Source organism: Furipterus horrens, unplaced genomic scaffold (assembly GCF_987537825.1).
Source record: "Furipterus horrens unplaced genomic scaffold, mFurHor1.1.pri manual_scaffold_12, whole genome shotgun sequence".
Classification (NCBI taxonomy): Eukaryota; Metazoa; Chordata; class Mammalia; order Chiroptera; family Furipteridae; genus Furipterus; species Furipterus horrens.
The window spans coordinates 35,333,111-35,477,289 of NW_028327182.1; positions in this window are offsets into that span (position 1 = coordinate 35,333,111).

Genomic DNA, 144,179 nt, shown 5'->3' on the forward strand with positions numbered 1-144,179 from the left:
TGGCATGAATGGTGAGGAACTTGATTGAGGGGAGGTAGCTCTGGGAGGAAGCAAGATCTGGGGAAGTCTGCATGGAGGAATTCATGTTTCACTCTCAAGATGATTGCCTATTAATGGAGGGTTTCCAGCAAAAAATAACTTAACCAGATATGTGTTTAATGAGAGGACTTTGAAAGCACTGCTGAGGTTAAAGTGGGTGACAGATAAAATGACTTTTAGTAATATAATACTTTCCTTAATTCAGGAGAGGAGAGGTGAAGTCTTAAACCCCTTGAGTATCAATAGTGGTCGATACAAAAATATGGCAGTGAGCAATAGTAATGATATAGAAGTAGCAGGGCTGGTGACCAATTGAACATAGATTGAGTGATGAGAGAAATTAATAATAATGAATGATAGTTTTAGTCATCAGGAAGGGGAATACAAATAAATTGGTAGATTGTAAGAAGAAAAAAAGTAAATTCTGATTTTGACATGTGGAGCTTGAGGAGACTTAAAATGATTCTAGAATAGATATGTGGTAACCAGCTAGTTTGGAATGGGATAGAATTTTTAACAGAGAAATGAAAATATAGGAGTCACCAGCACATGCGAGGTCATTGAAGCCATAATTGAAATTCAAGATTGTCAATAGGAGTGTTTCTCTAAGACAACAGGAGGAAACTAAAGTAAGGAAGGTCAAAAATGAATATTTATGTAGAAATTTTATTGTTCAAAATGTTTTAAAATATATTATTTTTGGATGACTGTAACAGTATTATAAGGAGGTATTATTGTGCTCACCTCTTCTTTATGATGGGAACTAAAGCTCACATAAGTTAAGAGACTTATCTAAATAGCAAAAAATAGATCCTAGACAGAAACTCAGATTGGTTTTCTTCCTTTACAATTTAATGTTGATTTCATTATATCAGAATTGCATTGTGACTATACATACTAATTTCATCTAATATCTCACATGTGTGTATGCTCATGACACTGTTGAAAAATTCTCTCCTTCAGGGAAACTTTCTAAGGTCAGTACTGTGACAGGAAAGAAATAACAACTGAGTTACAGTGGGGACAGTACCATTGCCTGAGGTAATTTGAGCTGGCATTTCCTTTTAAAAAAAATCATTTGTTATTTTTCAATTACAGTTGGCATACAATATTATACTAGTTTCAGGTATACAACCCAATGATTAGACATTATATAACTTACTAAGTGATCATCCTGATAAATCTCACACCCTTCTGACACCACATATAGTTGTTAGAATATTATTGACTATATTCCCTATGCTATATTTGACATATCCATGACTATTCTGTAACTACCAATTTGTACTTCGTAACCTCTTCACCTTTATTATGAATCCCTCCAACCCCCATCTCATAACCATCAAAATGTTCTCTATATCTGTGAACCTGTTTCTGTTCTTGTTCATTTATTTTGTTTTTAGATTCAATTGTTGATAGATATGTATTCATTGCCATTTTATTATTTGTATTTTTTTGTTTTCCTTCTTCTTAAAGAAAACCTTTTAACATTTTATTTAATACTGGTTTAGTGGCGATGAACTCTTTTAGCTTTTTTTTTTTTTTTTGTCTGAGAAACTCTTTATATGCAGCCCTTCATCTCACTCAGCCACAATCTTGCTGGCTTTTACAGCCAGGAGTTATTAGGACTTCTCTTCCTGGCCCTGGAGCCCTGGGCTGGGAGGCCTGGTGTTCGATTGTAACCCATGACTCCTCAGAGGGGACATTCATGGCAGATATCTCTCCCAACTTTAAACTGCCACACATGGTTGTAGGACTAGCCTGTTCCACATTCTCTGCCCCTCCTACCAGTCTCAATGTAGCTGCTTCTTAAATCCCTAGTTGTAGGATTTTCATTCAGTTAGATTTCAGGAAGTTCTGATGATGGTTGTTCTGTAGTTTAGTGGTAATTTTTAAGTGGTTGTGGGACAATTCGAGTTCCATATTTAACAACACCGCCCTCTTGACTGAAACTTGAGTTGGCATTTTCAACTGATGTAGTCAGAACAGAACCATTTCACATTTAAGATTGTAGGAAATCCTATATTAGCCATACAGTAGTCCATTTTGCCAACGATTTAGCTTCTGTTTAGGCTTCCCTTGTACTGGCAGGTGGGAGATATAAAAAATTTATTTAGGTAAAGGGTAAAATGCAAATTAAAATAATAACATTTGACTTAATGTTTATCCAATCTTATTAACCCTTTGAGTGCCAACGTCGCTGTGAGCAACACTGACAAATTTTTCCAGAAGTGCCGGCGTCACTCCCAGCGACTCTTCTTTCAATGGCTATAATGTAAATAACAATGGAATGATTCGTATTTTATGTTTTGTTTTCTTTTTTTGCACCTCAGGTTATATATTGATATGTTTTTCTCATGTTGATCCAAATTTCCAATTACGCATGGCACTCAAAGTGTTAAGTCAGAAATTTCTATGTTTGGAAGACTATCTGACAAACACTAATGTTCACAAAGGACAAGCAAATGGTAGAGGAATTTGCAGTAAGATCTTATATGACTCTTTAAAAGGCTGAAAGAAGTCAAATTATAATTTCCCAATCCCCCAACCCAAACATGTCAGAAACATAAATATCTTAATAATTAAGAGGAACATATACCAGAATTAGCATAGAGTTAGTGTCATGGTATATATACTTACTAATTTCATATTCTTCAGACACATTTCTATGAAGGCACTTTAAAGCTGCCTAATGCTGTCTTCTGAAAATTTCTTTTTTAAAAAAATAACAACGCTGAAATTTCTTCGGGTATAAATAGAACTCCTGGTTTATTCTGCTGAATTTTCACTAATGCTGCATTTAATATGCAAAGTGATAGGTTTCTAATATTGGTGAGAGGGCAAAGTAGAATATGATTTTTAAAAATAAGAAAATGGCTCTATTCTAAATATAGCTACTTCCTAAGTACAGCTGGTTGATCAAAAAATGTGCAATTCAAGCTTTCATATCAATATTTTAGATTGACAGCACCCTTGGGTTTGTGGAGTGAGCTTCACTTATTGAGAAGCCATGGAAAGTAATGTTGATTGTCTGAGCAGGTGGCTGTACTTAAAGGATAATGCTGAAAGATAAGAGACTGGTAAAGCTAGTTCTTACTGTGAGAAGTCCACTATAGTCTCCTAAATTATGTACACAGCAGAGGGAAAAAATGGGAACAGACCTTACTTCAGATTCAATCGAATTTTAAATATTTCTGCTTTAATGTTGTCAGTTAGTTCTTTGTTTTGCCAAATACAGAAAATTGTGCAAGCAATCTCTTTTGCGGAAGAAAACGTGACCAGTTTATACAATATGCTTGTAATCTTCTACCTTATCCCTACCACTTATATCTTACTGAGTACAGGCAAGGATTTGTGTATTAAAAGTGACTAGAGTGATAAAATGTTTGTTTATTCAATTTCAGAAAGAATGTTTATTTTTCTGTGGCTACAGAGTAAAGGATTATGGTAATATATTTCACGTATATAGAAAGTGCCATTAAGGCAGTCTCTAGATGCTCAGTTCTGTTACCCAAGAAGGCTGGGCAAGGGTTTGTGCCATATTTTGTGGCCCTAGTTATTGTCATATGGCCATTTCCAAATTACATTGTATTGTAAATTGCGATTGTCTGAAGGAGTTTGGCAAACTTCCAACTTGGGAATACCTTTCAAGATGTTGATGCTAATGGGAATGTAATTGTTTGGTAATGTAACAATGTTAATATTATTTTTATGGAGTTATTTGGACTACTAGCTACTGTGTGCTGGAGAAAATACTGTTTATGGTACAATGATCTAATGTAGCTATTTTGCCAGATGTCTCTCTTGTTAAGCATGTAATTCATCTAAGTAACTCAAGCTGTATGACTTTACTGTGATCTGAACCACTTCTTAGCAAAGCTTCAAAAAATTTACATTGAAATTAATGGACAAATGCATCTTAAAGTTTATCTTATTCTTTAGTCACCTTTATGTATTTTGTGGTTACATTTTTTGTTTGTATTCACATAATAAAGCTATTCTTTAGATCAGTTGTTTTATGGTGGCTTGACCAGCAGTATCACCTAGGAATTTGTGAGAAATGCGAATTATTAGAAGTTACCTCAACCCTACTGAATCAGAGACTCTAAGGATGAGGTCCAGAATTTGTATTTTTCAAGATTTTCATGTGATTCTGATGCTCACTCAAGTTTTAGAAGCCTTGTTTTACACTTTTATTTTGAACAGTTATTAAAATAGAATAGAAGGTGATCATACAATAACTTCAGCATTAGAGATGGATCATCATATATAATACTTTCCTAGAACTTTCTAAGATTAGATATTAAAATTCATTTACATAAATCAATTAAAATACATACCACATTCTATTGAAAGTGATGAATAGTTTTATATTTAATTAATAAATTGAGAGAACAAGAAATTAAAAAAAAACCCTAACTTCTTCGGTGCATGAGGTAAATTTATTAAAAGAAAATTCTGATTCTAACCAGTTGTCTTCTGCTTTATTATGTCCCAACTGGTGGACAACAATAACAACACAAAACAAAATTCCTGATACACAGACATTTTAAACTATAATTGTATATAACTGAAAAGGCCCCAGCTGATAAAATTATAATTGAAAAAGAGTATTTAAAAAATATAAATATTTATAGAAAGTATCTGCCTTGACCAGTACTAGTATGGCTCCATTTATAGGAGCATCATCCTGTAATCAAAAGGCTGTGGGTTTGTTGCCAGGTCAGGGCACATACCTCGGTGGCAGGTACCATCCGTGGTCCAGTCGTCTACCGGCGGCACCTAGTTGATGTTTCTCGTTTTCATGTTTCTCTTTCTCCCTTCCTCTGGACCTTTCCCTCTCTTTAAAAGCAATGAAAAATGTCAGTGGGTGAGTATTAAAAAGAAAATTAATTAATTAATTTGAAAAACATCAATCGGTAAATAAACTGCCTGGTGATAGTAAAGCATAAATACACTCTATTTCTGTTCTTCCTTCTTTTCTCCCTACAAGTCGCTGATGCTTTCGTGGGGTCACCAGCGCCTGAAAGTGGGAATGACCAAGATGGGAGACTGTTCTTTAGCAGAGAAAAAATTATTTTGTATTAAACAAAATATAATACTTACCTTCCATAGATGTTTTATCTAACATAATGTTGCATAGCTAATATGTTTCAAGAGGATCAGGATGTTCTCATTTCTTTTCTGTGTTTAATCACAATGTTGATTTTGTAATATTTGGGGTTTTTTTGCTAGTCAATTGGCAAAAACTTGTATGATAATGCATATACATATCAATCATTTAATCAATCTCTTTTGTGAATAGTAAGTGTGGAGAAGAAAATAATTAGAGTGGAATACCTTTATTCCTGAGTCAGCAGTGTTGAATTTTATGATATTAAAAAAGAAAAGGAAGTATGAAATTGTCAAGGCTGTGTATAAGTCACTGGCAGAAGCAGAAATTACTGTTATGCAAGGGCTATAAATTTAGGGATGTACATGTGACTTAGCACACATGAATTTTTAGAAAAATTAAAATATTTAAAGTACCCAGCTAGGATATAGAATATCCTGAAGTTACTGATAATTTATTTTGGCTACTTCTGAAGCAAACTGGCAAAAGACACGGAAGCCAGAGTAGCCACAACTGTAAACATTGTATAATATAAACATGATCATTTATTTTTTAATCAAGCTTGTTTACCAAATTTAGCTACATGTTCTTTATCAAAGTATCTATTAATTCTATTAAAATTAATTATGGCTAGCAACTGTTCCAAAAGTGAGCATTCCTTGTTGCTATAGGCACAATTAAGTTCAAGCTCACTTTTTGAATGTTCACACATTAGAAAAAAAAAAGGCACATATATATATTACATGGCATTAGTGATGCTCTCAAAAATGTAAAATCTATCAAACTATATCAGGGATGAAATTCTATCTTAATTTAATATCTGGTTATTGAAACTAAAAATCAGGAAACAAATTGTGTCACTGATTTGAGAGACTGCTCCACAAAGTAGGTTCTGGATACTTCAAAACTCTCAGATGAAAAATAGATGGATTGAGTGATTTCTTAAGAAATGTTTGTGCCATAAATCTTTGTCTCCATCACATAGAGGTTTTGAGTAGCCATGTTGGCTGGGTATTAAGCCATAATGTATCTTTTGCTGTAAAGAGTAAAAATGTATAGAATAGAGTACTTTCAAAATAAAAAAAAATTACATCTGTCTTAGAGATTTCTAGCCTGGTATATCTAAGATTTATTCCTACCAGTCCCCTTCTGAAATCTTAGTAATTATGGTTAGACCATGGGAAAACATGAGGCTGCTTGAGGGAAGGGACAGATGGTTACTATTGCAGAAGCAGTTCATGTGCACACAAGCCATCCTTAGCATTCTTGCCTTTAGCTGAATAAACTGGTAGCTTTTGTGATAAATGCCAGTGGAAACTGTTCATTAAAAAAAATCAACCAAAGTAATTATTTGACTTTATGCACAAAAACCACAGATCAACCAGAAGGTTGACACATTTGTGTGTGTGGTTTGTTGTGCTATCTATTGGTATTTTCTGCAGAGGCACATATTCTAAGTTGGCTTTCAAGTCATATTGTTAAAAATTTAAACACAAAAATTTTTCCTGAAAAAAAAATTAAGTAATATTACCTCTTTTTGTGTTATGAGTTCCTGAAGCTAAGATCATTTAAATTACAAGTATATAAATAAAAAGATGACTAATATGATTTTTGATACCAGAATTGGACATTTATTTCCCATTTTCAAAAAATGGCCTTCTCTGCTATAGATTTTCAAAAATCTGTTTCTAATAATTACATGTCTCATAAATAATAAATTTAAAAATGAAGTAAAATTAAAAAGTTAAGTTCTGGTCAAGATGACAGTGTATGTAAATGTGGTACTGGAAACCTCCCATAACCACATCAAAATTACAACTAAACTACAGAACAACTACTATCATTCAAAACCACCTCAACTAAGAATATTAAGAAAAAGCTACATTGAGACTGGTAGGAGGGACAGAGATACAGATGGGGCTGCTCCCACACTTATGTGTGCTAAGTAAATTTTGGGTGGGATATATCAGTTGTGAAGTCCACCCCCAAGGAGCGAGGGGTCACAGTCCCATACCAGGCCTTCCAGCCCATGTTTTCAGTTCCAGAAAGAGAAGTTCCATAACTTCTGTCTGTAAAAGCCAGCAGGGATTGTGACTGAGAGATGAAGGGCTGCTGGAGGCCCAGGCATTCTTCTTAAAGGATCTGTGCATGAATGTAATTACTTGAACTCACTCTCTGAGCTCCAGTGCTGGGCTACAAAGAACTTATGAGGAAGAACTTAGTTGTTTGGCATTGGGGGAGAGCTTGAGGGGCAGCATTCTCCCAGATGAAAAGGCTGGCAGAGGCCATTGTTCTTTTTCTAAGCCCTTCTCACACAGAACCGTCAGGTGGGTGTCATATCTGAGTCTCCATCAGCATGGCTAACATTGTTGGCCCTACCCTGGAAAATCCCTAAGACCCAAGCCCACCCAACCTGAGGGCTAACCCCAATGTTTATAGTGACTTTTCCACACAAATTGCTGTTCTTGGCTCATCCTTTGGACTTTTCTAAAGTCTCTCAAGGAAATAGTATCTGTCCTTGGTTTGCTGTGTACTTCTCTATAAGTGGCCTCAGGCTTAATACTAGCAGCAGCTGCCAGCCTTAGTTCACACATTGGCCTCTCCTGGGTACCTCCAAAACCAACACAAGTACTGCCATCTGCAGTACTTGCAGATTTTTTTGTAGCTCATGTCAGATGGCCATCGACAGGATGCAGGTAGAGGCTGACCATAACTTGCACCTCCTTGGAGTCTCCTGAACTACCTCTACAAGTGACACACTCAAGGGGCAGACTCAGCAGGCACCAGAGTCCCCGTATCGTATCGGCAGCCGTCCGTCTCGAGAGACGATGGTGTAGCTTCTTAAGAGTCTATCTGCACCGCCGAGAATGGCTGTGCAGTCCAACTCGGGAGTGACACGGTATCTGTCTCCTCCCGTGTTGGATCGACATCTTGCGATGATGCTGGAGTGTCCTCCCCAGTGAAGCTTAATCTACAGAGCCTGGGCAGGGTGATATGGAGGGTCTGCTGTTGCCCATGCAGCAGACCCCCCCTCTCTTCGCAGCTGAAGGGTCCAAGGGAAAGACGGAGTCAATACAGCTTGGCTTCAGGTGCGCCGCAGGAGTTGCCGGTTTTGACTACAACGTCAAACCGCCTTAGGGACTCCGGCTCCGGATTTTCTGTCGGGGTTTACTCCCTTAGCCTTTCCCCTGAAGAGGTATGCCGCAAGGCAGCGGAGGTTTTTTGGAGTCAGAGTTTTCCCACAGAAGTAAATATAGCTCAATGGGGTCAGCCCCTGCACAGCTGATCCTCCATGGTGATTGCAGTCGGTTTTCACAGTCAGTTGGCCTGAGGGTTAATCCCTCTCATTGTGGTGCCAACAGCAATCAAGGCTCAAATACAACAGAAGGGTATACAAAGCCCATATAGGGATGCACCTGGATTGCCCAAGTTGAATGAACAAGGAGTCTGTGCCACTGAACTCTACAGGACACCTACTATTGGGTTGACCAAAGAGTTCTTTTTTTTTTTTTTTTTTTTTTTTTTTTGGTAAGTTGGTGCTACTGGTACTTAGTTGTCTTGAACTTCACTTAAAACAATTTTGTTAGAGTGTACTGTGACAGCTGTCATATCAGCATGCATTAAAAAAAATGGTGAATTTTGGTGTAGCCATTTTAATGTTGAAGATAGAAGAAAATACACAATATTTTTGGCATATTATGCTTTATTATTTCAAGAGAGGTAAAAACACAACAGAAATACACAAAAATAATTTGTGCAGTGTATGGAGAAGGTGCTGTGACAGATAAAACATATCAAAGGTAGTTTCCAAAGTTTCATGCTGAAGATTTCTTGCTGGATGATGATCCATGGTCAGGTAGACCAGTTGAAGTTGATAGCGATCAAACTGAGACATTAATTGAGAATAATCAACATTATACCATGTGGGAGATAGCCAACATAATCAGAACATCAAAATCAATAAAGTTATTGGTGAAAATAAAAAACGTGTCTTTTATTTTATGGAAAAAAATAGACTTTTTGGCTAACCTAATACATAAGGTAGCACTCTTCCAAGCCTGGGAGACATAGCAGCTCTATCTAATCCATAGAAACAAACACAGGGAGGCTGCCAAAATAAGGAGACAAAGAAACATATCAAATGAAAAAAAGAAAACAAAACTCCAGGAAAAGATCTAAACAAAATGGAGACAAGCAATAAACTAGATGCAGAGTTCAGAACACTTGATATAAGGATGCCCAGTGAACTTAGGGGAAGAGTACTGAGAACTTCAACAAACTAATAAGAAACATAAAAATGGAGATAGAAAACGTAAAAAAGAACCAGCCAGAAATGAAGAATAAACTAACTGAGATAAAGAATACATTACAAGAAGTCAACAGTGGAGTAGATTAAGCAGAGGACAAAATCAGAGATTTGGAAGGTGAGAAAGTAGAAAACACCCAGTCAGAGTAACAAGAAGGAAAAATAATTAAAACATGAGGATAGTGTAAGAAGTGTCTGCGAAAACTTCAAGCACACCAACATTGACATCGTAGGTGCCAAAAGGAGAAGAGAAAGAGCAAGAAATTAAAAACCTCATTAAAAAATGACAGATAACTTCTCTAACTTGGTGAAGGAAATATGTACAAGTCCAGGAAGCACAGAGAACCCCAAACAAGATGAACCAAAAGAATCCCATATCAAGACACCTTATAATTAAAATGTAAGAGATTAAAAACAAAGAGAGAATCTTAAAAGCGACATGAGAGATGCAATTAGTTACCTACAAGGGAGCTCACATACGACTATCAGCTGACTTCTCAATGGAAACTTTGCAGGCCAGAAGGGTTAGGAAGAAAAAAATTCGAAGTGATGAAAAGCAAGGACCTACAACCAAGATTACTCTACACAGCAAAGCTGTTATCTATAATCAAAGGACAGATAAAGAGCTACCCAGACAAGAAAATGCAGGAAGAGATCATCACCACCAAACCCACATTGAATGAAATGTTAGAGTCTTCTTTAAGAAGAAAAAAATATATATATATAAAAGCTATAGATAATAAAAGGACAATAAAAACAAACCTATCAACAATTACTCTAAATGTAAATGGATTAAATGCTCCAATTAAAAGACATATGGAAGGTGACTGGACTACAAAACAAGACCCTTACATAAGCTGTCTACAGGAGATTCACTTCAGATCAAAACACAGAGACTGAAAGTAAAGGTATGAAAAAAGATATTTTATGAAAATGGAAACAAACAAACAAAAATCTGGGATAGCAATACTTATAATGGACAAAATAGACTTTAAACCCAGTCTATATAACAAGAGATAAGGAATGATTCAATAATTTCACTTCCACATATTTTTCCAAAGAAATCCAAAACACTAAATCAAAAAGACATATATATCATATTTTCATTGCAGTGTTATTTACAATAGCCAAGACATGGAAGCAACCTAAGTGTCCATCAAGAGATGAGTGGCTAAAAAAAAGTGGTGCATATATACAATAGAATATGACTCAACCGTAAAAAGGAATAAAATCTTGCCATTAGCAACAACATGGATGGACCTTGGGGGTCTTGTGCTTTGTGAAATAAGTCAGAGGAAGAAAAATGGCATATGATTTCACTTATATGTGAAATCTAAAAAACAAAATAAAGAAACAAGTGAAACAGAAAGAGATTCATAGATACAGAGAACAGACTGATGGTTGCCAGATGGGAAGAGTGTTGGGGAGATGGTGAAAAAGGTGAAGAGTTCAAGAAGTAAAAATTTTAGCTATAGAAAAGTAACAGGGATGTAAAATACAGCATAAGGAATACAGTCAATTATATTGTAACTATAAATGGTGTCAGAGGAGTACCAGGTTTATCAGGGTGATTACTTAGTAAGTTATACAATGTCTAATCACTGGTTGTACACTTGAAACTAATATAATATTGTATATCAATGGTAATTAAAAAATAAAAAATTATTTAAATTAAAAAAGGAAGTTAAGCCAAGTCCTAAATTATTCTCTATTTATATTATTCTAATATGAAGTTCTTCTCAAGGCAGACTGGGAATTCCAGTTCAAAGTTTCTACTTAAAAGAATTTATGAATACTTTATTGTATGCAAAAAGCCTGTGAACTGTAAACTAAATAGTTGTGGGTTGCATTTCCACTGTTCTTTGATTTATAGGGTTCACATCTCATCCCAAAGAAGAGGAAGATTTTGCCTGAGGACACTTGTCATGTGCATTGAGGACTTGTCACATAAATGTACCATGTTAACATATAAATTCTTTTCAGAAACTGTCATTCCACAGTAAGGCAGATATTTATCCAAATTGTTTGCTTCTATTAAGTGGTTACATTATTTGTGGGTCTGAAATATGATTCTTCTTTAAAAATGTATATGTGAATCAGGTTTGGAAATGTACTAAGATTGAAATTTGTTCATTATACTCAGGTATGCCAAGATTTCTCTGTAATTGACTTAAACTTTCTCATGCCCCTATCTACATGGCATTATATAAAATGCAAACTTTCTAAGTAAATGTGTCTGAGTCTCATTTAGCTTAAGCCTTTCTTCTTATGGATACATTTTGAGGCAATAAGTGCTCAAATCTGTTTCAGAAATATTTTTTCACTTATCTGCTAATTCCCAAAATGACATATGGGCCAGCAGGGAAGTTGCTTTGGCCTTTCTCAGTGTGTGGGTGGAGGGCTTAAATATAAGCATGGGCCCTTGTGTAGCCTCTTTGGTTTCTTGTTGGCCTCTGTGACAGGTCTTTTGTTCCATCTGCTCATTGGCCATCCTGCCACTATTTCCACAGAGCTGGAAAACCTGGTGACACTTGTAGTATCTGCTGGGCTGAGTTGGCCTCTCCTAGGCTTGCCTGGAATCCTTCAATTCTCAACCAAATTCAGTCTTTGCTTTTGAATTAGCCCTTTTATCTCGACCTCTGACTGAGAATATCTTGACTACAATACTCCATGGTAGGCAGGCTAGCTTTTACCCCTCTGCTACATCCAATGTCCCCCATTAGTATATCACATCGCATAAAAGTTGGGGTAGTCTTAGTGACACTCATCACAGATCTTCCTTTCTCTGCATACCCATCACTCCACCTCTTTTGTGTGGTGGTCGGTGAAGAAAATATTCTAGGTGGTATCTTCCCAGTAGAACACAATATCCCTTACAGGAACCTAAACTCTAGTTACGATCTTCTTAAACTATCTAGTGTCATTTTACTTCCCCTTTCTACTCACACATGCTAAGATGGCAGAAAATGAGAATTAGCATTTCTCTTTTTGTTCTTAGCCCTTGGAAAATGATTCTATTTACCATTTTTTTTTTTTTTTTTTTTGGTCTTTAAGAATGTTTCCTATATTATATCTTCCTCCCCTCTTCAAGATAACATTTCCTAGGGAGGTATCCAATTACTAAGAAGAAAACTATGCAGTAAATATTAAAAATACTATCCTAACTTTTCACAATATTGAGCTGACATGAATTCTGAATTGTATCTTAGGGAAAAATTCTCCAAAGCCATTCAATTGATATATTTTATAGAGTGTATGTTTTAGATTGATAGTTACCAAGATGGCCTAATCTTTACAAAGTAAAGAAAATTGTGTGCTTTTGAAGTTTCAATGAGGAAATTTCAAGATGTCTATGAAGAAATAGTTTACTGAGATTTATAACTATTATAAAGATATGCCACTTCATAGTTTTGAAAATATTTTTAATAATGATTATTTGATATTTTTTACTTCTCAAAGTACTTTTACATTCATTGACTTATCTAATATTCACAAAATTCTAGTGATTTAGGCAACGTAGATGCTGTTATCCCATTTTATAGACTGGGAAGTTAAAGTTAAAAATGATTGAGTTGCTCTATATTACGTGGCAAATTGGTGTCTGGGTTAAAGCAAGAAAGGATGTGTATTCCCTGATTTTGCTTCTGGTTTGGTATTCATTTCTTGTAACTATGTCTAAAATATTGTTTTACTTGAGAAATAAGAACAAAAACAAAGTGGGGGACAACAAAAAAAATCACCTTTTACTTGTCTTCTTTAACAGAGAATCACAAAAAATGCCTGCTTCTCCTGCATAGAGATTATTTGGCTGTGCAACAGCTAGCTTGCCCTTGCTCCAGATGCAAGTGGACTTCTTTCCCTGTTGTGCTGAGAGCCTTGTCTTGAACACTTCCCAGTTTTCTCCATTCTAAGGCTTCTCTGGACACTTTCATTTTCTCCTTTCTCGACCCATCTACTTGTTTACAGTCTTTGTTTATTATTTGGACATGATATTTTGTATTGCCCCTCCAATTATGACTTCTGTCTTCTCTCCATGATCATGTTTAATATTTATCTTAATTACTATATTTTTAGTTGTTCTAGTCACACATTTGTTGACTCTACCCTGGTCCTTGATATCTTACACAATTTCTCATGAACTAATTCTTCTTTGTTTTAAATGTAAATCATTTCAGAAAAATAACTTTATTCCATGCCTTAAATTGTTAAATTTATAAATCCTATTGACCTGGGTGATTGAATATGTTAAGAATGCCCAGCACTGGTTTGTCTTGCTACAGTCAATTCTACATAGCTCTCTTTAGTTTGGGTGAATCTTGGAAACTAGCACATTATTCAGAGTGAAAATAATTTATCACAGTGAACAGAAAGAAGAGTGATTATATTTTGTTTATCACCCTCCATATCAGTTAGTATCATCGCCGGAAACAGATGGCATACTCAAAGAGGAAACTATTAACTAAGGTGTAGGCAGGATTTAAAGAAAATAGGAAGAGATGGAGTGGTCAACGACTTCTAAAAAAATATTCAATGATCACAACCTTGTGATATTCAGGGCTTTATACAATCTTGTTCCCTTGATTAAATTGTTTATAACCAATAGAATATCTCAACTTTGAGAGTATGCCAATTCTATAATTGCATTGTAAAATATTCTAACTTCTATCTTGCTAGAAAACACTTTCCCTTGCTGGCTTTGATAAAGTTGCCATATTGGCAAGGCCCACAAGGCGAGGACTTGAGGGTGGTCTGGTCAACAGCCAGCAAGGATCTGTGAGACCCTCAATCTAATAGACCACCCCCCAATTAAATACAGCTATCAACTTTGTAAATGAATTGAAATAGAGCCTTGCTTAGCTGAACCTTCAGATTAGCTCCAGTCCTAAACAACACCTTGACTGCAGCCTCCTGGGAGACTTGTATTAGATAAGCCTATTAAGCCATGCCTAATTTCTGACCTATAGAAACTTGATATAATAAATGTATATTGTTTTACGTCACTAAGTTTATGACAACTTATTATGCAGCAATAGATACTTAGCATAGATGGTAAAAGTTGACAGCCACTACCAGCAGAAGGCTGAAGGGAGAAGACGACAAAGCAGTTACCAGTCCCCAGAGAGCATAGCTGTGTGGAGAAGGACCACTGGTGGGAGCATGGTCTTTGGGAGAGAAGTACCCAGTAAAGCATGGAGCAGGATAGAGCTGGGGGAATAAGCATCTGTCTTCAGTCCCTCACTGCCCTTGAATTCCCTACTAGTACTTTATTTTGACCAAACTGAACTAGATGTAAGAGAAAGCCCATTGTTTCAGCCTGTCATCTTTCTGTGCATAAAGCAGGACGGACAGTGCATGACTGGTGGTGTAAAACAACAGAAAATTATTATCTTAAGTTTCTGTAGGTTAGAAGTCTGAAATTGAGGTTTCAGTAAGACCAAAGTTCCTCTGAAGCCTAGAAGGGAGAAACCTTTCTTGCATTTCCTTAGATTCTGGTGGTTTCGGGCAATTCTTGATGTTCCTTACCTTGAAGCTGTTCCAATCTCTGACACTGTCATAACAAGAAGTTCTCTTCTCATGTATCTGCCTTCTCTTCTCATAAGGACATCAGGCATATGGGATTAGGATCCACCCTAATTCAGCACAACCTCTTCTTAAACTTGATTACATCTGCAAAGACCTATTTCCAAGTAAGATCGCATTCACAGGTACTGGGGGTTAGTTAGGACATCAGCATATCTTTTCAGGGGACACAGTTCAATCTGTAACAGAGAGGTAGCAGCATATGTCTAGATGGACAAACAGAAAAGATTTAGCACATCCTTCCATGGGAAAAATGTATGTTTTAGGTATTTATTAATGATGCTGATATTAATAAATAAGCTTGTCATTAATAAAATGAATGGAATAAGCATTGTTTTATCATTCTTGAGAACAGTCTTACAATCTATGCTTTGTGAGAAAGGAAATATCAAAGGACAGTAGCTGGCTGGTGTGGGATGCTTCAACATGACAGACACAGAAGTCAGGTTTGTTGCCTTTATTGAATGTACCTCCCTGAGCTTGAAATTGGCATGCTTTTTATACATCTTCTAAAACCTCTAAAATAAGACTCATGCAATTTTGAAAGTTGTAGGAAGAGAAAACTGTATCATCAGTAGTAACTAAATCTTATATGGCAGAATATCTAGACTTGTGAAATGCATTTATAAAGTAGCACACATTATTATTTAAGCTTTACATTGTTTTCTTTTTAACTTCCATATTAAGATTATATCTAAACTACATCTAATGTATCTAGATTATAGCTTAAATTTTCAGCAGGGAAAAAGTTTTATGGATTGTGGCTATAATTTTATTTTATGTAGGTCTTTCTTTGTATTTATAGGACAGTACCTGTAGTTTAGCCACTTACTTTTTCTTTGCACAAACCCTAAGAAAATTTTTCCTGGTAAAAATAATTGCATAAATTTCAGTGGTATAATAGAGTAAGAAATACCTCATTTTCAAATATTAGGACTTTCCATGTTTAAATTTTAATTGCTGGTCTGGAAGACAACTTTGGTGATTTAAAGTTGTGGTGAAGGCACTGCAAGCCTTCAAACCTACAATCAATTTACAAAAATATGCCAGTTCTGAATTTATTGACCATCTGTCAGTCTTCACTCACTACTATCTAGCTGTCAGTGCTTATTATTTGATGCACTCTATAATGAGTCACTGTAAGGAACAGCCCATATCTCCATCACAATGATTAATTAGGTCATTGTCTATCACAACCACCTCAGCCATCATTCTTTCCTTCTATGCGTGGGTAAATGGCAGTCCCCAAGTCAAGAGAAGATTCCCAGAGCCATCTTAAAGCACAAAGTTACTCACGTACTGTGCTAATTCAATTGGCATGTAATAAATTTAGCTACACTCAGTCAAACCTCATCTATGAGTGCTTTTCAAAGTAATCATTAAAAAAGGGCATTCTAAAAATTCAAAGCTTGATTTTCTTCTATACACAGACACACATCTTATATAGTTATTATTTGCCTATAATGTAAACTGCTTTGAAAAGTAATTAAATCTCAAACTGACAAGGTAAAGTCTTGGGATACTGCTGCCTGTGTCTACTTTTTTTTCTTAGATATATCAGGTATACTTACAAGATGCAGATGGCATTCTCATTTGTGAGACAGTATACTACAGAGGAAGGGCATGGACATTTGAATCAGCAAAATCAGAATCTGCCCCATATTAGCTATGATACACTGGACAGCTACCATTCTTTTATCTCCAGTATCTTTGCCTGTAAAATACAAATAATTCTCATCACTTGGCATGCTTGTTAGTAATATTAACTGACACCATATTGTGAAGCATGTGGCACTTAGAGGCAATCAATAAATGTCTGCCTTGGATCCTGGTATTGGCATCAATGGGAAGTCAGTGTAGGGACCAGGAAAAAAAGGATTTTGGGGAAAAAATCTGAAATCCAAGTTTCAACCAGTTTAACTTCCATGTAAGGAAGTCCTATGATTTACATCTTTTAGAAGATCAAGCTGTTATGGTTTAGGACAAGAAACCCTGGGATTTTGAGAGGGATAGTGCCAATCATTTGATAGTTTCTTTAACCTATTTTAAAGGCAACAAAGAGCTTAGGACAAAGGGGAAAACAAAAACCAAATGAATGAGGATAGCTATCTATCTGTTTATCTACATGGGTATATACTTAAAATGTGTTCGTACATGTGTGCTGTTCTTAAAACAGAAGCATAGCTATCATATGGGAGATGGAACACATTCTGAGAGATGAATAATTTAAAAAATAAGAAACAAATATGATTACACCTAGAAGAATGCCATTCCATATTATCACCAAGGTGACGGTAGAGGGTATCTTCATATGGCTTGAACTGTCAGTTCATCTTTATATTCTTTAATAATATACAACAAAGACACTGCCTCCAGATAAGAGATTGTTATTACCTGGATGTGTATGTGCAGATTATAGAGTGGACTCATAAGCCAGTAATGAATGTAGCATGGCAGGAAATGTTTGGTCCAGGATGAAATGTCTACTTATTTTGACAAAACTACTGAAATTTAGATGTAGAGCTCCTCTAAAAAAAAAAAAAAAAAAAAAGGTGAAGTATTTGTATTGGAATAGTTCTTCTGCTATTACATCAAGATGAGTTGCCAGGTACTGGTATTAGGCATATAAGTTATTAAATAAACCTGGATACTAGATATAATTTAATGATTTGAGTTTGAGTTATTCTGTCCTTCACCTTTAGCACTTTGAGTGTTTGCCTTTATTACTGTACCTTTCTCACATTTTCTTAATATGTAAATGGAAAAGTTCTTTTTTTTTTTTTTAATTGGTGGCTCTTAGCTAATACTATTCTTCTATACCATAAATCTCTAAGAATTATGTCCAAAGTTACTAGAATCTATTTTACCTGAAGCTTCCATAGTTGGCTTGAAGCTTGTAGAAAATGCCAAATGTAAAAGGAGGAAATATGGTGAGGTGGAGTTATCACTGGGCAAGGTTGCTGACTGTTAGTATCAGATCTCAATATCTTATTGAGTTTACTGGGGCCTAGGTATGATAGTTTTGCTGATCCAGTGGTATAGAAACTTGATTGTTGTCAGCATTCTAGAGACAATTAAATGTGAAATGGTTGGTTCATACACTAATAAAACTCACATGAAAATAAAATATTCACCAGAATGCATTATACTGACGTTGTGGAAATTGTCAGAGAGATTATAATTCTTATGCAGTCCCTGTATGAAAGCAAATTTTCTTGGAAGCAAATTATAATCAGAAGGTATTCTGGTGAGAGAAGAAAAGGGAAAGTTTAGTTGAATCATGAAAATGTTTAATAACATAAAGAAAAAACATGCAGACTAAGTGCAATAAAATCTTATAATCTGGTGTTGATAATTTGAATTAGTGATATTTTATTTTTGATCATGACTAATGTACAGTTAATTATACTTTAGGCTAGCCTGACGTTACAGGCACACACTAACCTATTAAAAATAATATACATAGGAATTTAAGTTGCATGTATATGAAGGGAAAGTGGTTTGATATATATTAAAACAAGAAATTATCATTTGAATATAATGTACTAATTATAAGTGTGATCAGAACTTTAGAAATATAATTAGAATCAGAATACTTTTTCTATAGAATAATAGAGTTTTAGGTCTTAAATAAACCTGAAAAGATTATATTATCTACTTCTTTCCTTTTATGGATAATAATCATGCTTAGTGATGGTTATTAACTAACCCAAGATCACATAAATTAGTATTGAGATGAATCTGGACACTGGGTCTCCTGACTGTTAGACCACTGGAGCCTTACTCTATCTACTCATACAAATCATCTCTAATCTATACAGGCAGCAAAATGCATCTAACAGGACCAATTAGTTTATTTTAACATAAATATTTAAAAGCAGTAATTTAATTTTTCAATAATTAATATGTAATTAAGACTTTTCCTTGCATCCATAACAGTATAATTTTGCTCTACAACCAAAAAAGTAAATACATTTCCTGTTATCATAAAACAGTAAATGTGGTTGTTAATTTTATGAGTTAATTTACTTGACTGGTTTAAGGGATGCCCAGATATCTGGTAAAATATTATTTCTGGCTTTGTCTGTTAAGGTGTTTTTGGAAGAGATTAGTATTTGATTCAATAGACTGAGTCAAGATATTCACACTTATCAGTGTGGATGGGCACCAATGAATCTGTTGAGGGGATGAATAAAACAAAAAGACAAGGAAAAGGTAAATTTGCTCTCATCTCTTGAGCTGGGACATCCATCTGCAGCTCTCGTGCATTGGTGCTCCTGGTTCTTGGGCTTTCTGGACTCCCACTGAACTACACCACCCCTCCCCATCAGCTAGCAGAAGACTGTGGGACTTCCTGCCTTCCGTAACGGTGTGAGTCAATTTCTGTCATAGGTCACTATATATGTTCTATTGGTTCTGTTTAAACCACTATATATATATATCTTATTGGTTCTGTTCTCTGGAGAACACTGACTTATATACTATACTTCAAATTTTCTATGACTCATTCAACACTTTATTGTTCTGTTAAGACAATTTGCATTGGGAATTAGAAATAAAGTGGTATTATAAAAGCCAAAATATAGAGGTCTTAAGGAAAAAGAGAATGAATGAATTACAATTTGAAAAAAAACCCTGAACTTCCAAGCATGTCAAAAGCACCTTTGAAGAAATTTCTATACATACTTTCTTAGCGATAAAGAGTTTTCTCTTCTGAGTTCTCTACTATTGTGCCAATAGCAAATCTAATTGCAAAATATAAAATGATTTCTTCAGTTTATTTGAGCTTCACAATGAAGATAGGCCTGGAGATTTCTTCAGAAGCAGAGTGACTTTCAAAAGAAATACAAATAGAAGCATAAGACTTGTTAGTGAATGTAATTATATACCTTTCCCTTACTTCTCGGTGCACTCAGACAATGTTATTTAATAATCATGTTTTGGTGGGTTATAGTCTCCTGTTTCCTCTTAGAGACCATTGGTATTGTCAGAATCCATTGATCTTTGTGCTGGGTTTTCAATGCAGTTCTCAAAACATGGTCAACTAGATGCTGTCTAATGATGGTTACCTAGCTTATTAAAATATGTATATCACAAAAACTTTTTTCTCTAATGTCTAAATTGGTGGTTTCTCTTCACATGACTTGTTAAACAATTAAAATTATTTACAATTAATAATAAATACCACATTATTATATCTAATAAATGTAGAAGGAATCAGAGAATCACTGTTTGGCAACCTCCATAATAATAATTGCTTTAGGTACAGATGATCATTGTATGGTAAAACTAATGGGGAAAAAATACTGAGCAACAAGGCATTTACATTGTCTCAAAAGATTTCCTCACAGGAGACTTTCTGATTACAAAGGGAGAATAAGTAATTCTACAGCAGAAGTGCCTGGCACACCACCTTCATCTAGTGATCAAACTTGGTATCACCATTAATGGGAAAGATTGACTCCATGTGCCTCCTGGTATGATGTAGTGAGAAAGACACATCACTCTTGTGTTATTTTGCCAGGAGAGTATAAACTAAACCTAATTGTGAGAAAACTTTGGTCAAACCAAAACTAAGGAACATTCTACAAAATCACTGGTCTAAATTCTTTAAAATGTCAAGATTAAGAAAGACAAAAATGATAGAGAAATTCTTCCAGATTAAAGGAAACTAAAATAATCTCACAACTAAAATGAAATGTATAATTCTGGATTGGATTTTGGATAAGAAAATATTTTTTCCTTTGGCTATGGAGGACATTAATGGGGTGATAAAATTTGAGTAAAGTCATAAATTAGGTGATGATACTGTATTATATCAATGTTGGTTTCTAATTTTGATAATTCTACTTTTTTATATAAGAGAATGCTATCGTTCTTAGGAAATACATACTAAAGTATGATATATAGGCATGAAATGAAATTATATCTGCAACTTTCAAATGTTTCAGAAAGATTACATTATGAATTATTACTTATTTTAGAATATACACTGTATAGTTTCAGAATTGTGAAAAGTATGAGAATTTGCTTTGCTATTTTTTCAACTTTTAGGTCTAAAATTATTTCAAAATAAACAGTTAAAACTGTTTTGATGATAATTTATTTGACTGAAATCATATTTATTGAGTGCCTACTATGGAGCAGTAATTGTGTTGAGTTTCTCATGAGGGATTTCAAGTAGTCTTCACATACCTAGGGAATAACCACTTAACTGGAACTTGTTCAAGTCACACAACCAGAAAGTGGCAGAGATAAGACTTGAACTGAGATGGCCTAATTTTATTTCCAGCATTCTTTCTATTATACCAGACCATAAATCTATATTGTATCATATCAAATGACTGCACCTTCCAAGAGTAATGAATGACTTTTGAGATAAAACTATGAAGAGATAGATCAAGGAATGGTTTTAATTTCCTGGGTATGATGTCAACACATTGTTGGAATTGTAGGTCCCAAAACTTTGTGAGTTTCTTGGACAGGGACTATATTTGCTGGTTGCTTGTTTTTGAAGCTTCTAGAAAAGTGTTTGGAACACAGTAGAACTTATTGGATATTTGTTGAGTAAATAAATAAATATAAAACACAATTTTATTATAGAAAATATGGACATGTGTTGGACAGCAGAACAGAGAGATTTTCAGAGGACTCTGATAATAACAACATAAGAGGAAGAAGAGACTAGATGCATATTTTCATTTGCAGTGAATGGAGACAAATTCTCCCACTGACCAGTAAGTACAGAAGTTTTTTTTGGCAATGTGTGTCTTTTAAAGGAGGAGTAAAGTAAGACAAACAAACCCACCTTGAGACCCATAGCTTCTGAAAGGTAGGAATTGAGACAAAAATCTCAACTACCCCAGAGATATCAATTTGAGATGAAATTGAAGGGAATTACTATGTGCAGTGAAATCATGCAAAATTCTGGGAAATTGAACACAGATATAAAGGTCACCCAAGGGTTTCAATTTTTCCGGGTAGCGGAAAACATTGTCACTAGTTATCAATGTGCTAAATGAATTTGGAGGTCAAGAGTACCCAACAATTTTCATTATTTATTTGCATTCTCTTCCTATATATCTGACATCTGTGTTATCTATTTTCTTTTTGTTATTTAAATAAAACCTCAATATGGTTTTAAGAAGTTAATCATTCAAATATTCGACAAGGTGGGATGAAGCAGACATGGTGTAATGTTATTGGCCTGTGGAAACTTATGAAAGGTTAAATGCATGGATGTGTTACAAATGAATTGCAATCACACTGGATACAGTTTAGGCTTAGCCTTCAGGTCATCACTCTGTGGCCAGTGTGCAAAATAATGACTTACCCTTATCACTCTTTCAGCACTGGACCACTACAATGAGCATCAAATCATTTCCCAAAGCCAACAGTAAAGTGACTCCATACATCAAGAAAATTTCTTATGGTTATCTCATGTACCCCAAGTATAACCATGAAACTCAAGGTAGCACAGTCCTGGAACAGTTTGCATGGTAGAAGTTTCCAGACATGAGACACTTTTGGTCCAATTGTGTCATGTAGCTGTCATTATCTTCAAAATCAACTTGAATAAGTGTGGAAAAATTAAAATTACACTTTTCAGTCACAACCGAAACTTAATGATTAATTCATGATAAGTAATGCAGCAACCTATGATTCAAATAGAGATTCCATTTACTTACTAGTTTTTCAGTATTTCGGTTCAAAATTTTAATCAATGGGTACAATCCTTCAGCAAACAGAACTTTTATAATTTTGGAAGTAAAAATGTACTGAAATGAGCTTCAATGCCATCCAGTATCATTAAAAATAAAATGTAAGGTATCATCATGTTAAGACAAAGTTTTAGTGAAATAGCAATGCAATGTTCTACTCCAAGGTGCTGAATCATAATATACCTTTGGTTACCAGTTCAATAGTGCAGATACAACCCAGTAATATCATCTAATTATAATATTGCTGACAGCACTGGCATTAATAGGTTTATCTAATAAAGAAAAAATAGAAGAAAAACAGATTATGAGATATGTTTGTGAATCTACTGACTTGGGAAAATGACTGTTGGTCTTCAGTATACAATTAACTGATGTATGAACTCACTAGTCACAATTTAATCTGTGTTTCCCATCAATAAAATGTTGAAGATCTCAAGACACCCCTACTAGATTGTAAATTCTATTAGTTGAAGGGTGTCTTCATTGACATAAAGTTGTTTGAAAAATGATAAAATGGGTTTAGCATTTTCATCTCATTAGGCACCTTCTTTCAATATTCGAATCTTCCATTTTGTCTGCAGATGCCCTACAATACAGGTAAGTGGAAGCTTTGTAACATTTGGAAATATTCAGTGCTTATCTTTGATTACTTTCACCTTGTATCCATCCTTATTCTGCTTTTGATGCCCCATCCTTCTAAGACGCTTAAGTAAACAAGCTCTACAAGTTGAGATCCTACCAGGACTTTTTGTTTTTATTTTAACTGCTCTGCCCCAGGATTTTAAAACTATAGATGACTAATGAAATAAAATTATATTTAAAATAATATAGAGAAATATTGCTGGTGGAATTTTAAGCATTGTAGGTAATGATAGTTGTAGTTAGGAAAAGGTGCTTTTACCTATCTTCTTTGAATCTCACTGTAGGTGGACTGACTGCCTCTCTTATATTTGTAAGGATCCCTCTAATTTATACTTCTACATGGCTTTCAAACCACGTCTACTCACTATCTATCCCATATATAGTACGATAGGAAGATAGTCCTGTTTTCTTCTTATTGTTTGGTTTATTATTTCACTGTGACATTTGTTGAGTGTCACTGAGTTGTAAAGAAATTTTATATGGCACTGTTTACAAAACAATCAGAAATGTTCTATTTATTAGATACAAACTATTATGCTTTCTTATTCTTTTTGTCATGGGAAGTCATAGTCCTCATTTAAGAAAGTTAAACAAATGTGAATTAATGAAAATCAAATACAAATTCCTTTTTATTAAGAAGTGACTCTTTTCCTTTGTTATTTGCTTCTGAGTTCTCATTACAAATTTTTAGCCTAAGGTCTGCTGAAAATCATTCAAACCCTTTAGAAATTTAGGTGTCAAATTCTTCTAGATGTATATTTTAACACTCTAGCCTTGTTTGAAATATTTATTCCCTTTGGACCTCTCAGTTTCATGCTTTTAATCACTTTGCTTTGAAAAACTTACATTAAAAAAATCTTTTTACTAAAAGCCTTAGATTTTTATTTTATTTTCTTTGCCCTTCCCTGTACAAATTCACTTCTATCAATTTATTTCAATATCAAGGGGATAGAAGTTATATCCAATGAGTTCCTCTCCCTTACGATACAGAATGTTTTGTGAAGGGTGGTGATGGCAATGAGTATTGAGACTTACAAGGCAACATGAAAACAGCATCTGGGTTACTGATCACCAAATTCCTTTCAGGTTTAATATTTGTGTAAACTTATATAGAAAGATAAACTCTTACTTTTTCACAAATATGTTATATAATTAATAATTATTAAACTGGGAACATCTTTTTAAGAATTAGCTTAGTATTTCATGTTGTTAATTTCTTTTGTAGCCCTGGACATATTTCTGTATTCAGTAATCAAAGCTCTCACTCCATAGATTTATTTACATTTCTCCCTTTATTTAATTGTTCAAAACCTTTTGGCTTATTACCCCTTTTCTTTAGCTATCAAAACATTAGGTTAGATAACTAGTCATTTTACCACTCTGTTGGTCTTTGCTAACTCATTATTTTCATTTACAGTTTTTCTGGTATTTCAAACCAGTTCCATATTCATAGTGTCTCCCTGAACTTGTTATTTTCCATCAGGTTTCGAATGCAGGCAATTTCTCAGTACAGACACACTTTGGCATGTTGCAGGAGGGAATGCTCTGGGTGGGGCTTGTGTGAAGATGGATGTCAGTTGGACACTTAAGCAGCTGTGTGATGGCAAATGAAGAAGGGACTCTTCAAGTAAGTGGGCAGAAGGACACAGTGAAGCAAAACTCAAGCAACAAGGCATGGCTGTGAAACCGTGGGACATGTCAGCAAGATCCACCGCAACAGGAAATCAGGGCCTCACCAGAAGTTAAAAAAAAAAAAAAAACCGCTACCTTCACTGTCTCTGATGGCAAGTCTTTTAAAAACAAAGCACACTGGTTTGTAATCAAGGGCAAACCTCTGTTCACTAGCTGAGCAGCCCTTGCTATTGAATATTGGTTTCCTTAATTCTAATGTCAAAATTTACTTTAAAAAGGTTTACATTTGAAACTTTTAGTCTACTGAATGGTTACAAAGACACTTAACTTAGTGTGTGAAATGCTCTTACTTTTAGTAGGTTAGTAAATATACATCTGATATGATGATGTTACTGCCTTAAAGACAATTTGCAGAAGGATTTGTAAAAAACTTGAAGGCACACACCTCTGTAGGATAAGTAGTTCAAAGATACCTACAATCAGACAAAAACAGTGTATATGAGCTCAGATCTAAGAAATTTGGCATTCTAGAAATATCACATTTCAAATTTTATATTTTATATGTCTATGGCAAAGCTTCAGAAACTTACTGTTTTCTAAACAAACATGATTTATTCATCCAGAGCAAGTAGTTATCGAGTGTCAAATGTGTACCTGGCGTTGGACTGCGCATTTAGTGGGATAACACAATAAACAATGCTAAGTTTCTCAAGGTGCTTTCACTCCATTAGAAGATAAAAACCATATAGTGTGGAGTGATACAGATGAAGACACCACATTTGAGACAGTAAAAGAGTGGCAGCTTGGGGGACAAGTTTGAAGAAGTGAATAAAAAATATCTTCCTCATGAGAGTGGCCAGCACAATCAGGTAGTGGAATGACTCTCTTGATGCCGTGAGGAGCTACAGAAGTGCCTCAGATTCCATGGTATTGTCTGAATTCTATGCACAAAAGGTGGCAGAGCCCTGGATTAGATCACAATGTACAAGAGGTACACCTTTCAGGAAGATGCAGAGAACTTCAGGAACCTGATAAGATTCTTTTTATGGGGGAGTCTGTTATTGGGGAAACCAAAGTGGAGACAGAAGGAAACACAGGGAACCACAAGATATACTACTGGACTTGGGTGCTCCCGTTGATGGCTCTCAGACAAGCCAACTGCCCAGGATTATGCAGAGTACCTGGATATTGAGAGCTTGACCTGTGATTTTAACTCTTGGAGACTGAATATACTCATACCAGGTTTGGTGATGCTGCAGAGACTTAAGGACTGCCTGGGCTAGGGGCATGGCTGGGATCCCAATTGTGCCGTGTAGTTATCATGGTATACAAATTAATCAAAGTAAGCCATCTTCCAATCCCTTCTTCATGATCTGTAGATAATGTTGCAGGCATGTTAAAATATTAATGACAATCATATTTTAATTTTAAAATTGTTCCAGCTACATCAAAATCTATGTATATATGTATATATACATATACATATATATATATATATATGTATCCATCTACCATCATTTATCTAATATGACAAATCTTTGCACAATTATTATCTTATATTCTTAGCGGTAACTTACTCAATTCTGAAGAGGGTGGGCATATTTACATTTTCATAGATACCATCTAATATCTCTATAGGAAATTTTTGTCTATTTATATTTCAGCCAACAGCGTCTGAAAGTGCCTGTTACCTACATATATACCATTACTAGGGTTTTTTTTTCAGACTTTTTAATCTTGGACAATTTGATAGGTAAAAATATTATATCATTATTGCTTTAGTTTAGGGTAGTTCCCCATCATCTGTAGGGGTTATGTTGCAAGATCCCCAGTAGATGTCTGAAGTTACAGGTAGTACCAAACCCTACATATGTTTTTTTTTCATACATACATAGCTATAATAAAGATGAATTTATAAATTAGGCATATTAAGAGATTAACGACAATAACTAATAAATTGGAACAATTATGGTAATACACTGTAATGAAAGTTACGTGAATCGTTATTTCAGGGGATGACTTGCTGAAGTCTTTGTATATAGGCTCAGTGCTTTCTGGGGCAACATATTGTTGCCATTAATTGTAATGCATATTTTGTTCATGTTGTCCATCCACAAATTTAATGCCTTTTCTATCTTAACTAAGTAGCTATCACACACTGTGTCCATAACTTTTGCAGTTTGAGGTGCCACAGCAAAACCAGCAATGATTTCTCTTTCCTTCTTCATAATTTCACAGAGAGATTTGTTTTTACCTATCAATTTTTCTTTCCTCCTTCTGTCTCCCTTCTTTCCTTTCCTCCTTCCATCTTTTCCATTTTTTCTTTCTTTTTGCTCTGTGGCAAAAAGTCCTGTTACTGACTTTATGCTGGGTTTGTATTTAAGAATTAGGATATTTTATTATTTCTGTGTGCTCCAGGGCATATTAAGTTGCATAAAAGTTATACTTTCTTAAAAATCAATTTTCCCGTAATTTCATTTCCTTAAGTGTTTTGTCTGGATGGGTTAGTTCTCTTACATATTCCCAATGTTTTTCAAACCTCTTAGTAGAGTTGGGTTTTTTATGTCTTTTGAAGTCAGATTTAATTTGTTTTATTTTTCTGGAAATCATCAGTTTCATCTAGATTTTCAAATTTTCTATTAGAGAGTTGTGCAAAATAGCTTTTAGTGATCTCTGATTCCTGAGTGACTGTACGTATATATGTATATCTCTCAATATATCTATAGCTATACCCATATATATAGCTATATATCTATGGGGTATATTTGCTCTTAATTTGTCTTATTGGTGCTTTCTCTATTAAGGCTAGCTATTTTTAAAATTATATAAGTTTATTAAAAATTAAATCTTGACTTCTGTAACTATCTTTCAATATAGTATCTGTTTTATATGCTATCATTACTGAAAGTTTTCTTTGTATTTCCTCACATGTGTAAACATTTACAAATATTCAAAGACTTATAATATATGAGCACTTTGTATTAGACTGCTTCAGTGTTCAACAGTATTTCTGACCCCTTCCTGAAGGAGGAATGTATGTCTCTGCTCTGTTGACTAGATGCGGTCATGTGACTTGCTTTGGTGATGAAATATGACAAGAGTGGGAGTCATTCTAATTGAAAATCATATGAATTAGCCCATAATTTACCTTGTGCTTTTTGTCCCTCTGTCATGGCAATGAGCAGTGTTTCAGATTGAGGGCACTCTGTCCACTTAGGTCCCACGGTGAACATAATGTGATGCAGACCTGAACTGCAGGCAACTTGGACATGCACAGAGAAAAATAAGCCTTTGCTATTGTACACTACTAGGATTTAGGGTTTGTTTCTGATAGCAGCATTACTTACATTCTCTTGACCCATATACTTCTTTAATAAAACAAACAAATTAAACAAAAGAACTTTAAGAGTTATAGGTAAGTTAAATTTCTGAGAAGAGAGTTTCTTGATATACAAGTTATTGCGTTATTGGGCAGAAATTTGGAGTAGATTTTTAAAATTCAACTTCTGAATTATAGAGGCATATGTTTAGTTTCCTGGTCTCTTACTTATTGGATGTAGGTAAAGTTGAAAATACTTAACCTTTTTAAGATTTATTTTCTCCTTTAGAAATTACAAATAGTAATATCTATATTACATAGTCCTGATAGAATCTAGTGAAATAAAATGTATAATGTCCCTGGCACATAGCAAATACTGATACATGGCAGTTATACTTCTGTTGACACTCCTGAGAGTACATTTGAACTGTTTAGCATGTGGCAAGTGTCTTTTTCTTTAGTCATGTGTACTTGGGCTTTGTGGAATTTGTATTTAGCTTTGGAGATGTTTTAAATTTTCAAAAACCATAGTGATTTACCAGTATTATTCTTTAACTTTTTATCTTATTATTTCTAACATTCTGTTTTATTTTAGACCCACATGACTTCTTTAATCTGGATTTAAAATTTTCTATACTATGGATTATCTTCAAGTTTATAAGTTCTTAAATTTTACACACCTTACAATTTTAAATGGTAAAATAAACCCATGTATGCAGTGGGTAGTATGGGCATTTTAATGATGTTAATTCTTCCTATCCATGAACACAGTATGTGCTTCCACTTATTGGTCTCTTCCTCAATTTCTTTCTCCAGGGTCTTATAATTTTCCAAGGTTAAATTTATTACTAGATTTTTTTTATCCTTGGTTAGATTTATTACTAGGTATTTTATTCTTATACCAATTATAAGTGTGATTGTTTTCTTAATTTACCTTTCTGTTAGTTCACTATTGGCATATAAAAATGGAAATGATCTCCAGATATTAATTTTGTATCTAGCTACTCTGATGAATTCATTTATCAGTCCTAGTATTTTCTTGGTGAAATCATTGGGGTTCTCTACATATAGTATCATGTCATCTGCAAATAATTACAGTTTTACTTCTTCCTTTCAAATTTAGATGACTTTTATATCTTATTCTTTCTGATTGTTGTGGCTAAGACTTCCAGTACTATGTTGAATAAGAGAGGTGAAAGTGAACATCCCTGTCTTGTTACTGATCTTAAGGGGAATGCTTGTAGTTTTTGCCCATTGCATGTGATCCTGGCAGTGGGCTTGTTGTACATGGCCTTTATTATATTTAGATATGTTCCCTCTATTCCTACTTTGCTAGAGCTTTTATCATAAATGGTGCTGGATTTTATCAAATGCTTTTTCTGCATCTATTGATGTGATCATATGGTTTTTATCCTTCATTTTGTTTATGTGGGGAATTCCATTTATTGATTTGCTAAAGTTGTACCAACTTTGTATTCTGGGAATCAATCCCACTTGATCATGGTAGACAATCTTTTCTGAAGCATTGTTTTATTCACTTTTTTAATACTTCATTAAGGATTTTAGCATCTATGCTCATCAGGGATATTGGCCTATAATTTTCTTCCTTTGTAGTGTCTTTATCTGGTTTTGAAATTAAGGTAGTGCTGGCCTTGTAAAATGAGTCTGGGAGCCTTCCATTCTCTTGTATTTTATAGTTTGAGAAGGAGAGGTGTTAGTTCTTCTCAGAATGTTTGGTTAACATTCACCTGTGAAGCCATCGGTCTGGGGTTTTTGATTTTGAGAAGTTTTTTGATTCCTGCTTCAATTTCATTAGTATAATCTGTCTATTCAGTTTCTCTGATTCTTCCTGATTTAGTTTTGGAAGATTGTATGTTTATAGGAATTTACCCATTTCATCCATGTTGTCTAGTTTGTTGGCATATAGTTGTTCATAATATTTTCTTACAATCCTTTGTATTTCTTTGGAGTCAGTTGTTGTTTCTCCTTTTTCATTTCTGATTTTATTTATTTGGGTTTTTTATTTTCTTAATGAGTCTGGTTAAAGGTTTGTCAATCTTGTTTATATTTTCAAAGAACCAGCTCTTAGACCCATTGATCATTTGTATCCTTTTTTTAGACTCTATTCCATTTATTTCTGCTCTGATCTTTATTATTTCCTTCCTTCTTCTCCCTTTGGGCTTTGTTTGTTGTTCTTTTTCAAGTCCTTCAAGTGTGAAGTTAGATTGTTTATTTGAGCTTTTTCTTGTGTGTGTGTGTTTTTTTTTAAACTAGGCCTGTAATGCTATGGATTTCTTTTAGGATTGCTTTCTGTGAGTTCCACAGGGATTTTGGATTGTTAGTTCTCATTTTCATTTATTTTAAGGTATCTCGATTTCTTCCTTGACCTCATTGTTGACCCATTCATTGTTTAATAACATGTTATTCAGCTTCCTTGTCTTTGTGGTCTTTCATTATTCTTCTTGTGATTGATTTCTAGTTTCATCACATTGTGGTCAAATAGATACTTGATATGATTTCAATATTCTTAAATTTATTGAGACTTATTTTGTGTCCTAACATGTGGCTTATCCTAGAAAACATTCCGTTTGTGTGAAATTCTCTGATTATATTAAATCCATTTGATCCAGTATGTTGTTTAAGGCCACTGTTTCCTTCTTGATTTTCTGTCTGGAAGATCTATCCATTGAAGTCAATGTGGTGTTAAAATCTCTGACTATGACTGTATTTCTGTTGATCTTTCCCTTTACGTCCATCAAGATTTGCTTTACATATTTAGGTGTTCCTATGTTGGGTGTGTAAATGTGTGGTAAGTTATATCCTCTTGCTGGATTGTCCCTTTATCATTATGTAGTGTCCTTCTTTGTCTCTTGCTATAGCCCTGGTTTTAAAGTCTATTTTGTTGGCTACAACTACTGCTATCCAAGATTTTTATTTTTTTCATTAAAATGAAATATCTTTTTCCATCCTTTTACTTTTAGTCTTTGTGTACTTTTTGATCTGGGAGATGTGTCCTGTGGAGGCAGCATATATGTAGGTCTTGTTTTATTTTATTTTAAATTAATTAATTGATTAATTAATTAATTTTGGGGGAGGGGTCCCGCTCTGTAACAATTCCCACCTCTCAAACATAAGACCATTTATAATCTTATAAAGGACAATGGGCGAAAGTCGTGTGCTCCTCTAGCTGCTTCTAGCTGGACATGGTCATCATCCTACCTATCCTTGGGTTCAGAAATCCCTAATAAGAGTAGGGTGTGGAGGGGAGGGTGGTACTCCCACATGGCAAAGGATCTTGCAGACTCCAGGTCAGTTGGCTGTCCCCGGACAATGGCCTCCTTGGTTTCACAGGCTGGCATCCTTGTTGTATTCTGGGGGCAACAGATTTAGCAACAGGGTTAAAAGGCATCATTCAATCCATAACCACTAGATGACAAAAGGCAGGGATTAATTTTTCAATGTCCCACATTAGGAAAAAGAAAAGGCTTTTTTGGAGGAAGGTGTGCAAGTTACATCACACCTGTCCAAAACCCTTTTGTCCACTATACTTAGTTTGGACTGAGGGGAATATTTTAGGTTTCTCCCCTCTCAGACCTCTTGGCCTTTTCTGTACAAGCCATTAGGATAGAAAGGAGAAACCAGTTTTAAAGTGAAGCCCACAGACGACCCTATACTTCACCAACCCAGCCACTTAGTTCAGCCAAACCATTGAATCTCAGGAGGCAGTGATGTAGACAGGATTAAGTGAGGCCTATATGTACAGACAATCATTCAGGTAATGTGATCATAAGCTTATCCCCTATGAAAACAGAACACACATGTTAATTTACACAACATAACCACAAACCAGTCTCTAAGTCTGTAAGACTGTCTTATTGGGAAGACATCCAGGTACAAGGCATTTAACATTCTTCTTGCCTGTAAATTAAACATCTTTGATGATGTCACAGACCTAGTTTACTTTAAAATGAAAACAAATTTAAATAAAAATAAACTCTAAAAACAGTTAGCTGCACTACTTTATAGTCTACCGCTGAGCATTGTGATTTACCTTGAATTGTAATTTTTCTCCTTAAGATTACCTCCTTGTAATTAAAAGGACTGCATTAAGTCCATTTTTAATTTATCTTGTTTATTTGCATAAACACAACAAGAGCAGCAAATGATCATATATGATCTTTACATCTGCTTTGCTGCAACTTACACAAGGAACCTTTAGGGTGACTTTCAGTCTGCCCTTCAGTGCACAGAAGCTGAGCCACATACCTGGCATTCAGCCTTGCCTGTAACACCTGTCTTTTCCAAATCCTTCAAGTTTTTCATTGTGCCTTAAGGTTCATTCAAGCTATCTTTCAGGAAAGCTACCTTTGTTTCTTCCCTGGAAAGATTGCCATGAACCACACAACCACCAAGGTACCAGGCCTTTTATCTCGTGGACTTTTATTACCTTTGAAAGTCAATCCTTGTTCCTCAGGGCCTTTTGGTAACAACCACATCCCAAGCATGCCTCCTTTAGGCATGACATTCCAGTCAAAGTCTTGGTTAACAAAACCTCTATTAACAACTGGTCTTATTAGTTTAATGCAAAGAAACTTATGTCATTACTTACTTCTTCGGGATGCCAAATTCTGAAAGGATCAGGTATGGAGAAAAATATACAGTGTAAAGGAAAATCCTTGTTTTTCTAATATTCAGTAAAATTGCATTTCCATCTTTACATTTTCTTTTGTTCACTTTCCTACACTTGAGGTTTTTTGGGGGGGGCACCTAGGGAGGATTTCCTGGCTCATTTATTAATTTATTTTGCTTTCATTTCTTTCTCCCCCACAAAAAAATTTTTTTGTTTGTTTTTCTATTACAGTTGTCCCAGTTTTCCCCCCATTGTTTCCCTGAACTCTGCTCACTCCTTCTCCCACAGTCAGTACCTACCCAGTTGTCCATGTCAATGGTCCTTTATACATGTTCTTTGACTAGACCCTTCCCCTTCTTACCCTCCTTCTCTTTCTCCCCCATAACCCCTTTGTCACTGTTAGTCTAATCTTTGTTTACATACCTCTCGTTCAATTTTGCTCCTTTGTTTGTGTTGTTCATTGGTTTCCTGTAATAGGTGATAGCATATGACATTTTTCTTCATTGCCTGGCTTATTTCGCTAAGCACAATTCTCTCTAGTTCCATCCATGTTGTTACAAATGGTAGAAGTTCCTTCTATCTTTCTGCTTCATAGTATTCCATTGTGTAAATGTACCACAGTTTTATGGTCCACTCATGTGTGGGTGGGCGCTTAGGCTGTTTTCAGCACTTGGCTATTGTAAATAGTGCTGCTATGAACATAGGGGTGCACAGGGTCTTTTGAATTGGTGTTTCAGGATTCTTCGGATATAATCCTAGCAATGGAATTTCTGGTTCAAAAGGCAGTTCCACTTTTATTTTTTTGAGGAAATTTCATACTGTTTTCCATAGTGGCTCCACCAGTCTTCATTCCCACCAGCAGTGCACTAGGGTTCCCTTTTCTCTGCATCCTCGCCAGCACGTTATTTGTTGATTTGTTGACGATGGCCATTCTGACTGGTGTGAGGTGGTATCTCATTGTGATTTTTATTTACATCTCTCTGATGGTTAGTGATGTTGAGCATTCTTTCACATGCCAATGGATTCTCTGTATGTCCTTTTTAGAGAAGTGTTTGTTCAGGTCCTTTGCCCATTTTTTAATTGGGCTGTCTGTCTTCTTGGTGTTGAGTCGTATAAGATCTTTATATATTTTGGAGATCAATCCCTTCTCTGAGGTATCATTGGCAAATATATTTTCTTACATAGTTGGTTCCCTTTTCATCCTGCTGATGTTTTCTTTTGCTGAGTAAAAACTCTTTAGTTTGATATAGTCCCATTTGTTTAGTCTTTCCTTTATTTCCCTTGCCTTAGAAGATATATCAGTGAAAATATTGCTATGTGGGATATCTAAAATTTTCCTGCCTATGTTTTCCTCTAGGACTTTTATGGTGCCACCGCTTACATTTAAGTCTTTGATCCATCTCAAGTTTATTCTGGTGTATGGTGTAAGTTGGTAGTCTAGTTTCATTTTTTTGCATGTCCCTGTCCAGTTTTCCCAACACCATTTGTTGAAGAGGCTCTTTTCACTCCATTTAATGTTCCTTCCCCCTTTGTCAAATATTAGTTGACCACACAGACCTGGGTTTATTTATTGGCTCTCTATTCTGTTTCATGGATCTATATATCGGTTTTTATGCCAGTACCAGACCGTTTTAATTACCTTGGCCTTGTAGAATAGTTTTATCAGGTATTGTGATTCATCCTACTATGTTCTTCTTCTTCAAGATCTCTGTGGCTATTCGGGTCATTTTTGGTTCAATAGAAATTTTTAAAGTATTTGTTCTAGGTCTGTGAAATATGTCGCTGGTATTTTAATAGCGATTACATTGAATCTGTAAATTGCTTTTGGTAGTATGGATATTTTAATGATGTTGATTCTTCCCACTCATGAACATGGTATATGCTTCCATTTATTTGTATCTTCTTTAATTTCCTTCTTCAGTGTTATGTAGTTTTCTGAGTACAGGTTTTACCTTCTTGGTTAAGCTTATTCCTAGGTACTTTATTTTTTTTTGTGGCTATAGTAAATGGAATTTTTTTCTAGTTTCTGTCTCTGATATTTCATTGTTGGTGTACATAAATGCCCTTGATTTATGAACATTGACTTTGTACCCTGCTCTTTTGCCAAATTCACTTATTAGGTCGAATAGTTTTTTAATGGAGTCTATAGGGTTCTCTATGTACACTATCATGTCATCTGCAAATAATGACAGTTTTACTTCTTTTCCAATTTGGATGCCTTTTATTTATCTTTATTGTTTGATTTCTGTGGCTAAAATTTCCAAGACTATGTTGAATAGGAGTAGTGAGAGTGGATATTCTTGTCTTATTCCTGACCTCAGGGGAAATGCTTTCCATTTTTGCCCCTTGAGTATAATGTTGACTACAGTTTTCTCATATATGGCCTTTATTATGTTGAGGTATGTTGCCTCTATTCCCATTTTGCTCAGTGTTTTCATCATGAGTGGGTGTTGTACTTTATTAAATGCTTTTTCAGCATTTATTGATATGATCATCTGGTGTTTGTGTTTCATTTTGTTTATGTGGTGTATTACATTTATTGATTTGCAAATATTAAACCATCCTTGCATCCCTGGGATGAATCCCACGTGATCGTGGTGTGTGATCTTTCTAATGTATTCCTGAATCCAGTTTGCCATATTTGGTTGAGAATTTTAACATTTATGTTCATCAGTGATATTGGCCTATAGTTTTCTTTCTTTGTTGTGTCTTGACCTCGTTTTGGAATTAGAGTAATACTGGCTTCATAGAAAGGGTTTGTGAGTCTTCCCTCTTCCTGAGTTTTTTGGAATAGTTTGAGAAGTATGTGAGTTAGTTCTTTACTAAATGTTTTTTAAAATTCACCTGTGAAGCCATCTGGTCCAGGGCTTTTGTTCGCTGGAAGTTTTTTTTATTACTGCTTCAATTTCACTAGTTGTTATTGGTCTACTCAGGCTTTCTACTTCTTCTTGATTCAGTTTTGGAAGACTAAATGTTTCCAAAAATCTTTCAATTTCATCTAGGTTGTCAAATTTCTTGTGATACAGTTGTAATAATTTCTTACAATCCTTTGTATTTCTGCAGTATAGGTTGTGATTTCTTCTCTTTCATTTCTGATTTTATTTGGGTTCTCCCTTTTTTTCTTGATGAGCCTGGTTGAAAGCTTGTCAGTTTTGTTTATCTTTTCAAAGAATCGGCTCCTGGTTTTATTTGATCTTTTGAATGTTTGTTTAGTCTTTATGTCATTTAATTCTGTTCTGATTTTGATGATTTTCTTCCTTCTACTCGCTCTGGGCTTTATTTGTTGTGTTGCTCTAGTTCTTGTAGCTGTAGGGTTAGATTTTTTATGAGAGATTATTCTATCCTTTTTAGGTAGGCTTGTACTGCTATGAACACTTCTCAGGACTGCTTTTGCTGCATCCCATAGGTTTTGAGTTGTTGTGTGTTCATTATCATTTGTTTCCAGAAACTTTTTGATTTCTTCCTTGATGTCATTGTTAACCCATTCATTATTTAATAGCATGTTATTCATTCTCCATGAGTCTGAATGTTTTTAAGTTTTTTCCTTGAGGTTGATTTGTAGTTTCAGGGCATTGTGATCTGAGAAGATGCTTGATATAATTTCAATGTTCTTGAATTTCTTGAGGCTTGTTTTGTGTCCTACCATGTGGTCTATCTTTGAGATTGTTTCATGTGCAGTTGAAAGGAATGTATATTTTGCTTCTTTGGGGTGAAAAATTCTATATATATTCAACTAAATCCATTTTATCTAGAGTGTTTTTCAATGCCTCAATATCCTTGGTGTTTCTTTGCCTGGAAGATCTGTCTATCATTGACAATGAGGTGTTAAATTTCCCTGTTATGAGTGTGTTGCTGTCTATATCCTTCCTGAAGTCTTTCAAAAATTTCCTTACATATTTGGGTCTTTTATGTTGGGTGAATATATGTTTACAAGGGTTATATCTTCTTGATGGGTTTTCCCCTTAAGTATTATGAAATGTCATTCTTTGTCTTTTTTTATGGCCTTTGTTGTGAAATCTGTTTTGTCTGATATAAGTATTGCTACCCCCAGCTTTTTTTTCATGTCCATTTGCTTAAAATATTTTTTCCAATCCCTCCACTTCAGTCTGTGTAGATCTTTTGTTCTTAGGTGTGTCTCTTGTAGACAGCAGATATTTGGGTCATGCTTTCTAATCAATTCAGCTACCCTATGTCTTTTGATTGGTGCATTTAATCCATTTACAATTAAGGTTATTATTGACAGGTATTTATTAATTTCCCTTTGTTCCTGTGTTCCTCTCCCTCTCTCTTTTTCTTCTTTTTCTTACAGCATTTCCTTTAGCATTCTTGCAATGCTGGTTTGGTGGAGATGTATTCTTTTAGCCTTCTTTTGTCTTGGAAACTCCTTATTTCACCTTCCATTTTGAATGAGAGCCTTGCTGGGTAGAGTATTCTTGGTTGTAGGCCTTTGTTTTTCATTGCTTGGAATATTTTTTGCCCTTCCCTTCTGGCTTGTAGTGCTTCTGTTGAGAAATCCCATGGTAGCTTTATTGGAACTCTCTTGTATGTTATTAGCTGCTTCTCTCTTGCTGCTTTTATGATTCTCTCTTTGTCTTTGAATGTTGCCATATTAATTTTGATGTGTTTTGGAGTGGGCCTGTTTGGGTTCATCTTCATTGGGACCCTCTGTGCTTCCTGGACTTGCGTGACTTTTTCTCTCATCAAATTAGGGAAGTTTTCTGTCATTACTTTTTCAAACCGGTATTTTATTCCTTGCTCCTCTTCTTCTCCTTCTGGTATTCCTATGATATGGATATTATTATGTTTCATGTTGTCCTGCAGCTCTCTTAGAACCTCTTCATTCTTGTTCAGTCTTTTTTTCATTTTGTTGCACTGTCTGGAAATTTTTTTCTACATTGTCCTCTGGCTGGCCAATCCAATTTTCTGCTTCATCTAGCCTGCCTGTAATTCCTTCTACTGTGTTCTTTAATTCAGAAATTGTATTCTTCATTTACTCCTGGCTCTTACTGATAGCTTCTATGTCTTTTTTCATGCTGATATAATGCTCAGTAAGTTTCCCTGGAGTTCTTTGTAGTTTTCTTTGAGCTCGCTGAGCTCATTGAGTGTCCCTATAATCCATGTTTGAATTCCATGTCTGATAATTTGCTTTCCTCTATTTTATGTAGCACTTTCCGGGGATTCCTCCTTGTCTTTTGATAGGGGGTTGTTTCTCTGGCTCCCCATTTTTGTGACTCATCTTGTTTGTTGCTGCTTCTTTGATTGATCTGCACTTCCTGCATCTGCCCCTGGTGGCATCAAATTGTGTACCAGTCTGGGCCTAGGCAGCCTGTTCGAGACTTCCAGGGATCTACTGCTTTTGTCTGTCTCCTTAGTTGTTAATCTGTTCAATCTGTGATCAGCCATCAGACTTAAGCACCAAGGGTGGGGCAAATTAATTCCTGCAGGCGGGGCTTTTCTTCCCCCCAGGCTGACTTCACTTGGAGGGGAATGGTCTGTGCACAGTATGGGGAATGAGTCAGCACTGGGACCTTGTCAGCTGCTCCCTCAGTTCTTTCCTCAAAGCCACTGCCCCAAATTCTCCCCAAGAGTCTCTAAGTCCTCTATGCCCTCACTCTGCTTGAGCCCAGGGTAAGTGGGTGCCAAAATATTTTCATACGTGATCTGTTAAGAGCTCTTTGTCTCCAGCTATTTCTTTTAGGCCAGCAAAAAACCCTGTGGCTTTTTGCTTTTCACAGCTAGATGCAATTTTACTTTCTGTTCTGTTGCTGTAGGCTGGGAAGCCCAGCTGGGGATTTAAACATTGCAATTCTCAGGGGAAATCCCCAGCCAATGAGCTGTTTCTCAGCCCCTTCAGCTGCCACCAGTGGGAGCCCAACAAGCCCTTTCATGTTTCCGCACTTTCTACCAGTCACGTTGTGATGAAGTGGCTTTTTCTGTCTCTCCTTGGCTATAAGACTTCTCTCCAACTAGTGTTCAGTTGGTTATTCCAAATGATTTTTCCACCATTAAATTATAATTCCAGATTGGTCCTGGGAGGAGGTTAGTGTAGCTTCCACTTACTCCTCTGTCATCTTGGATCTCAAGTTGTAGGTCTTGTTTTATTATCCATTCAGCTACCCTATATCTTTTGGTTGGAGCATTATGCTATTTACATTTAAGGTGATTATTGGTAGATACCTGTTTAGTGCCATTTTATTGTTAGAGTATTATCATCTCTTCTTTCTTTCTTTCTTTTTCTTTCTTTCTTTCTTTCTTTCTCTCCTCCTCCTCCTCCTCCTTCTTCTCCTCCTCCTTCTCCTCCTCCTTCTTCTCCTTCTTTCTTCTTCAAATGAGAACTTTAGCATTTGTTATAATAGTGGTTTGCTTTTTCTTGTCTGGGAAGCTCCTTATTTCCCCATCAATTTTAAGTGATAGCTTTGTTGGTGAAGTAGGCTTGGTTTTAAGTCCTTGCTTTTTATCACCTTGAATATTTCACGCCACTTGCTTCTGACCTGAAATATTTCTGTTGAGAAATCACATGACATTCTAATTGGCGCTCTGTGTGTACAACAATATGCTTCTTTTTTGTGGCTTTTAGTATTCTCTCCTTGTCTTTAAGCATTGTTATTTTAATTATGATGTGCCTTAGTGTAAGCCCCTTTTTGTTCAACTTGTTTGGGATTCTCTGAGCTTCTTGGACTTGTGTGTCTTTTTCCTTCACCAGATAAGGGAATTTTTTGTTCATTATTTCTTTAAATTGATTCTTGATCCCTTGCTCACTGTCTTCTCCTTATGGCATTCTCATCATGCGGATGTTGTTATGCTTCATGTTGTCCAAAATGTTTCTTAAGCTCTCCTCATGGAAAAACTTTTTTTTTTTCTGCTCTGCTTTGGTATTTTTTTCTACCTTGTCTTCCGTATCACTGATTTGATACTCTTTCATCTAAACTACTGTCTATTCCTTCCAGTGTATTATGTATTTCAGATATCGCATTCTTTATTTCTGATTGGTCTTTTTTTATGGTTCCTGTGTCCTTTTTCATGCTGTTGAGTATCCTTGTAATCATTATTCTAAACTTTCTATCTGATAAATTGCTTGCCTCCATTTCATCTAGTTCTTCTGGAGAATATTCTTGTTCTTTCAGTTGGTATCTTTTTCTTTGTCTTCTCATTTAGGCTGCTTCTCTTTATTTTTTCTATGTATTAGGTAGATCTGCATGACTCTGGTGGACACCTAAGTCAAACCCTTCTTGTGACCTGCCCAGTGAAACCTGTTTGGAGATACCAGGATCCCCAGCATGTGGCTCCCTCTGCTAGACCTCGGTGTTTGCACAAAGAATAAGGCTGTTCAACAAGGCTGGGTTTTACCAGCAACAGGCCTGGGGGCAGGTCATGTGAAGCCTCAGAGCTTGCAGAAGACTGCCTTTGCCTGCAAGCTTTCTGTAAGGTTAATCACTGAATGTCTTACAGCTATACTCCTCAGCAGCAGGGCTTCATAACTACAGGGTGTGGCAGAGTAATTCCTGAGGGTAGAGCTATTGCTTCCCCTCAGGCTGATGCCACTTGAAGGGGATTTCCCTGCTTGAGAAAAATGGCTCCTGCAGTATGGAGAATGACTCAGCACAGGGATTCTGGTGGCTATTACGTCTCGGTTCCCAGAGCCATCTTCCCCAGACTCTACTCAAGCATATCTAGTTCACTCTGCCCTTCCTCTGCTGGATCCCAGGTTAAGTGGCTAGAAGCAGAATTTTGTGTGTTGGCCCTTTAAGTGGTACTCTGAATCTCCAACCATCTCTCCCTGGCAGACAGAAACTCTGCTGCTTTTCACAGCTGTATGTTATTTGGGTTCCTTTTCTGGTTTTGTTGCTGTAGAGTAGAGAGCTCAGGATGGAGCTTAGACCCCACACTTCTCAGGGGAAACTCTCAGCCACTGAAATATGCCTCCAGGACTTCAGTTGCTGCCCATGGGAGCCCAGCCAGCCCCTCTTGCATTTCCTCTGCACTCCCTACCAGTCACATTGTAGTGATGTGGCTTTTTGTGTCTATCCATGGTTGTAAGGCTTTTCTCCAGCTAGTCTTCAGTTGGTTATTCAGGATGATTTTTCTATAATTTGGACTATTCTTTTAGAAGCAATCTATAGCTTCCAAGAGTGGTATAGTTTGGAGACATTTTTTTTTTTTTTCTTAACTTCCAGAGTTTAAATTTTTGTCTTTTCTGGGTGTGCCATCAGTAACCACTGGTACTGAAATCACCAAGTAATGAGAGATTTAGTCATTAAGCCCAGGATCCTGGCTTATCCAAAAGTCTTATGAAATTGACATCATCATTATTTTGTCCAAATTTTTCTCTGCCACTTCCTAAAGTATTAATTTATACTTTTTCACAAGAATCCCCAGAATGCTTTGGAATTCTTTGTCCTTGCCTCAGTCTTATAGCTATTTTATTGTTCAACTTTTCCATTGTACCACTGGAAATATGGCATCAGAGATTTTTCTTTCTTTCTTTCTTTCTTTCTTTCTTTCTTTCTTTCTTTCTTTCTTTCTTTTTTTCTTTCTTTCTTTCTTTCTCTCTTTCTCTCTTTCTCTCTTTCTCTCTTTCTCTCTTTCTCTCTTTCTTTCTTTCTTTCTTTCTTTCTTTCTTTCTTTCTTTCTTTCTTTCTTTCTTTCTTTCTTTCTTTCTTTCTTTCTTTCTTTCTCAGGCTTATCTTCCTCTACCTGGCTCTTAAATGTTGAAATTTATTAAGGCTTATTCTAGAGTTTCTTCTATTTTTACTCCAAATTCTTTTTTTAGACAACCTCATCCATGAGATAGCCTTAGTACCACATATAAAATAATGATCCCTAAAAATGTATCTCCAATTCAGTCCTCTTCTCTTAGCTTAGACCTATCTGTCTGACTGCTAACTTAATGTAGCTGCTTGGTTGTCTCAAAGTGTCTAAAATTCATCAAGTATAAAATTAAACTCTTTATCACAAACTATTGCCCAATTTGAAAAGTGACATCTTAATTTCCTTGTTATAAAGAATGCTGAGAATAATTCATGACTCCTTCACTAGTTCAAATGCAATATCAAACCCAATCTATTTTCTTTTCTAAATACCATATTATATTTCATGGATCAATCTAGTTCCCTTTATCTCCATGATAAAGGGAACTAGATAATCCAAATTATACTTGTCATTTGCCTATGCATTGGGGTTATCCAGGAATATATATGTATATGAATAGATTCATGTTATTTAAGAGGCTGAGAAGTCCCAGGATCTGCCATCTGCAAGATGCAGACTGAAGAAAGCCAGTGGTGTAATTCAGCCTGAGTCCAAAGACATGAGAACCAGGAAAGATAATGGTATAATCTCAATGAAAGAGACTCTGGGTTCCTTGGAGTGGATGAAGAAACTACTCAGACACTCTCCATCTGAGGAAGGAAGGGAAGGGGCTTTCTTTAGTGGAAAATCATCCCTGTTTCTTTATCAGCCAGGGTTTTTATCCACTTTTCCACATGCGGAAGTACTTAAGGAAAATATGCAGCACTTCCCCAAATGGTAGGAAGTGAAAGGGAAATGCAGATTAATACAGGGTTGAAACATCCAGGTATTTTACACAAGGTCAAAAGCACTTCCTCTTCTGTTCTTCACATTTTACTGACAAGGATTTGAGGCCTTACAGAAAAAAAACAGAGCAGGTTTCCTTTTCCTTAAAAGCCACTTTGTATTTCTATTCTATCTTTAAAATCCCCCGGAGGGTGGGATTCAGAGCAGGCCTGGAAGACAACCTGCTAGCTAAGGGCCCAGCTGGGGGTGGCTCAGCACAGCAGTCAGAGTCTTTTAAACCAAGCCTGTCTCCTTCCCACATCTCCCCATGTCTGTCTGCCCCCCACATCTCAATCCAAATCCAAAAGCTTGAGAATTAGGGGACTAATGATGTAAGCCCTAGTATGAATCCAAGAAGCTGACAACCATGAGTGCAAATATCAGAAAGCAGGAGAAGATGGATGTTTCAGCTCAAGCAGAGAGCAAATCTGTCCTCCCTCTGCCTTTTGTTCTATTTAGCCTCTCAACAAATTGCATGATGCCCACTAACATTGGTGAGGGTGATCTTCTTTACTGAGTCTACCAATTCAAGTACTAATCTTTTCCAGAAATGCCCTCACAAACACACTGAAAAATAATGTTTACCAGCTATCTGGAATTCCTTAGCCCAGATAAGTTGGCATATGAAATTAACCAGCATAGCCTAGAATTGACCAATAACAGTTCTCTCCATATCCTGTCTTTCCCATGCAACAAGAAATTTTAAAACACTAGTCAGGAGACACTTACCAAGCCTAAAAAATATCATCGATCTCAGAAAAAAGGGACCAGATTCTTACAATAGCTGGAAGACACCAATAGTCTAGCTCCTTGCTACCCTTGCAGTCTCTGGTCTTCCAACTTGGTTTCTGCTTTTCACTACATTGACCTCGATTCCCTGGGACCTGCCTGTTCATTTCGACTACAGGGTTTTTGCATACACTGTTTTCCTTTGTCAAGAATATTTCATTCTTCCTCCCTCTTTGTCAGGAACATTTCTTGCTTCATCCCTCTTAACTTATTCATCCTTAATATTATAGCCAATTATTTTTCTGGAAACTTGCTTTGACTCTCATTATAAATCAGAAATATATGATATATTTCTTACATAACTATGATTATTTCCCTGAGTAAACCTATCTCAATGCATAATTATATATCATTGCTGTGATTATATGATTAATATATAACTCCCATCCTATACTTTATGCTCATTCAGAATAGGCACTGGGTACTTTTTGTTCATCATTTCTTTCACAAGCACATAGTATAATGGCTATCATATTATATACATATTCTATAAATATTTTTGTCACTAAAAAATTAACTTGGCAGATGATGCAAAGCAAAAGGGCAGCTACTTAAATTACAATAAAGTAATTTGGAAGGAAAATTAGCTGGCAAGATAAAACTAATTACTAAATTCAACTCCTGATGCAAAATGATTTTTTTGCTTTTCCTACTTTGTTCCAATATATCAGTGTCCATTAAGGTTAGGTCTATATTGGTGATTTTTAAGTAGGGAAGAACAATAAAAAATTACTAGGGGAGATTTTCAAAATGCTCATTCTTTTCCTCATCCACACATGTACAACTAACATAATCTTGCTCTGAGTTAAAATGAGGGGGTGGGGATAGAGATAGTTGCTGAGAAATCTATTGTTTTAAGGTGGCTTGATAAGTAATCTATATGTCAATGAATAAAATACTGCAAAAATGACTATTTGGTAAACTGAATCAAATTACTTGGAAAGCAAATAATTATAAAGTTCAACTACTCAAAACCGTTACATTACAGGAAGGTACTTGTGTGTGTGTGTGTGTGTGTGTGTGTGTGTGTGTGTGTACTGAAAACAGTTCTGTAGGGTACAGCATGAGCTGGGAGTGGTGAGTTGAAATTGGTTATATAAACATAAATCTAATCATTGATAACCATATGTGCCAACTTGAGGGGTCATTTAGGGCTTTTTATAGGTAAGTAACAAAGTAAGTTTTTGCTCAGAATTTCTGATTCTCAACCAGTATGGCTAGTGTGGGGTAGAGGTAACAGGTAATGCTTCAGAATTTCTTGGGGGATTTAATCAAATTACTTATGCCTCTACACACATAGAAGATTTCAATTATATCTGCCTTCATGCAGCTTGCATCCTCATGAGGAATTAAACATCAAACATCAAAGAAGCGAACCTATGTGAATGAAATTATATGTTGTGATTCTTACAATGAAAAGAATAAGGAATGTATTGTGACTGAGAGTAATAGGGAGAGATGGAGACTTCTTTATGAAAGGTATTTATGAAGAAGAAATACCTATTCTTGTAATTGAAGGACAAAATCCAAAGGAAAATTGTGCTCAGAATCAAGAGGGAAGAGGTTACTATACTCTCAGAACTGAAAGGCCGTTGTAGTCTGTGGCACACTGAACTAGAGCAGGAGATCCAGAGAGCAGATATCATGTACTGAGATGGAAGGTGATCAAGGGCCAGGTCAGTAGGTTTGGTTCAAGGTGAAAAGTGTATATTAATTCAAAGTGTGAGGAGCAGCCACAGAAGACTTTTCAACAATGCAATAATTGACATTTTAGCTTCTGTTTAGAGAGTGATTTGGAAGGGACAGGAGTGGAAGAACAAAAATAAATATGGGATTTATTTCAGATTTCCAGTAAAATTATGAAAGTGGTCTGGGCCACAATGGAAAGATTGACAGGGAGTTTGTTTAAGATATATATTAGATATGATTCTTCAGTATCATTTCTCTGGTGCCTAAAAGGGGGATTTGGTTGTAACTCATTGGAAAATGACAACAGGCATGGCTATAAAAAGGCTTAGGTTTTTAGTAAATGAAGAAAAATAGTTGGTAGTTCATGAGATGACAGGATTGAAAGTGGGAAATGGGTATAAGAGCTAACATAACCTGTATTTCAGTGGAATGGAATTTTGTTTGTAAGAAGGGGAGAAGTGATCCAGAGCATCAAGTGAGCAAGAATGACACCTACTGTATGTAGTTCCTTACTGAGTCCGAGGGGGAAAAAAAGTCTCTGCTTGAAAGGGCTAAATGAAAAATAAGGACCTCAGAAAATATTCTGGTTAGAGTTAAAGCAGAATGTTGAAATTATTCAGTAAATAATAATCTTTTCTTCTTCAGAAACCTTGAGTGTATATTCAGGATAATATTAATAAGTATAGCTATCAAAAACTTAATAAAGATCTTGTCAGGAAATAGAAGGATGGTGAACTGTGCCAACTTTGGTGAGATAAGGAGGATGAGTCTTAGTGATTAAAGGAGAAATGGGGTGTCTTTATTCCAGAAGTGACTTCAGTAAATTTTTGCTTTAGTTAAGCAAGAGAAGATGAGGGTCTACACTTGGTCATTTGCTGTAAGAAGGGAAGCAATTTAAAGACATATTTCAGATATTTATATTGTTAAGAGTTGGTGATGGGCTACTGTGAAATGTTAGAAAGAAAGAAGGATAAAAAATGACTTTAGATTTCTCTTTATCCAACTGGGTAATTGGCATTAGTTGACATTTAAAATATAGACATAGAAAAAGATTAAGGAAAGGAAGATATTGCATTCAATATTTGATATGTTGATTTTTTTTAAACATGAAATAATTTATATGAAATAAAATAACTTTTATAGGGTGTCTAAATTTATGTCTTGACAAATATATAGTCATATAACCACTATTAAAATCAAGTTAAAGAAGATATCTATCACTTGATATGTTTCCTCATGCCTCTTTATAGTAAATCTTTTTTATGGACATTAAGCATCTGGAAAACACTAAACTGTTTTCTGTCTTTATAATTTTTTCTTCCAAGATTGTCACAAAAATAGAATCATACAGTATATAAATTCTTGTGTCTCACTGTTTTTATTTAGCATGATATTTTTGAAACCCATGGGTGCTGTACTTTGTATCAGCAATTTTTTTTAATGATGAATAGTATTTTGTTGTATAGTTAGGTTGAAATTTGTTTATTCATTTAATATTCAGTTGATATCTGTGTTATTTCCAGTTTGCAGTGGTTATAAAGATACTATAAGCATTCATGAAAAGGTCTAAACTTAGAAGATAAACCTGATCTGAGCTGATTAAAACTTTACGAGCTATCTACCAGCATGTGGGGAATAGATAAAATCTATGCAGAATGTGTAGAGTAAAATGAGTAGAGGACCAAAAAGAGAAATCCTTAGAAAAATCAGCTTTTAGAAAGCAGACAAGAAAGAGGAAAGCCTGATGAGACAAAGAAAGGTTTATAGGGAGCTGTAGTGTTCACCATAAAAAGTGTTGGATCACAGAAACTCAGAGAGCAGAGTTTTAAGAGGTCAAAGAGTGTTTAAAAAGAAAGACATGCAAAAAAAAGGAAAAAAAGTGCCTCATGAAGCAAAACCCAAGTTAAAGTTAACAAAGGTGAGCTGAGTTGAGTAGTTCCATCACTAGTAAAGAAATGAATTTAAAACAATTTAGAACTTCCAGCCAAGATGGAGGCCTAGACTGACACGCTCCATCTCCCTCCCCAACTAAGAAGGAATACAACTACTGCAAAACCAAAAATAACCAGAAGTTCCAGAAAATAAAGCTACATGGAAGTCCAACATATGAAGTTATAAAGAAATAGTGCTCCTCCAGACGGGTAGGAGGGGCAAAGCTGGGGTGGAGAGGTCAAGCTGTGCTGGTGGCGGCAGCTGCAGTAACAGTGGAGGGAAGATGGTAAGCAGAGACACCTCTACTTAAGGGGAGGCTAGAAGCACCTGAGGAGCATCTCAGGCTGCAGACCAAACCTGTCAGCTTGCTATTTGAATGCTAGGGAAGGCAGACCCCCATTGCCATGACCTGCGAAGGCTGGAGGGCATGGGGATGGAGGAGGAGGCTCCCAGTCTCTCAGTAGAGAGTGAATGGCAGGAATCCATCTTGGACCCCTGCCCCCATGCAAAATGCCACAATGTGGTGAGAAGGGTCACTCAGTTGTGATAAGTGCATGGGGCTCCACCCCCTATAGCATAGGAGGTGTGACAGCCCCACTCAGGAAGCAAAGGTAAACACAAAACTGTCAGGATGGCATAGATCATGATAGAGATCCCATTCACGAAACTGACTAGACAGCAAATATCTAATCTAACGGCTCAGCAGATATGAAATCTTTCTGAGGCACAGTTCAGAGCTTTGGTTATATGAATGCTTACAGACTTAACAGCAGATCTTAAAGAAGATGGGGACGGAATGAAAACTGAAATGAATGAAAACACATATGAAACTAGTGGTGAGGGAAAGAAAACCAGGGATCGAATCAACAAATCAGAACATAGGGAAAGAACAAACAGTCGACCAGTGCAGAAAGAGGAAATGAAAAGTGAGGAAAATGAGGAGAGGCTCAGAAACCTATGGGACAGCTATAAGCCAGCATCTGAATCATAGGGTTGCCAGAAGGTGAAGAAGGAGAACTAGAAATTGAAAAATTATGTGAAAAAATAATGAAGCAGAACTCCCCTAAGTTGGGGAAGGAAATAGACTTACGGGTCCAGGAAGCACAGAGAGTTCCAAAACAACTGGACCCAGGGAGAACCATGCCAAGACACATTATAATTAAAATGTCAAAAATTAAGGATAAAGAGAGAATCTTAAAAGCAGCAAGAGAGAAGAAGATAATTATGTACAAAGGGGTCCCAATTAGACTATCAGCTGATTTCTCAAAAGAAACTCTGCAGGCAAGAAAGGACTAGCAAGAAATATTCAAAGGAATGAAAAACAAAAACCTACAACCACTATTACTCTATCCAGCAAAGCTATCATTCAGAATAGAAGGGCAGAGAAAGTGCTTCCAGGACAAAGTAAAACTGAAGGAGTTCATCAGATCCAAACCACTATTATATGAAATGTTAAAGGGACTTGTTTAGGAGAAAGAGGATCAAAACTAAGAACATTAAAATGAAAACTGTATCACAACAACCAACAACAGAAGCTAGGGAATTGAAACAAAGGCAAATTAAGTAGACAACAAGATGGGAAAAGAATTATAGGTATTGGGAACATATTGGAGGGAGGTCAGTGGGAAGGGGGAAGGGGGAAAGGGAGGGAGATGGTACAGGGGTTAAGAAGCATAGTGGGAGAGAGTGGACAGGAAGATGTTGAGAAGAACTATATGCACAACCAATGGGCATGGACTAAGGGGGGGACAACTGGAGGGAGGGGCAATCATTGGGTAGAGGGGAACAAAGGGAAAAGAAGTTGGGACAACTGTAACAGCATAATCAATAAAGCATATTAAAAAAATAAGACAATTTAATGTTGGGAATTAAGGATATCTTTATGTTTAGATGTCTTCAAGGTGAAAATACTGCCTTCAGTGAAAAGTTTTGTTTTGGGGGTTGGGACTCTTATGTTGCTACTGAATTCATTGTTAACTAATGAAGACTCCGGTGTAATGAGGACGAGCTGGACAACTCCATCCAGGGGGTACAGCATTTCCCAGAACAACAGCCTTTTCTGACCTGTTTTTAACTCAGGTAGGCAAGGCTTCCAGTGAAAGATGATTTCTGTAAGAAGACTGGCTTGTTCCAACCACCACTGAATGAATTTAGATGTGCATACTTTCTCAGTAGAAACCTGGCAGATGCCTTGATTGCAATTTTGTGAGAGATGCTGAGCAGAGGACCCAGCTAGACCAGGCCTAGCTTCTGGATTCACAGAAACTGTGACACAACGCATGTGTATTTTTTAAGCTGTTATGTTGTGGGATGATTTGTTATGCAGCAATGAATAGCTAATATGCTTCCTAACTTTACATTTAGTTAAGTCTCTTTGGTAGCTTGAAATTGTCCACAGTGACATTTCTGCCTTTAACAATAGTAAATGCTATAATTCAGTGTTTTTACGCTCCTTGGTGAGCTGGTTATTAAATATTTACTAGCATACCACTGTATACAAAATCAAGAATTTTGAAAGTCAAAGAGCAGGCATTTTTTGGGTAGATATGAAGGAAAAAGTTCAAAAGTGAAATCTTATGTTTGGGAAAGGAAAAGCATTGGTCTCATAAAGCATTTGAACAGTAGACAAAGGTTGCCAAGGATAGAGTTTAATTGAGGACTGAAGTCATATATACCTCATACCCAAGGCCAGAAATATTCTCTTCAGGTAGGCGGGCATGGCTGAAGGGTGAGAATACAGTGGCAAGTGCCCAGCATGGTTATATGGAACATGAACAGGTGAGCAATGTAATATTTCTTCTGCTTTATTTTCCAACAAGCAAAATTATTACTATTAAATCATCACTTAAAAAATAGCAGCAATACATAACATTGAATGCAAAATTTTAATTATTATGAAAAAGGAAACCTGAATGTGATAGAAAATTGCCCCAAACAGAAAAATCTAAAATATTAGAGGACTGGTTTAGATTAAAACAATAAAAAAAAACAATAAATTTATTTTCCTAATGAAATTAAATTAGTAAATGAGATTTTTCCAATAGCAAATAAATATGCTACATTCATTTAGAATTGCTTTTCTTTAATGTAGAATATTTTGCTTTAAATTTATACATAGCAATAATGATAATTGTGAAGTAAAATTCACACTGATATCTTTGAATTAAAATTAGAGAAGCATTTTGTTCTTTTGTAATCCTGTTTATTAATTACAGCTATGTATGTATTTCTCATCATTTGTGGTAGCACACTGTTGCTGCTAGATTGAAAAATAGGTTTTCCAACAAGCGAAGAGATGAAACAAAGAAAAATAAATTGTTTGAGCAGCTAAAAATATTGATACTCAGGGGAGCAGATAGTCAGGTAAGCAGTGTCAGAGATGTCTGTGGGCAAGAAGCAGAATCTGGGATTTAGAAACAAAAATTGACAGTTCCCAGGGTGTGAAGACAAATGGCTAGCAAGAAGAAGGGAAAACACACCAAACTGTAAAGATGAGACTAAAAGACAGCAGAGGGAGAAATGGGGGAAAGAGCTTCAAGTGAGATTCACTAAGACGACAGAAACTCATTCACACAAATCAGCTGCAAGGCTAGACCCAGAATAACAGCAGTATATGAACTGTTGCTCTATCTTGTTCTAGAGTATTTGGACAGAACTTCTTCCAGGTCCACAAGCTATAGACAAGATTGTTCTTCGAAAAGTGAAGCAAAGCTGGCTCTGTAGTAATAGTTCAAAGTGCTTAGAAGTAAAGAAAAGCAGATGGTCATGGACAAATGAGTTTTATATTCTAAGCCTGAATGTAATTATCTGTCTGCTAATGTTCTGTCCACCTAATAAAAATTTTGCTTTAATCTCTATGCATAAAAAATTAATAATATTGATCAAAGTTAAACAGAAGTTACTATTGTCCAATTTCTTTGAAATTTTAGGAAATGGTATCTTTGCATTATAAATTTTAAAACATTATTTCATGACTTTTGTGTTGAAACAACAAATTCTGTAGAAATCTTTTGTTTTAAAGTTTATTTCTGAGCATTTTGAACTGTGTACTTTCAACTGACACCTTTTATAGATTGATTCTTGGATTTAATGACTCCAGGGATTAAATTAACATGTCACTTTCCTCCTCATCATTGAGAAAGCTGTTAAAAGAGCCTACAAAGACCTAACATTGGTACCAGTGACACATAAAATACCCTTCCAATCAATTCTATAAAATATTTGTCACTACACTTTAATAACTTTTTAAAAGAGCTTTTCAATTCATGTGTTAATGTCGCATGCAAACTAATGTTTATCTTTCAAGTGTTACTTCTTGAGACACCATCTCAAAATATATCCTTAAAATTCAATCTACTATCTCCCAAATATAGCTTCTATAATAACTAATATAGTCAAATACAAATATAAATTTCCCTGTTTATTAAGATTTAAAAATCTTTAGATATCCAAATGCACATTAGAATGTAAAGAAAAGCTTCATAAGTATTATTCATACCATTTTGTATAAAATACACCTAAATATGAGTTAATCCAGTGAAAGGATTATACATAGCACTCCTGATAAAATACTGATATTTTTTTTCTCGGTTCAACATTTAATCTAGTGTATTTTTCTTAAACTTTGTAGTTGAGAAAAGGAAGTTTATATAAAATGTTTAGAATACAATTAAAAAATCAGAAAATTATTTGAAGACTGTTGTTTAGAAAATAGATGTTTTATATGTTTTCTATGTTTTTCAGTTATTCAAAATCCCAGAGTCCTTTTAAATAACACCTATGTATGTAAAAGTAAGCAATACATACATGTATTTTTGGTGAGTATTCAAAGCTGATTAACAACTGAATTTTTGAAGAAAAATAAGGGACAGTGGTAGCACCCAAGAGTATGCCATTTTTAATGCTTTCTTTTGTAGGCAGAATAAGCTTGGCATTAATTGCCAATGGAAATTCACTGTTTTTTTAAAGAAATTATATAGTGCCATTTATCTGCTACCACTCTGAGCTGACTTATGAAGCCACTTTATGAATAATGGCATTTTGTTTCAGAGACACAGTTTACTAGTTGAGTAAGTAGTCAAGCATTAGTCTACATTAAGCTTTATTATCTTTTAGGTTTTATATTCCGATGGTTTTAAATACATTCTTGGTGATTTTCCAGTCTCAACACTATTTAAAGATCAAGATCGTTGCCAAAATTAGAAAATGTATAATGAAATGCATGCTCTGCTGTTTCAAATGACAGAATTTGCTACTATTTATCCTAAATTATAAATATGGCTTTTTGTTTTATTAACAAATAAGTAATCGTGTTGGAAAATAGAAGCTTGTGCTTGGAAATTATCTTTTCAAGATTTTTATAGCTGCTCATTTTCTGTGAATAAGAAATTTATAACAAAAAATTTTTAATATTAAATAACTATACTGTGTTGGCTGATGAAATAAAAACTGCTACTTCTTGGTGTGAAAGGATAAGAAAAACATTAGAGAGGGACTTGGTCATAGAAACAGAGAAAGAAATCATTTTGATTTTTACCATCAAATACTACTGGCCTCAATGTGGGTAAGACCAAACAATAACATGTTTTTTACCTAGTAAAGAAAATTCTTTTGTATATTGCAAGATACCTTTTCATGAATTACAAGAGAGAACAATACTAATGAGGTACATACTGATTGACTGGAATGTTCCCACTTTGTTAACCTGGCCAATCACACTGAGTTTTCTCTCATCATCCAAACAGTCCTAGCAGAGAAAATTGTCAATAATCAGAAAAAATCAGGGAGAAAATTGATGCTTATTGGACACTTGGAGCAACATAGGTCAGAATGCCCTTCTAGAACATGCTAACAAGATGATCCAGGGAAGATCCTGCCAATTTGGTTGTGGAGTGTCATTCATCTTTGTTAAAGCTCTCAAAAGACCTTAAAGCGAGACAAAGTACTGTCTTCAGATGATAATAGGTCTAGTATTGCCTTTTATTGTCTCTCTTTTCACTTTTTTTCTCTATATATTTCTGTCAGTAAATCTGGAACAGTCTTACACATACAGAGTTACATAAAATAATCAGACATATTTTTAGACTTTTTTAAAATATTAAGCAGCACTATAATGAAAAAGTCTTTAACACACCTTTGTTATATTCTTCTCAAGCATGGTGTGGGGTTGTAGTATTACCTGGTGACTGAGGGTGCAGTAGACTTGGTTCAGATCCTTGCACTACCTTGTGATTTCAGGCCACTCAGCCATTCTAAGTCTCAGTTTCTTTATATGCAGGTTAGAGGTTACAATATATATCTTACAGCATTTCTAGGAGGATTCAATAGATGGGAAATGTGTATAACATTTGGTACATACTTAATTAAGTACATACTTCTTATTGTTGGTTGTGTTGTCAATTTCCCTGCTTTGAACTTTATATACAAAGTTAGCAAAGCATTTCAAAAACACAAAGGTCTCAACTCCAATGACTAAAATCCCCAAATATAGTGCTACTGCATAGCAATAAAGGTGCATGCAAAACATTAAAATACTAAAGAAAATCTATAGATGAACACTTCATTCTTTGACACCCACTTTAGACCTCAAATGGAATAGAGTTCCTGGTTTGCCCATGGAGATCTTCCTTTAATTGGGAGTTATCTATGTAATCGTAATAAGCCTAGTTCCTCTAACTTGTTTTTTAACACCTAATGGTTTGAATGTATAAACAAAATTATAAAGCATATCAGAAGTGTGAGATATAGTGGAAATTCATTTGTGACATTGTTACAAGTGTTAAGGAAGTGAGAGTTATGTGATTTGCTCAGAAGAAATAGTATTTCATCTGTGGTAAAATGTTTAGTGTGTTCTTTAGCTGTTGAGAAAGTAACACATAATGTGTGGCTTGCCTCTCACTTCAGTAATCAACAGGTATACATCAGTACCACTGCCTGAGTAACACTGAATGTATCAATATCATAAGGGAGTTATACCGCTGCTCCATAAATTTCACTGATTAAGATACTCTTGAATCAGATTGTGTCCAATTCAACAAGTATCCCCAGATAGCATCTGCTTTTTACATTTCAAATAACAACATTGTGCTAAGTGATACAGTTTAGTCAGAATTCTTACTGAGGAAAAAAAAAACAAAAATAAACATGCACCACCATAGCACAGTTTCATGAATAATGCTCCCATTATGTAATATTGCTCATGTTTGCAGTGAAATTTGTGAAATTTTAATCAATAATGTCATGTAAACTTTGCTGACTCATATATGTATAGATCTTGTTTTTCAATTGAATTTATGAATGATCAAAGGAATTGGTATTTATTCAGAGCAAATAGGTTTTTTAAAAAATCTAGATATAAAGAGATAAATCTGTTTTTTTATATCAGTACTCAATAACTCCGCTTTTGTGTACAAATCAGGAGATCCTGACTGAGTGACTACCATAACAATGTCTTCTCTTCATTTAGATGCATGATAGCAATAGACATTTTAAAACATTATACTTCAGTAATCTGGAGTTTAGAATTTGACCAATATCAAACACAAATAGAGGCAGCCATGACTAAAAAAGTAAGCAATATAGACTACTAACCATAAAGAAAAATTCTGAGTAAAGCTCAAATTTTAATACATTGAAGAGAACATAATTCAGGTTATTTTGATTTTGCTTACAGATAATTCTAACCAAATTGCCTATTTAATTTCTTATCTATGAAGTAGCAGTTTGAAAGAGGAAATCATGCAAAAATTTTTAATAGTAAAGTGCTAGCTAAAAAAAAAGAAAGAGAGGAAACCAATTGCCAAATATATAATAATTAATAAATGCATTTAACAAATATTAGTTGTGCTTCTGCTACATAAGTGAAGATGCAAAGATGAACCTACAGATGGCTAATAGACATATGAAAAAATGCTCAATACCACTAATCAGAGAGATGCAGATGAAAACCCCAAGGAGATTTCACTTCACACCTGCCAGAATGGCCATCAAAATCAACAAACAAGTGCTGGGGAGGATGTAGAGAAAAAGGAACCCTTGTTCATTGTTAGTAGAATGCAGATTGATGCAGCTACTGTGGAAAGTGTCGAGTTTCCTCAAAAAAGTAAAATGAAACTAATTTCTTTTTTTTTTTTTTTTGGTTTGTTTTAAATTATATTTTATTGGTTATGCTATTATGGTTGTCCCAATTTTTCCCCCTCTGTCCCCATCCACCCAGCACCTCCCACTCCCTCAGACAATCCCACACCATTCTTTACATCTATGGGTCATGTGTATAATTTCTTTAGCTATTCTTTTTCCCATACTGTATTTACATCCCCATAGCTATTCTGTAACTACCTATTTGTACTTCATAATCCCCTCACCTCTTCACCCATTCCCCCACACAACCCTCCCATCTGGCAACCCATCAAAATATTCTCTGTGTCCATAATTCTGTCTCTGCTCTCATTTGCTTAGTTTGTTTTCTATATTCAATTGTTGATAGATATGTATTTATTGCCATTTTATTGTTCATAGTTTTTATCTTCTTCTTTTTCTTAGGTAAGTCCCTTTAAGATTTCATATAATGGTTTGGTGATGATTAACTCCTTTAGTTTTTTCTTGTCTGAGAAGCTCTTTATCTATCCTTCAATTTTAAATGATAGCTTTGCTGGGTAGAGAGATCTTGGCTGCAGGTCCTGGCTTTTCTCTTGCTGCTTTTAAGATTCTCTCTTTATCTTTAACCTTTTGCATTTTATGATATGTCTTGGAGTGGGCTTCTTTACATTCATCTTGTTTGGGACTCTCTGTGCTTCCTGAACTTGCATGTCTATTTCCTTCACCACATTAGAGAAGTTTTCTTTCATTTTTTTTTTTTTCTCAAATAGATTTCCAATATCTTGCTCTTTCTCTTCTCCTTCTGGCACCCCTATGATGCAAATGTTGGACCACTTGAAGTTGTCCCAAAGGCTGTTTACACTATCCTCATTTTTTGGGGGGGGGGTCTTTATTATTTTACTTGTTTGTTTTTTGCTTCCTTATGTCCCAAATCTTTGATAAAATTCTCAGCTTTGTCCTCTCTACTGTTGATTCCCTGTACATTGTTCTTTATTTCAATTAGTGTGTATCCTAAATTCTTTTTTATATTGTTTAGGTCCTCACTAAGTTGCTTCAGGATGCTTATAGCTAGTGTTTTAAACTCTGCATCTGATAGATTACTTATCTCCATTTTGTTTAGTTATTTTTATATAGTTTTGATTTATTCTTTCACTTGGGTCATGTTTATTTGTCTCTTCATTTTGGCAACCTCTCTGTGTTTGTTTCTATGTATTGGGTAGAGCTATTATGACTCTGTGTCTTGGTAGGGCGGCCTAATGTAGCAGGTGGCCTAGAGGGTCCAGTGGCACAGTCCCTTATCACCCAAGCTAGGTATTTGAGGTGTGCCATCCATGTGGGCTGAGTAAACTCTCTCCTTGTAGTTGAGCCTTGATTGCTGTTGGAAGGTCAATGGGAGTGATTTACCCTGGCCTGTCAGCTGTAAGGACTAGCTGTGTCCATTGAGCATCAACCTCCACCTTCTGTGGAAGATCAGCTGTGCAGGGCAGAGCAACTGTGCTGATGTCATCCATAGCTGCCCACTGGGTGCTCAGGCTCTGGGGTTTCCCAGGTGGTTCAGGCCAATGTCAGCCTCTACCTATATTTTGCCCAGGGCCACCTTGCATGAGCTACAAAGCAATCTGTAGATTGATGCTTCCTGTGCTGGGCTTGGTGGTGCCCAGGTAAAGCCAAGCTGTGAACCTAGACTGGCTAGTGCTAGTGCTAGGCCTGGGGTCACTTAGCAAAATGTACTGGGGGGTGGGGGGTTACTGAGGACAGCTACTGCTTGTTTGAGAGGATTTAGGAAGTTGTAAAGCATGACCCAAGAATAGCCATTCATATGGAAAAGTAATTTTTAACAGCTTGGGTGGGCCCATAAGTTGGATGAGGCAGAGCCTCAGGGGAACTCCAAGGTGGAGGCAATAGTGCTAGCCAGGTTGATGGAGTCTCAGATAAGCACCTGCCTGCTGGCTCTGTGGCTCTGTAGGGGGAGGATACAGAAAAAGGACAATAGACTCTGCCTGCTTTTCTATCTGGGTGAAAGCTGTCCCCAGTTCTTGCCTTGATGCCAGATACTCCTGTTCCTCCCTGTATGCCACCGGTGCCTTTTAAGCTACTACCTTGGTGTCAGAGCGCAGAGGGAGTGAGTCTGAATAAATCTGTGTGTGGGTTCTTTAAGAGGAACTGTCTAGGACTCCAGAAGTTTTTTCCAACAACTCAATCCCACCTGGTTTCTGCATCCAGAATTTATGAGGACTTATCTTTTTGTCACTGAAACCATGGGCTGAGGGGCTGGTGTGGGGCTGTGACTCCTTGCTCCCAAGATATCTCTCCCCAAATGTCTGTCCATTACCCATGGGTATGGGATCAGCCTGTTCTGTGTCTCTGTCCCTCCTACCAGACTGAACGGATGTGGTTTCTTTAATTCCATAGTTGTCAGACTTCCAGTCAACTCAATTTCTGTTGGTTCTGGGTGATGACTGTTTTATAGTTTAGTTGTAATTTTGATGTGGTTGCGCAAGGAGGCTAGCTGCGATTACCTATGCCTCCACATTGACCAGAAGTCTATGGAACTAATTGTCTTTAGATCCAGCACTTCTTGGAAAATATCTTAAGAATTTTGAAAAAATATATACACCCCTGTGTTCATAGCAACATTACTTACAATTGTCAAGACCTGAAAATAGCTCATGTTCATCAGTAAATGATTGGATAAGAAACCTGTAGTACATTTACATAATAAAATAGTTTGTGGCCATGAAACAAAAGAACTACTACCCTTACAACAGCATGGATGAACTTGGAAAGTACTATGTTAAGTGAAATAAGCCACTCAGTGAAAGATAAATACCTTATAATCTCATTTATATGTGGAATCTAATGAAAAAACTAGAAACAGAGGCATAGACATATGGAACAGACTGACAGCTGTCAGAGGGGAAAAAGGAGGGGAGGATTGAATGAAATAAGGTGAAGAGATTAGCAAAAAAATATATATGCATAATGCATAGACACAGACAACAGTGTGGTGATGGCCTGAGGGAAGTCAAGGCAAGGGTGTGAGTGATGGAGGTGAACAAAGGAAGAAAAAATAGAGACAACTGTATAGTGTAAACAGTAAAAAATAGTTTAAAAAAAGGTGAACACACACACCCTTTTATCCTTAAAATAGTTAAAAATTTCTCAACTTTGTCCATAATCTTTCTAGAAAAAGAAATGAAAATGTGACACACACAAAAAATTAAATTTTATTATCAGTGTTTTCCAGGTGAATATTCTCCCAAGAATAAGACAACTTTGGTGGAAATATACACTTAACATCTACTGTTATAAGTGACAGTGGATTATGCCACAACACTGAACCTTAGCTTTATTTCAGAGAAGTTTGCTTACCATATTTCCTCAGGTATGTATTTATCTCATGTATGATACACTTGCTATACTTTTAAGTTCAAAATTCCTATAATAATCATTATATCTTCTCATCCATTGTATGTAATTGCTTCACTCATCTCTCCTCACTGTTTTTTATTTAATGCTTCACATGTCCCAGGTACTCAGTGTTGGATTCTAAAGGCATTAAGATGAACAAAATAAATTTTTCCTAGAAAGTATTCTTATTCTAGATGTGGAGACTAACATGTAAATAATGTATCACAAGAGCTATAATAAAGATCTGAAGAAAGTTATTGGTGAGAAAGCTGGCATATCATTTCCATTTATGGCAGCTGTGCAAAACTTCACAGGATATGGGAAAATTGAGCAGGAGATCAAAAGATGGGTAGAAATTTGCCAAATGGAGAACAATTAGGAAGAGAATATTCCAGAGTATGGAACATAGAGTTTTGCAGTAATGGTAAAATGTATTAAGTATTGAGGAATATCAAATATTTGTTTAGGTAGATAATCATAGAAGTAAAAAAAAAAAAAAGTTAGCCAAGGGCATAGATTGTTTCATGTAAAATAATTGGTTGGATCTGTGCATTGTCTGTCAACTGGGCACATATCAAAATATTTATTAGAGTAAAAAGCTATTGCCTCCCAGACATTTTTATCAATTTGGAAAAGGACTCCTGTCAGTCAGTCCCCTCTCTAAGTATTAAAAACTAGTATTCAAGTATTTAAAAAAACTAGATTTAACTTGTTTCCTGTGTTATTGTTTTGTTTCGTTTTATTTCATGGGGAGTTTTATCAGCTGCTAAAACTCTTTTAATGTCACATAATATTTTCCTAGGGAATAGATAAAAATACCAGGTGGGAACAGAGATGTAAGATATGTGGGTCTGTCTCTCAAAAAAAAACAAAGAGATATTTATTAGTACTTAAGATAGTACCTAAGATAATAAATTTGGTAGTCAGATATTTATATGGAACCTACCATATACCAAGAACAATGCAAAGTACAGAACCATGGACTCCTAGAGTTAGAAAAAAAAAAAAATGATGGGCCATAACATCTTATTTCTTTCACAATGAAGAGATTTTCTCACAGCCTTCTAACAAACAGCCGTTCAACATTTTGTTAAGTTCTCCAGTGTTCACTTATTTAAAGGAAATATATTTACCAGTCCCTATCACTTAAATGTCCTCCTTGAGTTTGGGGACAAAACATAGGAATTTTATTTACATAGATCAGATAAATGGTTTTTGAGTATTTTTCAGCACATATTATTTTTATGTCTTTGAGTTCCCCTCACCAACACAGACCCAGAAATAAAGATTCAAGCACGAGTAGTCTGTGGAAGTGATCCCAGGAAGCGCTGATAAGGAAGACAGAACCGGGGACAGCAAAGGAGAGGAAATCAAGTTGTCATGGTCAGGCCAGTTAGCACTGTGGACAACTGGAACTCAGTCCTTCTAGAAAACTCTGGAAGACAGTGCAAAATACTCCAAAGTTACCACATTTGAGAGACAAGAAATCTTCAGTATAAATCCACTAGCTCCGCATTTGTCATTTGTTTAATCCTGTTTCCCAGGACTTTAACTCTGTATACTTCTGCCTTGCACTGCCTGAGGTTGAGCCTAATTTCTTTGCAAGAAAGAGGGAAAAAAAAAAAAAATCAACGGATACAGATAAATGCTGAGTAGACATGGGTAAGCTACTGATACTGAGTCTGTTATAAGGCTCATACTAAGATTTGATATAAAGTCTATAAGCCTGTTAGTTTCTCAATTGGATAGTGAACAGGTTGGTGCAAAAGTAATGTCTGACTTTTTTAAAGAAAGTTTTAGATAGTATTTATTAAATTTGTGCCTCCTCTTATAATTTTTTGATGTCACAGTGACTAATGTATACCTTATTTTTTCAGATTATTGAAGTATTGTTCATAATCATCCACAATATTTGCACCTATGTTCATTCCATCTACAGACCACATTAGAAATGTTTTACTCTGTGAGTTTCATAAAGGTGCCAATGCAAGTACAGCAGCAAAGTCTATTCAGAGCACTTATGGGATGATGCAGGGACTGAAAGAAGTTGCAGGAGGTGGTTTTTCCATTACTGAAGTGGGGATTTCAGTTTGAAAAACGAGCCAAAAGAGGGTCGTCCAAAAAAACTTGATTCCAAAGCGTTGGAAGCTGTTATCACAGAAAACCTATGATTACCTCTAGGGAACTTACAGAACAATTTAGCATAGCCCATACAATCATGCTACACCAACTGAAAAGGATTGGAAAGGTTTCAGTAGTTAGAAAATGGGTCCCACATGAACTGTCTTCAGAGAATCTGCAACAGTGTGTCGCTTGTTGTGAATCATTGCTTTCTCAGGACCTTCAGGCACCATTTTTAGGCAGGCTTGTTACAGATGATGAGAAGTGGATCCTATACCATAACGTTAAATGCCACCAATTGTGGATCAGTCAAGGAGGAAGAAGAGTTCAACAACCAAGAGGAGGACTTCATCCAAAGAAGATCATTTGAGTGTATGGTAGGATGTGGAAGGAATTGTCCACTACGAACTGTTAAACAAAAATCAAACAATTACTGCTAATCTTTACTGTGAACAACTTCATCAGTGGAAAGTAGCTTTGAAACAAAAGCGACCCTCCTTTAGTCAACAGAAAGGGTGTCATCTTCCATCACGATAATGCTCATCCTCACATAGCCTGACTCACCAAAAAATTTTTTGAAAGAGATTGGTTGGGAAATATTGCTTCATTTTCCATATTCTCCTGACTTTGCTACTTCTGATTATCACTTGTTTGGGGGACTACAAAACCATTTTGATGGTCTTAGGTTGACATCAAGAGAAGAGGTAGAAAATGAGTTGGAGTCATATTTTGCTTCAAAGTCTAAAGAATTTTACAAGCATGGCACTTATAAGCTAGTTGACAGATCAAATGAGGTTCTAGAAAGCAAAGGAGGTTATGTTAATGAATATGTATTTTCATAATCATGGGCTTTTTCATTTTTAAAATAGACCTCAAAATCAGACATTATTTTTGTACCAACCTTATATTTAGGCAAAGAGATTGAGTAATTTTTATGATGTTGATATTAGTAAAATACAAAACATGGGCTCTATCTTTTTAAATCTCCTCCTTATATGGAGACATAATCTGCCTCTCTTTTATTCACTGACCCTAGTTTTGTCTTCTGAAAAATTTTAGAATAAGTCTACTTCCCTTTACAAACGTTAGGCTTTCAAATATTTGGAGATTTCCAGTAAAGCACTCCTCTCTCCAAGCTAAATCTTGCATGTTCTTTCAACATTTTTGTAAATAGGTTTTGGGGATCCATCAATGCCCCTGCTCTTTTTCTAACACTCTGCTGAGTTTGTTAATTTTATAAACCGAAGGCGTAGAAGACACACACTAGAACTTTGTTTTACTTTTTGGAATAATAGAGTACTGCTAGCTCATATTGGTTCCATGTATACTTAAACCTCTTACATTGCCCACCTCCAAATGCAATCAACTGCTGTCTCTTCCAACTTTAACTTTTATATTTAATTGTTGAATCAAACAAGGATATGTAAAATTTAAAGAAAAACTTTAAATGTCATGTTTCTGCTACCCAGAAAGTTAGCCATCTCATTGAGATCATTGCATCCTGAAAATATACTAAATGTGGCTTCATCTCATCTGTGATTAAAAATACTGCACAGAAAAAAAACAAAAATGCCTTGTAAGACATATCCTTAGAAGTTGGTTTGCAAATTGAACATAATCCATGAGTCACCTCTGTTCAGCTAACTACGAGTATGAGTCTACCTGTGGGAACTATTGTTGAACGCCATGTAAGAATATCATGAAAAATTCTGTCAAACAGCACCTTCCAAATGATTTTGTACTAAACCTGATGCCTGGGCTTTCTGCACTCATGAGGTGGACTATAAGTTTTCCCCTTTTTCCTATTTGTAATGAGTTTTCTTCTTTATTCAGTTTTTACAGAATGCAATGTAAGTCATGCAAGTGGTGACCTTATTATGCAAGAGAGACTGTTCAGCAAAGATACAAAATATGTTATTAATTCTTCAAAAAATTTAAAGTAGCATAAAAATTGAGGATACTAGAAATAAGAAATACATATATGCAAAAATAATTAAAGGGCTAAATTGATTTTAGTTAAGGATATTTGTTAAATTTGTATATTATAATAAACTAAAACACATATTGTGTTGCTACATATTGTTTGCTCAAAGCAAGTGTTAGCAACAGTTTGACTTTTTTTTTTTTTTTTGCCTTAGTTTCTATGTCATAGTATGGCTCCATAGAATTAATATAAACTTGTCATTCCAACTTAGAATGTAAGTTTCTTCAGGGCAGGGACTGAATCTTAATCACTAAGAAGCCTCAGATTCTCTCTAGTACAGCATCTGGCACTTGGAATGTATTTTTTCAATAAGGATGTCATAAATTGATTTTTGGAGCTTCTTGGATTGCTAACTACAAGTTTTATCACCCCTACCACTAGCCCAGATAGCTAAATTAATAACCCTGTTAGATGAACTTCACTCATATTTTTCATCTGCATGTTGGAGTGTTTGTCTAAAATAATTTTGGTTTTGGCACAGTGGATATTAAACTGACAGTGTTTAGCCAGCAGGCTTAGTAGCTTATTAAGGCAGCTCCTGGAACTTAATGAGAAATCCATGTCATCAGCACAGAAGTAGGTGCTTGTCTTCTTATTTCCTGTGGCAGGAAGGTATTCATTCAGATCATTTTAAAGCTCTATCATATTATTTTGAAATAAATTAAAAAGAAGTAGGGCTAGGACACAAGTCCCTTTCTTGGCTTTTGATTGGAATTTAATGTTGAGAGTCCATTCCTCCCTGCTCTGATTCTCACAGTGGTATTATGGTTCAAACTTTGAAAGAACCTTCATAGTCTGAGATCTGTGCTGAGATCACATAGCTTGTCCCATAGTGATTCATGTCTATAGAATCAAAGGCTAACTGCAGATCAATACAGCTGACAAAGGCATACATTGTTCTCAAATATTTTCCCAGTAAGGTAAAAATTTCTCCACAAAGCACAAGGTGAAAAATAGGGTAGATGTTTAGCAATGGTCAACAATGAAATAGCTTTTTCTGAGACCCACATTCCCTTCAAAAAGGGTATTTTGTCAAGGGGCCCAGTTCTATAGTGTTCCAAAGTATAATCCCCCACCCCCAGGAAGTCCTTACTCATCTTTTCTAAATTGAGTTGTCTGAACTTATTTGCAAGTTTTAAATATGCTTATAAAAAAGAGAACCCTCTTCTCAAAACAAATCTCTATCTAAATCCTAGAAGTTAACACAGTGCCTTAGTACCTACAGTTAACCCATGCACTTCACCTATTATGATTCCCTGGGTTGGGGGTGAGGAAACTTCTAACTAAAACCAGTATTACAACAAATAGTGTATTGACTCACTTATCTGAAAAGTACCTAGATGTGGTTATTGTTAGTCCAAGCCTAATTCAGTGAATCCAATGAAAAATTTCTCTTTCTACTCTGCTTTCTATTGTGTTGGCTTCAGCTGGGTCCGCACACAGTCTCACTTCTTGTCCATTGAAGTGTTGTCATTCTCCATGTTTTTCCACCTTGTCTCTTCTTAATTCTGAAGTAAATGAGGGAGTGATTAATCAATCTCCAGTGGTTCTCTACATTCAGACCATTATTTAGTTTATAGTCTTAAATGAGCAACAGTTAGTTACTTGACAGTTTTCAAGGCACTTTTAGAGCCATGATTTAGCTGATCCTGACAACCATTTGTTAATAAAACTTAACTGAGTAAATTTGGTGATCTAATTGGCTTTATTTAATGATTCATGAATTGGCAGCATCACATCTAGCAAGCAGAGAGGTACTCTGAGGTGTTATATAATGCAGGAGGCTTTTATAGAAAAGCTGGCAAAATAAGAAAGTTATCAGCAAGAAAAAAGGAAAGTTTATTGGAAGAAAGTAAGAGTTTATGCCACAACAACTTCTCACTGATTGGGCTGTGATATTTCCATTGGTTGGGCTTGTTTCTGGGCTAGAAGAAAATCTTGCCTCCAGATAGAGTGGTAAAGTACTGGACTGTTCTGGATTACAAGTTATGTCTGTTATGGTTGTGGCCTGTAACTGAATTAACTCATCTTATAATGAACATTTTCTTCCTGTTTGGGGTAACTGATGATAAATGGTAGAGTTTGAGAGCTTTTACTACAGACCTGTCCAACTTCCATTTAGTTGAGGTTTTCTTGATTAATTTTCATACATCCCATGAAATAGAGCCATTATCATTTTCATTTTAGAGTTAGTAAATTTCTTGTTTGAGGTCAAAGTTAATCAAGGTCTAAACAGGGATTAAATAAACTTTCTTATCCTAGATCACATACACTTTTACCTTTACCATGATACATCTGAACTGTTCAGATAATGAGTTGACACAGTTGTACCAACAGGATCCTAGTTTGTGATTGGGCTTGATCGTACTGTTCTGGCATATGCTGGCAGTGAACCTGACAGTTCATCTAATGATGGCACATCCCATTTCACATTTGAAAAGAAAAGAATGAAAAGGTGGATAAAAATAAATAAAACAAAGATACGTTGACAGTCCTTTAAAGGAAAATGAGATGAAACAGTACAAGCAGACAAAGTAAAAACATAAAATTCAATTGAACAGACAGAATATACTCAAAGGCTTATGTTAAGACTTCTGTCTAGACTTAAAATAGTTAAAAGCAAGAAGTTAGTGCACTACCAGTATGAAACTGAGGGCTATTGTAGCAATCAAAGGGTGGGGTTGTGCTGAAACTATAAGTGGAATTTTCTGATCTGATATCACAAAACATTTGTAGTGAGTGAGGATGAGAATAGAGAAATAACCAAAGGCACAAGGAGGAGAAAGGCTTTTTACAAAAGTTAGATACTTAATCAGGGGTGAAAAGAAGAAAAATAAGTTTCAAAAATTGTACAAATTTGTATTTCCTCTAGTTTTAACCAATTTAAATCTAAACCTTAGGAATAAAGTAACCACTAAAATCTTGGTAGCTGTCAGAAAGAAGACTCTTTTAGGAGTGTAGTAATTAGCTAAAGGTGGTTTCAAACCCCAAGAAGAAAGTTGAAGCAGTAGGAACTCTTGTTAATAATACAAATGCTCTGGATTCATCCCTAAAGATTTTAATTGTACTTTGCAAAGTGGGCAAGAGAATTGGTATTTTTAACCTGGGCCTTAAGAAATTCTTAGGAATTGGATCTGTCCTTGTCAGTTGGGAACTTTGGGTTAAGTGAAGTCTCATCTGTGACATAGAAATCAATATACAGAAAAGCCAGTGCTCATTTTAGTGAAAAGATTTGGAATTTAGAATTAAGATTGTGCTGTGTAATTCTCAAGCAACTATCTGTAACATTGTCAACATATGCAAAATCTTTGTTAGCATTTCATCTATGACTCAAATAAATTATGACTGAAATAAATGTCTAATTTTTTTTCAGGACATTGATTTGTCCATTTAATCAAATGTGTTCAAACATGAAGGCAAGTGCAATATTTTGTCATTGTCAGGCATCCTGACAGTTTTAGTAAAATGTTAATGCTTCTGGAAATAGGGCTTAATGTGTTTCTGTGCTTATCTTGATCCTTACAGCAACAGAACTTAATAGTAAAACTTAGGATGCACATGACTCTTTTCTTTTTTTCTAAATGCTTTAGAAATATTAACTAACATGTGCTCCTATGCACGAAATGGAACACAAGCCTTATTGCTGCAGGGGAAGGAAATCTGTCAGAAATCTGCTCTGGGAGCTGTTGCCCAGCATGCCATGGTTTCTGCAAATTCAGCACTTTGTCGCACTGCCAGTGGACACTGACGGAGAGCAAGTGTAATTTTGAAAAGAAATGTCAGGAAAGCCCTAGATCTGGCAGAACAGCGATTGTGGAAAATGGAGGTTGTGAGCGCCAAATAATGTGCAAACAACCTTCATTTACTATTCTGTTTTTTTCCCCCATACTTGGTGTAATAAGTGCATTTATTCTATGGTAGATTCAAGTCCAAATCAAGAAAAGAAGAACCCAGCCATCGAGAACTACTAAGATCCCATTACGAAGTCTTCTTGACTTTTCCAAGGAGAAAAATACTTATGTATTTAAATGAAACTTTTCTTTCAACTGGATGTCCTTGTTGTTTGTTTCAACTATCATGGGACCTGACCTGAAAGTTTCCATTTTGTGGGGAACTATTATAAAATACTCTAGAGACTGATTAGTTTCTATACCCCCTAATTACCTTTCACTCTCCATCTGGGTTTAAAAGTTGTGTTTCTATCAACTGAGTCATATTTCCAGAACTTCTGTTTGGCTATTCTATAGCTAAGTTTGTGTTCTAGTTTATCTTTAACAACCTCTCTAGACCAGTCTTTTAGAAAGACAAAATTTAAATGACATCTTCTTTTATAGTATTCCCTTTGTATGATTGTTCTTTCACTAACGCATTGATTATTTATTTAGTCTGACAGTAGGGGATGGAGAGATCAAGCAAAAAAGAAAAAAAAGACTCATGGGCATGACTGTGAGGTGGGGGAAAGGCTGGGTGGAGGTGTAGAAGAGGTTATAAGGAGGATAAGTGGTAATGAAAAAAATACAATAAAAAATTTAGACTTCTGGCCAAGATGGAGGCATAGACAGACACACTGCATCTTCCTCCACAACTAAGAAGGAATACGACTACCTCAAAACTAGAAACAACCAGAAGTTCTAGAAAATCAAACTGCACAGAAGTCTAACAAGCAAAGATATAAAGAAGAAATACTCATCCAGACAGGTAGGAGGGGCAGAACCGGGGCAGAGATGATGAGGTGTGGTGGCAGCAGTGGCGGTGGCAGCAGCAGGGTGGCAGAAAGCACAGTCACATGTTTTAAAAACTCAGGAGACACACCTGGGGAGCGATCCCAGCTCCTCACTGGACCTCGAAGCTCATGGTCCCAGCACCAGGGAAAATCAAGCCTCATTGTTTCTGACTGTGCAGACCAGTGGGGGTTGAGGAGGAGGCATAAACTGCCAGTGTTTAAAGGGTCCCCACAGTCCTAGAATGTCCACAGACCCACCCACTCTGGGAACAATGGCCAGGGAAGCAGCTAGAGAGGTGCCAGTCTGGTGCAGAAGTGGGAGAGGTGCCTGGAAAGGGGGTGAGTGCTGGGCAGGTGGCGTCGTTCCCTCTCAGACCCCTTCCCCACATACAGCGCCACAACATGGTGAAACAGGTCTCCCTGTACTGATGAATCCCTAAGGCTCCACCCCTTACAATATAACAGGAGTGACAGCTCTATCTGAGATGCAGACGCAGATAAACACAGGAGCCTGTCAGAATGAGAAGACAGAGAAGTATGGCCCAAAAGGGGAAACGGATCAAGGTTCCAGTGGGAGAACTAAGCAACGAGATAGCCAACCTAATAGATGAGGAGATAGACAACCTAAAAGATGTAGAGTTCAAAACACTGGTGATAAAGATGTTCACAGGCTAGACAGATATGCTTGAGTATGGCAAACACATAAGAGAAGAAGTAAAGTCTATGCTAAGTGAAACAAAGGAAAACCTACACAAAGCCAATGGTGAAGGGAAGGAAACTGGGGTTCAAATAAATGGTTTGGAACATAAGGAAGAAAAAAAGTCAACCAGTGCAGAATGAGGAAGCAAGAATTGAAAAAAATTAGGAAAACTTTCCAAATTTTGTGAAGGAGATGGACATACAGGTCCGGGAAGCACAAAGGGTCCCAGACGAGTCGGACCCAGAGGGCACCACACCAGGACGCATCATGATTGAGATGCCAAAGGTGAAAGATAAAGAGAGAGTCCTGGGGGCAGCAAGAGAGAGGCAGAAAGTTGCCTACAGGGGGGTGCCTATAGGACTATCAGCTGATTTCTCAAAGGACACTTTTCAGGCAGGAAGGGGCTGGCAAGCAGTATTCAATGTGATGAAAGGCAACCTGCAACCAGGATTACTCTATCCAGCAAAGCTATCATTTAGAATGGAAGGGCAGATGAAGTGCTTCCCAGACAAGGTAAGGCTAAAGGAGTTCATCACCATGAAGCCATTATTATATGAAATGTCAAAGGGACTTACTTAAGAAAAGGAGGATCAAAACTATGAACACTAAAATAACAACAAATTCACAACTATCAACAACTGAATATAAAAAATAAAAACTAAATCCAACTAAGCAATCCAGAATAGAAACACAATCATAGGTATGGGGATCATTTGGAGAGTTATCAGCTGGGAGAGGGGAGGGGGAGAAATGTGGAAATGGTGCAGGGATTAAGAAGCATAATTGATTGGTACAAAATAGATAGGGGGAAGTTAAGAATACTATAGGAAAGGGTGAAGCCAAACAACTTATATGTATGCCCATGGACATGAACTAAGGGGGGTGGGATTGCTGGAGGGAAGAGGGGTACTGCGCAGTGGGGAGCAAAGGGGAAAAAAGTTGGAACTACTATAACAGCAGAATCAATAAAATATACTTAAATTTTTTTAAAAATAGTGCCTGGCACATAGATAAAGTCTAAAAGAATACTTAGCCCAGTCACTAAGTGAGTACTATGAAAAAAAAATTGCTTTCTATTATGATTATTTAATATGTAATAAAAAATATTAAGTACCTAATAGCTGTCTGTCACTACTTCACGTTCATTATTTCTTTACAGTTTTCCATAACCTTTTTTTTTTTTCTTGTGTAAAGAGCATTGGAGTTAAAATTTTCATTTAAACATCTGGATAATGTCCCCACTTCTATGCCCCATATTCATATTTCTTTCTAAAAACATCTGTTTGCTTTAGAACATCTCCTTTTCAGTCACGTGCTTCCTCAGATTATTCTTGGAAACAATGAGCATTCCAGCTTTTCAACCCATTTTCAGGGTTCCCTTTCAATCTCCAGACAGCTTGCTGAGCCAGCCCTGCTGGGTCTGGGTACTGTTGTCTGCCCTCAAAACCCCTGCAAAGTTCCCCCACATCAGATTCCCAGAACTCTATTGTAAACACTGACCCACTGTGCCAGTGGTAAAAATCAGGTCCTCTGACCTGTAATGTGCCTTGTTTTCTCACATTTTTTTGAGGTCCTACACTTCATCCCATACACATAAATTCTTCTCACACCTCCAGTTTACTTTACAGCCAAAGTGGGTAGGTGGTTAAAGGTAAATTAGGGCTAGGGACTTAGGACTCACCCAATGCACATGGGATACCGTCGGCGGCGGCAGCCGTCCGTCTCGAGAGACGATGGCGTAGCTTCTCAAGAGTCTATCTGCACCGCCGAGAATGGTTGTGCAGTCCGACTCGGGAGTGACACGGTATCTGTCTCCTCCCGTGTTGAATCGACATCTTGTGATGACGCTGAAGCTACAGAGCCTGGGCAGGGTGATATGGAGGGTCTGCTGTTGCCCATGCAGCAGACCCCCCCTCTCTTCGCAGCTGAAGGGTCCAAGGGAAAGACGGAGTCAATACAGCTTGGCTTCAGGTGCGCCGCAGGAGTTGCCGGTGTTGACTACAACGTCAAACCGCCTTAGGGACTCCGGCTCCGGATTTTCTGTCGGGGTTTACTCCCTTAGCCTTTCCCCTGAAGAGGTATGCTGCAAGGCAGCGGAGGTTTTTGGAGTCAGAGTTTTCCTTCTCTGATGTGCCCTGACTGGAAGATCGAACCAGCGACACTTAGCTCGCAGGCCGATGCTCAATCCACTGAGCCAAACCAGCCAGGGCTCACATGGGATACCAAATCTCAGCTAATTCAGTGTCAATCATACTGTATCCTGCCCATTAGCACGGTGGAAAATTCTGACATAATTTGCCCTGGTCAGGCTTGGCTCAGTAATTTTGTAGTGACAGGCAGACTAATCTGAAAAAGTGAGTCTCATATTACCGAAGTTTGATTTCATTCTCATTATTCAAAAAAAATATTTTGGTTAAAATGACTGGAGAAAAATATGACATTTATATCTATTCCTATTAGCAGAGCAATGTTACTCGAAAGTAGTGGACTTATCTGATCCTGTCTGAATATCATCTTCATCATCAACCTGAAGTAACTTCTTATTTATTGACAACATTGTAGATAATGTTTTGTTAGTTGTCTACCCACTCAATGAAGAAGAAAGGAAGTTTAGGGAACTTGAGTAAATGGTTCAAGGTTAAACAGGTGGCCACACTGGTATTCAATCCAGGTTATTTGAATACAAAGCCTGTGTTGATAACCACTGCCTTTCTAAAGTGATTATAAATCATACCCTGACATATGCCATCCTTAGTTTATGTTCTTGTCTTTAGGATGACTGTCTGTCATTTGGATCTTCCAGATGCTGTTTTTGGTTGGATTGATAAAACTCATATTGAATTCTTCTCAGCTTCATGTTATGTGCACACATCTGATCCTCTATTCCCTTAGACCGATTTCAGGATGATCTTCTGGACTCACTCCCCTGCTTGTCAAGACCCAGAGTCAAGATCCCATACCTTTGCCCTTTAGTTTGGACCCTTTAGTTTGGACCCTTTAGTTTATGCAGGGCCTTGTACATCTATACTCTGCTTAGCCTGGCCCATCTGCTATTGCCTACGCAATGATTCTGACAGCTACTTTCCTAACCTGCTACTAGTACCCATTTATAATTGCTCTAAGTTTTTATTATTACTTACTAAATAAGACAGTACTGCCATTGTTGTATATAAAGTGACAACATTATATTGAATGTAGGTCTAACCATACCTTTTTGTCAATAACACTTGCATTGTCACTTACAAGTTTACAAAATTGAGTGTGAGAGGAAAATTAATGACAAGTCATGAAAAGGAAGTGTTTTATCTCTGATTTCCTTTCTTCAAAATGTTATGTTTAAAGTTTATAATTAACTGCTCCATGAAAAGAAAGAGCGGTAAATGTGATGTCTCTGGCTTACTGGTCCTGTCTGATTAGGCTTCATCCCTGGAGACTGGAAACTCCAAACCTGAACAACAAAACTATATAGCTTATGTGATCTGCCCATAAGCTAAGACAGAGTTCTTTCGGAACCCAACCTTATATCTCAAGTGTACATTTTTTTTGTAGAAATTTCCTTTGGAGGAAAAATAGTGTGTAGGGTTCATATTGCCTCTCTTTATATTTCAAGCCATCTACTTTTCAGCCATGACATTCCAAATAAATTGTTCATTTTATCTGTGCCTCAGTTTTCCCATCCATAAACTAGAACTAAAAATAGCACCCATACCAGGATTAAAATTAAATGTCTAAACTTCATAGACAATTGCTACGTACTCAGAGGTATTATTATTATTTTATTAATGTGTTATTTATACATGTTTATTATTACTAACATTTATTATTTGTTATTAATTTTTTGGTTATTTTAGTGTTTTAAACTCCAAATCCATACATCATATTGCCCTTGCAAAATCATCATTCATTGCAAAATCAACACCCCTTCCCTGAATACATTCTCTTTTCTGTATACATTTTATATCTGGTCTAAACATGATTTCTGCCAATTTTGCCTCTTTTAGTAAAGAACTCCATGATTCACTCAATAGCTCATGCCAAAAATCTAATCGTCATTCTTGCCAGTTCTCTCTGCTGCAAAACAAACCCTTCAATCCGATTATCCATCTAATACTGTTCGTATTTCTACGTAAATAGGCCTCAAATCCATCCACTCCTCTCACTTTTGTCATTACTACTAACCAGTCTCCCACTCAAAGTGCGTTTCGTGGGCTAATACCAGCTCACAAACTGGATCTTATTCTTAAGGCCCTGAACACTGAAATGCAGAGTAACCATTGACAGTAGAAAATTTTAATGGAAATTTGATCTTGTGAAATATTCGAGCATGTGATCATTTTTCTAGTCCTTCATTTTTATAGTATTTTATAAAATCATTGGCCTGTGCTAAATTTGAAAAAAAAAAAAAAAAAGAACCAACAGAACCTGGGCCTATGTAACTCCTGCACCTTGAGGAGCACTGTGGAAGTGAGGGCTATCTCTCACTGCAACTATAGCCATGCCTTCTCAGGTTTCTCCTCTCCCCTCACTCCACTTTCATCCAGGCCTCATTGGAGCTGAGGGCTTTTTCAAATGCAAGTAGTTCTGTTACTGTCCACAGTCCCCTTAAATCTGCTCAATAACCTATCATTGATATTGACTAGAAATCACCTGCCTCTGCGCTACTTATCTATACTCATACACCACCCTTCCCTTCTCACTTAACATCAGCCATACTGGCCCTCTCTGTTGTGGCCCTTAGAAAATCCATGACCCATCGGGCGTGCCCTGGGCATCCTTCAGATCTTGTGAAAACAGGACTTTCTCAAGGAGCATTCCCTGAACTCCATCCAGAACAGGCAGAATCCCACTCTTATATGCTCTTATATCACCCTAGAGGCTCTTTTTGTGGCCCCTGTCACAATTTTAGATAATTATTTGTGCCATTTTGTCTTCAGAAGCTAATGCTGCCCCTCTTGCCCCCTGCCATTGAATGTATATACATACCTGAGGACAGTGGTTGCAATCCTGTATAGTAATTGAGAGCAGAAGCCCTGGAGCTCTGGGTGGGGTGCTTGGATTTGAGTTTGGGCTCCAGTTTACTTTGTCCTTGGACAATTTACTTAATCCCTCTGTACTTCATTTCATGTTAAAATCAGGATGACAGGACTTTGCTTAAATGATTTTTACAAAGGGAGAATAAATTAATTGTGTTAGTTATGGTCCGCCAGAGAAACAGAACCAAGAGATTATGATAAAGAATTGGCTCACATAGTTATTGAGGCTAAGAAACCCCATGATCTACAGTCAACAAGCAGGAGACTCAGAAGGGCTGAGAGTGTAGTTCCATTTTGACATCAAAGGACTGAGAACAGGGAGAGATAAAAAGTGTAAGTGTAAGTACAGAAGACTGATGTTCCAGCTCCAACCCTCAGGCAGGAGAAGTTCCCTATTTCTCAGTCTTTTTGTTCTATTCAGGTCTTCAACTGATTAAATGAGGTCCACCCACATTAGGGTGGCAATCTGCTTTACTCAGTCTACTGAATCAAATGTTAATCTCATCCAAAAATACCCTCACAGATGCACTCAAAATAATGTTTGGCCAAATATCTGAGCACCTCATGATCCCATCATTAATATTTATGAAACTCTTTGTGTAGTGTTTGGCACATAATGAGAGATGGGTTATTTGTAAATAAAGGGCTATGTCAGCTTTTCCTACCATGTAATTAGCACTTGCCGAAGAAATTAATCAAAAGCAAACGGAGCAAGCAGTATGTGCTTTTAACCTACTTCATAAAAGAAAAGCTATTCTGCCTTAGGAAAATATGCACTGAATTATTTTCTAAATGTCTCATTCAGATGTCAGTATGTCTAACTTGTTGATCTGGCTTTGCTATCATCATTGGTTTGGGCCTGACCCTTGATCTCCACTGAATCAATTTTCCCCCCTAATCCTATGTAGCTCTCACATTTGTCCTCTTAGCTCAGGCCTACATTTTTCTCCTTTGGATGCCTGTGGTCATGTCCTATGTTATTTCTTTTTTCAAGTGTTGTCCTTTTTAATAATTACCCATAGCTGCCTAAGTACCTTCCTGAGACAAATCTCCAACTGTATCACTTCTTTGCTAAAACATTTTCTGCCATGTCCCACTGCTCACCAAATGAGGGCCTGATACCTTGCCATGAGAGAAAAGGCTTCAAAATTTGGGGCCCACCCTGGATTTTTTACTTGATTTTCATTCACTCCTACATGCATCACATCCAGTTCCACTATGGTTACCTTGTCCCCTCTTATCGCAGTCTTCTATCTCTTCATTTTTTACTCACCAAGTAATATTTTTAACATTTTTCTCAATTATCCCTCTTTTCTATCTAATATATTTCTTCCCTCTTGGTATATTTAACAAGAACTCTGTTATCACCTGCACATTATATTTTAACACTATATTCTTAGTTACAAATTCACACCCATATTTGTATATTCCAGTCAGTTTTGATCTTCTCAAGGATACATACTAGATATCTCTGTGCTGGAGCAATAGTTGGTATGTAATGAATATTAAGTATGTGTTGAACACTTTTGTCTGGGATCACGCATGCACTCTGTTCTGTCTCTCTCTCTCTCTCTCTCTGACTTTCCTCACTGACTGCCTGGGCATCTTCCTCCATTTACTTCATTACTTGTATCACTGTATCAATCTGGTATTGCTCTGGAGACTTTCTAGAGAGCTCCCCAAAATGTCAGAACTTGAATTTACCAACCACTTGCCAACTCTCCTAACCAGGAGATGGTAATGACAGGGATGTCTCAGTAAGGAAATTTTGTCCTTGCATAGAGAAGCAGTCCTTAATATTGTACCTACCGTATCATCCAGGTCATTAGAAGCAATCAGATATACCTGAACAGTTTTTTAATTTATCCTTCTGTGAATTTTAGCAGACACAATGAATTTCAGTAAATACATGTAGATACAACTTATTTCCTCTTCTCACTTGTCGACCAAAAACAGTCTAGGCTATAATAAAGAACAAAAAAGAGATTTATTTGAGCAACGGATTGCTGTCCTGGAGGCACAGATTCAGACAGCAGCCTAAATTGTGCTCCGAAGAGAAAAGAGACATGCAGGGTTTATAAAGAGGAAAATCATAAATGCTGTTCCCATTTAGGTTCTCCAAGCAAATGAAAGATGCCGGCTAAATTAACAGGGATTGGTTAGGTCCAATATGAAAAAAAGGGAGGCGAAAACTGTAACTACTGTTCTTAGTTAGGTCCTATAACCAGCCCTGGCTGGTTTGGCTCAGTGGATTGAGCGTGGGCCTGCGAGCTAAGTGTCGCTGGTTCGATCTTCCAGTCAGGGCACATCAGAGAAGGAAAACTCTGACTCCAAAAAACCTCCGCTGCCTTGCGGCATACCTCTTCAGGGGAAAGGCTAAGGGAGTAAACCCCGACAGAAAATCCGGAGCCGGAGTCCCTAAGGCGGTTTGACGTTGTAGTCAACACCGGCAACTCCTGCGGCGCACCTGAACCCAAGCTGTATTGGCTCCGTCTTTCCCTTGGATCCTTCAGCTGCAAAGAGAGGGGGGGGTCTGCTGCATGGGCAACAGCAGACCCTCCATATCACCCTGCCCAGGCTCTGTAGCTTCAGCTTCACTGGAGAGGACACTCCAGCGTCATCGCAAGATGTCGATTCAACACGGGAGGAGACAGATACCGTGTCACTCCCGAGTCGGACTGCACAACCATTCTCGGTGGTGCAGATAGACTCTTAAGAAGCTACACCATCGTCTCGTCTCTGGAGACGGACGGCTGCCGACGACGATATGTAAATGAAGGATGCTGGCTGGCAAAACCAATTAGTTCCTTCCAAAATGGAGAATGTAGGTGGTCTAGTTGCTATGCTAAGAAGGAAGTAAAGTCAGTATATGTCCTTGTAACAGTTGTTGAGCCAGGATGTTTGTAATTCAGCCTTGAGCTGAGTTTAGCTACAGGTCAGTTAATAGCATTTCTAAGAACTGAGGCATGAGACCTGCATCTACCTCATTTCCTCAATGGCCTCCTGACTTAATTTTAGGTGACTATCTTAACAATGCTTATTCCCTTTTATTTTTTCCACTGTCACATTGATTAGTTTATTTTCACAACATGTACATAAATACTGTGATTGTTACAGAAACAGGGGTGTTCCAAAAACCCCAGACTTTGCGGCTGGGGGATGGGGGAAAGGAAGCATATTTTCAGAATGCCTCCACATGCCTGAGGCTGGTGGCTAGTGTCTTTCTTATGCAAAATAACTTTAATGCATCCAAAGCCTCAGGTACATGGGAGGAGTCTTGAACCAGGGGATGGTATGGAAAAAGCACACAGAGCCTATGTAAGGTTCTGTGAATGGTCAGAACTATCTCTCTCTCTCTCTCTCTCTCTCTCTCTCTCTCTCTCTCTCTCTCTCTCCTCTCTCTCCCCCTCCCTCCCTCCCTCTCTCTCCCTCTCTCTCCCCCTCCCTCCCTCCCTCCCTCCCTCTCTCTCTTTCTCTCTCTCCCCCTCCATGCGGCGGTTTTGAGGAGAGGAGACCATGCAGTTTGCAGGAAGAAAGCAGTTTGCAAGGAGGCTGAGAATCCAGGAGGTTCTGCATTGAGAGCTGGAGGGCACCACAGCACAGAAAGGACCTCCCCAATCCGAAGAGTGATTGGCAGCTTCTGATAAAGCTGAACTGTGTTTGGAAAGTAGGGAAATGGTTTCTCTAACTTTTCTAAAGCTAGCCTGGTTTGGTAGTGGGGAGGCAAGGATATGTGTTTATGGGTGTTTTAAAGAATATAAGACTTAACAACAGAAATCCTCAAATAACTAAATCTGTATAACTGTTAAATAAACAATTCTTTTTCTTTTCACTAAACTCTGGTATTGAGAGTTATAATTTTGGTGGAGGGCAATCGGGCCCCTAACTAAAGAGCCCGTGGGTTTGTTTTCAATTGGAGCAGCCCAGGGGTTCTGTAACATGATCACAGTGGGAAATTGTGAAGATAATTATTTTTCCCTCAAGAAAATCTATGCAAGAAAATGACAATAATAAAAACTAATTGTTTTTGTGCACTTGCTCTATGTCAGACACTGTATGCTGGCTGATCTACACACAGTCTCATTTTATAAACACACTAAGCCTATAAGGTGAGCAGTATTAGGATTCCCATTTCACAGATGAAGGGCCTGATGTTTAGTGAGGTTAAGAGAAACGTGCAACAGCAGTAGAGGAAAAGGAGAGAATGTGACCTTGAAATTCAATTTGTTTTAAACTAAATTTTGACAATATGCTTGTTCTACTATCTTTTGGGTGTCTATATTAAAGAAATAATCCAACTGCAAGAAAAAAAAATTGCAGATACCATAAAATTTTAGTTTAGGAACAAACTAGCTTGATTAGAATTATTGATGATGGGTTAAAGGAGCAGGAAGATTTGCGTCACAATTTATTTGCTCATTAAATTAGCCATTCAGGTCTTTATATAAAATGTCTTCCTCTCTAAGTATTATACATCTTTCATGTTCAGGTGCTTAGACAAAAAATAATATTATCTACAAGGATAGGAAAAAGTTAATTTTACTGCAGCTCTCTTCTTTGTAGTGCAAGTTCCTTGATTTAAGATCTGAGGCACTTCAAAAGAATTGTGAATTTGGAGAAGTAATGCATCAGCTGAAATCTAGAGGCTTAAGGCGTGCACTCCTTCACCCCATCAGGCTTTGTGTGATATGTAACAGAAAATGCCTTTTCATTAGTGGAGTTGATAAAGTTAAAACTTTTCTCGATTAATATTCTCTTGCGGAAATCAGTGACTGCCATGGATTTACACTGCAGATTTGCCACAGCAGTTCTAATTTCTTTTGTGCTAAAGATTTGGCTGTTACAGATTTTATTTAATAAGGATAATTGTTGTTGAAAGGCTGAGTTGGTTAATATTCCTGAGGTATCTCTGCTTGCAAATCTAGAAAACTCAGAATCTCTGATACTTGGCAATGACCTTCAGTGATATGGGGATTTTTACAAATCTCATGCAGAGAAATGGCTCAGGGAACAAGCTGTTTTATTGTTTAAGGTGATATAATATATAGCAAAGGTACAATCCAGGTAACTGAATTAAATCCTGAAAAAATAACATGGAAGTTTCTGATATTCCACATAGTTTTTCTAAATTGACACTTCGTAATACTATATCAATGACTATATTTAATTGCATGCATAAATCGGGTTCATTTATTTTAGCCTTGGTGAATAAAACATTTTCTGGAAGTAACTTCCTTGACCCTATAAGATAAATTAACCCTCTCAGGGTACCATTTGTTGTGATGAGACAGCTAATTCACAGGGGCTCCACAAGACTGGATTCATTTTCTACCATTGATCACTAGCTTTTCTCTTCATTGTCCTGTCTCATCTCTAGCCTTCTGTCACTCTCTAATTGTGATCATTTCTTTCTATAATTTTTTCTGAACAAAAAGTATATATATTTTTTCCAAGCACAGATTTAGACAAGGAGAAGAATGATTAGTTCTTTAAAGGAAGGTTTTATTTTAAAATGAGTTATTTATGATATTATTGAAGGATACCTAACGCTTGTGATCAATTACCTTAAATCCTTAAAGCTGTAACAATCAGACCAGAAAAAAAAAAAAAAAATGCATTAGGCAGGAAAGCATAATTCTTTCCTGGTAAATTCAATCCAAATTAGATTTGCTCTTATTTTATGGAATCAAATATTCTTAATGTAATTGTTTATATCGTGTTTTCCAGGGAGACACTAATGCACTCTTTTAGGAAGGAGAAAGTCTTGCATTCACCTTCCAATTTTTCTTTTTAGTTGGGAATTGAGATTCATTAAGGAAAGAAGCTTATCTCTGGCACTCAGTCTTTGAGGGGAAGTTCTTGAACAGGTGTTTTCTGTGTTTTCTCAAAAGCTAACATCACTCCTGTGATGTAGAGACTGCCTTCTTTCTATTAGGCTGCCTCTATTGTAAGTTCATAGCAGGCATACTCCATTTTCCTGCTGAACGCCTTGAATAATTTTTTCCACAAAAGTAGACTATGTAAATTAACTACTTACAGTAATTTTACCAAGTCAAGAAGCTTCTAAGTACTAATTATCAATCTATTTTTGAGTAAACCTTTTGGAACCCCCTCTAAAATTAATGAAAGCAATGTCTCTCTTCATGTATATAGGTCATTTACAGTCTTTGAAAACAACTTTAGGAAATTCATGAATCCTTTGGAGGCTATCTTTGGACCCTGATTAAAAATTGTCAATTTGGGACTTTGTCCAGTCTAGAGCTTCCTAGGAACTCTATGCTGGAATATTATTTTAGAGAGAATGAGCAGGAATTAAGAGGCATCCATTTTTCCTCAACTGATGCCATGCCAAATGATAATATCTACTCTTTACCAAATTCCTGTCATTGCCAGACATACTTGCTTTATGCACATTATCCTTTTTTAACCCTCTCAACCATTTTTGCAAGTTGCCAGGGTTACACCATAAAAGTTGTGGAAGTGGAGTTTTGAAGACAATGGCCTTTTTACAGTCATGCAGTTATAATATCTTCAGTTGCACCTAACTAAAATATGCAGAATAATAGAGGACTCTTATTTTCTTATGGCAAGAAGTCTGCATGTAGGTAAATGCTGACTTTGAGCCAGAGCTGCACAACATTAGGTCCCTGGATCAGTACATTAGGTATGTTTTTGACTTTCTTCTGTGTTCAAAAGAGCAGCCTCAGTTCTAAGCAAGATAACTTACCAAGCCCGGGGGTGGGGTGGGGGGGTGCGGGAGAGTTTCCTTAAGATGACAAACATCTTCAGAATTTTTAAAATCATATTTTTCTTTTATTTCATTGGTTAGAACTGAATCACCTGTCCATCCCCAAACTATGAAGGAGATGAAAAAGTTAATACTTACCTTGTTTGTCTTATTTGCAATTTTATCCCCCACAGAACATCTGAAAATGTCCAGAAACATTTTTGCTTGTCACAACTTTGAGGGTGAAGGTTTACTGACAAAGTATCAGATAAGAATTCATAATATTATGTATTACAGTTTTATATCTTCTTTTCCAGTGTCTCACTTGAGTAACCAACCTTCCTTCTAATAGGTTCGCTTTTTAGTTAGTACTGAATTTCTCATTGAAAATTTCTTTGGCATCTTGTAGAAAACATGAAACCTCATGTTAAGACTAAATTAAGACGTAGGGATTGCTGCCTAAGCAAAATTTTCCTATCTAAAACATATTGAAAACATTAAAAAAATAAAATTACATATATGAGCCTCACTACATTTTGCTAAATTTAATTAACTTACATAAAGTAAGAGAAAATATGCAGCATATATATTTTTACCATGTAAAAATTCAAGAAAATTAGAATACAGGTTTTATTTGATCATAGCTTAGCCTTATTGTATTTGCAAACTTTTGTATTGATGTGTCCAGGGAGTATTTCCCTGAGACAGCTGTAGAAACCCTGACTAAAATGAAAATAGAAAAATAAAGGATCAAGAGCACACAGGATTTTTAGGGCGATGAAACTACTCTGTATGATACTATAATGGTAGATACATATCATTATAAATCTGTTTAAACCCATGGAATGGGCAACATCAAGAGTGAACTCTAATGGAGACTATGAACTTCTGGTGATAAAGATATTCATTATGTAGTACCGAGGTGGAAGTGGATTGAGATGTTAATAATGGGGAAGGCTATGTGTATTGGCAGGAAGTGTATGGGAAATCTTTATACCTTCCACTGCCCAAATTTGCTCTGTACCTAAAATTGCTCTAAAATTAAAGTTTATTTAAAAATTGGAAAAAATCAATAATAGGTCAGCTAATCTAATACTGCAAATGGAGGTGAATATGTGGAGACGTTGCATATTATTTAATCATAATTTTCAGAAAGGAAGGCCCATTTTCATAAGGTGTTACTGAGAATCACCTACAGATAATGAAGATAAGTACAGATGCAGAAGACCAGTGACCTGCTGATCTCATTATGTCATTAGAAAGGAACACTGCTGGTTGGAAAAAAAAATTGAATTTAAATTGTATATTACTCAGATATTTCTAATTTCCTTGGATTTTATCACTGACACTAAATTTTTGAGTAATAATATTAAAATATCATATATTTCATTTTTGTTTTTCCAACTCTCAGCCACTTCAGTTAACTCAATGCTGTATAGGCCATAAAGAAATGAGGTGTTGTGAGGAATAGCTTGAATGTGTGAGTTCCTAAGGTTGTGGATATATGTGAGTGACAAATTAGTACATGAATGAAGATTTAGTTAATATTATTAATGGTGATTTATTTATAGGGTATTTTTAGTTAAGAATTTTAAAAATGAATTTTTCTCCTTTTTGGAAAGAACATAAAAATCAAGCTAAGGAATGGTAAGAAAAAGATTCTCAAACTGAAAGGCAATGCCAGGAGACAAACTCAAACCTTCTGAGAGTATAGGTCTTGCATGCAAAATTTGCTTCTTCTTCTAAATAATGTCTTCTTGCTTTTTGCTTTGTGTAGAAGTGTGTCGTAGTTATGAAATGTTGTCTGGGTGCTCCTCTGCAGCAGGTGCATCTGTTAAAACTCATTTAATGTCCACAATCCAAAGAGGTAGAGATTATTATTTGTCCCTCAATGTGGGTGAAGTAACAGAAGCCAGAAAAGGAACTCACCCAAATGGAGTTAGTTGGCAATTAACTGGGAGAGCTAGGGTTTGAAACCTTTTCTTAATCAGTGTGTTATAAAAATAAAATGTTTGTCAAGTTACTTTGGCTTTCTCCTCTTCCTCATCCCTGAACATTCAGCTTGTCAACCAGTAAATCCTGTTAATGTGGCCTTTGAAAAGTCTCTCTAGCCCCTCCCTAATACCTCATTCTATCACCTTCTTCTCAGTTTTCATATTTCTCACCTGGATTATTAACTTATTACTAGAACATCAATGTGTCTCCTTCCTTCTGTCTTCTTTTTTCTCAAATGCATTATTGTCCCTGTTGTAGATTTTGAAGTATAGCTGGAATTATGTCACAATTACCCTCAGTGCTCAATTGCACATCTGACCCTCAGAATTCTAATCCAGACTTTCCCTGTCTCCAAATATCTTCCCAAATGAACTTTACAGCCTTATATTATATAACATAGGGGGAAAAATTTGATACTTTTTCAGATTCCTGAAATATATTACCCCTTTTCTTGAAGACGCTCTTTCCTTTCTTACTCTGCTTCTGCTAGTTGCTATTCTTTTACCACATCTTTGTATTTTCAAATTTTACACAGTGCTTGAAATACAAGTGGTACTCAATGAATATTTGCTTGTTAAAGTAGTAAAATTGAACTCAAATACCCCATCCTTCATTAACTCTCCCTGAAACTATCTATGAATCCACATACATATTTTCTCCCCTGTGAATTCCTGTAGAGCTAATAGCATTCACCACTTTCAAAGTATTACTATTTTCTTCAAAAGGCAAGAGGAAAATAAATTTTTCTAGTAATTGCTAGAGTATCCTCAAATACTTATTTTAATTAGCTGTGGTATAAAGATAAAAATACTAGAATTATAGTAAGATATCTTTTTTAAATCGTTTAATTTTTAACATTTATTATTTTAAATTTATTTTTCAATTACATTCAATATTATTTTGCATTAGTTTCAGGTGTACAGTATAGTGGTTATACAATTATATACTTTATAAAGTATTCCCCCTGATGTTTCTAGTACCTTCCTGGCACCATACATAGTTATTACAATATTATAATATAGTTAGAGATCTTAAATTTGAATTATGGTGCTGTTAACTTTGAGAGTTTCATGAGCTTCAATTCTTTTTATAATAAATAAAATATATTTAATAATATTTTTATCATAAGGCTATTGTAAAGAATAGAGGAGCTGATTGAATAAAACATTTTACAAGTTGTAAAGTGCTACACACTTTCAAAGACATGTTGGTATTCTCAAAATCAAAATTTTGCTAACATCCTTGAAGGTCTGCTCTAGGCCAGGTACTTCACATATTTGATCTCATCTTGTCCTCCCAATAGCTTCATTTTACTGTTCCTATTTTACAAATATGTACTGTAAAATTAAGTGACTGACTGAAAATCACAAGGCCATGAATTTAAAGCACTCGCATTAAAATCAATCTCATTATTTTAAATCCTGCATTCTTTCTGCCACCCATCGTGACTGCCTTCACTTGGCAAACATTCACAGAAGGGAATGTAGAGTTTTTAGAGCATGACTCTGAAGCCAGCAGTACCTGGGATCAAAAGCAATGATTTACCATTTAGGAGCTGAGTGACCTTGTCCATGTTCTTAGCCTATCTGTGCCTCAGTTTTCTCATTTGTGATATGAGTATCATACCAGTGATTTCTCATTGGGTGGTTGCAAATATTAAATGAGTTCATGTATGTGCCTTAGGTCTGAAGTAGATCCTGAGGCAGACTTTATTGTACCAATGAGTTATTAAGAGAGAGATCTCAAGGAAAGCTAGGAGGTTGGGGGAAAGAAACTAAGCAAAAACGGGCTCTCAGCAAGAGACTAGTGCTAGCCTGGTCCCGCTGGGACCTGTGAACCACAGATCTCACCACCTACTGATCCTGCCTTTGGTGAAAGGTGGCATTTTTTATATCAGTTGTTGACGCAGTTTGCTCCAGGGAAGTGGCAGTGCATAAACTTCCAGGCTCCTTCGCTTTCTTTCTATAGAGGGCAGTTTTTTTTTGAGAACTGGCCAGCTTTTACCAGTTTGCAACAAAAGCTTATGGCAGGTAGGTGCTGGCCATGCAAAGTCACTAAGCAACGCAGTTCTGGGCAGCCCACCAACAGAATTCACTGTCATACAAAGTGCTTACAACTATATCTGGCTCATTGTAAGCTGCCAATAAAAGTTAGCTTTCATTACATCATTTTGCTTGTAAGTCTTCTCACATTGTTTCAAATGTTTAGGTTTGGCTTTCTAACCAGAATATAGGTTCCTTAAAGTCAGGAACCAATTCTAATTCTACCTACTGTGCCAGTTACTGGCAGCTATAGATCGATGTATCGTGATGGTCACCTGGCAGCTCTGATTTATGTCTGGTGCTAAGGGTAGAAACTCTCCCTACTTTTTTTTCCTACACAAATGTCTACTTTTTATTACAAAATGTAATAATAAATTAGACTTGCTTCTATTTGGGGGAGGGTGGAATTGTCCCTTACAGAGTTATGTATGAGAGAATATAATTGTATTTTTATCTATACCAGACACATTTTTTGCTAAATTTGTGTTCAGTACAATTCTCCAAAATTTGTTATTTTATTTGTGAACTGAATTTGTCAATATTTAAAGTGAAAATTATTAGACAAGGCAGACATACTCTTATTTTTGCCAGCGCAGACATGTCCTGGAATAATTACTTTTTAATATCTAAAGCAATTCAATTGATCTGAATATCGATCCCATTCTCATTTTTGATCATTGTGCCATTGATTTAACATTATCACTGCCTTACCAAGCAGGGTAGAATACGAAGTGTCTTGTGCATTCATCTTTGTTAAAAGATAAATGCATGAGACAGGTTTTAAAAGCTTTTTAAAGTGCAAGATGCTGGAACTGCGTTTTCAGTCTGCATTCTCTCCTGCTGTTTTATGGAATTTATCGAAAATATGCCTCTCAGAGGTCAGATCATTTCTTTCTTCAAGTGGAAAAAAAGATATAAGTTAATATATTAAAAGGCCTCAAGAAACTTAAACAACCTCATTCTATAATCAACACCCCTCCTCTTGAACATTATGACTCATTAAAAATAAGAATCACATACAATTCATTTAGCTAACTTCAGATTTCTGCATTTTTAGGGTTTTTTTTATAAACAAGATCATAAGAAACATTTTTCTTTAATTTTTCCCCCTTCTGTCAATTTCCTTCTATTAGTTAATTTTAAAGCCATAGACTGATTAAATTAAAAGGGCTTGAGAAACTCTTGTCATCTTATTTATTTTGAAATTTATAAATTGATTAAAATGGTTCTCAATTCTTCTATCCCTGAAGACTTTACTGCATTATTCTTTATTAGTAAAACACTCTCTATATGGCTATATTCAAAATATATAATATGTATGGTGCTTCCCAATAAGTATAACATACAAATAATTGGTTAGAAAAAAGGACATTATAAAAATGACCATGATTTCTAAAATAAGAATGTAACTAGTTTAAATTATTTAGTATTCTAGTTTTCTAATCTATAGACAGACTACAATAGATATTATGAATAAGATAATGTATACTTATAATTAATTTATTCAGGGCTGAGTGCTGCTCCTTATTTGTGCATCTAATCTGCAGAGAAATTCTTAATCATTTCTGGTCACAGTTTGATAACAATATTTTCATCTATTTTTTGAGTGCTTATCTTTCAGTTTGAAGTACTTTAGTAACTTCTCTAACAGGAACAGTTTACTTTCATCTATGCAGGGAGAATCCCCTTTCATATACTCTAATTAATTGTTAATAATTGTTTTCTCTTCATTATTAAAAAGTAATGGTAAGGATTCAAGAGCCACTTGGGAAAGATCTTATTTTACATAGCCAAACATGAAATGTCTATAGACCAAATGCAAGTAGCAGAACTCTTCAGTGAGTAGTGGGACTCATTAGGAGTTTTTGTAAGCCAAGGAGCTTTATAAAGCAGTGCTTGAGGGAGTTACCTTATTTGATTGGGGGGAAACACTATAGACAAAGAGACTAGTTTCCTGGAGAATACACTAATACAGGTGTAATGAGATATTTAAAATGGATCTTTTTCTCACTTTTAGCATGAGGTCCTAAGAAAGAACAATGGGTACGAAGTGCCTACAAGACTTATTTTTAGGACTGTTCAAGGAATTATCCCTGTATTGCCTTATGAGGCCCATCACCTCTGGCAGGCATGGATGAAGCAGTGCTAGAGACTGCCCAGAGGGCAGTGGAGCTAATGCATAGGATTCTTGTGGATACACTGTTGGAAGTTAGGAGCATTTGTTCTTCCCTCTAAGGTGCTTCCATTCAATTTAAACCAAATGTGAAGAGCTTCAAGAAAACATTTTGAAAAGCTTTATAGTTATTATTCAGGGTATAAGGGATATAGGGGAATGTTTTTATATATATTTGAGATATCTTAAGATGAAAGGTTGGGTCTATCAATGTAGGATGGCCAAGTTTTGGGCTTCTGGTCAAAATGACAAGTAGGTAAATACAGTACTTGCAACTTCTCACAACCACATCAGAATTACAATGAAACTACAGAAAAACCATCTTTCAGAACCCCCTGAAATCTGACTTAATGGAAGTCTTACAACTAAGAATACAAAGAAGACACATCAAGACTGGTAGGAGGGGAAGAGACCTAGAAGGGGCTGGTTCCACACCCCTGTGTTGCAGAAAAAAATTGGGAGGGATATCATAGCTATGGAGGTCCCCCATAAAAAACCCCACACCCAGCCCCCCAACCCAGAGTTCAAGTGCCAGGAAGAGAAGTCCCCATAACTTAGGGCTTTAAAAACCAGCCGGGATTGTGCTGAGTGTGACAAAGGGCTTCTGGAGTCCAAGGCAGTTCCTCTTAAAGGATCCATGAACAGACTTACTCAGATTCACTCCCTGCACCAGGACAGCAGCTTGAAAGGCACCAGGGGCATATGGGAAGAAAGTGAATTGTCCAGCATCAGGGCAAGAGCCCGAAGGATAGCTTTTCCCAAGTGTTGGCAGAGGCCATTGTTCTTTTTCTGAGCTGGCAGGAGGATCCCATATCTGAGTTTCCATCAACTTGGCTATCAGTGTTTCTTTGCTCTGGGGATTTTCTGAAACCCTACTCCACCCAACTTGTGGGCCCACCTAAGCTTTTTCTAGTGGCTTTTCCTTGTGAACAGCATGGGAAAATAGTGAACTATATCATAATAACTTTGTTGACAGTTGACAGTTGACAAACCATTAATTGTGGTGATCACATTGTAATGCATATAAATATTGAATCACTATGCTATATACCTGAAAGTAATATAATATTGTATGTCAACTATACCTTAATTAGAAAATTATGAACATTTTTTAAAAAGGAAAATTCTTTATGAAAAGTGGTATTGTCATTTCTCCCAGGAAGTCCACTCTTGCATTGGGCTACATTCACCATCACCCATCTCTTAGATGATTTCAGAGCCATGCACAGCTATAGTCACATACTTTCTGCTCTATTTTATAACAGGTGTCTCTGTTACATGTGTCCTAAAAGACCCTGAGTTCCTTGAAGTTAGAGCTGTCTCTTACTCATTTTTTTCACCAGGTTGTACCAGAGTACCTGCCATCTAGTAAGATGATCAATCAATATGTGTTGAAAAAACAAAGGAAAAGATGAATAAGTGAATGCAAACTGGTGTGTGGAGTGATCTCATTAAGGGAGATAATAAAGAAAAAAGAGAGGCTTGAAGACAGAATTTTAGGAGCTAACAATAGAGATGAAGTAATAAAAATATAAAAACAGGTACCAAAGAGCAAGTGGGGAAAATGAAATGAATTCCAGAAAAGGAAAATGGGAAGAGCTTCCAGAGAATTATTTACAGCACTGTGTGCATTAGAGACATTAAGGAGAATTTGGGTCTTAAAGACCACGGGACTTAATGAGGAACTGGTCATTGTGATTCTCAGGAATGCAGATACTCTGGAATCATGGGAACAGGAGCCAAGAAGCTCTTAGAACGAGGGACATAAAGACAATGACAGTTGAATTAAAATATATAAAATTGTGAAAGGTGTAGAGAATAACAGAAAGGTAGCTTGGTGTAGTAGAGCAGTCAAATAAAGGGTTATTTACTAACTTATGTGTTGACTAATTAAAGAGGGAAAAATGAACATGTTTAAACACAAGGGGAGAGAATCATTGTAACAGAAGATAATGAAAATGCTGCTGAGAAAAGAATGTTAAGTGAAATAATGTCAGTAAGGAACTGTTTTTTCTAGCTTGGCTTATTTTTGTCCTTACATAACACCTTTTAGGTAAATGTTAACGTGGGCAAAACTAAGGCTTGTGAGAGCAGTATTTGTCATAATTCATCACTTAGCATCTTTTAATCACTTTCCCTATATTTTGTTAATTTCCTGCACTAGAAAATAGCCCTTATCTTCCCAGCCTCCCTGGCAGTTGGCGTGAAGGTTTATGATCTAGATTCATTGAATCAAACACACCTGAGCTCAGACACACCTGCACATCACATTGTGTTCTGGATGTGATGGCTGTAGAACAAGGTGTTTCCAAACATCAGTGGGAACATTCCCACCAGCAGTTCTGCAGCGTGACATACAGTTCCAGCCAATTCTTGGCCCATTGAGAACCTATGTTACACAATCTTCCATGGCACTCTATTCTTTTTCTGAATGAACTAGAGTGCCAACCGATGGATACATATTTTTTTCATCTTAAGCTCCAGAATCCTCAAATATAAAATGAGGCAGTGTTGACCCAGACAAGGAACTAATTATTGATAGTCAACCATCCTTTCCCTAGTTTTCACTCTAGCTGCTGGTGGTGTTAGAATTGGGCACTGAGGAATTTTAAAACTATGGGGACTTTAGGGCCAAGAGGATAGCTGGTAAAAAATTATTTTTATTTTATGAAAAAAATTCTTTACTTAATAAAGGATATGAATTAATATCAACAGTTATTGTATAAAATTTTGTTTACTATTCCTCATTTGCTAGAAATTTTCTGAGATCTTTCTCTTTCATATTGATGGGATGCTTATAGTTTATTTTTCTTTCTTCTGTAGTATAAAGGCCTGTGTTACTTTATTTTATATCTAATTCCACATCAGAGTATCTCAAGTCTTTTTAGTTTTTATTACATGACAGTATTAACATCTGTGTCCTGGGAGTCCCCATTTTCAGAAACAGAGTATAATTTGGATGACAGAGATACAAAGAACTTTGGTTAACACCTATTTAACATACATATTTCAAAAAGGTATCTTACAAACCTTTCCTCAAGGTAAAGGGTTATTCTATTTCAACATTGTTTAGCAAGCCTCTCTAGCCAGATGCTCTCATTCCTTGTATACATGACTCTGTCTTTTGCAACAAGAGCAAAACTGTACATGTAGGCCCAAGTTTTCCTTACATTTTTAAAAGTTTTACTGCAATAACATCTTCTTTTCCTCCACCTTCCATTTTATCTCATAGTTCTACTTTCATCCTCCGGTTCTCTCTTTTAAAAGTATCCCCAATAGTAATATGAGTGAATTTTAATGGCTTCTGGCATAATTATATGTATATGTATCTAAGTTCTTACCTATATCTATGTCTAAGTATGTAGTGGGGTTGCAGTATAAATTTTGAATTCTTTTTCACTAAAGGATTATTGAATATCACACTGAGCAGAGCTAAAACAATACTTTTAGTTTGTTTCAGCCTAGACTCATTCTTCATCTCCTACTGTGAAAACTGAATGCTTTTCCTCCATCTATGCTGCATTTTACTCACACTACCACTGTCTGCAATAAATAGCACTTCCTCGTGTCACTATTTGCAGGAACTGTTTGGGTGTCAACTTATGCATTCACTCAAAGGTCACAAAAAATAAATTTGATAAAGGTCACAATGTCCTATTGCTCTTCCTTTTAAAGTGCTGATTTGGGCAATAATTTTAAATTTTTGTTAAAATCCATAGAACAGGGTAATTATTTGAACCTTGAGTCAATAAAAAGTAGAATTATGAATTATATGTATATTAACTCATTTATTTATTTAATCAACAATAATTTATTTAGAAATTACTCATACTTATTTGGAGGTAAATGACTAAACGACATAAAATCTATATTTTATGGACTTGTAGGGCTCCAAATGTGAGAATTAGGGGAATTTGAAATAAATATTTTTGTCCCACGATGACAATATCAATATTTGAATAACTTTCTATATATCAAGAGCTCATAAACTGAGGACCAAACATGAAGACAGAATTTTCAGATGGACTTTAGAGGGTTTATTAATCCACTGAATCTACTCATATATAATATTCTTTTCCTTTTATGATCATTAATTTTATTACATTTTTCTATGACTCTATAACTCAAAAAATGTTATGAACTATTTGCGAGCTTAAGATATATCTCAAAAATTGCCTAAAATATCTTTTAATTTATTTTCTCAAGCATATCTGGAATTTTTGTGAAACCCTAAAAAATGTTAATACAAAAACAAAAAATATGTAATTTACTTATATCTTTATCCCTTTCCCTCCAATTATTAGACATTCTGATCAAGAAGGATGGAGCTGGATATACATATTTGGTTAAGCGTCAATACTGTAATCTAAATGCAGGATTATCTAGCCCGTAACATTATTTTCTGCCCTTGTACCATATGTCCCGGTGTAATAAGAATGATGGAATTATTGCTTACTTTTTAATTGGAAGAATATTTACTATTCCAGGTCTGAGAAGTAAACAGATTACCCACAGGAAGCAATATAGGTTTTACACTTACTGTTTGGATACCTATACAATGTACTTCCAAGTTTCAATAACTCAAGAAGTTATTTTTAGAAATATTTTTATGCACAACTTGTTTGTTTTATATTTGTAATGCTATTTTTATAATGCACTATTTTATTATTATAGTTAATATGATATTGCAAACAAACCACCCAAATTATTATAAAAGGAATTAAAACTTGATCACTTACTATGGTTTAAATGCTGAGTTGGATATTTTATATAAACCATCTCACTCACTATTTCTAATACCTGTGCAGATACTTTTCCTTAATTTTACAAATGAAGCAACAGATTCTGAGAGTCAAAATTATTGTCTTGTGTTATATTATATTTCTGAAATAACTGAAAACTAAATTGGGTTGATATTTTTCATTAAACATTTTTTTAACACCGTCTCATTAAACATGAAAGTCAGCAAGAAGATACTCATTTAACTTTATGTTTTCCATAATTATTAATTAACTGAAATTTAATATGTGATAATATAATTGTGGAAGAATAAGAACCTTTATGGGTGAAGGTTTAATTTGAATTCAATCATTAGTTATTCCAAGGTATAAGATCACCAGTTAATTAATTCTGTTTTCTCTTTTTTCCCAAAAAATTTTACCCTGAAATTCAAAGCACTGCAATGCAATGGTGCTGATAAAATTTCAAACCTATTTTTTGTGCTAAGGCTGTCTGTGATTTGCAATGAACTCACATGCATTCTTTATGTGGTTAGGAAGAGAAGAACAACTGTTTCACAGAGCAGATGAAGGATCAGGTATTATAGGAAAGGGCATGTAAAGCATAAAGGCATGAATGATTCTGCCTTTGCTTTGGATAATGTCGGTACATTCAGAAAGAGCAAGCATAACAGTGACTAATTTTACATACTAGTTCACAGTTTCATCACATATTTCTTTGCTATTATGCGGCATCAGTGAATTATACTTATGCACCTTTTTCTGGGTAATTACAGAGTAAATGCAAGATAGATTACAAGAGCTATTATAATCTAGTCAGTATGTTTGGTCAAAGTCCTTTTATTTAATGCTTTTTCTTGTGGAGTATCTTCAAAGGACTGCATATTTTAAATACTGTTACTCTTTACTGACCTAATATTGGGGAAAACACCAAAAAATTAGACAATTTGGAGAATATTAAAATTTTTGAGATGAAAAAGTTATTACAGAAATTTATTGAGTGATATCCATTGGTAGTCTCACATATATTTGCTATGTTTTTTTCTGTTGATGATATAAAATTGTAGAAACTTATTTATATTTAGATACCTAAGTATATTTGAATAGCTCATGCAAAAATTGATTGACAGTTGTTACCCATACAGTTCTAAAGAAAATCAAACATATTTTTAAGCTATCTCAGACAATGACTTGGACTGTCAAGTTCCTCAGCTGAACAAATAACCCACACTTATTAATATCATGTATAGCAGCAATCATTGTTATAGGTACTGGGTATGAAGAGGAATCCAGTCCCACCTAAGAGGAGTTTAAGATATACTAAGGACACTAGAGATACAGAAGAAATCAGTTTGGGCTAATTTAGAGGGTGATCTATGCTTCAATCTATGCAATCAGCTATCTGATGTCATCTCTTTATGCGTTGGGTTTACATGATCTAAGTTTGCAGAACAAAACCTCAGAATTTTTGTTTCTTTTTATAAAACTGTCCTGTGATGAAACCCTATGTTTATCTATACCTACCTACTGGTACTTTTATTTTTATGAGACAAATTCAAGGGATTGGATCATTGGAATGAAGGCCATGTGCATTTTGAATTTTAGCAGATCATTCAGGATTATTTTCCCAAATTGCTGCAACAATATATGAGAACCTCTTTCATTCTGATTCCTTTCAACCTTAGGTGCTATCTTTTAAAGTTAATTATCATTTTCCTAAAGTCAGTAAAGACAGCATGTTTTCATGTTTATCAGCCACTTGGATTTGTTCATGTGATCTGTCTACTCATATACTTTTCATTTGTGTCTTTCAGATTGCTAAATTTATTGTAACTGTTTTTGCAAAATTTCTTCAAACATTAGAGATATTTAATGTTTTATCTGCACTGCACTTTTTTCTAAACTGGCATATATCTCTCCACCTTCATATAATTTTGTATAAAATATTTTTTAAAACAGATGTATTTTAGTTCTTGGTTTGAAAAGATATTTTCCATGTCTAGGTTGTGAAAGAGTCTCCTAAATTTTCTCTTGTTTTTTTTTTTTTTAATTGATTCTAAATTTGTTCTCTTTTTAAGTAGTTTCCATTTTATTTGCTTTTATAAACAGCTGTGTGCTCTAAAAAATGTTACAGTGCACATCCACGGTGATCACCCCTCCCCCTCCACTAGATCTTAAAAGGGCTAGTTACTAAGCCAAAAAAAGGAAATCCACTCTCAATCATAGTGACTTCTCAATTTAATGCATTTAAACATTTTTGATAGTCTCTCTTGATCAAGTCAATGCAAGGAGACTCTCTAGTCATTACTACATAAATAAAATACTCAAGAAATTACATAACATAGGGTTATCTCAAGCAGGAATTTGTTATTAGATTTAGAGAAAGAAAAGAAATAGTTATAACTCTAAGTTCTCCTTTTCTGTGCATCCATAGTACTCCCTGAAATTATCACAGTGTCAGAATAATTGTTATATACTATGACTTCCCTCCTATAAAGAACTAAGTTATAGTCTTATATCCTTTGTATCCTTAATGCCAAGAAGAATATCTGAAACACAGTGGGAAGGTAGTAAATACTTGATTCAGTTAAAATTTATTTAGTGACAAGGTTGATGCAAGAAATAGTGGACTAACTTATATTTGACTAAGGTTCATGAATACAAAAATTATAAACTGATTTAAGAGCAGCAACAAGTATTAGAAGGAACTGGAGAGTGATTGAAATAGGTAAAAATTGGAAGTTGAGACTTGACAGAAAATATTTGTTAGAAAAACTAGATAAAAAGTCAGTGATTGTACAGCTGTGAACAAACCCTCCCACCTTATCTTAAATATATTTATAACACATGACATTACAAATATTAATAGTATGTATATTTATTTAGTATAAGGAAAACTTTCATCAAAACAGACTATATTTTTGATTCTAATAAAACATCTCTGTATTTTAAAAAAATGTAATCTTACTACCAAAAATAAAATATAAATCAATAATAAGATATTTCGGATGGAGTTCATGTTGGAGATTAAACAACATATGTATAAATATCATATAAATAAAAATAATAATAATGGAAATTAGAAAATATTTTAAATTGAATGATAAAGAAAATGTAATATATTACCACATATACAAGAAAATTTATGACATTTAATTGTTTAAAATGAATTATTTATATTTCAAATTTAAGAAACTAGAATAAGAAGAGCAAATCAGACTAAACACAAAATAAGTAAAAACAATAAAATGATGACAGCAAAAATTAGCAAAATCAATACTAGTTGGACTCTAAAACAGTACAAAATATGGGAAGCAATCTGACAGTTTCTTATAAAGTTAAAATACAAGATCTGTCCAGAAAAAGTCCAGCCATGGCTAATATAAGGAGAATGGTTTGCATGACATTGATGTAACCTGGCAGCCAAGGAGAGTGGACTGGAATGCACATGCGTGAACAATGATGACTTCACTGTACTAGTCAGTGCAGGCAGTAAATGCAATTGAGTAAGCATGTGTACTGTGTGGCCATCACATTCAAAATGACTGAGCAAGTAGAGCAATTAATCTGCATCAAATTTTGCCTTAAACTTGAACATTCCTCCATGAAAATTGTTTAGATGATTCAGAAGACTGCAGCTATGGACAACTGGTGACTGGCAGCTTCATCATAACAATGTACCTGCTCATGCATCACGACTCATGCAGAGTTTTTTGGTGAAACATCAAATCACCCAGGTGACTCAGCCCCACTACAGCCCAGATTTGGTACCCTGCAACTTCTGGACTTTTCCAAAACTAAAATCACCTTTGAAAAGGAAGAGATTTCAGACCCTCAGTGAGATTCAGGAAAATATGTTGCGGCAGCTGATGGCAATTGGGAGAATTATGTGAGGTACCAAGGTGCCTACTTTGAAGGGGACTGAGGCATCATTGTCCTATATACAATGTTTCTTGGATCTTGTATCTTCTTCAATAAATATTTCTATTTTTCAATTACATGGCTGGATACCTTCTGGACAGACCTCATACACTTGACTTGGGACTTGGAAAATGAGTTTATAGGGAAGGTCTATTTCTTTATAATGCTTGTTTTAAAAATGCAAATTTGGTTTAATTATATTGATATTTTAGAGAACGAGTTGAGCATATTTAATTGTTTATGTGCAATAATTTTATCTATGAAGAACACTGAGTGCAGAAAGCCCTAAGCTCAGCTGAATTGATCCGAGTAGAAATATACAAATACATATGCACACATCTTAAACATCTGCTAGTTACTTCACAATTCATCACTGTTACAAACCAAACCCATCCAAATCTGGTATTTTAGTTTTTCATATTGTATCAGAAAATTTTCCTTCCACTACTCAAAATAACTGTTAAGTGGCAACCCTTCAAATACCCATTTTTACAAGCCAACTAAATCCTTTTCAGAGTAAAGTACCATATTTAGCATAGTATTTGTATTCATAAGCATTATATATTCATAAAGCAGTATAACTGTTTTCATAATGTTGCTTTCTTTTTGTTTATATTTCACTGATGAAAATTTTGAGTGTTGTGCTCTTAACCTCATTTTTATCATAAGCCCTGTGTTTCTTTACTGAACAATTTTTCAGAGTAGTGTGATTTTTAAGAACACATATATGATATTGTAGCAGAATGGACTGGTTTATCTAATAGAAATATTAATAAATGTTTACAGAGACTTTCAAGAATGTTCACATAAACTTTATTCATTTTAGTAAAACATTTGAGATATCTAAAATGTTTACTGATAGGATAATGGGTAAAAGAAAGTGTGGTATATTTATATAGAGAGAAACACTACTCAGTAATAAAATAAACTACTGATTAGGTACAATAACATGTATGAATCTCATAGATTTTGTTTTGAGCAAAAATGCTAGACACAAAGTAATACATAATTTATGACCCTATATATGTTTTCATAGAAGACCAAACTAATTTATGTTACCAGTGGGAGGGGCTATTGTAGAAAAGGGTGCTAAGGATCATTTTGGCATAATGAATATGTTCTGTATTTTATGAGGGCATGAAAGTTACATGGAATTGTGTATTTGTCAAATATCACTAAAATGTACACTGAAGATACGTTCATTATCCTCAGTATATGTTTACACTTTACTAAGAAACAAAGACTGTAATAAATTTCAAGCCGTAATTTGCATGTTGTTTTGTTTTGTTTTTTGCAGGGGTATAGATTAATAATACCAAAAATGCTCTCTATGCATTGCTGGCTTAAGAAAATGAGTAATTGTTTTGAGAATAATGAAATTCAAGTTTCTCAATGAGGAGGGAGTTAACAAATATGTAAGGCAAGAATAGGTCCTGTAGTTATGGATTGGATTTGGATTATCGGTATGAACTATATATACTATATAAATGCACATATTATTATACTGATATCCATGTCTATTCTTAAATATATATATATATATGGATTGAGTAATAAATATAGCTATTTGTATATAATTAGATTATATTTATTAGCATTATTTGCTGAGATAGCTTAGAAAAAATAACACTACCTGACCTCAGACTATACTACAAGACCATAGTAATCAAAACAGCATGGTACTGGTAAAAAGAAAAACAGACACATAGATCAATGGAAAAAAATAGAGAGACCAGAAATAAACTCATGTCATTATGGTCAATTAATACTTGGCAAAAGAGCCAAGAACATACAATGAGGTGAAAACAGTTTATTCAATAAATGGTATTGACAGATACATGAAAAAAAATAGATTACATTCTTATAACATACACAAGAATAAACTCAAAATGGATCAAAGACTTAAATGTAAGTCTTGAAACCATAAAAATCCTAGAAAAAAAGCATAGGCAATAAAATCTCAGACATTTATCAAAGTAATATATTTTCTGATATATCACTTTGGGCAAGGGAGACAAAAGAAAAAAAAAACAAATGAGACTACATTAAACTAAAAAGTTTCTACACAGTAAAGGAAACCATCAACAAAACGAAAGACAACCCAATGAATGGGAGAATATATTCACCAATGTTATATCTGATAAGGGTTAAGTATAAAAAATTTATTTAAAAAATGTATAAAACTCAATACCAAATAACCTAATCAACCCAATTTTAAAAAATGGCCAAAGGATCTGAATAAACAATTCTCCAAAGAGGACATATAGATGGCCAACAGACATATAAAAAGAGGCTCAATGTAACTAGTCATCAGAGAAATGCAAATTAAGACCACAATGAGATGTCATCTCTCACCTGTCAGAATGTCTATCATCAGTAAATGAACAAACACGTGTTGGTGAGGATGTAGAGGAAAGGGAACCCTCATGTACTGTTGGTGGGAATGCAGATTGGTGCAAATATGTAGAAAACAGTATGTAGTCTCCTCAAAAAAATTAAAAATAGAACTGCCTTATGACCCAGCGATTCCACTTCTGGGAAGATATCCAGACAATCCTAAAACACTGATTCAAAAGAATATATGCACCCCTATGTTAATCGAAGTGCTGTTTACAATAGCCAAGATTTGGAAGCATCCAAAGTGCCCATCAGTAGATATGTATATAAAAATGCTGTGGTACATATACACAATGCAATACTATCATACTTGGCCATAAAGAGGAAGTGAATTTTATCTTTTGTGACAGCATAGATGGGCATAGAGGATATTATGTGAAATAAGACAGTCAGCGAACTACAAATCATATATGATTTCACATCTAAGTGGAATATATTGAACAAAACAAACAAACAAAATAGAAGCAGACTCATAGATAGAACAGTCTTATGCCTATCCATGGGACAGGTTGAAATAGGTGAAGGAATTGTGAAAAAACAAACTCAGAGCCACAAACAACTGTATGATGATTACTAGAGGGAAAGGTGGATGGGGCAGATAAAAGAAGGTAAAGTAGGGATAAATGATGACTGAAGGAGACTTGACTTTGGGTGGTGAATACATAGTATAATATACAGATGATATATTAAAGAATTGTACACTTGAAGCATATAATTTTATTAACCAATGTAAACCCAATACATTCAATAAAAACATTTTTAAGATGCCACCCTTACTAGGTGGCTCAGTTGGTTGGAGCATCATCCCATACAGCTAAAAATGTTGCCTATTTGATTCCTGGTCAGGGCACATACCTGGGTTTTGGGTTCAAGCCTTGGTCGCAACATATGCAGGAGGAAACAAACTGATGTTTCTCTCTCACATCGTTGTCTCCCTCCATCTCTCTCTCTCTTTCTCTCTTTTAAATCAACAAACATATTGTCAAGTGAGAATATAAAAAAATAAAAGAAATAAATGCCATTTACTAACAAAAAGTGTAAGGACTCCTTGATGAAGAGGCTGATTCCAGGACTAGAATGAGGAAGGTACAAACTAAACCTGAAACATTATCTTGTACAAGAAAGAAAGATGGTAACATATCAAAGGGACAAAGAGTCAATCCTAAAGGTTTTCATTAACATAATATAGGAGATTGAACATCACATTAATGATGATAGCAATGAGAGTATCAATGAGCATATCAATGATGATAATAATTAAACAACATATAAATAAAATGATAGTATCTATAATGACAATAATAAATAAAATAAGAATCTGTGAGCCTATATTGATATAATAAACAATGAATAAATGAATGAAAATAAATGAATGTGTGAAAGGAAACTATATTTTACCATGGAAGCCAGCTAACAATTATGACTGAAATGTAGTTAGGAATTCAACCGGGGCTAAGATTAGTGGATGAAACTTTGAGAAGGAATAGGTTATTTTCATTCTCTCAAAGCATACTTTACACTCACATTACTTATTGATTACAAAAGGAAAAATAGTAATGTTATGGAAGAAAAATCTTATGGACAACATCTTAACCAGATAATCAACATTAATATCACCAATATTAGGGAAAACCAACATCAGGTGCCTCCTAATACATTGCACTGTGGTATTTCTTTTTGGAATGCTTGACTCAATCAAAAATTGAGGAGAAATGAGACAAAAATAAATTGAGAGATATTCTGTAAAGTTGCTGGCCTGTATCATTTAAAAATATCAAAGTGTCAGAAGACAAAAGCTGAGGAATTCTTCTAACTTAAAGATCAAGGAGCTTTGCCAACTAAATAATCTGAATTGGGTCATTGAAAAATTTGTATACAAAATTTGGTTAAGAGAACAGTAATTCTCTGATTTTTATAATTGTAATGTGATTATGTTAAGAGAGCGTCTTGCTTTTGGAAGATACCCATTGACATATTTAGGAATAAAAAAGCAGGTTACCTCCAAAGAGCACTCAAATGATACAGAAAAAATGTGTGTGTGTGTGTGTGTGCGTGTGTGCGTGTGTGTGTGTGTTTAGAGAGAATGATAAAGCAAGAAGTGGGCTGAATTGTAGAGTTGTTGAATCTGAGTAAAATCAATAGGGGCATTCTTACATTAATCAACATAATTTCTGTAAGTTTGAAATTGTATCAAAAGAAAAAGTGACACAAACAAACCCAGGGATAATGAATGTAAAATAAATGTATTAATTTCTTTTAAAAAGCCAGTAACCAATGAGTGTCAAATAATAATTGTTTGCTTAAAAAGTTGAGCATGATATATAGTAGCAAGTAAATGCAAATGAAAGAACTTCTTTGAATGGCTATGAAATTCAGTGACAGTGCTATATTAAAGAGCTCTTTTATTTTCCAGTTGTGAATTATCTCTCTTGAATAAAACCATTTGTTTTCCAATAGGTTCTATATTAATTTTTTTATTCAAAATGCAATCTCATTCTTGATTAATTTAAATAAAGGGGAATATAAACCTAAAATCCAACTTATAAGGATTGTCTAATACTACTAGCAGATAACTTTTATTCAGTGTCTGCATTTTAACTGCAGCTATCTTTGGTTTGAATCATAGACTCTCAGGGTTGAATGGGACCTTAAAGGTTTTCTTGTTACCCTCCCCATTTGCTGCTTAAATTTCCTGTTCACTTTTTTTTTTTTTTTTGCCAAAAAGAATAGATTAATATCTCTCCAACTATATTATTTAAAAAAGTAAAAGTATGTTTAGAGTAATGAGAAGAATGCTCTATTTTTATTAGACACAACTTATTTCCCTCCTGAAGAAGTTAACAAAATCTGCTCCTTTAAAAAATATATACTACTTCTTTAAGAAAATGAAAATATTTAGGAAGATACTTAGCTGAACCATTTATAAGACCCACTATAACACAGCATTATGACCATCATGAATTTTTGCTTGGATATTATAGCCTAAACAGGCTTTCTTTTTGTTTTATACTAAATGTAAACTTACACATTATTATTCCTTGGCCTAGTTTTTTTTTTTTTTAATCAAGACAATTGTGTTCAATTTAAATTTAACATCATTTCTTCTTCATAACATTATTCTGTTATGGAGCCTCAGGTGCTTGGATTAGTTGTTCCTGGAATATTTTAAACCTCCTATCTTTAGTTCCTTGCCAAGTTTAGAGGCTAAATTGTTTGGAAAATATTCATCAGAAAGTAAAAATATAAAGTGATAGGAAGGACTGACTGGGTGTCAGGGTCTATTACAAAGTCTATTATAGCACCTGTATTTGTATCACCATTCTTTCTATTCTTCTTTGGACTTAAGCATGCGTGCCAAATCCAAATTCTCAGTTCTATATTTTAAAATATTAAAAGCGACTAATGAGTTCAAGTCCCATTATTTAAATTGCATTCATATTTCTTCTCTGAAGACTTACCAATTGTATTATCTTACTCTTCAAGCTTTAGGTATTTTTATCAAGCACATGAGCTTATCTTGGTATTTCTGGACTTGCAATTCTCCCTCCTTTTCTTTAGATGTTCTCATTCTCTATTTCAATTTTTTCTAGTGTCTTCCCTTTTCCTAATAAAGGGACCAAATCATTCACATTTAAGCATAATTAATAATTATTTAAAGTGCTATACACTTTAGGGCACTATACCTCTTAATGAGATAAAAAGTTTAAACTTTAGTAGGTATGTTTTTAACCATCAGTAGATAGGGTAAATACTTCAGATATCATTGATACCTAATTTCTTCTGAATTTGTAGAATATCATTTACTCTTCTTTTGGAAAAACAAAATACCAGAAACATTGCATAATCCAGTTAATTAACACTTCATTAAAGTATTTGGCACTTGGAGGTGTCTAACTTGTTTCTTTGTCAGATATTCCTTTCAAAATATCTTTTGATTTTTAAACACAGAATGCATGAAAATACTTTTTTGAACTATCCAAACATTTCAGAAATAGATGGAAATAAAATTTAAAATTTAAATTTTATTCAAATCTCCCTACTCTCCTCTCCCCCATGGATAATTTGATATTCAAATTTGAGTACATTTTCAATGTATTTACTTGCATAAATTCTTTTACGTATGGAATTCTTTTTAAAATATGAATTGGAACATACTTTCCATATTGCTCTGCAACTTGCCTTTTCATATAAAAATATGTCTTGGAGATATGTCCATGTTATTAAAGTTGTAGAATACTCCATCTAAAAAATGTACATAAATCTTTTAAACAACTTTTCTGAGGCAGGTGAAAACATCCAACAACCAAAGAAAAGACCATTGGAAATATACTATATATATATGTGTGTATATATAGTATAAATATATATTGTATAAATATTTACTGAGCTTGCTGCATCTTGGGAGAATGCACCTCAGAGCATTTGTAGGTCATTTTGAAATTAATACATTTTTTGAAATTTTTTTGAAATGTTAGAGGAAGTAGCTATTTTTTCCAATTTTGAAAGTCCACTGTTTTTAGTTCAATAAAATTTTTGTATCTTTTTAAGTTATCTTATATTGCCTGGTTCTTAGAATATAGAATACATGTAAATTCATACACAAATACACACATATATAACCTTATTATATTATTAATTCTTCTAAACCCTACTTTGTCTACTTGTTTGCTATGTTTCATTTTTATATTTTTCCTCTTATAACTGATGTGCTTATTTACTATACTAAACCCAGTAACATTGCCAGGATATGTCATAATGCTGATTGTTGTTGGGCATATGTATTTCCAAGAGATACTATGCTTCTTGGTGTGCACATTAAATTTCCCCTTTAATTTAGAAAAAAAATTTCTCTATAGTTTTGAAAACATTTTCTGTTCTAATATTCCTTTTATTCTAATTTGCAGTTCAGATTATTTGTGAATCTGTTTATATTATTGTGAGTTTGTATGCTTTTTCATTTATTTGACCTGATTGTAAATAGTGAAAGTCCCTTGCATTTAATAAGCATATTGATAATTATTTTTTAAGTTTTATTGCATTTTCTAAAACTGCTCTTAAACTAATAAGTGATAGCATTGATAATCCCAATTTTAATGTGATTAATCTTATTTCTCTTGGGTTATATTATTTTCCTTATAGATGGCTATAGATAACTTTTATCTGACCCTATTCATTTTCCCTTCATTTTAAAATAAAAAATTAGTGTTCCCTGTTTTATTTTTATTCATTTTTCTCTTTTAATCAGCTATGTCAAAAGTGTTATTAATAGATTTATTAATATAACTTTCCATATGTTCTGGGTTCACTATATGGATTCTGGGTTCACTATATTTTGGTTTATAAATGTAATTAGTCTATTGTTTTCTTTTTAGGTGGTATATTTAATGACTTTTGGAATCAGATTTATGTTAGCCTCTTATGATGGGCTTGGAACCTTTCCATTCTTTTTTTGTAGTTGTTGTTCAGAATGTATTCTAGCACATAGGAATTAGCTATTCATTTTAAGTTTAGTAAAATAGAAGTAAGACCTTTTTACTTTTTAAAATTTTATACAATCTCTTTCTGAAGTTGAATGTTAGTAATTTTTCCCTCTTTCTTTTTGAAGTCCAGAAATTTTATCAGTGTGTGGCTATGTAGTGATAATTCCAGATCAGGTATAATGTAATGTTCCCATCTATATGTTCAAATTATCTTTGATTTCTGAAATTTTTTAAAATAATATTTTAAAACTTATTTTAATTGGGACCTACCTTGACCTCATTTTTAACTTGATTACCTTTTAAAGACCCTGCTTCCAAGTAAGGTCATAATGTGAGTTAGTACTGATTAGAACTTCAGTGTGACACATTGCACGTTGACCTTCAGGGAGATTATTTAGATACACCTTATCTAATTCTATGAACCCTTAAAGGTGGAGAACTTTCTCTCTCTGGTGGCAAAAGAGGAAGCCAGAAAAATTCGAAGCATGGATGGGATTTGATGGGATGTTGCTGGCTTGAAAATGAAGAGGGCCATTAGGTAAGAAATATAGGAGCCTCCAGGAGCTGATGGTGAACTCTGGTCAGCAGCCAGCAAGAGAAAGGACCTCAGAATGATAACTGTAAGGAAATGATTTCTGCCAACAACATGGATAATCTTGAAAGTGAATTCTTTCCCTGAGACTTCAGATAAAAGCCTAGCCAGGTCAATACCTTGATTTCAGCCCTATGGAGATGACCTAGTTCACCCGGACTTCTGACTGTGAGATAATAAACAGATAGTGTTTTAAGTCATTAAGTTTGTGGTGATTTTTTATACAACACTAGAAAACTAGTACAATAAGGTATAAAGTGCTATAAGCTCCTCTCTAGAGTTAATGATAACAGAGCCACACTGGCATCTGAAAACAAACTTTTTTTCCCCTCTTTACTTTTCTTCCCCTCCCTTCCCTTCCTTTCCCTTCCCTTCCTTTCTATTCCCTTCCCTTCTCTTCCCTTCCCTTTTCTTCTCTTATTTTCTCTTCCTTTCCTTTCCTTTTTTTTAAAAATGCATTTTACCATGGTTAAGAACATTTAATATGAGATCAACTCTCTCAATCAATTTTTAATATACAATATGTTATTGTATATTAACATATACGTTGTACAGTGTCTTATAGCAGCTCTTGCTTAACTCAAACTTTATGCCCCTTGGTTAGTAACTCCCTAATTATCCTATCTCTAGTCCCTGACAACCACCACTCCACTCTTAGATTTTATTAACTTGAATATTTTAGATGTCACATACAAGTGGAATAATGATCTAAGTAGTGGCTTTTTTCACTTAGCATAATGTCCTTGAGTTTCATTCATGTTGTCTCATAATGCAGAATTTTCTTCTTTCTACAGGTTGGATAATATTCCATGTAGGTACACACTACATTTTCATTATCCATTCTTCTCTGATGGGCAGTTAAGTTGTTTTCACCTCTTGGTTATTGTGAATAGTTCTGTAATGAACATGGAGTGACAGTATTATGTTTCTTCGAGATTCTCATTTCATATCTTTTGGATAAATACTCAGAGTGAGATTGCTGGATCATATGGTAGTTCTACTTTTATTTTTTTGAGAAACCTTTGTACTCTTCTCCAGCAGCTATACTATTTTGTATTTTTGTTACAGAAACAGGGGTGTCCAAAAACAAACCCCACAGTTTGTGACTGGAGGATGGGGAAAAGGAAGCAGCTTTTAAGACACCTTTGCATGCCTGGGGCTAGTTGCTAGTGTCTTTGTTATGCAAAATGGCTTTGATACTTTCAAGGCCCAAGAAGATGGGAGGAGTCTTGAACTGTGGGATGGTGTGGAAGGAGCCTACAGAGCCTGTGTAGGGTTCTGTGAATAGTCAGAACTGGTTGCAACACCCATTGCAGCAGAAGACGCAGTCAGGGATATATAAGCAGCTGCGGACATTTTAGCAGGGGCTCTCTCGCTTGCTCTTACACTTTCCCTCCATGTGGTTTGGAGAAGGGGGCTCTCCAGGTTGCTGTCTCTCTCTCTCTCTCTCTCTCTCTCTCTCTCTCTCTCTCTGTCTTTCTCTCTCCCCCCCTCCCCTCTCTCTCTCTCCCTCCATGCAGCTTGGTGAAGGGGCCTTCTCCATGTGGTTTTGAGAAGCTAGGTTTTCCATGTGGTTAAAGAAGCTGAGTTCTCCATGTGGTTTTGAGAGGGCTCTCCAGGCTGCTTTAAGAGGCTCTTGCCATGTGGTTTTGAGAAGGAGAGGAGATCCACATGGTTTGCAGGAAGAAGGCAGTTTACAAGGAGGCTGAGAATCCACACAGTTCTGCATCAAAAGCTGGAGGGCACCACGGCGCAGAAGGGACCTCCCCAATCAGAATTGAGTGATCAGCAGCTACTGGTAAAGCTGAACTGTGCCTAGGAAGTAGGGAAATGGTGTTTCTGACTTTTCTAAGGCTGGCCTGGTTTGGCAGATGGAAGCAGAACCATGTGTTTGTGGGTATTTTAAAGAACATAAGACTCAACAGCAGAAATCCACAAATAATCTAAATCTATTTAACTGTTAAATAAACAGTTCTCTTTTTCTTTTCACTAAACTCTAATACTGAGAGTTGTAATTCTGGCGGCAGGCAATTGGGCCCCTAACTAAACAGTCTGTGGGTTCTGTTGCATTTTCACCTACAGTATGCAAAGTTTCCAATTTTTCTAAATCCTCACCAACCTGTGTTGTCTTTCTTTCTTTCTTTCTTTCTTTCTTTCTTTCTTTCTTTCTTTCTTTCTTTCTTTCTTTCTTTCTTCTTTCTTTCTTTCTTTCTCTTTCTTTCCTTCCTTCCTCTTTCTTTCTTTCCTTCCTTCCTTCCTTCCTTCTTTCCTTCCTTCCTTCCTTCCTTCCTCTTAGGTTCAGTAAGGGCCTCAAAAACTCCCACCCAATAAGTTGCTTAACAGGAAATAAAAACCGCAAACAATGACTGTTGAGGTGTCCGGTGGAAAGTACCTAAAATCTTGCAATACACCAGTAGGGGGTAGGAAATTTTTTACTTCTTATTCTATTCTTCTCTCTGGCAACATGCCTAACCAATCACCAAGTGCCCCGTTGTTCCCACCATTGTTCCCGCCGTTACCACCATGCCCAGCCAATCACTAGGCACCCCGTTACCCTGTTCCCACCATTTCTCTACCCCTCCCTTTAAAACCTCGTCAGCCTGTATGCCAGTTGCTGTTCTCTCTTTCGAGACAGCCTGGCAGGTTACTATTAATAAACCTTGCATCTCAGCATCGTTGGTTTCAGTCCTTATTTCTAACACTTCCTTCCTTCCTTCCTTCCTTCCTTCCTTCCTTCCTTCCTTCCTTCCTTCCTTTCATTCTTTTCTTTCTTTCTTTCTTTCTTTCTTTCTTTCTTTCTTTCTTTCTTTCTTTCTCTCTTTCTTTCTTTCTTGGGTTACTATTATTTTCCTTTTTGCTTTTGAATTGTGGGAGTTCTTGAAATATTTTTGATGTTAACCCTTTATCATATACATGGTTTGTGAATACTTTCTCTCACTTCATAGACTGACTCAACTGCTCATATATGGCCTCTATAATGCTGAGGTACATTTCTTCTATACCTAAACATTTAGAGTTTTTATTATTAACAGATGTTGAATTATGTCAAGTGCTTTTTCTTCATCCAATAAAATGATGATATCATTTTATCTTTTATTCTGTGAATATCAGGTATCACATTAATTGATTTTCATATATTGAGGCATACAAGAATAAATTTCATTTGATCAAGATGTATGAACCTTTTAACGTGTTCTTGGATTTAATTTGTCAGTATTTTGTTGAGGATTTTTGCATCTATATTAATCAGAGATATTGGCCTGTAATTTTCTTAAGCCTTCGTCTGAATTTGGAATGAGAGTAGTGCTAAACTCATAAAGTGTATTTGAGAGTATGCCCTCTTTAATTTTTTGGAAGATTTTGAGAAGGATTAGCATTAATTTTTCATTACTTATTTGATAGAGTTTACCAGTAAAAACAGATGGCCCATTCTTATCACTGTTGGGAGGTTTTTGATTACTTATTCAATTTCCATACTAGTTATAGATCTGTTAATACTTTCTATTTCTTCATGATTTGGTGTTGGTAGGTTGTATGTTTGTTGGAATTTATCTGTTTTTTCTAGGTTATTTAGTTTGTTGGTGAGTAATTGCTTATAGTAGTCTCATGATCCTTTTGTATTTCTGTGGCATCAGTTTTAATGTTACTGCTTTCATTTCTGATTTTATGTATTTGTCTTCTCTCTTTATTCTTTAATTTTGTTACACAAGATTTTGACAATTTTGTTTACATTTTAAAAAACCCAACTCTCAGTTTTATTAAATTTTCTACTATTTTTCTATTTTCAGTTCTACTTGTTTTTGTTTTAATCTTTGTTTTCTTTCTTATACTAAGTTTGGGTTTACTTCGTTATTTTTTTTCTTAGCTCCTTGAGATGTAAAGTTTAGTTATTTGAGATCATTAATTTTTAAATAGACATTTATTTTGATAAACTTTCTTCTTAGTACTGCTTTTGCTGCATACTGTACATTTTGGTATGTTGTGTTTATATTTTCATTTGTCTTGAGCTATTTTCCAATTTCCTTTTCTATTTCTTCTTTGATTCAATGATTGTTCAAAAGTATGTTATTTGATATTTCACATATTTGTGAATTTTTGAGTTTTCTTTCTGATGTTGATTTCTAGATTCACTCAATTTTGTTCAATAAAGATAGTTATATAGTTTCAATCTTTTAAAGTTTGTTGACATTTGTTTTGTGACCTAACATATGATCTGTCTTGGAGAAAGTTCCACGTGCACTTAAGAATGTGTATTTTAAAAGAAGAAGAAGAATATATGAAAGGGTGAAGCGGGAGAGCTTGTATGTATGACCCATGGGCATGGACTTGGGGGGGATTGCTGGGGGAGGAGGGTGCTGGGCGGAGGGGAGCAAAGAAGAAAATTTGGAACTATTGTAACAATAAAATATACTTAAAAATGTGTATTTTACTACTGTTGGGTAGAATGTTTTGTATGTATATATAAGGGTCCAAATAATCTACAGTGTGTTCAAGTTCTGTTTCTTCATTGATCAAATTTATAAATATTCTATTCATTATTAAAATTGGGATATTGAAGCCTCCTGCTCTTATTGTATTGCAATCTATTTATCTCTTCAGCTCTGTCAGTGCTTGCATTATATTTCATATATTTATGTATTCTGATATTGGATGCATTTGTATTTACAATGGTTGTGTCTTCTTGGTGTATCTTACCCTTTTATCATTCTGTTATGTTCTTCATTGTCTTAACACAATTTGTTGTAAAGTCTATTTTGTCTGATGTAAGTATAACTATCCCTTTTCCTTTTGTATACAATTCACATGCAATTCTCTTTTGCTTACCATTTGCATGTAATATATTTTTTCATCCTTTTACTTTCAGGATATTTGTCCTTAAGTCTAAAGTAAGTTTTTTGTAGACAGCATATACTTGCATGATATTTTTATTAAATTTATTCAGCCACTCCATATCTTTTAGTTGGGGAGTTAAATAAATTTAAATGAAAAGTAATTGTTGGTAGATAGGGATTTACTATTCCCATTGTGTTGGTTTGTTTTTGTTACTCTCATAGTTTTTTTGTTTATCTTTTCCTGTTTTGCTTCCTTCTTTCCTGTTTTTTTTCCTTAAATCAATACATTTAATTAGTTTTTGCTTTTATGTAACTTCTGTAGTTCCTTTATGTGAATGTGTGGTTACCTTTGAGCTTACATAAAATGTCTTATAGTTTAAACAGTCTATTTTAAACTGATAAGACCTAGTTTAAGTGCATACAAAAATTCTACACTTTAACTTCTTTCCCATCTACTTTATGTTGTTATTGTCAGACTTTACACCTGTTCATATTGTTATCTTTTAATATACATTTTAGTTGTAGTTATTTATAATACTTTTGTTGTTTAACTTTTATACTAGAATTAAGAGCGAGTTAAGGTGGAGGAGGTTAGTGGGGATAAGTGGAGATGGATGGATACTTGACTTGGGGTAGTGAGCACACAGTACAGTGTACAGATGATGTGTTGTAGAATTGTGCACCTGAAACCTGTATAATTTTTTTAACCAGTGTCGCCCTAATAAATTCAATAAAAATGAAAAAAATATGACTTACCCACAACCATTACAGTAATTCAGGATTCTTTCTGTGTTTATATATTTACTTTTACCTACAGTTTGGCCTAGTGTTGATGAATACCCTCAGCTTTCATTTAAATAGAGAAGTCTTTCTTTTTGAAGAACAATTTGCAAGATATATAATATTCTTGGCTTGCGTTTTTTTTCTTTCAGGACTCTGCATATATCATACCACTCTCTTCATGCCTGCAAGGTTTCTAGTAAAAATCTGCTAATTATGTTATGAGGGCCTCTGTTGTGTGTGAAAAGTTGTTCCTTTCATTTTGGTTTCAAAATTCTCTCTTTGACTTTTGACAATGATTATAATGTGTCTTGGTTTGGATTTCTTTTGAGTAATCAAAATGTAGTTCTTTTAAGCTTCTTGGATCTGGGTGTTCATTTTTTATCCCCTAGATTTAGAAAATTTTTAGATATTATTTATTTGAAAAGCCTTTCTGGTTCTTTCTATTTTTCTTTTACTTCTGAGACTCCTATAATACATTTACACTTCATTATATGTGTACAACTGGACATCACCTGGAAGCCCCTCAGGTACTTCAAAACCAGCTTCTTAATTCTGAACTCATTACGGTTCCCTCCAAACCTACTCCCTATAAATTACCAATATTTATGAGTTATCTCGCTACCCACCAAGCTGTTGGAGCCCGAGGCTTTTGCTGTCTCATGTCTTATTTAGAACTGGCCCTGTTCTTAAATACCTCACATATATTCTCGCCATCTCACTCTCAATGCAGCTGCCTTAGTTTATGTCTCTATTGTCTCTCGCTGGATAATTAACTAGTTAATGAATTCAACAACTATTTATTGCATGTTTCTATGTGCTGCTGGTGGAAGCAGCATCAAGCAAGACAGATGCTGACTTAGTGCTCATGGATTCAGATTCTTAGTAGGGGGAGACCTACAGTAGACAGAAAAGCATATATTTAAAATAATTTCAGGTGATGTTAGTCCTGTGAAGAAAATAGAATTGGGTGATGTAAATGAAAGTCACCAGAGGTAAACCCTTTTAGATTGAGGATTAGGAAGGACTCTCTGAGGAGGTGATATTTGAGCTGAGACCTGGGTGACAAGAAAGACCAGCCATACAATAATGTGTGAGTGTTCCAGGCAGGGGGAGAACCTGGGATGGAAATAAGCCTGACTGGGGGTCAAGGAACAAAAACAAAACAAGCAAAAGGAAAAAGAGCCAGTGCAGCTGGAGTGGGATGAATTTGGGGATGACCATTAGGACATGCATTTTAAGAGGGAGGTGAAGGTCACATCCTACTGGACCTTATAGGCTGTGGTAGAGAATAGTGATGAGAAGCCTTCAGGAGGGTTTTAAGCAAAGGAGATCTGATTTATAATTTAGAAAGCTTAATTTGGAATTCCATCTAAGACACAGAGGCAAACAAACACAGGAGCCTGTCAAGATGTGGAGACAGAGAAGTATGACCCAAAAGGGGGAACAGATCAAGGTTCCAGTGGGAGAACTAAGTGACGAGGAGATAGCCAACCTGACAGATGAGGATATAACCAACCTAACAGATGCAAAATTCCAAACACTGCTGATAAAGTTGCTCACAGGCTTGACAGATATGCTTGAGTACAGCAAATGCATAAGAGAAGAAGTGAAGGCTATGCTAAGTGAAATGGAAGAAAATCCACACAAAACCAATAGTGAAAGGAAGAAAACCAGGGTTCAAATTAATGATTTGGAACATAAGGAAGAAAAAAACAGTCAACCAGTACAGAATGAGGAAACAAGAATTGAAAAAAATGAGGAGAGGCTTAGGAACCTCTGGGACAACTTTAAACATGCAAACTTCCAAACCATAGGGATGCCAGAAGGAAAAGAGGAAAAGCAAGAAATTGAAAACTTATGTGTGAAAAAATAAAGGAGGAAAACTTCCCAAATTTTGGGAAGGAAATAGACATATAAGTCCAGGAAGCACAGAGAGTCCCAGGTGAGCTGGACCCAGAGGTGACCACACCAAGACATAACATGATTAAAATGCCAAAAGTGGAAGACAAAGAGAGAATCCTAGAAGCAGCAAGAGAGAAGCGGAGAGTTACCTGCAAAGAGGTGCCTATAAGGCTATCAGCTGATTTCTCAAAAGAAACTTTGCAGACAAGAAGGGACTGGCAAGCATTCAATGTGGTGAAAAGCAAGGACCTGCAACCAAGATTACTCTATCCAGCAAAGCTATCATTTAGAATGGAAGGGTAGATAAAGTTCTTGCCAGACAAGGTAAAGCTAAAAGAGTTCGTCATCATGAAGCCATTATTATATGAAATGTCAAAGGGAATTACTTAATAAAAAGAAGATCAAAACTATGAACACTAAAATGACAACAAACTCACAACTATCAACAACTAAATCTAAAAAATAAAAACAAAATCCAACTAAGCAAACCAGAATAAGAACAGAATCATAGGTATGGGGATGATTTGGAGGGTTCTCAAGCTGTGAGGGGGAAGGGGAAGAAATGGGAAATGGTGCAGGGATTAAGAAGCATAATTGGTTGGTACAAAATAGATAGGGGGGAAGTTAAGAATAATATAGGAAAGGGTGAAGACAAAGAACTTATATGTATGACCCATGGACATGAACTAAGGGGGATGGGATTGTTGGAGGGAAGGTGGGTACTGGGCAGAGGGGAACAAAGGGGAAAAAAATTGGAACTACTGTAACAACATAATCAATAAAATATACTTAAAAAAAAAAGGAAGACTGGAGGGTGGGGCCCTGGCTGATGTGGCTCAGTGGATTGAGCACTGACCTGCAAGCCGAAAGGTCACCAGTTCAAAGCCCAGCCTGGGCTGTGGGCTAAGTCCCCGGCTGGGGGTGTGTAAGAGGGAACAGATGGATGTATCCCTTACACATTGATGTTTCTCTCCCTCTCTTCCCCTCTTTCTAAAAGTAAATAAATTAAAAAAAAAAAAAAAGGTCTAGAAGGTCCAGGGCACTACTTGCATCTAATACACACAAAAAAGAAAGCTTACTCTGGCTGTTGTGTTAAGAACGGGTTGTACGAGGTCAACTGTGAAGGCAGGGAGATGGGGAGGAGGCCATTGCAATAATGTGGCTAGAATGAGGGTGGTAGAAATGGACAGAAAGAGATGTGGTGGAGTCAAGAAATGTTTTGGAGGTAAAGCCATCAGGCTTGCAAATGGATCTGATGTGGGAGGTTGGAGAAAGAAGAAGTGAGGATGCTTCCTCAAGACCACCTCCTCCTTCCCTGCACCTCATTACGGAGAGAAGAGAGACCCCTGGATAAGAATTCTAACCCCATCCCATCCTCATGCTCTGACAACACTGTCTCAGAAAGGGGCTGTGAGTCAAACTCATCTTGCCTGAGGGCAGCCTGGCTTGGAGTTGAGCCAATAGGGTGGGCCCTGATCGTGGACTGAGCCACAAGGAGGGGGTTGAGCACTGCCAGCCTTATTCTCATCCTCCCACCCCCATTGGGCTTTGTCCTGAGAGCAATCAAGCTGAAGAGACCTCAGCTCTCATCCCTGTTGCCCTGTTTGAGCCAGGCAGGTGGCAGGAGACGCTCATCACAAAGCTTTGAAGACTGAGGAGTCTGTGGTGTCCACTGGGCTGTGGTTTACACCCCAAGTGGCAGAATGGAAAGGCATCTGGCTCTTTTTTGAGCTTGGGAGACCCTAGGTATCCTAATTCCCTTCTTTGGCCTGTTGGGAAGGATAGATTTGTGCCTCTAGAGGCTAAAAGAGAAAAGAGGAGCTTGGATTTAACTTCACAGAAGCAGGTGAGTCCTCCGTGGGGGAAGGTGGGGATAAAGAGGACGAGGACAATTTTCTAGAATCTTCTTCTTCTTCTTTTATTTTTTTTTTTAAAGATTTTTAAAAAATGAATCACTTTGATTAAATAAGTAGCTGGCCATACAGCCTTTTGTTACTCCAAACTCTTCTATTTATTAAACTTATCTTGTTGCCACTCACCATGCTAGACAATGGGGAAGACCACAGTCGTGCCCCCTGCCTTCACAGGAAGGTCGGACAGTGAACAAGAACCAGGTGCCTGTGGTCAGTGCTATGAAGATGACAAATGTGGTGGTCTGGGTGAGGCAGGTAGGAATGGGTAGGTCAGGGAAATTTTTCTTTAAACAGGTGATATTTGAACTGTGACCTAGAGCATGAGAATAAGTAAGACTTTTCATTTTATTTTATTTTATTGTTGAAATGTACAGATTTTTACTTCCAATAAAGTAAATAACAATCTTTAATATCCCACATAAACAAAAAGCTCTTTGGGTGGGAGGGGGTCCTTTTTTTTTTTTATTCCAGAGAAAAAGAGCTGTGAGACCAAAAAGAAAACCCCTGTAGCTTACCCCCAGCCACGCCTGGTCCACACCCTGCTCTGACTTCACAGGCACCACTGTGACACACCTGCAAGCCCATCCCATATATACAGCGCTGGCGGGGCTGAGATTTTGTCCGTTAGTGCCCAGGAAGCTGATTGTGGTGACCTGTTGGACTAGGACTTGCGAGCTTTGTTCTGTTCTGTTTTGTGTTCTACCATTGTTTTGCATTTTCTTGCTTTTCCTTTATTATTTTTCTTTCTTTTAATTTTTCTTGTTTTTCTTTATCTTTTATTATTTATTTGTTTTTTCATTTTTTTTAAAATTTTTTGTTTTTTTCTTTTTGTTCTCATCTTGTAGCCACCATGGCTAATGACCTTGCAGCCACCGCTGACCTTCAGGAGCACATCATTGGCGATTACATGCTCCTGCGCACCATTGGCAGTGGGTCCTTTGGCCAGGTGTGGTTGGCCACGCACTTGCCAACGGGGACAGAGGTGGCTGTCAAAGCCATTACTCAGTGCTCTGTCAGTGATTATTATAAAGAAGTTGATTGTCATAAGCAATTAAATCACCCAAATATTGCGCAGCTATTTGAGCTGATTACCACCAAGGAGAAAAGTTACCTCTTCATGGAGCATGTCAGCGGAGGGGACTTACTCGAATACTTGGAAAACTGCGGCCCCAGGACCGAGTCAGCAGCCCGACCCATGTTCCGGCAGCTCATATCGGCGGTTGAGTACTGTCACCAGAAGAAAATCGTCCACCGGGACCTGAAGCCAGAGAACATTCTGCTAGACGGTGAGAGGAACCTCAAAATAATAGACTTTGGGTTTGCTAGGGAATTTCTGGACTACACACTAACCAGCTTTTGTGGCACCCCGCCCTATATGGCTCCAGAGATCCTCCGGCATGAGAGCTATGACGGCCCGAAGGTGGATGTCTGGAGTCTGGGGGTAGTTTTGTATAGAATGATGGTGGGGGTTCTGCCATTTGAGGGGGACACATATAAGGAGGTGAAGAATAAGATTCTGAGTGGGAAGTTCCGGGTACCAGTCTTTTTATCCGAAGAAGGTCAAAATCTTTTACAAAAATTATTGACTTTCAACCCCAGGGAAAGGCCCTCCCTGGAAGACATACTACAAGACCCTTGGGTCAACATGGGCTGGGGGGAGGAACTAAGGCCCTACAGTGAGCTGCCCTGGGGTGACCTTGACCCCGAGGTGACAGGCATCATGGAAGACATGGGGTTTACAAAAGAAGAGATCCAGAGGTCATTGACCCAAAGGAGATACGACAGGGTCATGGGGACTTACTTAATTCTCAAAACCACGACCACCAGGATGAGGGTCCGCATCATCCGGGTTAGGCCCTGCCCCTCCCCTGTCTCCAGCAGCAGGGGGAATACAGCAGAGCCTGCTGGTCCCTCAAGCTGCCTGCGGTCCAGGACGACTGTTCCCCCAACGGAAGCCAGCCTTGCGCCCAAGAACAGCAGTTCCCTACTTGGCTCCCAGGCCAGGATGGCCACCCCCAGCCCCGCCCTCCAGTGTGACCCTGGTGGATCCCCCACCCCCCCCAGCCACGATAGCACCAGCAACACTGCAGGAGCCCCAGAAGACCCTGCCCTTCCCTCAAGTGGCCTGGGGTTGAGGACCTCTGTTCCCCCACCAGAAACCAGCCTCGCATCCAGGACCAGCACTTCCGTACCCAGCCCCCAGGCCAGGATGGCCACCCCCAGCCCCGCCCTCCAGTGTGACCATGGTGGCTCCCCCACCACCCCCCACGACAGTGCCAGCAACACTGCAGGAGCCCCAGAAGGACCCACCAATGAGAACCGTGTCCAGGCTGCACAGCCTGATGACAGGAGCCCAGGCTCTCCCTCTGCCCCCAGTCGGGGCTGGCGGGGGGCGGTTCGCAGAGCCTTCAGGAGGTTCTTAAAGTGTATGTGCTGTGGGCCGTCCACTTGCAAGCAGCGGCACAGAAGGAAAAGAGTCACGCCAACATAAGTTTTAAAGTTGTGGACGGCCCACGGCATCCAGAGGAGGACACACACAGCTGTGGGTGAGAGCGGTGCCAGAAGTACACACCGTGTGTGCAGGTGACAGGACCCGGTCCGGTGGACGATGGACATGTGTGAGCTGCTGCAGCGTTCTCCGCACGGGACTCCCACCAGGAGGGGATCCCGCATCTCCATGGACTGTGTTCTCCTGGGGCCTTTCTCCCCTCCCATGCTCCCCTTTGCTCCCATGTTTGTGGTGGTTCTTCATAAAGTTCTTGGTGTTTGCAAATTTTGTAATAAACTTGATGATTAGATCCAGAAAAATGTTTTGGATACTTTGTTTCTCACAGAATTGCACAGAATTGGGGCTGAGCATACTGTGTTTGAGAAGTGTGCAGTGATGTAGTACATATGTGGGCTTTACCATGGGAACTCCCAACAGTTAGGAATGTGGTTTTACAGGGAAAAGGCCCCTGGGTCAGCATGGGCCAGGGGCAGGATCTGGGCATGCTGGGCAGGTTTCCTACGCCAGGGCCCAGCAGGGGGTGAAGCAGGCAGCGGTCTCTGCTGTCAGGCAGCTAGCTGACAGCCTGGGTGCTCTGTGACATCAGCAGGAACCACCTGTCCTGGCCTGTTGGCTTAGATTGCTTCCCTCTGGGCTGGTGTCATTGTCAGGGGGGCTTTTCCTTTCTACAGTCTGACTTGTGAAGCACTGGAGGAAGAGTGCTCCAGGCTGAGGACACAGCCAAGCTCAAGGCCACCAAAGCTCAGTGAGCTGAAGTGAGAGCAGCAGATGTGGCTGCAGATGAAGGGCAGCGCTGGTGGGCTACGGGAAGGATGTGGGCTTTACTCTGAGAACAGTGATCAAACCCGTGGAGGGTATTAAGCAAGGAAGTAATATGATCCAATTTATGTTTTAAAGGTAGTAAATTGTGGTGAATATTCTTCCTCTGCAAACATTTTAATCTATTTCTACATATTATAAGATTATCTACATATAATATGATTCACCAGGCAGGGCAGTTTTTGTTCTAAGCACTTGAAGAAATATGAGTTGGAAACAATGAGTCTTTCTCGCTTTAGTCCTTACCACCCCTGTTCCATGAACACCGAGGAACACAAATTAATTGAATGTTTTATGAAGAAAACCTGACCTGCCTCTGCAGAGCTGATTCGTTGTTCTTCCATCACTGATCAGCTGATGTTCTTGCCCTGGGCATTGAGGAATCTGCCGTGGTCCTTTGATTCATCTGTCCCCCTTCCCTGAGATCCCAGCGGTATATGGCATAGACCTGTGTGTGACTCATCACTTTGCATTTGTCATTCAGTGGTTCCCTTGCCCCCTTGCACTCATCCTCCATTCCTGAGTTCTTGGGGACTGGGAACTATGTTGCTCCCCTTTGTATTTCCCGCCATTATCAGAGAGCCATCCCCCTGGCTGGTTTGGCTCAGTGGATTGAGCGTCGGCCTGCGAGCTAAGTGTTGCTGGTTCGATCTTCCAGTCAGGGCACATCAGAGAAGGAAAACTCTGATTCCGAAAAACCTCCGCTGCCTTGCGGCATACCTCTTCAGGGGAAAGGCTAAGGAGAAGGGAAACTCTGACTCCAAACCTCCGCTCCAAACCTCCTGACTTCCCAAAATGTGTGACTGAGCTCTCTGCTGGCCTGCTGCCGCTGCCTCTGCCCCTGCTTCCGCCACCACACCGCCCTGCCCCTCCTACCTGTCTGGATGAGTAGTTCCTCTCTACATCTTTGCTTGCTGGACTTCCACGCAGCTTGATTCTCTGGAACCTCCAGTTGCTTCCAGTTTTGAAGCAGCCATATTCCCCCCCAGCTGTGGAGGGAGACGCAGTGTGTCTGGCTATGCCTCCATCTTGGCCAAAAATAGCAGTGCTGTTTCCCAAGATTTCCAGTTCTTTCTTTTGCCTGTTTTAGCCCACTATTGAACCTTTGTAGTAAATTTCTCAATTCAGTTGTGTTCCTAACTTCTATGACTTTTGTTAGGTTCTTTTTGATATTTTTATCTCTTTGTTGAAATTCCCATTTTGTTCATGAATTGTTCTTTTCACTTCAGTGAGCATATTCATGCTAGTTATTCTGAATTCTTTATCAGGTAAATCATATAACTTCATTTCGTTAAGATCAGTTTTCTGCGATTCACTTTGTTCCTTTGTTTGGGACATCTTTGACTGATTCTTCGTCTTCCTTGACACTCTGTGTTGGTGTCTGCACATTAGAATTAGCAGGAACCTCTGCTAGTTTTATAGACTGCCTTGTTGGGAGACATCTACCACGAATAAGCTCAGCCAAAAAATCTGGAGGCTTCTACCAACGTTTTTCTTCCCAGGAAGAAGCAAGCAGTTGTGGTTTTTGTCTTCTCATTGTGTGCTGAGCAGGGTTGGGGTGGAAGCTATAGCATCTCCAGTCCAAGCTGCTGTCTCTGTTTTCCTCCAGGCAGCTAGACTATATTGAAATTGTCAGAGTTCTAAGGTATATGTTATTTCTTTGGGTAACCTCAAAGAAGTTGTGATAGTGGATGCATGGATCAACATTTTCCCTCCTCAGGAGGAAGCTGAGAGCTGAGATTTTTGTCCAGTTTCCCTACCCTGAGCTGTGGGGAGAATCTAGAGGGCCTATCAGTCCATGCCACTGTCCCCATTCTCCCTCAAGTGACAGCACGGTACCTTTTCCATCAGAGAGCCAAGACCAACGGGAAAAGAACCTGTCCTCTAGAGAGGCCCCTCAGAGAAGTTGGCCACTGGTTGTACAAACCCTTGGGAGAAGCTGGAAGCTGGGAACCTTCCTGATTACATGGTGCTGTGCCAGGGATAGACATTCTGGTAAGAGGGTGTCCCAAATAACAACTTCAGTGAGTCTGGTTTCACATTTACTTGGTGTGCAGAAGCTTTTTTGTTTCTGGAAGTGTCAAATGAAATTTGTCTATAAGTTATCAATGAATTGATGTGTTTTTGTTAGGTCTTCCTACTCCGTCATCTTGCTTCAGCTGTGTCTTTCTCTTTTGTACTATTTCTTGTGAGGTCTCCATTTATGTGATAGTTTATTTTTACCTCTAAATTATTTCCTGATCTCTATCAATTCATATTTTCACTGTTTGCATTATTTATGCTGTTTTACCCTATCTTCTCTACACTGTTAAAAATCTGCTTTAACATGTTTTAAAAGGTGATTTGTTAATTAAAATATTAATTTGTCATGCTGTTTGATCATAATTTTTATTTCTTCTATAGAAGTATATTTTTTCTTGCTTTATTCATCTAAAATATTTTTTCTTGTACTTGTAGTTTTCTTTCATGTTTAGTTTTGAAACTTTACACATATTTTACTGAAGTAAATTATTGGTCCAGCATTTGCAAGAAGATCATGTGGGAGTCAGAGTAGAACCATGTCTCACACTACCAGGTGTTTATTCTGGTTCATAATGTAGTTTTCTTATAGCGGTGTTAGAGTGTGTCAATTTTGTTAGCTTTCGTTTTTTAGCTGGCCCACAGAAATCTTTGCTCTGTCTTGCTGATAGACTGCTTCCTGCAAATAGTCTTGCTACTGCAACTCCTCATTCAGGATGACCTCTCTGACATCAACTCGTTGCCAGTTTAGGTCCAGAAAGCTTCCTACCACCAGCTGGTTCCTGTTTTGTAAATAACAGTTTCCTGGATTTCTCCCAATAGTATATGCCATATACCTTTGAAAACTACTTTGTTGGCTTTGTATGAGATCTGCAACCTCAATATCCTCTTTTAGCATGTTTCTGCACTGATCTTTGACCTTTGCTAGGTTTAGGGTTCCAGATAGATATATTTGGCTTGAAGTTTATATTTTTGTTATATTTTACCTCACATTGTGATATCCAAGGACAGAAGAGGGAAGTTTAATCTTTGTTTTGTCATCTGAAAATAGAAAATTGAAAATTTAACTTAAACATACACCATATTTGTATATATAATTTTATGGATATGACATATAGTAATACTCTAAACACTAGACATGTAGATTATGTACAATTATTTTTTCTCTTAAATCACATTCTGAAAAATTACCCTCTAGTTAAATCTTTATAAATTTAATTATAAAACTAAAGTCCAAGAATACTTAAGAAACACTACAGATGGACAGATTGTGAAACTTTTGCTTCAACCAAAAGTATATAAAAAGTTACCCTGACTGGTGTGGCTCAGTGGCTTGGGCATCATTCTGCAAACCAAAAGGCTGCTGGTTTGATTCCTAGTCAGGACACATGCCTGTCCTGGTTGAGGGCATGCAGGAGGCAACTGATTGATGTTTTTCTTGTACATTGATATTTCTCTTCCTCTCTTTCTTCTTCCCTTTTCTTCTCTCTAAAAATAAAAAAATAAGATAAAATCTTTGAAATATATATATACAACATCTATTATCTCCATTTCTTCATTACACTAGGTATTATTATATATTTAAATATTTAGTAATTCCCAGTCAAATGTTACCTTAGATTTGAATTTCTTTAATTACAAAGAGGATAAAGACATTTTTCACATTTTAGTAGACTATTTGTATTTTATTTATTTTTGGAAAATGACTTTTCAAATCTTTTGCCTTTTTTCTCTTTTCTGGTTTTTCTATATTTTAATATTTATTCTATTAAGAATATTGGACTGTATATAGAGGACCCCAAAGATTCTACCAAGAAACTACTATAACTGATAAATGAATTCATCAAAGTATCAGGTAACAAAATTAATGTTCAGAAATCAGTTGCATTTTATATGAATATAATGAACTAACAGAAAGGGATATTAAAAAAAAACCAGTCCACATAATAATTTCTTCAAAAAGAATAAAATACCTAGTACCAAATCTAACCAAAAATGTAAAAGACCTGTATTTGGAAAATTACAGAACACTGAAGAAATAAATTGAAGAAGACACAAATAAGTGAAAGCACATACCATGTTCATGAATAGGAAGAATTTACATCATTAAAATGTCTATGCTACCAAAAGCAATCTATAGATTCAAGGCAATTCTTATCAAGATACCAAGGACATATTTCACAGAACTAGAACAAATATTTCAAAAATTTATATAGAACCACCAAAGGCCCCTCATAGCAATAGCAGTCCTACAAAAGAAGAACTAAGTTAGAGGAATCATGCTACCTAATATCAAACTATAGTATAAGGCTATAGCAATGAAGACAGAATGGTATTGGCATAAAAACAGACACATAGATCAATGGAATAGAATAGAGAGTTCAGAAGTAAGCCCATAGATTTATGTTCAATTGACAGAGGAAGCAAACACACACAATGGGCTAAAGATAATTTATTCAATAAATGATGTTGGAAAAATTGGACAGATATATGCAGAAAAATGAAATTAGACCACCTTATTACACTACAGACAAGAATAAATTCGAAATAGAGTAAAGACTTAAATATTAGACCCCCAACCATAAAAATCATAGGAGGAAACATAGACAGTAAAATCTCAGACGTTGTTTGTAGCAATATTTTATCAGATATATCTCCCCAGGTGAGAGAAGCAAAAGAAAAAATAAACAAACAAGACTACCTCAAACTAAAAAGATTTTGCACAGCAAAGGAAACCAGCAGCAAATAAAAAGACAACCCCATAGTATGGGAGAACATATTCACTGATACATCTGATAATGGGTTAATACCAAAAATTAACAAAGAACTTACAAAACTGAATACTAAAATAACATCCAATTAAAAAATGAGCAAAGGATATCAATAGACACTTCTTCAAAAAGGACTTACAGATGGCTAATAGATATATGAAAAGATGCTCAGCATCACTAATCATCAGAGAAATGAAAATTAAAACCACAATGAAATATCACTTCTCACTGGTTAGAATGGCTTTATTAATAAATCAACAAACAATGGGGAAACTGGAGAGGATGTAAAGAAAAGGGAATTTTTTTGCACTGTAGGTGGGAAATGCAGATTGGTGCAACCACTGTGAAAGCAGTATGGAGATACCATAAAGAATTAAAATGGATCTGTCTTTTGAGACAATGATCCCACTTCTGGGAATATATTTGAAGAAATTCAAAGCACTAATTCAAAAGAACATAAGGACACCAATGTTCATTGCAGCCTTATTTACAACCACCAAGTTACGGAAGCAGCCCAAGTGTCCATCAGTAGATGAGTGCATAAACCAATTATTGGACATTTACACAATGGAATACTACTTGGCCATAGAAAAGAAGAAAATTTCACCCATTGAGACAGCATGGATGAACTTGGAGAACATTATGGTAAGTGAAATAAGCCAGTCAGAGAAAGATAAACACCATATGATTTCACTCATATGTGGAATCTAATGAACAAACTGAACTAACAAACAAAACAGAAACATACTCATAGATAGAGAGCAGAATGACAGCTATAAGGATGTAGGGGGTGGAGGGATGGAGCAAATAGGACTCATGTACATGGACAGCAGTGTGGTGATTGTGTGAAGGAGGGGGGTAATGTAGTAAAAATTGTAATTGAAAAATGCAATAGAAAGCATAAAAAAGAATATTAAGGCTTTGCATTCTATATTGTAAATATATATTCACATAAGTCATCATTTTCATATAATTTTATTTATATTTATTTGTTTTTTAAAACTTAAGTACCTATTAATCTTTTTCTTCACAATTTTTATACTAATTTTATGACAAGATCTGTCATCACTGACTAAAATTAAATAGGCTTATATACACATGATTTTTCCAGCAAACTTATGGTGTCCTTAAAAGTTACTTTATTTTTTAATCCATAAAATGAATACATTATTAATCTTTATGCATTCCCAATATTTTTTAACCTACTAACAGTTATGAGATATATCTCATCATAGCATAGAAACAGAAAATTCTTCCACCTTAATTGTTATCTATTAAATATCTTACCCGTTTTAGTTGTGCTTCATTTTTCACTTGATTATACACACAAAAAATAAACATATAACAATCAAAAGGAAATCATTAAAATTTTCCAATAAAACATCCTTTTTTCTAAAATACTAGTTTCTGCATCTATATTTTGATATTGATTAAAAAATAGATTTATCCTACATGTAATTGAGATATAAATTCAAAAACAAAGAATTCAAATGTTGTTTAACCTTATTGGCTCTATGCTGGTTTTCCATAATGTATTTTACTTCCTTCTTCATCATCTATTCTGCTCCAGCAGTTTTAGGAGGTACATATGGATCATCAGGCTCACTGCCTTTCTATTGTGATTAATAGTGTTTATAGATAAAATGTTATGGCTAAAGCTATTCTATAAATTGGTAAAATGTCCTGTACATTCTATATCACAGACCTAGCTTTAAAATATTCACCCAGCAGAAGTGATTTCAAGACATCACGTTCCACCTTAGTGCAATCAGGAGGAGGAAATTCACAGTTAAAATCAGACTTGCAAAACTAAAGTACAATAGGACACTGAGCAGATAGCATTAAGGTGGCACCCCATCAACTTTAGGTACAGGAGGCTCTGAGCCCTGACTGTCAACTTGTGCTGACATGGCTCAGAACATACATTTTTATTTCATGAGTCTTCTGAATCTTATTTCTCATTTTACACCATTTAAATTATAGGAAACCTTTCTGTGCTATGCCTGAAGCCTCTTGTATATCTATGTTCAATGGAGCTAAACCTATGATTATTTTTAATTTATAATGCTTGAGCATATTTCTGTTTGTCCCTCTATTTTCAATGTTTTTAATGCCTTTGTGAGGATCTCCCTGAAGAATCATCCTTTCAATAAGATAACGACTTCTCTTTCTCAATCACAGGATTTTCTGGAGGTCCTGAGTTGTCCCACTAGATGCATAGCTTAGATGTGTTGATCATTCAATGGTTTGATTACTTGACCTCATCTTGTTCTTTTCTAGAGTCTTACATGTGACTAACTCGAGCTTTTCTCATTAACCTGGTTTCTTTCTTTCATCGAACCCTATCTATTGCCTGGGTCACTTTTTCTTCTCTTGCCTAAGAAATTCCAGTCATAAACTTTGAACCCTTTGACTTAATCATGGTTCTAGTGGCTTGTCTGATCTCAGCATTTTAGACCATTTTTCCTACTTAATACTTTAAACAACAGTTCTAAATCTGACATAATCAGACCACTAAGTTCTTCAAGGGTAGTGATGAGTTCTTATTGCATTTGAAAAATATTTAAGTCTAATGAACATTTCAACTCAAAAATTTCAATTCAGTGATGCTGATATAAAGTTCTAATAACTTTCTCTTAATTTAGAAAACTAAGAGATAAAAATTATTACCTAATGTAATTTAGTATAGAAAAAATTTCAGAAAATGAATAGCATATAGTGAGTGGAGAAGAGATATATCAAAAAATTTCTTACTATAGTTTTAAAATGTGTGTTTTGACTACACTCCAGAATCAATAGTAGCACTTACTAGTTTAATTCCATAATTCAGACAAATTGAATGTTCAAGGTGTCTTCCCTCTGTTTTTTTTTTTTTTTTTCATTTTAGCTTTCTAGAAATTTAGTTTTAAGGCTCATTTACTTTTAAAAGAAAGTTTCATATCCTTGGGAACATTCATGTTTGTCCCTTTGACAATTGCTTGCTTATTAAAATATCACTCTTATGGTTACATGTATGTACAAGGTCCACCAGAGGTATCCAGCCATCTAATATGAAAAACAGACATTTACTGAAGAAGATACAAGATACAAGAAATATTGTACATAGGACAATAACACCTCAGTCCTCTTCAGAGTAGGCACCTTGGGAACTTACACAGTCCTGAATCTCAACGATGATCTGAAATCTCTTCTCTTTCAAAGGTAATTTTAGTTTTGGGAAAAGCCAGAAGTCAGAGAGTGCCAAATCTGGGCTGTAGTAGGGCTGAGTCACCTGGGTGATTTGACGTTTTGCAAAAAATTCTGCACAAGACATGATGTGTGAGTGGACGCACTGTTGTGATAAAGCTGCCAATCACCAGTTGCTCATAGCAGTGGCCTTCTGAATTATCTGAATAGTTTTCATGGCGGATGTTTAAGCTTAATGCAAAACTTGATGCAGTTTCATCACTCTACTCAGCTATTTTTAAAGTGACAGCCACATAGTACACATGCTTACTCAACAGAATCTGTCCCCACTCACTAGTACAGTGAAGTTGCCCTAGTTCATGCATGCCTATTCCAGTCCACCCTCCTTGGCTACCAGGTTAAATAGATGTTGCTCAAACCGTTCTCATTATATTAACAATGGCTGAAGTTTTTCTGGACAGACCTTGTATGTTTAAGACTCGGAGCCAAATGGATCATGAAAAGTTAGTAAACTTCTTCTTTCAGAACCCTGGATAGCTATAGAAGGCCATATGCAATGATCTGTCCTACAAGTCATAACATGTTTTTGATGTTATTTATATTTTTGGTTATATTTATCTGTCTTGCATTTTTTGTTTTGCAAAATACTTTTTATTAGTGGAATGTGGTCCCTTTTAGAAGCATAACCTTTTGTTATCCGAAAGCCATTACTGAAATTTAAATTTATATATTTCTTTTGTAAACATCTTCAAGACTGCATTCACCCTGTAATACTTAGAATAATATAGTCTATATTAACTGTACATTGCTCTGTGCTATCTGGGTTAAAGATATATGTTGAGGAGACATAAAATATTCAAATATTTATTTAGATATGGGACTAGTTATCAACTTTGAAAGTTAAGACATTGATAGTGGAAAAGGCTTTGACACCTATATTTTGTCTAAAGTAGAGGTAAGCAGAGGGATTGAACTATAGTGACCTAATATGACCTCTTACAGCTCCTTGTTTCTCCCTGAAGAGAGGCCCAGCATAGTTGCTGTCTGCCTAAAGACAGATTTTCTTACCATAACTTCCCCATCACGATAATAGTGGTAGCCATCTTAAGATTTTTGCCAATGACTCAAATATTGAAGTGTATCTAGGACAAGAGAAAAATAGGTATTAGAAAAATGTTATTGAGCAGACACAGGAAAGAAAGCATTAGCTCATTTAACTCATGTTTATTGTTACGTGAGATCATGAACTCTGTGTGTGAGTGTGTGTGTTTATGTGTATGTGTTGGTTGTTGTATGTATAATAGTGGCCAATATGGGTGAGAACAAAAGACAAGTGCTTTTATAATCATCCAACAGATATGTCATCTGAGAGCTAAAAAGAGCTTCTGGCACCTTGTACTAGATTTGAGGACTGTTAACCCAGAGGCAGACTCATTGTAAGCATTAAGTTAGACAAGAGCACAAAGTTTAAATCTGGATAAACCCAAAATTCCCAGAACTAAACATTGTGACATTCAGAAAGATTCATGCTGGGAAGAAACTTGGTCTGTTCTCAACAAAGCCCGACAAGCAGACTGCTATGCTATCGATTGTAAAGTAGGTCTTGCCAGAGTGAAGTAACTGGCCCAAACTCTGTAAATGACCATTTTCAGAAAACATGTATTTTTGGGAAGTCTACAAACTAAGGAACTAAACAATAAACCAGTAAAACTTTTGAAGACCTGTGGACAATTAAAGTGCATAAAGAGTGGTTTATATAAAGGGGGGAGATAAATGGTAGTGAAAAATACAATAAAATATATAAAAAATAAAATGAATCATGAGTTTTACCGCTTTACATGATTTATTAATACTTCCTCCAAATTCCAGGCCTGAATTTCTAGTCTTCAATGGCGTTTTTACTGGGGTAGAGATTTGCTAATGTTGTTAACACAACATACACCCATGCTACTTATCATTTTTACCCCATAGTTTCACTCCTCCTGATTTCTTGATGATGGTTTCCAATATTCCTTTTTTTTTCTTTTCCCACAGAAGCATAAGGCCTCTGAGGGCTCTTTGATTTATCTCTCTTCTTTTTCCCATTACTAGTGATTCATCAAGGACTGTCAATTCCTTCTCCCTACTGTTTCACACAGCCCTTTCTTCTTGTGCATTACCCAGCTCTAGTTAACTGTCTTATTACTGTTTACCTCAACTACTGCAATAACTCTTCCCCCTGCCTGCCTTTGGTATTGCTTCTAATCTATTCATTCCACATTTGGCTTCCAAATTAATCTTCCTAAAGTACAGTTTTGATATGTCACCCTGCTCAATGACCTTCAAATCTCTCTTATTTGCCTATCAATAAAGTTTCAACATTTTTAGCCTTTGACATTATAGTCTAGGTTTATTCTTATGAGTTTAGCATTAATATTTTTGTTTTGAAATTCTAGCAAAACTGAACAATTCCACATTCTGCAACCATGTCTGGGAGCTTTCATCCACTGAAGATCTTAATTATTTTTTCTACCTGGAATGTTTTTAATGCTATTCATTAAAACTTCTTCAGTTTTTCAGAGCAAGCTTTGGCTTTCCTTAAAATATCTTGCATACACAGTCTATAGGGTTCTCAGAAGCTTATGTGAGAACTCACAGGGCAAACCTGAGGACCCATGAGAAATTGAGTAGAGGCAGAGATGGGAAAATAAACATAGAAGATGGAGGAGTAGGTGTTGGAAGCCAGGAGCAAGTATGAGAATTCTAAATTTGAATCTGATTTTCCAGGTCATTATGAAATTATGCTCATCAGGATAGAATAATAAAATACATTTTTTTAAACAGTTTGTTAGTGTAACTTTTACATATTCAGACATGTGACCTCCATTTATATTCTTGCACTGACTCTAACAAATTTTAGAAGCAGACCTTTTTAACCATGATGCTCAAGGCTTGAGCACATTATTTATCATCTGGTAAGTCTTTATTAATATTTGTTGACTATAGGAATAAGTTTTCTGTTCTGTCTTTGATATTCTAGAACAATTTTTAAAATATATTTGTCCTATGGTGCTAATCACAATCCTCTGTAACTTCTTGAATTTTGTTCATGTCTTGGCATCTATCTACATGGTAACCTCTGTGAAAGAATGTGTGTAATGCTCTATATCCCATGTTGCTTGCATAATAATGGAGGTAAAAAGTCATTTATTCATGAAAAGTAGAAACCTAGAGTTTCCTTTAGAAGAGATATATGGGTTCATGGGATTTCATAGCTTTAAGATATCCAGAGACTATAAAATTAACTCCAGAAAAATTACTTGCCTTATCCAAGGCTCTTGATTATGAGTAGCAAATGTGGAGATAGAATTCAAGCATTCTGATTACTCCTCTTGAAATACAGGCTAAGTTAGCATGTTGTGTTCAACATTAGTCAGGAACTGTCATAAGAAAGGCATAGCATTAGTAGTGTATCTGTAGCAGTATTCTCTTTCACAAATGTAACAGTCAATGCGTGAGGTAGAATAAGCTCAGATAAAGATGTTAAGCTCATAAAGACTGAAACTTCCTAGAGGAGCTTAGTTTGTTCACATCCATAATAGACACACAAGGAAAATTTAGCCAAGTGTACCCATTATTGGCATACAGTTTATCCAGAAGACAAAGGGATTATGTTGCAGCAGTTGTCTTCATGAAGATTTAGTACTAATGTCATTTAGAACACCCAACCTGAATATGTGTTTATACAGGGCATTGCTGTGAGCAAATATGGTCAAATTAGGACATTTGTATTTCAATAAGGCACTGAAAAAAGTTTACGACATTATACATATAAAACACAATAACACTAAAATCTGTTTAAGTGCATAAAGCATAAAGCCTTTGTACTCAGAGATTTTATATATATATAATTTATAGATATGAAATATAAAAATGTATATAAAATATATAAATTTATATATATGAATGTTTTATTGTTTCAAGCTGTTACCAAGATAAAATAAGACTAAAAGTTTTGATGATATGTATACATTACTTGTGTTAAGTATTTTGTGTTTAACATGTGTTAAGTACTTGTGTTAATTAATTGAAGGAAACTTGGTGGTTAGAGGACATGATAGAGTAATTATTTACAGGAGAAATATTTTTCTTCTAGCAATTTGATACTGTGATAGCATTTAGCCTAGGAGTTGAATATATAAACTGACTTACTATTTTACTTCTAATATCTTACTTAGTTTGGATGTTCCGTCTCCTTTAAAGTAAGAGAGGGATGGAGTCAGAAGTGCTTCTGAAACATGTGATTGGATACTTTAATGCAATTCTTGTCCAGAATACAATTGTGAGGTCTGTTCATCTTGAAAAGGAGGACAAACTTTAGCCATCTGCTATTAATTTTGACTGGATGATTCTGAAGTCCATTAAACTACAGTTAAAAAGAAAGATAGATTATATAAGGGAGTGCTCACATTTGTCATTTCAACCATTCACAGATTTGTGAGTGAAGTGTCCCTAGATTGTGCCTAAGTGTGAGGATTTTGAACTCGGTCTGACGTGTAACAAGGCTGCTGCAGTGCCATGCTAGAATGGAAATGACAGTAGAAGGAATGCATTTCCAGGCATGTTTACAGCACACCTCAAAGAGGCTATGGCCAGGGGAAATGGAGCAGTATTCTTCAGGGAGGTGCAGGAACATAGTCACATATCCCTCGTCTCCCTAGAGTAGCAACCCTGTTTCCAGCTTTGTTTCTGCTATCCCAATGTCCCTTAGCTCAGCTTGCTACCTCAGGTATCAAACTACACACCTGCTGGGAAGTGGTTTCATGAGCCTCAGGAGGCTCTTGTGAAAATCTAGGGAAATACTAATTGTCCCTCTTCCCATCTAACTTAGACACCTGTTTCCTTTTCACTTGGCCAATCTCCACCTATGCCTCTAAACCACTTACTGGCTTCAGTGTGATCTTGTCATTTTCAAGTACTCTCCTGGTATTACAATTAAGTAATATACCCTGGTATGCAATCTGCCATAGAGAAGAATTTAACATCATTTTTGGACCTCATTGCTCATTAGCTATCAAGGTATGAAAAGACTCCTTTGTAAGGCAGAACTCAAGGAAGTTCAGTTTCAGATAAAATAGCACTTAATATTTCAAAGCTCTGATTTATTGAACCTCATAGTTTTAAAATTATATATTAGATAATGCATTATATTTCTACATATAATTGTTTCACATGAAATATGACACAACATACATAAAATTAAAAAAAGACAAATGTCAACCTGGATACATAATTATAGCTGTGCTCGTAAGTCCTGTCTTTGGCTCTAGACTGCATGGGTTTGAATAGCCTCTCTTCTACCCATGAGCTATATGACTTAAACAAGTTACTTAACATCTTTGTGACTTACGTCCTCATTTGTAAATTGTCAATAATAATCGTACTTATCTCAGGGTTGTTATAGGCTTAAATGAGTTAACGTATTTAAAATTCTTAGAAAAATGACTGGCACATAGAAAATGTTAAATAATCACTTTTTAGAAAGTTATCATTTTGTTCTATTTACACTGATTATTTTTTCCTGGGAGTTTTTTTGTAAAGATTATGGTTTCATTATATTTTAAAAATTATGTAATGTTATAAATAGTTTCATATGTAATCTGTTTTTCTAGACATTATTTTAAAAAGATAAATAATTTCCAGTTGAACATAGGTATGTTTTTCTGCTTGCTGACTAGCGAGGTTGTTTTCTGTACTGTGTTACAATATATAACAAATTGGTATATCTCTTTGTAGATAAAATAGTTTGCATTCTTGAGTTAATTTGTAGAAGTGAAATTTCTGAGTTTAAATGGTATTAATATTTTTATTGTCTACAATAAAGTTTATTTTTATTTATTTATTTACTTATCTATTATTTTTAAATTGAGTTTATTGAGGGGACATTGGTTCATGAAAGCATACAGGTTCAAGTGTACAACTCAACAAAACATCATCTGCACACCATCTTGTACCCATTGCCCAAAGCAAAGTACCTTTCTGTTCTCATTTATCACTGCTTTGCCCACCTCTGCCAACCTCCAATCCTCTTTCCCTCTGCCTATTACCACCTGTTGTCTGTGTCTATATGCCATACACACACAAACACTCATACACACATATATATACATATATATATATATACATATATATAAATTTTTAAGCTTGATTTTGCAAAATGTAGTGGCACATTAGGTTGCCACTGCCTTTATATATGATCATTCAAATTTAAATGAGAGCTAAATAATGCAGTGGCATATAATCTAAATATCCTCTCTTCTGTCAACTAGCTAATATTTTTTTCTTAAAATTAGTTACTAGAAGAAGCTTATTTGAGAAGTATTTTCCTGTGTCTTGTGAAGCTCAAAACCTTGAAGTTTCTTATGACCTAATCCTTTTTTTGGTTTTACCTTCATTTAATGATTTTTCTGATATTATTTTGAAGATTTGTAATTGTGCATTTTAGAATTCTTTCAGGAGTCTCTCCTTACTTTGAAATCTAATAATTGGTTCCCACTTTCATGCAATTTTATTGCAGATTTCACATCTTCATTTAATCAACAAACATTACTTGCTTGAACTTTGCTGGCTGTTAGATTATTAGGATACAAAGATGAATAAGAAATACTCCTTGTCCTAAAAGAACTCTTGGTCTTGTGTGAGAGAGATACATAAATAGGAGAGGGAGGTGGTCAGTGGAAGGTTGTCTACAGCAGGCGACCTGAAACCTGTGAGGTAAAAAGTTATCTAGTTATAAAAGGTGAGATGAGAAACATTCAAAAAAGAGACAGGATCACATAACTTTATGTCTTGCAAAAAAAGAAGCTATTTCTATTTTTTCTAAAATGTTCTTTTTAGAACTAAAAATACATTTCATAATTATGCCGAAGTATGTTAGCACACACTACGGGTCACACTCTGAGGCTTGTGGGAGTTGTGTGGTAACAGACGATTTTATTCTTACCACTTTGGGTTGAGAAGATTGATTTCCCAAAGTGAAATCAGGGACAGCAGGGGACTCTTAGTACTGTCTTTTGGTACCAAGATTTCATCTGGATTCTAATCTCCCCACTCTCAACAAGTCTGTTGTAAATCAATCTTTCTTTTTCCATCTTCCCAGACCCCATATGCATTTAAAAGGCATACATCACATGAATGCAAGTATGCCATCTTTATCCAGGTTTGGAGACTGCTTCTAAGTCTCTCTACTATTTCTTGCCATTATAATCTAGAGGAGCAACATGTCACTCTTGCTGTGTAGTCCAATCTAAGGTTGGCAGTTTTAGCAAATAAAAGTACAGAAAAAAATAAATTTAAATTTCAAATTGAAGAATGAATGATTTTCTCAGTATAAGTATGTATTTTGCCGTATTTGGGTGATACTGATACTAAAAATTTATTCATTGCTTATCTGAAACTCAAATTTAACTAGATGGCTCATATTTAATCAGGCAATTCTAATCCAAACCTTAGAGCAGAACTCACTTAAGCTGCCCATGTCATGGCTTCTTGTACTTGGTTCTACTTTCCAAGAATTAAGTGTCTCAAGTGGGAACCTCCACTGGATCCATCTAAAGTAGTAACACAGAGAGTAGAGAGAGTAATGAGAAAATACAAAAGAAAGTATCCTTTGAGAAAGAAAAAGCTCTCCCATTTCATTCCTCCCACCTTCCTACAAATTGAGTTTTTGAACACTAGACATTGCTCAACTACAGACTAGTCATATTGTCAAAGATATATTTTATAATATACTTTTTTCTCTCGTTGCAACTGCAAAGTAAGCCAAAACAGACATGGAGAGATACCTTCCTAAATTGCCTTGTTGCTAAGAAAGTGGAAAATAACAACCTTGAATATTCCCCAAAGAAGTGCTGCTTTGCTAAAGTGTAATATCTGGGAATTACATAACTTCAGTTGTATGCAGGTAGCATGTGTAAGGTCCTGGAATATTCATTTTGACCTCTTGCAGGGTGTAATTGTCGAGAGAAGTGGGAATCACAGTTATAAAGAGTCTTTACCAGTGACAAGTTCCTGGGTGGCCTAAATCATAGAGGCAGAACCATACACCAAAGACCAAGGGAACAAAGTCAGACACGAATCAAAGCATGGCATTATGTACCGGAGCAGTGGGTGGGGTTGCATGACACAAGAATCTTTACTTGTATGTGACCTAACTTTAGGGCACAAATGACCTTTAAGTTTCTGAAGATGTTTAAGCATAAAAAGAAGAAAGTCTCTATTCACCTATCACCCTGAGCAAAGATTTAGCAGATGAAACCACAGGTGTTTTACTCAAAAGAACACAAGGGGAAGACTAGTCAGTTAAATGTTTCATTTGTTCCTCATAAAATAGGACATTCCTAGATCTTTATTGATTTTATACAACATTCAGTATTTGAAAGAAACTTTGTTTCTATTCTTAGATATTTATACTTAATTAAGCCTAACCATTTAAAATGCACTACACATTGCAAAATCCTGAATGTAGATTTTTAAATGCTTGCACATTTTTATCAACAGTTTATTTCTAGAGTCTTTTATTTTTGTAGGTAAATGGTTATATGCTCTACACTCTCATTTCTTGTGCAAAAATATCTCAACTATGCAAAGACTTGAAAAATTATATAGTACAATGCCTTCTGGATTTTAAGAGACAAAACATAATTGAAAACTCAAAACAGAGAATCATAGTATAAAAAGACTTGTGATACATATAACTGCCAATCAAACATTTTGTTGAGTCTAAATATGATAACATATAACTTTGTTGTTATAAATATAATTTCATATAAAGATTTAAAAATAATATTTTGTCACTAAATTACAATGATATAGATAAGAAGTAGCAAAGGGGGCAGGAAGAAATCAAAAGAGGCACCTTGGTTTTGGTATTGGCAATCAGAGATATGTAGGTAGAAGTGGATTTAAAAATATTTTAAATTGCCTATTCTTTATACCTCTGAAACTTTATAATAATAAAGTTATATTTTTGCATCCAGCAAGTCAGAATAGAAGGAATAAAAAAAAAGATGTTCAAAGTCTCATGGGACATGTACAAAATCTGTTCTTAAAGTAAATCAAAAATAAAATCTCTGTACTCTTCTCAATATTGAAATTGAGTAGTTTATACTCTCTAACACTCAAAAGTAATATTAAACTTCAAAGTAAATCACTTAGAAATGAAAAATGCCCTCTGAAATAACTAGGTAGTAAAAATGGAGATCTAAACTAGTCTTAATGACCTTTGACACATCTTTTGTGAATGTTGTTTTTACAAAGGTAATTGTCAAAATTTTATGGAGTTAATAATGGTCAAATATAAGATAAATGTGCAAAAAATCAATTGCTTTTCAAACTAGTGGTAGCCATTGAAGATCTAATGGAAACCACGGTTTATACTCAAAAACCACAACAACAAAATCTCATATATTATTTAAAAATAACCCTGACAAGAAAATGGGTAAGACCTATAGAGAGAACTGTATAAAACTTTACTGAGAAAGATAAAATATTTAAGTAAACAGAGAGCTATACTATGTTTCTGAATGTAAAGCTTGAATAATGTAAAGATAGCATTTATTTCCAAATTAATGTGTGGGCTTGTAATGGGACAAAATGCTCTTAGAAAACAGCCTCTCTCTGTAATTTTACTGCTTATATCATTTTGAGTTTACATATGATTCTACTATCTAGTAGACTTAACAAAGAATTTTCTTTGACTATATCTTAAGAAATACTTAAGCATGTGCTAGTTTAAAATGCATGTGTTGAGAGGGAAGTGGTGATCAAAAACCATGAAGATCTCTTTTGCACAAAAATGAAGAAAGTACAAGATTCGTTAAGGGGTGATTTGCCCAGATGACAATTCCTATTATTGCTTGTTCATATTACTTAAATCTTGACAAAAATTAAGCATTGCTGATTTTAAAGAGCCTATTAAAGAAAGCTTGGATTTCCTTCACCAAGGCAAGTGGGTGAAACGGGATAGGTAAAGCTTTATTGACTGAGGAACACACACTATGACCTCATTCTGCACCCCTACTTTTTCTCTAGAGTGGACAGCAATGCAACCTCAGCAGAGGTCAAGCAGGTCAGTAGTGATCTGATGAGTTTATCTAAACACTCACTGTTTTCTGCAAGTGTCTGCATATAAGAAAACCCTGTCTCTAAGAGAAAGATGGCAAGAGAAACAGCCGTACAATCTAATTTTTCCTACTTGTCTACTGGATCCAGCCAGAATAGCCTTGTGTCTTTAAGAGCATGTGAGCTCAATACCAAATGCAAGTTTGACTGTCTGCTGCTTTGAAAGCCGATACTCAAGATGCAGGTGCTAGTGTAAGAAACAATAGTTTATTCAGGTGCTGGCCACCTGAGAAGATGGGGATTTTTGTCCCAAAGTCCATCTTAACATCTCAATGCAGACAGGGGTTTTCATAGGGAGGGAGAGGGAAAGCAGAATAAAGAGATCAGGGGGAGGAGCTCTGGACAACCAGGTAGTGTTCTTGCTGGTCCTGATTATGGTTCTTTAATATTTGCATTATGGAACTTATCAGCATCAGCCAAAGTTTTTTGGTAAAGACCTTTTCTGGTACAAACAGAAACTGGAACTGCTAGTACATGCAACATACTCATAAGAACTCTGTTAGAATATGAGTTCTTTTATAACTTAGTATATTTTATTTTAATTCTATTTCATGGTTAATCAGAATTGTAAAAAGTTTTTATTCCTGCCCTGGCTGGTGTGTTGCTCAGTGGACTGAGCACCAGCCTGTGAACCAAGAGGTTACCCGTATGATTCCCAGTCAGGGCACATGCCTGGGTTGCTGGCCAGGAACCCCAGTTGGGGGCATGTGAGGGGCAAACAACTGATGTTTCTCTCCCTCTCTTTCTCCCTCCCTTGCCCTCTCTCTGAAAATAAATAAATAAAGCCTTAAAAAATTGTTTTATTCCATGTTACATGCCCTGCTGGTTAGAGTGGATGAAGAAAGACTATGGCTTTTGCCTAGCCAGTTCCAGTTTAGCTCTCTGAGCATCTGGATTGTAAAGTGTATGGGGCAGATACCCAGACAATTACAACCTAAAGCTCTTGCTTGGGATGCACTTTTGAAATAAATTTCACCTTCTTCTCTGAATCAGCACCCTTCTGTTAGTTTATGTTACCTCTCTCATCACCACATGGTTAATTATTATTTCAGTTGTTTGTTCAGTTGTTTTTTCTGTTTCCCTACAGTAGATCCTCACACTTTTGAGGCAGGAATCATATCTTGTTCAGCACTATATCCTCAGCTTCTGGCAAGGTGGCTAAACCAGAGTAGGTAACTTAAGAGCATTTATTAAATTAAGAAAAGGATAAATGAATAAGTAAATGATTAAGAGTTGAACTATTTAATAGATGGTTATGGAAAAATTTGGCTGTTTGGGAATAAAAAATAATGTTAATCACATGATCTCTCTAAACAACACAGACATACAATCTGGGTATTAGCTACAAATGGACACAAAAACAGTGGATAGATTGTCACCAGATTTTGAACATATATTTGCATTTTCTACATGAAAACTACTTGGGAGGGCTCTGAAGGCACTGTGAAACCCTATGTTCTTCAGGATCCACGAAACTGATGAGGGCATTGCTCACTGAACTCCCAAGAGACCTGCCACACATATTAGGATATCCCGAACAAGGACATTAGCTGTTGTTTGAGCTTCAAATTAAAGGTCACTGTGACAGAGGCCCTCATTGTCAGCAAAGGTTTATCATTGAGATGCTTTTTAAGTCGACAGCTCTAAATACCAAAGAAGCTTCAGGAAGCGTGAATATGACAGTGTTGGGGGTCAGGGTTCTTGATGTTTGTGGCTTTGAGTAATCCACTCACTCCCTTTAGTGTGAGTGGGAGCTGTGACTTGCTTCTATCCAATAAAATATGGCAAAAACAATGCATGTTACTCTAATGGTTATATTATATTGCAAAAGTGATGGATGCTAGTTTCATGATCATATTACATTATATGGTGAAGGTGATAGGAAATCACTCCCATGATTATGCAACATTATATAAGACTCTTTTCACCTGTTTTCACTCTCAGTCTCTGGCCTTGAAGGAGCAAGTAACTTGTGAACTGCCTATGGCAAGGACCACGTGGGAGGGAATGACAGATAACCTCTTGTGGCTGAGGACAACCTCTGGTCCACAGCCAGCAAGAAACTGAAGCCCTCTCTTCTGAAGCAAGGAAACGAATTGTGCCAACAACCTGAGGGAGCGTTAGAGCAAATTCCCAGTTGAGCCTCCACATGAGAAAGCAGCCTGGCTAATAACTTGACTGCAGCCTGTGAGACAGAGCAAAGAACCCCATCAAGCAGTATCTGGTCTCTACCAACAAAAACTGTTATAGAATAAATGTGCGTTATTTTTAGCCATGAAAATTCTGATAATTTGTTTCACAGCATAGAAAACTAATACAAGCAGGTTAATAAATTTAATTATTTAATAAGGTTCATTGAAGATCCTGAATAAGACTGAATAAACAAACTATACCTGTAGGTTGGAAAAACATCAATTATTAAATAAAATGTGTGCTACAATTAAGTGACTTTTCAAAAGCATGGACTCAATGAACATTTAATGACTTTGGAAAATGTTCACTATATTCACCAAGATATTGGCTATTATATCTGGACCATGGGGTTACAAAAGATATATATTTTTGATAGTACTGTTTTAATGAACAAAAGGAGCTAATAAGCAAAACAGAGAAAGATGAATGCAGATAGAGAGCAGGCTGACAGCTGTCAGTATAGGGGGAGATTGGGGGGATAAGTTAGGGGGGTAGAGGGATTGAGCAAAAAGGAAAAAAAGAGAAGAAAAGTTATGGACACAGACAACAGTGTAGTAATGGCGGGGTGGGGAGGTGGAGGAGGGTATAGAAAGGATAAATAATGATGGAAAGAGACTTGACTTGGGTTGGTGAGCACATGATACAATATACAGGTGATGTGTGGTAGAATTGTGCATCTAAAACATGTATTATTTTTTAAAAGATTTTATTTATTTACTTTTAGAGAAAAGGGAAGGGAGGGAGAAAGAAAAACATCAATGTCAGAGGGAAACATCAGTCAGCTATCTCTTGTATGTGGCCAAACTGGGGACTGCTTCACAACCCATGCATGTGTCCAGGAATTGAACCAGTGACTTTTCACTTTGTGGTATGATTCCCAACCAAATGAGCCACACCAGCCATGGCGTAAACCTGTATAATTTTGTTAACTGGTGTCATTCCAACAAGTTTAATAAAAAGGAAAAATGAAATTTTCCAATTTGATTAAGCAAGATACTATTATAATAGACTTACCTCATAATGTTGTTTAAAAGATTAAATATAAATTAATAAAGGGCTTCAAAGAGTGTTTGACAAATAATAGTCAACTAATAAATGTTCTCATTATTTTTATTTTCAGTACATAGCTTTAAGAATTACACATATATACATATATAGTCTGTCCACAAGGTATCCATCTATGTAATACAAAAAATAGAGGCATTTATCAAAGAAGATACAAGATACAAGAAGCATTGTATATAGGACAACGACACCTCAGTCCCATTCAAAGTAAGCACCTTGGGACCTCACACAGTTCTCCCAATTGCCGTCAGCTGCCCCATCATATTTCCCCGAATCTCATCTATGGTCTGAAATCTCTTTCCTTTCAAAGGTGAATTAAGTTTTTGGGAAAAAACAGAAGTTGCAGAGCACCAAATCTGGGCTGTAGTGGGGCTGAATCACCTGGGTGATTTGATGTTTCACCAAAAACTCTGCATGAGATGTGATGCATGAGCAGATGCATTGTGATGAAGCTGCCAGTCACCAATTACCCATAGCTGTGGCCTTCTGAATCATTCAAATAGTTTCTGTAAAGGAATGTTCAAGCTTAATGCAAAATTTGATGCAGATTTGTTGCTTTACTTGCTTAGTCATTTTGAAGGTGACAGCCACACAGTACACATGCTCACTCAATTGCGTCTATCACCCCTACTGACTAGGATAGTAAAGTTGTCATTGTTCGTACATGCACATTCCAGTCCACTCTCCTTGGCTGCCGGGTTACATCAATGTCATGCAAACTGTTCTCATTGTATTGACAATGGCTACTTTTTCTGGAGAGACTATATATATTTGACATATATATTTATATGCCAAATGGTGTAGGATATATATTAGAATATTAAAGATGGTCATTCTTCATCTTTTGACACATATTTGACTTTTATTTTCCATTCTATGTTTCTTCATTTAGTAGAATAATAAAAACTTGGAGATGAGAGTACCTTGGGCATCATCTAGTCAATTCTCCGGTTTTCCATTTCTATTTTGCAAGTATGACTGGTGAGATATCTATGAGAATGTTAACATTGAAACTATCAGAAGGGTCTGCTTTTAATTTTATCCACAAGATTATAAAATCCAGGAAATAATCATCTTCTCATTCTTTTTCTCTTTTCTTACCTCTTTTCCTTCTTCCCTCCTTCTGTCTTGCTCTCTATTCAATTCCTCCCTTTCTCTCTTCTCCTTCTCTTCATTTGTACACACAGTGAATATTTCTGCTATGTTGTTTTCCATTTTTTAGTTATAAGCACACTTATCAACAGTGTCAAAGCATTTCCTTTCTTGGCTTCTTCCTGAAGAAAATGTTTATTATGAATTTTTAAAATCCACAACCAAAATAGAATTTCATAAAAGAAGTGCTGACAGAAACTTATTTATTCTCTTGAGAATGTAACACTGTGCATAATAAACATTTAGTAAATTGTGGAACAGCATATGATGAAATGTTAACATAAATAAAAGAGAGTATTTAAATGAATTTTCATTCTTTTTGTTTTCCCCTTGCTAAGCTACAGAGCTGTTTCAATAAACAAAAAGAAAATAGTGGGAGAAGTGAGGCTAAAATTCACAAAAAAAGCATAAGTCTATTCCCAATTCCAGTTTGTTCTCCTTTATGCCATTTTCTTTGTAAGAACTTTTTTTTTCATTGAACAGCAATTACAACCTCCACTATAAAAACAGTAACAACAATTACAACAGCAAAAGCAAAGCAAAAACTAAAGCAGATTTTATAGGCACTTAGCAGATCTGTGGAGGCTTTAACTACTTAAGGAATCTCTTCATCCACAGTAATAATACTCTATCAGACATGAAGGAGCCTTTTTTCTGAACATTCAAATTGCTCCCATGACAGTTTGTTGGAAAAAGGAACTGAAGGTCACCACTTGGCATATTGAAATGTTCATTGTAAAATAGAAAGTATTATTTTAAATAAAGGATGGGTAGCCTTTACAATTAATTTAATGCTCAAAATATTTGAAAACATGTCTTTAGATTTGAATTTTCAGAATTTTCAGAAGAATAAGCTGCTGCCTTGCCAAACACACTTATCTGATTCATAAATCCAGTAACTGATACATTTTAAATGTCTCCTTTGTTTTTCCTCTTTAAGGACCTTGTAGGTGAGAGTAAAGCTCCTATGCCATGAACTTGTTAGCATTATCTTTCATGAGTCTACATGAGTTTAGCTGGATGTGCATTCCTACATATTTTTATTCACATATTTAAACATATTTTGGTTCTTAGGTTTTACAATTTGGCTCAGAGTCTGGTGGTTTGCAGTTTAAGAATTCAGTTGTGAGTGTTCCTGGAACTTATTTTCTTAAAATTCTGTGTTGATTCTCCTATTTGAAGATCTTCAACTCAGGACTTAATGGAGTGTGTTTCCATCATCTGTGACTGGTGAGGATTTTACTCTTTTTACATTCTGAGATTTGGCACTTTTTTTTTCTAAGGAGGAGCTATAGTTTCTGGAACAATCACTACCAGCAAATATTTTTTTAAACATTGTGAAAGTTTGATAAATTCTAGGCTCTAGATGTGATTCAAAAGACAATGTTTCATGTCTTTTGGAAATTTTCCAAATATGAGGAATGACTTTTCTTAACATAGTGCCAGTCAGATGCCCACACACCTATTTCACCAGTTTGCTGCCTGAACTAACATACTTCTTCTTATTTTTCTCTTTAGCAGTCAGAGGCCAACAGTACTTTCTCTGAAGGGAAATACAGCTTTTTCTCTCTCAAATTTCATTTGAAGAATTTTTTTCTTAAGATTTATGTGGAGAATATGGCCTGTTGTGTCTCTTTCTTTTCTGTTTTTCTGAGCTGGTATAGACTGTGTCACACTGACAGGTAGTGCATGAAAAAATGGTAACATGACGCAAGACAATAGTGTGCAGCCATTACCACATGCTAACTATAGAAAATTTAATGAGATACATTACCTGTTTGAATTTTCATTTTTAATACATAATATATTATATTATATTTGATATAAGTACTTGAGGAATTAAATACTACATGTAAAGTGCCTGGCACATAGTAAGTAATCACATACTGCTACTCTATATCCCCTTTGTATATATTTTTTTCTATAGCATGATAGAATTATCTTCATTGTAGATTCTAAAAATATGTTTTAGAGGCAACTTGCTTTCACAAACTTATTTGAATGGATATATGTTTATATGTTGCTTTTGAACAGTAAAATAATCTCTATTCCTTTTAAATATATATTTTCTGACTTAATTTTTTGACAACTGATACCTGGCTAGTAAACCATAAGAAGGACTAACAAATTTGGAGAACTTTCTTGGAGACAAGTGGTTTGGTGTTATGATTAATGTAGTGTCCTTTGATTCTCAAAAAATATGAAATTTCATTACAACTTGTTCTTCCATTCTCACATAAATAAAAGAAATAAAGGAAAACATAGGAAAAATTAGAATTTTCCAAAAAGATCTAAGAGGAAGAGGCATATTTCATAAGGGAAGAAAGGATGGAAGAACATCTTTGGATTAGACAGCTCAGTTGCTTAAGAGTAATTCATAACCAACAATTCCAAAGTGTAAGATGTCAGTGAGCAGAAGATATATAAGACATGGTAAGTGGAAACAAGACTGCTGATCCATCACCTACAATTTAGTAGGCTAATATAATTCTTATATTATTCTTTGAAATATTAAAAATATGTATAAAAAGGATATAAGTGTCATTCCACAAGAATGTAGTTTTGCAAATTCAGGTTGATATGTACCTAGGGATTTTATTGACTGATGTTTTGACATATGAGATTTTGGTTGTTGGTGAATGAAAACTTAAACCTGTTACTCTGAAATTCAAACAGATTTGGCATGGCTTCTTTTTATACTAATGGTGATGATTTCAGAAACATTTTTTGTTGTAGTTTTTATACATTCTTATTTTGCTTCAGTTCTTCAAAGTGAAGTCTGAGGTTTGATTTTCTATACAAGAGAGGCTGTTAAGAAACTTGTTAAAGTTAGCAGAGATATTTTGTACAGATTATAGTAATTGGATGCCTAATTAAGAAGAGTTTAGGAAAAAGTGTTTTGGAGTGCAGGAATGTGCTGATATAATATAAGCTCACAAGTTTAGGGACCTTTTTTTCTCTCTAGGTCCCCAGAGATGAGGACATTGCTAAGTACATGGTGATGCTCAAATAATATATTTTTTAAAACTATAGTATCTATGTCTGATATAGTCTTCTATATTGTATTTAAAAAGATACTTCTTTGAAAGTAATGGAAAAGGACTTAAAATCATGTAATACTACTACTTCATTTTTTTAAATGAAGCTCAAGAATTTAAGATGATTTTCTCAAGGTCACACAGCAAAGCTTAGATTAAGCTTTCTGGTACACAATGGTAGCTGAGATTGGTGAAGACTTATAAGAAATCCTTTTTCAAGAGGGATTGAAGAGTCTTTTTGGAGAGAATACACCTAAGGAAAGAGGACTCCAGGTATGATACACATGCCCTAGGACAGTCACAAACCTGGAGGAGCACAGTATGCTGAATCCAGTGTGATAGCTCTAATTTTAATGTGTCCCAAGTCCATCTCCATAGATTCAAGGGAGAGGGCCAGAAATTAAAAGAAGGAGAAGAAGAAGATGAAGAAGAAGAAGAAGAAGAAGAAGAAGAAGAAGAAGAAGAAGAAGAAGAAGGAGGAGATCTGATTCACTAGGTCTATATAAACCTTTGGGATATAGTAGAATGACTTTGGCTTACCATTAAAAGTACACAGTGTAACACAGTATTACACAGAATTATTTCATTAAGATCATTTCTATCATAGCTATGGGTAAACTTAATTACTTAAATTGCTAAATACTACAAAATATAAATATAGAATTCATTATTAATTTCAAATAGAAAAAAATGTAGATTAATAGTCAAATAAGTGAAATATATGGTCAAACATCCAGAGATTTATTGATAATAAAGACGCAATACTCCTACAGAAGAGCTAGTGAATTTATTTTCCACTTTAGAGAGAGGTGGATTAAAAATAGATTGTTATAGAGAAAAAAATGCATAGCAAAGACATTAAGAACATGTACAGCACACAAATATTTTGTGACAAATGAATCTTAATAGATAAAACTTAATTTATGCTAGTCTGGATAATTTTTTTTTTTTTGCAAAGACATCAATTTGCTTTCACAATACAATTAATTTGACTTGACCAAAGTATATGATTTTTATTTAACATTTAATAAAAATAAAATTCCAAGGAAGAGCCAAATCACATAATAATATTTTGCTGATATTTATTGGCAAGCAAGGTCTGAATAAAAATTGTGTCTTTCCCAACTTTCATAAGTCCATATATTTAAAAAATGGTTTAAAAAGTAAGTAAATTTTTAGTAATATTGAAAACCACATTTAGAGAATGCCAAATTAAAGGAGGATAAAAAGCCCTATATAATGTAAAACAAAGTTCAGCTATTTTTGCCTCTAAATTAAGTGTCATTATTGATGTATTCTCTGATATTATAGAAACAAAAAATATCTTAAATTATATGTGGAAACTTTGGAAATATCTTTTCTGGGTCCTCATGAAAAAAAAAGGGGGGCTAAAGGGATTATTTACAGATAGTACTAAACATTGTTCCCCTTATGGCTTAAGGGAGGCAAGCAAGAGGGTGAGAAAACAGTATAATAAAATACACATGGATCCTGCCAACACACTAAAGTATTATAACTGGGGAGGTGTATACTAATGCAGCCACTTGGGGGCTCCCGTGAACAGAAGTTTTATTTTGAATAGAGTACTCCTGACTCTGCATTAATTAATCTTCACTACAAGTATATAGTAGATGTAGCTTCAAAAGTCCAGCTGTAGAAATACAGTACATGTTCATTAAAAAAGAAATATCTCCACTCTGGGTCATTCTGGTCCTCACATTGTTGTGGAGTAAAAAGTATTACTATAATGGATGCTACATAGCTCAGCCTCTCTTCCATATCTCTTCATTCCTAAAGTGGGTGTGGTTATATCACTACAGAATATGAGCTTTGTGAGCAGGGATGCCAGGACTTTATTATGCTGAAGTCTCATTAATATATCATTTTAACATCACCACAGCTGTGCTAACTTTAATTACTAAATCCTCCCCTTATAAATTCAAATCACTCCTTTATCTATATTAATCTTTGTCCTAAAGCTTCAATTGTAATTATTAAACATTCCATTTTAATTGCCAAGATATGTTCAGCATTAGGTAAGAAGTGTACATATATAATTCTAGTTAAGTATATATTAAAACATTCAAATATTAGAATTTTGCAATTTTAAAGTCACTAATCAAATCCCTTGCTGTTTGTACATGGATCTGGCATCATATCGATGAATCAAATCTTACGTTGTCAATCAACAGTCTGCCCCTAGATAGGTTTGACAAAAGATGCATCTAAGGGAAGATTCTTGACTGGTGGTAGAAAAACTATGCAGAACCAACACAGAAACCCCGCTGTTATTTGAAATTTAACTGCCAGGTACTGATTGGGTTGTCACTGGTATTTCCCCTCAGGAAAAGAGCCTGGTGACTAAATTTATATTTTAAGGAGCCAATATGAGGAAGCCAGGAAACACTGAATTCAGTCTCTTAATTATGTCTTAATACTAGTAAAGCCATGTCATGCTCTGGGGGGTGGCAATACCAATTTTAGTCTAGAGAAAAAGGTAAAACGGTAGCTAGCGAAAGCAGTTGAACTACAAGTATAAAAGTAGGGGATCTATTTTTAAATGTGCAAATGACAGCAAATATTGGAGGGACATTCTACACCTGCAAAATATATCATATAGTGACATTCTTAGAGCTAAGTGAAAAGAAAAACACGCAAGCCTGTAAATGAAAATAAAATAAATTATACCATTAAATAAACTTTCTAGATTACAACTGAACAAATTGTCAGCAAGAA